The sequence below is a fragment of the Pimephales promelas genome, chromosome 22 (genome assembly GCF_988280905.1).
Source record: "Pimephales promelas chromosome 22, fPimPro1.hap1.1, whole genome shotgun sequence".
Taxonomy (NCBI): domain Eukaryota; kingdom Metazoa; phylum Chordata; class Actinopteri; order Cypriniformes; family Leuciscidae; genus Pimephales; species Pimephales promelas.
Window position 1 is genome coordinate 4916041 of NC_142790.1, and position 144179 is coordinate 5060219.

A 144179-nucleotide genomic window follows, 5' to 3' on the forward strand; every position below is an offset into this window, starting at 1 on the left:
CTAAGACATTAAGGCTTATTTAAACCATCTTTGATTGTTCAGACAATTCAAAACTTGTCTTACAACAACGTGTAAAAGTACACTCCGAAAAATATTACGCCTTTTTTTCAAGATTTTCATTTCGATTGTTATTAGTAAGATTCAATCGAATTGATTAGTCCTTACATATTATTTATTTTATTTGTGAATATCACATAAACTATAGCCTAAATGTCCCATTAAGATTATGTTTTATTAAACTCTAGTTTTTTTACAATTCTTCACGTAAGGAATATTTCAATCGGATGGATTTTTACTATTAATTGAAATGCGTAAATCTCGGAAAAAAAGAGAGTGTAAAGGAGACAAATGCTGCAAGTTGGGGACGTGTGTTACTCCACTAGGAACAATAATGCCCAAATTCTCCTTAAGAATGACTGATTGCATGTCATGTCCATATCAATAGAATGGAATTAGCGAAACGCAATTGTTTCTGCATTGTTTCAACCAGTTCTTCAGCTAATAGAAACCATCAACAAGTTCATTTGTATGCAAATGACTGAAAGGCTAAAGAGACCCCCCTCCCAAACAATTAATAGGGTTTTCTTGTTTCAGACCTGGGACAAAGGCATCTGTTTGGGGCACGACACTGAGCTGGCGGTACCGGACCTCCACGTTAATCCCGTGCTGACGTCACTGTACATGGAGCCACCGGAGCCCTTACTGCCCCAGCAGCAGCGCGTGCAGAAACTCCTCCAGGACTCCAGGGTCTTCCCGGACCAGGTCCAAACTCCAGAGGTGATGCCCACCAGAAGGCACATAAAGTATTTGAGCATGAAGACGGCGTAGTCCGGCCTCTTTATCTCCTGCTCTAATAAGCACGAGCAGTTGTGTGTGATCTCCCAACTCTGTCTGTTATGCTGCTCGTAGAAGTAACACGCCACGATGATGGTGGCGGGAACCGTGTAGAGCACCGTGAAGATCCCGATTCGGATCATCAGCTTCTCCAGTTTGTCCGTTTTAGTGCCCCCTTGCTTAATGACGCTTCTGATTCTAAAGAGCGACACAAATCCAGCCAAAAGAAACATGGTGCCGATGAACAGGTAGATCACTAGCGGCGCCAGCACGAAGCCCCGCAGGTTGTCCAAGTTCTGGTTGCCCACGTAGCAGATCCCCGCAACCGGGTCGCCGTCCACCGAGCTCAGCGCGAGCACGGCGATGGACTTCATGGACGGGATGAGCCAAGCGGCCAGGTGGAAGTACTGAGAGTACCCCGCGATGGCCTCGTTGCCCCACTTCATGCCCGCTGCGAGAAACCAGGTGAGCGAGAGGATGACCCACCATATCGAGCTGGCCATTCCGAAGAAATAAATCAGCAAAAACACAACGGTGCACAGCGCGGGGCCGGTGGTTTCGTAGTGAATGTGCTCCACGTCATACTCCCGGTTACAGGCCACTTTTTCGTGCCCTGCGATCAATCGCACAATGTACCCGATCGACACAAACATGTAACACGCCGAAAGGAAAATAATCGGGCGCTCGGGGTATTTAAACCGCTCCATGTCGATTAGAAAGGTGGCGACGGTGGCGAAGGTGGATATGAAGCACAACACCGACCAAAGTCCGATCCAGAAGGCCGTGAAAGTCCGCTCGTCCTGGGTGAAATACGGGTTGTGGCAGGGCATGGCGCAGTTGGGGATCTGACCCGTCTTCACGCGGTTGTACAGCGGGTGTCGGTCGCTGTTCACCGCCACCATCGGCGCGCGACACTGGCAGCCCGGCTCGCAGGGTTTAGTCGCTTTGGGTACGACGCCAGCGCGCCCGCTTTTCTTTTTGTGTGGGTTAAAGGCTTTGCTCGGGTAGTTCGTGGGTTTGGACAGCACCGGCGACACTGTGGTGGAGTCGTTTCGGTTGTAGTCCATGCACAGCGTGTCTGGCGCGCCCTGCACCGGCAGCGAATCGCACCTCATCCGATCCGGCCAGGGGAAGCCGTACTGCCGCATGAGCGGGGCGCAACCAGCCTTCGCTCGCTCGCACACGCTCCGGCACGGCGGCAGGGGTTTCTTATAGTCCTCCAGGCATATGGGGGTGTACATGCTGCACAGGAAAAACTTGAGATCCGGGGAGCACTGGATCTCCACCAGAGGCCAGAACTGGTGCACCTCCAAGCCGGCTTCATCCTGCGTGTCGTGGTTGAACTGGTTCGGCATGTAGGTGTAGTTGTAGCCGATGCCCTTGCACAGAGGAACGGCTATCTCCTGACAGGTGATCTCCTTGGCCGTGGTGCCGCTCGACCGGGGCAGCAGGGCAAGCGCGAGGAACAGGTAAATCCCCAACAGGTAGCACTCCATCCTTTCCACCCCCCCTGTCAACACAAGCAACGCAGCGCTGGAAATAGTTGAGTTCAGATGTTGCAGAGCAGACCCATCTCCGCTTCACTTCTTTGGCACGGAGTTGCGGTTAGGTTGCATACCGAGAATAAATAGCCACGGGCAAAATGGCTGAGGGAATTAATGCAAGCGTTTCGGATTTCCTCTCCTTATTCCTGCTCCGGCGATTTGTTAAAAAAATCAATAAAAATAAAGCCGCGTTTCGATGTTCAAAACTTCTCTGTTAACAAGAAAACTCCCGGTGTAAACGCGTTTTCTTCATTCGTGGTGTTCACGAGAGCCTTTCTCATACATATCAGTGCTGTCGAGCAGGACGCGCTGAGTATAAAAGACAGCCGGATAGACACGCCCCCCTCGCGACTATCACCAATCACAGAGCACATGGGGCGGGCTACCCAGACCTGTCAATCACGTTTGTTCAAGGTGTACAATTGCAGAACGGTGTTTTTGAAACACAAATTAGACCCGATACAAGTTTATGATTAAAGGAAGTGCAGATCACACCTAAATTAACATATGTTAATATGTTAATGTTAATAATATATGTTAATAATTAATTAACATAACATATGTAACATGTGTTGAACGTTATTGTTTTTATTGAATCTCTAATGGATGGTTTTTATGTTATATGATGTCTTTGTTTGTTTAGCCTACTATAGCCTTGTGGAGCCGATTAAAACGTGTTTTAGATTGTCTTTGTTGTGGTAAAATTGGATATTTTCCATTTTTTGTTCAATTATTATTGTTTTTTTTTTAATTGTTTTTACTCTTGATCTTTTTTTTTCTTTTCTTTTTTAATAACATATAGATGCATGGAAAATGAATGCTTTCCAAAACGACATTTAAAATAAATACATATAGGCTACTGTGTATATATAGTTCATATCATATAGCTGTTGTGTATATATATAGTTACAAGTTAATTGAAAAAAATAATAATAATAATACAATGAAAGAGATTGGTTTAATCACTGCAGAAACTCAAAATATTATATTTTCTGAACCACATCAATTATCTAAGTTGATTTGACAAAAGAAAAAAAATATTTGTGTATAAAAAACAAACAAACAAAAAAACTTGTATTTACAGTAAGAATATTCATGACTTATCAAACCATTTTTTTTCTTTTGTCAAAGCAACTGATAATCTATGGTTTTAAATTTCACTTAAAAATAACTGTGATGTGACAAATTATTTTAGGAATACAGCATAATATTGATATCTGACTTAAAGAAAAAGTATATGTTCAAAATAGTTTTAGATATTATAACTATTATAACATGCCACACTGATTAGTAACTACACATTTTCTTTATAAAATTCAACTGTTTGAATTTGTGTTTTGGGTCCAGCTGCAGGACACTTTTACTCATTATTTCAGCCTATTAATTTACGTAACACTGCATAGAACAAAAAAAATATAAAAATACAGTAACAGTCCGTCTCATTGGGCCCCCTAATGTATCAGGGTTAATTTGTGAATGATAGGGCCCGGTGGGGGGTTGTCCCGCTGGCAGAGCGGGGAGTTGATGTTTTAATGGAGGTGTGGATGCGCAGAGCTCCTGCAGAGGATGTAATTACTGCAAACTCAAGAACAAGCAAAGCAGTTTGTTAAACAGTGGCAGCGGACAAGCAACCCCTTCCCCCAACTCATTATCACGGGCCGTCTTAAAGGAAATGCAATGTCATAGTAAAATTAAAGAGCGTAAAGCAAATGATTAAAGCGCTCCCTCACAAGTGCATTCACGTTCAGTAGCTACAGAAAGAGTTTTTAGCAGATTTTTTTTGTGTGTGTGATCTCTTTGAACCATTGTCCAGTGCTTTAAAAGGCCCATACGTCCATCAGAAGTAATTACATTTACGCTACCAAGGTGTAATGTGTATAAAGCTGTTTTCCTCGACCACAACTGTTTAATGATTTCCATTACAAAGCTGCAATGACGTTATGGGACATCAGAAACCCATTGTGCCGGTTTGTTTTTCTTCGCATTGAGCTCCGATATCTTGATAATTATTTTTCTCCTTTCTTTGGGGGAAACTGGTAGGGATTTAGGAACAGGTGTGCCCTCTGAGGCTTGTGGCAAATGTGGGCAGATGAAATGTAGAATCACTTTCACTGATTATGTCCATTATTCCCCCAGCCATATTGATTAACAGGAAGATAGAGCACACTCTAGTCTCCAGCAGTTGGAGCGTAACCTTTTACCCTGGCTCTATCCCAGCTCCGGCCGGGCTTGGGTTACATAGTGCCCGGGCATTCCAGAGTACAAATGGAATTAGTGCATCTGTTCGAAAGTTAATTTTCAAATCACCATTGAATGAGTCTTTAGAAAGAGCTGAAATGGTGGCCGGTGGCTATCAGCCAGAATAACACGCCTAGCAGTAATACAGGCCTACGGATTCTTTGTGCGCTCATTATTATTATTACTAAAGCGTGGATTATGAAGCTTCAGATAGGAGTTTGTTTGTAGAAGCAGGAAACTCTTTCCCAACTAGTATTCCAATAATAATTTTATCTATATTACTATATTGAATAAATCTAAAAGTAAATGTAATTAAAGAAATCGTAATAATTAATAAGTAATTAATACGATCTACTTACAATGTTAGTGGATAAATGTTGATTACTGCAGAAAATGATTACCATAAACTTTCTCAGTATACATATATATATATATATATATATATATATATATAAAGTAAAAATGACAAATTATAATTACAGTGGACACTTACAATACGTAAACAGGGCCACGTGCTCCCCTTAAAAAGCATATACTCATTTAGTTGAACTGTTTAAATGATCATTTTCTTTAAAAAAGATGTTTTTTGAGCTATTAATGGTCTATTTGTTTACTTATCTACTACTCCTATGATCTGAGCCTAAACATACCATCCATCCATCCTCCATCCATCCATCCTCCATCCATCCACCCATCCATCCATCCACCCACCCATCCATCCATCCATCCATCCATCCATCCTCCATCCACCCACCCACCCATCCATGCATCCATCCATGCATCCATCCATCCATCCATGCATCCATCCATGCATCCATCCACCCATCCATCCATCCACCCACCCACCCACCCACCCATCCACCCACCCACCCACCCATCCATGCATCCATCCATCCATCCATCCATCCACCCATCCATGCATCCATCTATGCATCCATCCACCCATCCATCCATCCATCCATCCATCCATCCTCCATCCATCCATCCATCCATCCATCCATCCACCCACCCAAAGAACACCCACCCACCCACCCATGCATCCATCCATCCACCCACCCACCCATGCATCCATCCATCCATCCATCCATCCACACATCCACCCATCCACCCACCCATCCATCCACCCTCCATCCATCCACCCACCCATCCATCCACCCATCAACCCTCCATCCATCCATCCATCCATCCATCCACCCATCCACCCACCCATCAATCCTCCATCCATTTATCCACCCATTCATCCATGCACCCATCCACCATCCATCCATCCACCCATCCATCCTCCATCCATCCACCCACCCACCCACCCACCCATCCCCCCATCAACCCTCCATCCATCTAGCCATCTACCCATCCATCCACCCACCCATTCATCCATCCATCCACCCATCCACCATCCATCCATCCAGCTTATTATCATCTTTAACTTTATCCAAATAGTCTCAAGCTACTTTATTTCAATTTCATTGTAAGATGTATTGCCCTTGTTACTTACATTGTAAGTACCTTAATGCAAAAAGTGAAGTCCAAACTATTCTGTCATAATCATCATTATGCCACACGTTCTAGATACAGCTTAATTTCTATTGAACCGGCAACATTCCTTTAAGGTGTATTTGTTACAGTTTTGCAATTTCCACTTAACTATAACAGCTTAAGTAATCTTGTTTCCATCCATCTCTTCTCAAAATAGTAATCCTAATGACATTGAACATGTTAATGAAACACTGTCTGTGTGTGTAATCCATTAGCATAGTATGTATTGATCTGTTACACAGTGTGATTACATCTGCAGGAATCTCATCAGGGATGTTTGCGTTTCATTAAGGCTTTCAGTCAGACTAATAGAGCAGAATGTGTATTTGCCTAGAACCATGCACTTTAGTGGACAAGAGAAAACATCTATCTTGAATCTGCCTTGGTTATAAAGAGTGAGAAGGAGTAAGATATGAGAGAGAGAGTCAGCCATTAATGCGGGCCGCTCAGTGGACAGGTAATGATTCACTGTGAACTGCCTCTAAACTCAGATTTATGGCTCTGGCTGCTGTTATTGAGTGACAGAGAGCATGTGAAAATGATCCGTCAGGGCTAGTTGTCTTATACCTGATTTCCCCGAGGTCAAGAGGAGACACTTTTGAGACAATTACTCTGTCTGTTAGAGCATCAGAGAACATGTATTTTCTTCTGTACCTTATCCTGCTTCTCAACCAGAAAGTAAGTAGCTCTGATCCAAAATGCAGTGAGCTGCATGCTTAGCAACATTAGACCTACGTTTGGCCAAATTCCCCGAACACAGGAGCCATTCACACAAGAATTGTTTCTTTCTTGCATTCCAAAACAGTCAGATGCATCCCACTGCAACAAGCTCAGTGAAAAAAAAGACAAACTGATATGCAGATTAGAAATAAACTTAAATAAAAAATGTACCCATTTTGACTCAATATTTCCAGGCTATGTTTTTAGTGCTTATTAAAGTGTTACATTGGCTGAAAAATGCTGCCTCCACATGGAAGATTACAAGGCACGTCAGGATCCAGTGCTCGTGTCACATTTTGTAAAGTGAGAAACCTTCAACCGATCGATTTCTGAAGGAAACAGGCTATTCACTGCCCATAAGAAAACACACAAAATCCTGTGAGTTCGATTCTGTGACAGTTACAGATTTCTGATGTCATTACTATTGTTGTAAGCTAATTATATTTGCTTTCTCTATTTTTTTGTGGATCATTAAACCATTATGAGGCCTCAGAAACCTTTTTGTGAGGGACCTTCATGTGTAAACACTGCCAGCGAAGTCATTTCCTGATAGGGAAGTGGGGCAACGAGTCAGCAGCCTAAGCTTTTGGACACATTGTTAGCTTAGCAACATGCTAACAGCAAGCTCTGAAATCAACTCGAGTCTGTTGATGGTTATTACATTTTTTTTTTCATATTATTAGTTTTGTCTCGTGAATGACGTTGTTGTCCGCTTATACAAGTGTTATAACTTACTAAAAGCTCTGATTCATTCGTTTTCTGGTTTACCACTTGCGTGTTATTGTTGTTTCCATGTGAAGGTAAAGTGGATGTTGGTAGTTCAAGTAGATTTGTTTATGAATATTATATCAATTAATGAAATATTCAGGCATCAATATGCCCTCCTGTAATACCTGACGGTATATTTTATTCCGGTGAATTTCTGGCAACCACAGCTGACGTTCAATTTAACAGGATATTTGAAGGCAGCTCACTAGATTTTTAGACAGAGCTAGCATGTTGTTTGCCTACCGCCTTGTTTTAAGAAACGAGGCTGTGTTTAGCGATTGTTTTGCTGTGTTTGTTCTTTGACTTTGGCCAGGCCTCCACATTTCTCCATGGAGAGCTGGAGGTGGGGGAGGGGCGGCCCAGCCCCCCATCCTCATCAGCTTGTGTTTTCTTTGGGCTTGGCAGCTAATCAGATGCAGGTGGGGCTGGATCCCTTCTTGGGTCCCCTGAGGTGGTGGAGCACGCTCCCTGGGTGTCCCCTCACCTTCACCTCATTACCTTGACAAACAGGGGCCGGCCCTGCTAATCAATCCACTGCTGAGAGCACACAAGACGAGACGTCCTTCTCATAGATCCGCTCGCTGTGTCTGTGTACCTCGAATCAGCAGGTTATTACATACCGTACAGCGTGCATCAGTGAGAAACACGGCCGATTGACAGTGTTTTGACATAAAGTCAAGAATGTATGTAACCTCTTGTTGCAATTGATGGGATAATGCTAGTTTTTCATTTTTCAGGTGTTACTTACGGAAGCTTGTTTCCGCCATTGAATGAAAAAGAATTGCAACTTTTTATCTCACAAATGACTTTATAACACGCAATTGCGAGTATATATATATTTTCTCAGAATTGTGAGATGTAAACCTGCAATTGTGACAAAAAAAAGTCAGCAATGTGAGATAAAAGTTGCAATTACCTTTTTTATTTTTTATTCAGTGGCGGAAACAAGCTTCCATAGTGGGTATTAATATAATCTACTTTTTTTTTACAATTTGTGTGACAGGATTGCCATATCATGGCTGCGACTCCGAGAGTATAAAACTATACCTATAAGTATATAAATATTAAATATAAAATATCTTACATAGCCTTGATTAACCCGCAGGTAAGAGGACTTAATGAAGGATGAAGACTTTGATATTGCCTGATTGTTATACTGTACAACACATAACATAAATTGACCATGACCCAGAAATCCTTCTTTGATAGATGCAATTGTTTAAGATGTTTAAATCTATGTAAAGTATATTAATTCAACTATTAATTTACTTTTTCGCTTTACACACCCGACTCTCGGTTCACTCAGTATCTGTTTAACTGGACTATGCTGAATGAGGTAACGGCACTTTGGGTTCAATGGTCGACTCCAGTCACCAGCCATTAGAAGAAATATGTAATCAATAATGTGAAACCCAAATCATAAATATTATCTTTCCCTTTGGAATGATTTGATTATTGTTCTATTAAAGAAGGAAAAAATGCCTTTTTTAATTAAATATATTTTCTATTCACAGAACAGTTAGGTGTTCTGATGGTGGAGCACTACATTTCTTTAGTCCTTAACTTTCCAAGTGACTTTCCCTTAACCAACTTTTTTCTTTTTCTCTCTATACAAGTACTCACGTTAAAGGAGTAGTTTACTTTAAAAAAAAAAAAAAAAAAACTTTTGCTGATAATTTACTCACCCCCATGTCATCCAAGATGTCCCTGTCTTTCGTTCTTCAGTCGAAAAGAAATTAAGGTTTTTGATGAAAACATTCCAGCATTTTTTTCCATATAATGGACTTCATTGGGAACCAAACGGTTCAAGGTCCAAAAGACAGTTTCAGTGCAAGGGCTTTAAACGATTCCAGATGATCGCTCATTTAATAAATAAATAACAAAGTTTAAGTTTTATAAGCTCAAATGCTCGCCTTGCTCTGTATTGTGTGACTCTCCGGTTCGAACTCGTTCATCAAAATGAACGAATCTTTTTCCGAGTCAATTCGTTATTTTCGTTCGTTGAATGAACCAAATGACTCGGCAAAAGATTGGTTCATTTTGATAAACAAGTTCAAACAGGAGAGTCTTGAACGCGCATCACAGAACAGAGCAAGGCGACCATTTGAGCTTATAAAACTTAAACTTTATTTATTTATTAAATGAGCGATCGTTTCGCTTGATAAGACCCTTATTCATCGTCTGGAATTGTTTAAAGCCCTTTGAACAGTGGACCTTGAACCGTTTGGTTCCCACTGAAGTCCATTATATGGAGAAAAATCCTGGAATGTTTTCATCAAAAACCTTAATTTCTTTTCGACTGAAGAACGAAAGACGTGGACATCTTGGATGACATGGGGGTGAGTAAATTATCAGCAGAAGTTTTTTTTTTTTTTTTAAGTGAACTACTCCTTTAAGGACTCAATATCCACCTGGAATTACCAGAATGTAATGCATTTCTGAGTTAAACAGGATATTTAATGAGTTTGGATGGTGGGACTTGATTTTATCCATTGGGAACACTTGCAGAGTATGGCTGCATCTCAAATCACATACTGTCTGAGAATACTTCTTTTGAATAACTCATTACATTGCGCCTGCTAACAAATGTAAATTCTGAATGATATCCTGAACTACTTCCTTAATGTTGTCATTGTCCCGTACCAACATCAGTTGTGTCGATCCTCTCTCATGGCCTCATGGGACAGTAAAGTGTCCTTCAGTATCTCAAGACTCGCTTTCCCTCTACTGTTTAATGAATACCTTACTTTATAGGGAAGCATGCGATTTTAGATGCAGCCTATGTGTTTAACTGCAGAATGGAAATGGTTCTTAGTTATTATTAGTGAACATTATCTGGTAACCAATAGGCGATTGGTGGTGGTGGATGACCAATCTTACTCTTTTCATCTGTCTTCATTTCAGGACAGTTGAACGGTTGTCGAAAGGCCAGACTGATGTGTGTAAAGACACACATGGAGAGACAGAAAGGAGGAAAGGAAGGGAGAAGAGTGAGAAGGTAAGTGAAAAAAAAAACATCACTAAGTTGAGGTAGCACAAAAAACGTCCGGAAGGCTGCAAGCAAACGTATAATAAGACGACCTTGCGAGCATATTTGTTTCCTTGCTTCCTTCTGTCAAACCTTTCCTAGTCCGTGGGCAAGAACCTCCAGCAAATCCACCCCGGGCCCCTTCTAATGCTCATTAGCAAGAAGATTAAGACATGTTTATTTACACGCTAAAAGAGTGAGTGGGTAAACAGGAGGGCTTATTTATTAATTTACCCTTAACGTTGAGTGCACTTGACAGGCTGGATGAGAGGGAATTGATGCGAATATGCAGGCTGTGTTTGAAGTGTGCATGGGGATATCTGCCGAGGGTTGAGGTGCCGCGCGACTGCGGGGTGATGGAAGGAAAGTAACATTCTCGGCGACGCCGGGGCAGGGGGGTCAAGATAGGCCCATCCTTAGGAGACCCGTAATCGCCCACGATCATGCACCGTCGTTTCACTCGGGAGATGAAGCCACCTCTGGATTCCTGTTTCGTTTTCAACGCCCACATTGGAAGCTTGTTGATGTATCTGGCATCTTTTGAATAATACATGCCCTGGATAATGACTAGCACAACTATTGTTGATATGACTGTCTCGCTCTCATCTTTTTGCTAATTGCCAGTAGTTGCGTCTTACAGTACGGGTACTCGTGAGATAATAAAATAAACGTTATAGATTTACTCTACGTTATCGTCGGGTGAGCGAGGGTTAATGAGTAAAGGTGTGAAAGGAGGAAGAAATGGAGGAATAAAAGTTGCCAGAGCAGAGAAAGTTTACAACTTCAGGTGTATTTCTCGACCTTTGAACAGTAAGACCAATAAAGATTGTTGACCTTCAGGTTCAGTAAGCGTGACAGTCATGCACTGCCAAGCTTCGGATGATTGGTTCAAAACCAGTTTCAACAAAACAGATTACAAATTCATTTAGAATATTAACCAGAACAAAATGAGATACATAATGGATACATCTTTGTTTTCTGTGATCTGTTCATCAAGTAAAGGTTCTCATAGGGGATTTTCGCAGAACCACTTTGAGTTCCACAAAGAACATTTTAGATAAAAGAACCAGTCTTTTAAGAACCATTTTCCAGCAAAGAAGCTTCAGTGTAATGAAAGGTTTCCATGGATGTTAAAGGTTCTTGGTGGAACAATAGAAGCCAAGAAAGAACTAGTGTTGGCTACTTGGCTTAGATGTAATGGTAGAAGGTTCACAGCCTCTTTTGTCTTTGAACACAAAACTTTTCTCAAGAAACAGTGCACCTACAATAACTAAATTTGAACTTGTATTTAGTTCAATTAAGCAGAACATTTGCCAAGTTGGAGATTTGCTGTCTTTTAGATGCAATTTGAAAATTAAGATTGGGGACCAAAGTCAATTTTTTAAAAGAAATCGATCAGCCTTACACACTTTAAAAGTAATACATTTTCTTTAAACTACACTATAAACAATGCTGGGTTGTTTTAACCCAAGTTTGGGTCAAATATGAACAAACCCAAATGTTGGGTTAAAAATGTCATTTAAAATTTTAACCCAACTTCAACTTTCACTTTCAACTGTGATTTTTTTTAAATTACATTTTTTAACCCAACATTTGGGTTTGTCCATATTTGACCCAAATTTGGGTTGAAACAACCCAGCATTTTTTTTAGAGTGTATCATTTAAAACATTATGCATTAATAATTCATTATTATTCTATTTTGTTGACTCTTTTAAAACAGTACAGTACAAGTACTTAATTATGATTATGTATAATTAAGTACCTATTATGTAAACACCTATTATGTGTTTTTTCTTCGACATTTTTACATATTTTATATGTATTAAGTTGTAACTAATGTGTAATAATAAACACTATGCATAGTATAAACACATTACACAAGTTTCAATAGAAATTATATTAAATTATATTTTAGTTTACCATAAATGCTTGTCGTTTGGGCTACTTTTAATGGTGGAGATGTGGTCATAATAGTATAAATTTAAATATTGTAAATATAATGCACAGATTAAAGCAGTTCACTTTTAAAAATGCTTTTGCTGATAATTTACTTAGCCCCATGTCATGTCGTAGCCCCAAGATGTCCATGTCTTTCTTTCTTCAGTCGAAAAGAAATTAACGTTCCAGCATTTTTTTCCATATAATGGACTTCAATGGGAACCAAACGATTCAAGGTCCAAAAGACAGTTTCAGCGCAAACTGCAAACTGTTCAAAGGGCTTTAAATGATTCCAGACGATGAATAAGGGTCTTATCAAGCGAAACGATCACTCATTTAAAAAAAAAAAGTTTAAGTTTAAAAGCTCAAATGGTCGACTTGCTCTGTTCTGATGCGCGTTTGTGACTCTCCTGTTCGAACACGTTTATCAAAATGAACGAAAAAATTTTCGTATCATTTGGTTCATTCAACGAACGAAATGAACAAATTGATTTGGGAAAAGATTTGTTCATTTTGATGAACGAGTTCAAACAGGAGAGTCACAAACGCGCATCAGATGAGCATTTGAGCTTATACAACTTAAACTTTGTTATTTATTTATTAAATGAGCGATCGTTTTGCTTCATAAGACCCTTATTCATCGTTTGGAATCGTTTAAAGCCCTTTGAACAGTTTGTCTTTTGGACCTTGACCCATTTGGTTCCCATTGAAGTCCATTATGGAGATAAATGCTGGATAAAAGCTAAATTTCTTTTCGACTGAAGAAAGAATGACGTGGATATCTTGGATGACATGGGGGTGAGTAAATTATCAGCACATTTTTTTTTTTTTTTTTTTTAAGTGAACTACTCCTTTAAGGAGTGGCTTCCCTCCTCAATATCCATTGTAGTTATGGCCCTGAATTTGACCCGATGAACCACCACAGGGAAACTCTTGAAAAGCTCTTAAAGCTCTTTTTTTTTACTCTTTAATAAATGCTACATTTCAGTAGCGTGATCATCATGCAAGATGAAGTGCACCACAACTCTGCACTGCCTTCATGAGAAAGTACAAAACACACACACACACACAGACAAGAACATACTAGATTAAAGCAGGCTGCTTCCATTTCACCCTATTGTTATTTGGCAGATGATAATTAGGCCATTTCAATTTGCATAACGACAGGAGGTGTTTATGTTTTGTGTGGCGTTGGCTAAATTAGGTTAGCAAATGACAGTGGCTTCCTTTGAGTGTTTTAATATGGTGTGATTTCATCAAACGAGAGCAGAGAGAGTACTAAATGACTCGTTTAAGACAATAGATCTTATCTTTTAGAGATACGACGTGGCTTCAACAGTCACACGTCATATCTTTGTGTATTTATTGACTTGAACTAAGGGCAAGATTTGTTTGTTTGAAGCAACGATGTGTCCTGTTTGCATTAACGGATGTGGTTGCGGTGAGGAAAAAAAAATCAAACTGACTTCTTAGTCTCATGAAAGATACTTTATTAAGCATTCCAAGCCTATATAATATCAGAGCATTGCATATATAGAATTTTCAGCCAAGTTTCAGTGTCGTTTTTTTCTGCCCAAACCCGGTTTTAGACTTGGTATCACTAAAACAGCCATAAAAGACATGTTTGTCTTCTCAATCTGATCAGATCTCCATTTATATGTCCAGAACAAATAAAAATTACACTAGTTACACAACCCTCTCTTTTCATTTAGTTCTGCACCCATGATTAAATCATATATAGCTATATATATACATGCATTGAAGAGCATTTAGCTTTGCCATGATCAACACAGGGCCGTATATGCAGACACAAACTTCAATCCTGACCATGGAAGAGGAAAGTATTTTTACAATAAGTAATGAAAGAGAAGGGTAAAATGTCTCAACCTCAAATCAATAATGCTAATTGGAAATAATGAATTCAATTTTACAACCACTTCAGTTAACCACTGGAAAAGTGGTAGTGTGCAGTCGGTTTGGTGCTAAGCCCATACTAAATTTGAATACCACAAAAAAGTGACCAATCTGAATGGTTGAGGGTCTTTTTTTTCTTTCCAAATATGATTCTTGTCAGGTGACCGAAACAATAGCTTGATGTGGTAACATCTAAAATACACTGCAATGCTATTTCATTGTGACACGGCAGAGAATTGTGCACTTGCAATCTGAAAAAATGTGTGAGAGAAATATAAATAAACAAAAATAAACTCAAATGTAGAAATGTATATTTGTAAAACAAATGTAGAACTCGCGTGTTATCGGTTTAAAATGTCACTTCCTAATTTTGTTTATGCATCTATCATGCATCTATCATCATCATCATCATCATCAAAAAAAATAAAAAATAAAAAAATAAAAGAAATAAGTGAAATTACTGAACTTATATATATATATATATATATATATATATATATATGTATAATTTCCTAATTTCTCTAAAAGTCTGAAAACGGTTCGATTCCGTCTCTCTAAACCCCTCCTTTCTGTGAGCCTACTCTACTCTGATTGGTCAAATGGCCCAGTTTGTTGTGATTGGTCGACCACTTATAGTGCCTTTCGGTATCAAAATGACTTGATCTCTGGATTCATATTTAAAATACTTAAAAAAAAATTAAAAAAAGATTAAACGATCAAAATATGAGGAAATGTATATATATATATATATATATATATATATATATATATATATATATATATATATATATATATTCCCTCATATTTTGATCGTTTAATCAAACTTGTAGGGCTATTAAAAATAAATATCCCCTGGACATCACTTATAGCCAATACTGTAATTCTGTAAATTTAAAAATAAAATTTAATTTTATAATTTACCATCATTTATTACAGGTCAATGCATATGTTATATAATTATAAACTATTGTTAATTCAAATAATATACACTGTCATGTTTGAAAGTACTAAATTGAGTAATAAATACCTGTTGTGATGTTGAAAATAAATTTCATTATTTATTTAATAAACACAATGAGTTGCATTGGGTGTGTCTTTTACCTCATTTGGCCGTAATAATGATAAGTATATTGCAGCTGTCACGTTTTACATACTTTATATCCGCGAACAATCGTAGAAAACAAACGTTGGGTTAATTAAACTCACATTTGAATTGTATTGTCTTTTAATGTTCAAATGAAAATCATGAACTATTTTAAGGAATAGTATATCCTGCACAGCGTTCAGTGTCCATTTCAATTTGGTTTTAATGAGATTTTCTCCACGCTTCCACAAAAAGTGTGATCCCGAAATGAAAAGTGTTCCGATCACAAAGCAACGTACACTTGCTGTAAGTGAGGTTCAAAACCGCAGGCCCGCGAGCCATCAGCGTAGCAATAGAAAGTTGATTGACGTGGAACACGGCGGATCCACTCGGGGCCCCTGACCCGCTCCGTGTGTGAGAGCCTGAAACCTGATGATGGCCAAATCCAGTGTGGAATGGCTGCAGGCGGTGACCTGCACTCGAGGGGTCACGGAGAAACAAAGAGCATTCAGGTACAGAGCGAGACACTCTCCCGCTCCGATAAGAAGGGCGAAGGGGCTAATGTACAAGAGTTTGCATTGTTAGCATTGAAGACAAAGATGAATGGAGCAGAGGGTTTCTTTCTTTTTTCAGCTGTGGAAAAAGGGTGACGGAGGTGATTGACAGGTGCGTAAACACTCCAAATCCGAATAGACATTCCAGAAATTGCTAACAGTATTGAAAATATGCCGCACGCAGCAGCAATAATCCTCTTTTGTGTCTACGAAGCTAACGCTAATTCACTTCTCATTCACAACAGCAGACAATTAATTCACCCTCTCACCAAGTAGGATCGCAGAACTTTGTGAGGACTCTCCATAGACGTAAGTAATGTTTTTTATATTTTATCCCCTTACACACTGTAAAAATGTTTTCAAGATTTGTTATCACAACATATTTTCTTTTGTCAAATCAACTTTATAATAATTTATTTAGTTGAGATAACTTATTATTTTGAGTCTCTGATGGTTAAATTAATCTACTTCATTGTATTAACTCACTTTTTCCAGTTCAATCAACTTAAAATTTTAAGGCAACCCAGGTTACTTACTTTTTTTAAGTTAAACCAACAATATTTTTTACAGTGTAGTAATCACAACATTTTTTTCTTTTGTCAAATCAACTTACATAATTTATTTAGTTCAGATAACATATAATTTTGAGTTTGTGATGATTAAATCATTCTCCTTCATTGTATTAACTCACTTTTTCCAGTTCAATGAACTTAAAATTTTAAGGCATCCAGGTTACTTACTTTTTTAAGTTAAACCATCAATATTTTTTTACAGTGCACCTAGACCTCTCCATCACAGGAAACATTCTGCATTTTTACATTTAAAAAAATAATAATTCTGTATGATTTATAAGTGTGTTTACCCACAGTGACACGAGTCCCCATGAGTTAGTGTGCATTCAGGTTCATTCAAGTCCCCAACGAATATAATACATGTACACACACACACACACACACACACACACATTTTTGCTCTCTTTCTCTGTCACACACCTTTGCCTCAAAAGCATCATTGTTATTTTTACTTGCTTGTCAATGTTAACTTGATGTTTACAGAGTTAGCGACACAAACTGCGGTGAGTATTTTTCAAAAGCACAGATGATCTGGGATTTGCGTGTAGTATTTTGTTTTGTGCTCGAGTGTCGTCAAAGAAACCCCGGATTACTTTCTACATATCTAGTTACACAAAAGAAACAGATTAGCTTTTGAGTTCGTGCCTATGAGTCATATGGTTCCCGAGGAACCTTTCTCAAACTCACACTGAGGAAGGAGTTTCCGACCGCTATACAGGTGAACAGGTGGAGTACTGTGCTTCCAGTAACACCTGAAGGAAGAGATCCCTCATCAAACCTCGCTGTCGCGTGCTGTGCTAGCCACGCGTGGAGATTTTATGAGGGTCAGACTGATAACTGATTTAGAATGATAATGTTTTTTAGTTCTTATGGTGACGTTATCAAGTCGACTGTGGTAAAGGAAGGGTTTTTATATAAGGTGTTAATAATCAGTAAATGAGCTATCTCTGTGTTTACAGTTTGGTGGACACGGCAGGTAAAATACATACAATCCACAAACTATCAGTTCTAAATAGGATTCAAAATTAGGATTCCAAATCAGTATATTGAAAAGAATATTCCGAAGTTACTTGGATTGTCTACTTTTTCCGGTTAGAATCCGAAGTGCAGACCCGAGCACACACTAACAGATAATATCCGATTAGAACTACAAATAAAACTTGTTAAAAACTACAAACACGGTGGATGTTTGAGACCAATTGTTAAGTAGAGAGAGGTTTGACTTGTGATCAGTATCTAACACGAGGAAATAATATTTATTCAACATTATTCACATAATGTTTTCCCGATATGGTATAGGAAATTAAAGGAGTAGTTCACTTTAAAAAAAAAATTGCTGATAATTTACTCACCCCCATGTCATCCAAGATGTCCATGTCTTTCTTTCTTCAGTCGAAAAGAAATTAAGGTTTTTGATGAAAACATTCCAGAATATTTCTCCATATAATGGACTTCAATGGGAACCAAACGGTTCAAGGTCCAAAAGACACTTTCAGTGCAAACTGTTCAAAGGGCTTTAAACGATTCCTGATGACGAATAAGGGTCTTATCAAGCGAAACGATCGCTCATTTAAAAAAATAAAAATAACAAAGTTTAAGTTGTATAAGCTCAAATAATCGCCTTGCTCTGTTCTGTGATGCTTGTTCGTGACTCTCCTGTTCGAACTCGTTTATCAAAATGAATGAATCTTTTCTCGAGTCAACTCGTTCATTTTCGTTCGTTGTATGAACCAAATGACATGGAAAAAGATTAGATCATTTTGATGAACGAGTTCAAACAGGAGAGTCACGAACGAGCATCACAGAACAGAGCAAGGCGACCATTTGAGCTTATAAAACTTAAACCTTGTTTTTAAATGAGCGACCGTTTCGCTAGATAAGACCCTTATTCATCGTCTGGTGTCGTTTAAAACCCTTTGAAGCTGCACTGAAACTGTCTTTTGGACCTTGAACTGTTTGGTTCCCATTGAAGTCCATTATATGGAGAAAATCCTGGAATGTTTTCATCCAAAACCTTAATTTCTTTTCAACTGAAGAAATTATCAGCAAAAAGTTTTTTTTTAATTTAAAGTGAACTACTCCTTTAATTCAATTGAACGTGGATGATTTGAACAGGGTTGTTTAAATGGTGACAGAGTGGTTCGTTAAAGACACAACTATGACAAAGTATATGTCCCAAAGCTTACCTACTCTTTTGATACACACTCACAAGTATGGACTTTTAGGTCATAGAATGAATAGGCAAATTTGGATACAGCGATTGTCTTATCTTATAACTTTTGAGTGGAATGTGTGCTAATGGTCATGTAACGCTCAGTAATGATGATGAACTAGTCTTCCTTAGATTCTATGGTGATGTCATTTATACTTACAGGTATTTGTACATAAAGTGAACGCATACATTTTTCAGCATTTGTATCGCCATGTTGTCCTGGGACAACATATTTAGTTGATCCTGGAACAACATTCCTCTCCGAAAACTAAAAGGGATAATAAGTTATCCCCAAAATCAGAGGAAACAAATCTGATCCAAGATGAATTTTCAGCATCATTACTCCAGTCAATCACTCTAATGCTGATTTTATGTTGAAAACAATTCTACTGCTTAATATTTTTGGGGAAATCATCTTTAATGTGATTTTTGATCATTTTAATGTATCAACAAATGAAAGCTTTTATATTTGAGTATTAAAGGGGATCTCATTTATGCTGAGCAGTTGTTGGCTGTTTCTCCTTCACTACTTTGGCTTCAAAACTAATTTTAAACAATTAAACAGAAGCCTTTAAATAAGAGGTTCAAAACAAGTCCCAACTTTTTGACTGGTAAATGCATGGTAGGTTGTTTCCAGAAAGCCCTTTAGTGACATGGTGCTGTTTGGCCTAGTTCTCGTTTTCCTGTTTCAGTATAAATGTAATTTCTTCTTTTCTCTGTTTCCTCTACTATTCAGTCTCTTTGAGTCCATCACTCACTCTAGGGCCTAATTATGAGCTGGCTTGAAATAAATACATGTATTTTACGAAACAACCCCCATGCATCTCTACAGTCTCTACTGCACTCAGGCTGGGTTGAGGGGGGCTCTTTGGGATTGACTGGCCCGAGATTTGCTGGGTGCAGTAATTGTGTCTCATTAATTCTTACAGTAATGCAGGGGAGCTATACAGGCTATGCAATTAGTAGGCTGAGCCCTGAATAGAGCAGTTAATCAAGGGACAAAGGCAAGAGCTCAGCAGCCATTAGGCACAGAGGATGTCGGCCCATTGTCAGGGACATAAGGAATGCATGCAGACGTGCCTTCATTTAGGACAACTCAGGCAGGAGAGAACCCAAACCCTCTCCAGAGCCTTTCAGCTCCCTACTTAAGCAAACTTCCTGCTTTTTCACGCATTTCAGAAATAATGCTTTGACATAAACAATAGAAACTCTTTCCTAAACTGACATCCAACTGACATTGAATCAACTTGGAAACGACGTCTCTCATGACATTGAAACAACGTTGATTTTGCTCATCGAATTAACGTTGAACCAACGTCAGACGCGGCATTCTTCAAAGCTAAATGGAAATCGAAAATTGGTTTGCTTTCATAACGTTGAAACAACGCGTTGATGTCAAGTTGATTTTCCGTTAGTTTTGAAAGAATGACGCGTCTTACGTTGGTTCAACGTTAATTCGATGAGCAAAACAATGTCAGATCAACGTTGTTTCGATGTCAGTTTGCTATCTGGGATGTCAGGAGAGAAATCAAAAAGGAAAATGTTCTGTGTGCCTCAAATATCCACGTAACTGCAGCTATAGTAAAATGTTACAAATAAATAAAATCTCTTTATTTTTTACTTAGCTTGATGATTTGCTTATGATTTACATTCTCACCCCAAGGCGTCACCTTTTGACCATGCTTCATTTTCGCCCACAGGACTGCCGCATACTGAATGTTTTTCCCTTTTCACACCATTCCTTGTAAACCCTAGAAATGGTCGTGTGTGAAAATCCCAGTAACTGAGCAGATTGTGAAATACTCAGACACCAACAACCATGCCACGCTCAAAATTGCTTAAACCTTTCTTTCCCATTCTGACATTCAGTTTGGAGTTCAGGAGATTGTCTTGACCAGGACCACAACCCTAAATGCATTGAAGCAACTGCCATGTGATTGGTTGATTAGATAATTGCATTAATGAGAAATTGAACAGGTGTTCCTAATAATCATTTAGGTGAGTGTATATATATATATATATATATATATATAGTTTATGAGACCTTTTACCACCTCGGAAGAGGCGAGCGAGGGAGACCAGATTTACTCATCATCATACTCTACCTTATCTTTTCTTTCCTCTCTCTGCCTGTACTCTATTCCCTTTATCTCCCGCCGCAGATAATCACTCACTCAGCAGTAAACGAACCTCTCCCGGCCATTAAATTTAAGCATTGAATTATTGACATGTAATTAGCGTGTCTTTCTTTCCAACAGCCACTGTAAAGTTTCCTTCACTCATTGTTGCGCAGATATAATAAAGAAAAAGACTCGGAAAATTCTATTTATCAAATTATACAGCTGCTAAAACTTTATCAGCATTTGTTCTCACAAGTAATGCTGTCTTCCGCTTGTTATCTTTGTCGCTACGGAGGAGACGTTCGCACAGCGTTCGGATTAGCTTTTGGATTATGCAAACATGTCAAAATATATGTGCGTAATGAGCTGCAAGATTCTCTTTCAAGACAATTATGACTACACGCTCATATTTATTTATTTATTTAACGTCTCATGTTTAAATGATTTGCCCTCGTAATTTTTTAGCTGGGGGATTTTCGTTTTTTTGTTATTTTTTTTTTTTTGTTATCCACAATCAGTCAAAGCGTATAGCGCAACAATATGCACTTTATTAATAAATACGTCTCACACAACACTGAAAAAAGGTTATGCTTCCTTCGGAGGTGTCAGTTCCCCTGACAAATTCCTCTTGAAGCTGAATTCCACTGAATACTAACACACGGATTAATTCCTCTCTTACTTATGCGGTTTTCCCCTCAGTTTTACAGACCTGTGGTTTGACAACCTGTTTATATTAAGCCTAAGTAAATCAAATTCAGAAGTTGTCGGCTAATCTCATTTTGTTTACAGCAAACTTTAGGAACAGCAGCTTCCCGTCTTCCTGACTTAATTTTGTCTGTTTCCAGACACGCTTTCAATTTAATAGGGAGTAATAAGAGATCATTTTTAGTAACCTACATTCTGTGTTGCAGGCATCATCCTGTCAGAAAGTAGGTTGTAGACACTGGGAAGGTACAATAGTAGTGAAAACTTCCGTCACCCACTTGTGTGTATGAATAGGTAAGAGATGCAGACCTCTAAATTACATGTTTGCCATTATTTACTCACCGTCATGTTGTTTATAGGTTTGAAGAGACAAGTTGGTCTAAAAAAACATGTTCCTTTGAATGTGCTTGAAGGAAAGGAAAGGTGTCTGACAGATATGCTATTGAAACTAGTCATTGATTTGAGGGATTAGTTTCAGTAATCTTTAACCTCCCACCTTCAATTCAGAACAACATCTGCCACCATTTTGTTCCCAGACGAGGCAGAAAGAAACACAGGTGAGGGGAGCAGCCAGCGTCCTTTGCATTGTTGGCTGGCCTGTATCAGGATTGAAAGAAAGTAGTATCATGTCTCGTCTCTCTGAAGGATCTCCTGGTGGTCTCCGGTTTCAGAGAGTGACCATGAAGCTGTTTCCCAGCGCCTCTGCTCCATGCCTCATTGAACAGACATATCAGTGCCCTTTTGTGGAGGTCTCACGCATCCGGACGCTTTCCGCCACACCCCGGAACCGGCCATACGGTAGCCTGGTTAAAACCAGACCATTCTCAGTTGTAACTGAGTTATGGTCTGGCAAAGCTTCATAGACAAATTTTTTCCAAAGGGGCGTCACCAACGGACGTATAGCTCAAATGCCTCTGGGCGCAATTGGATAGACCTAAAACCAATGGAGTGCGTTTCCCGTACAACTATCTTGTTCGCTGCTTCACTATCGTTGGAGAATTCAACTAGCTAGTCACGACTGTTTCCCCGAAACCCATTGTCGCAAAGTATCGTTCAACCACGTTGGTTTCGCACGTGGTGGAGTAATAAGTACTTTTAATGAAACTGTTTGAGATCCAATTAATGCTAGATTTTTTATATATAAATTATAGACATGTTTTGCTTTATTACCAGACTCAATATTTGGCTCGTTCTTACATAGTAGAGCACGTTCGCACATGCGCACTCTTCAAAAACTGTGCTTTAAATCTTTTGACAAACTAAAAGATTTAAATTACATTAGTATATGTAGGCCTTATTCTAAATAAAAGTCACCGGTTGTACTAACAAAAACAAAAAAACAAAAAAACATTTTCACCTGCTATACCCAATGTTTAGATCTGTTTGGGTAATTATGCAAATTAGCTAATACGTAATTATATTATGCACCGTTTGTCTATGTTAACAATTTCAAAAAAACTTGTAATACATTTTTTGTTTGTCTTGATGTAAGTAATCAATTCAGTGATTTTCATGAAGATGCCTAAAGGTTAAAATTTTTACCCTTTTCACGTGAGAAACAGAATGAATATGCGAATGAATGGGATATATTTGAGTCGTTTTCTAAACTTTCCCCTAATGGGATTCTTCTGGCTTTTTTTTCTTACTCAGGACATATTGAGGATACAAAATCAGTTGAGTTTGCTTCTGTTGCAATTTGTTCAAGGTTGACCCTCATTTTGGCTTAAAATGACTGGACTATTATTGATTACATAAATGTTGTAAATTTAGAACAAAAACAAGTTACATAATGTACCTTTAAAGGCATGTTCATACCAACACATGCTTATTGCGCCAAATGTCTACACTTTACATATGGTCTGAACAGGCCGAAAGTATTAAAATTGGTGTAGAATTTAAATATTTGTGCTTTAGAAATTAATAATACCCCAGCTAATACAACATTGCTGAAGGAGGGATCTGAACCATATCTAGGGACCAGATTATTAGAGACTTGTGAGTGGGCTTTTTGACATGAGCAGGACAGCAACATGCTAATAACAGTCAGAACACCTTAGCAACCACAGAACAACTAGGGGTGTGCAGCGAGACCAATATCTGTATCTGTAACAATCTCAAAACTCTTTGTATATTTTTTATCTACATACGGAGGAACATTGTGTAGACAGTTATGTCTGGATGATCATCCAAAACCTCAAATAAGAGGACTCTACAGTATATATAATGGTTGAATATGGAAGTTGAAAGAAAATAGCTAAAACAACATTTACTATGCATTCAAATTCAATTTTGAACTTATTATAAAGAATACATGCTTGCCATCTCTATAACTGACGCTAAAGGGCGCCTAAAGCGTCAGCTATTGAAGCATGGTCAAAATGGGCTGAAATCTCTGATTTCTGAGAGACACAGAGACGGTAACGCGGCTATTCGATTTGTGATTGCGCTCTGATTGTTTCATTGATAAACTTTACACTTATTCACTGCACAAACTCATTATTCCATAGTGATTTTAGTGGTTTTATGTAGATAATTAGCCTGGTTTAAACCAGACCATTCTCAGTTGTCGGCAGTGTTGTGCAAGTTACTTCCAAACTGTAATACATTAGGTATTACTTGTTACTGTTATTTAAAAGTAATTCATTACCTTACAATATTACTGTCTCAGAATTGTAATGCGTTACATTACTCATGTATTACTTTTGAGTTACTTTCACCAAAATAACTAAGTAGAACTTAACTTTTGGGCTGTAACGATATTTAATATGAAACCTAAATCGCAACTCGCCACACGACTCAGATCCACGAACCTACAGAATCGCGACAAACCTCTTCCAACTCCCAGCGTTATTCTCCTTAAAATCCAGATCCAATGCTGCCTTATCTTTAAATTAGGCCATTAGTATTATTTGAAGTTAACATTATAAAATACATAGACCTACACCACAAAACTAGTTGAGGATAAATTAATTAAAATTGGGGAAGTCCAGCATTATGGACATGACATTTGCAGTCAAAACTTGAAATAAAAATTCTCAGAAAATACATAAAGGACTCCATACATTAGACAAATATCAGTCTATGTTTTATTTTTAATATTAGGGAAAAGACACACATTCATGCGTGACAAAAAAATAGGAGGCAAAATATATTTTTTGTAATTCTGTTAATTACACTGTGCAAATCGGATGAGGAAGGGTTGGCTCTCCAGTCTCCATAGAACTTAAAATATTCATTTTATTTTAGTTTTCGTGTTCGCATTTAAGAGGAAAAAACAATGTTACAGACGCGACCGCTCTGAACTGGCACTAAAAGACTGCTTTAAAGCTTTCACATATACTGTTGCCTTTAAGAAGTAAAAGCAGACAATACACTGTAATACAACTGTAATACAAGCCTCACTGAACATGTAACGAGTAAAATATTACTGAAAATTGATTAGTAATGCCTTACACTACTGCGTTACAGCAAAAAGTAATATGTTACTGTAATGTATTACTTTTGTAATGCATTACTCCCAACACTGGTTGTCGGTCAGGCAAAGAGTCATAGAAAAATCATTTCCAGAGGGGCGTCACCAACGGACGTCACGCATAGACCTAAAACCAATCAGAGCGATGGAGATGACGTATGCAGAGCGGCAGAGAAACATCTCAGAGTGTCGTTCTTTGCTCGGTTTTTAACAAAAAGGAAACTTTCAAATCGCTCAAAACAGGCGTGATAGCTGATTCGAACAAGTGATGTTCGACGGCGGCATCCATCTTTGTAATGTAGGCTACAAAATCTGCTTTAAAATCCCAGCGCTGTCGTCATCGTGTAAAGCCCGCCCCAACGTTTCTGATTGGTTCCGTGATTTCGACAGATTGGAAATGGGCTTGAATGAGCTCTTTGCCAGACTAACTTTCAGAGCAAATCCAAATTTGCCGTAAGTTGTCTGGGTTTTCCCAGGCTAGTAGATTCCCAAGCTAGTAGATAATAATACATGCTCACCTGTTATCCATCAAAAACGAGGAGTGAATGGATCTGACGAAATATTTTTTTTTCTATTATTCATTCGAATTTGTAATTCGTTTCAAAGCCATTATCCGTGACTTTCCAAATAAGTGTTCAGCTGCGGGCACATCCCTACTCACAAACATCCTCAACACCCTAGTATTATTTCAGTGTGTTTCGCATGGGCAAGAACAGCTCATGTTTTCTCCAAAAAATGTAAAAGTCTAGAATGGAAGGTGGAGCTTTCTTTGTTCGCAACAGCGCCAGACACATTGACAAAGGAAAGGTTTATGGCTGTTAGGGGTCATTTAGAACAAAACTGAGAGTATTTAGAGGTACATTTTTCCCAAATGCAACTCACAATGCAGTGTGTATTCCAGTAGCTAACAATGCACCTCAAGGATGCAGATGTGTGTTTTGTTTCTGAAAGGAGAGAATTAGGGGATACTGTTCACCCTCATTATTTTGACCCTCCCTGTAACCTCTTCTATTGTTGTCTGCAGGTGCTAATGATTATGTGGCCCTCTAAGTACACCAGCTCATTTGCTCTAGTGGAAATAAATGACTTCTTTAGAAGCCGTCCCTCTTGTGTCCCTGATATAATTTAGTTTGGGTTGAGGGTCTGACAGTCTGTTAAAGTCTTGAAGATTTTAGCCCAGTAAGAAAACAATGTTGGTTTAATTCTTGAGGCTGCCTGGCCACCTGGCTCCACAGAAGGAAAAACTCACAGAGTTCCTTTCATAAGACCAAGGGAAGTGTCTTATATTGCCTTATTGGTGTGGTTCATGTGCTTTCTGTTTGCGTTGGCTCCCTGAATTCTGTAGGGTGTTTTTTTTTCTTTATGCACTGGTATGTAGTCCTATGGCGGACTTCTCCGATCACGTGTTCTCTGGTTGGACAGCAAGATTTTTCCATTCATGTCCCAGCTTGACTGTCTTTCAGATTGTTTCAAGAATGTTCAAACACTATCTCGATGTATGATGACACATGTATGCACACTGTGATATTGGGTCTTATTGTGTGTGTCTGCCATTGCAAGGGCTGGAATATGAACTTGGGCCGTGGTGGTAGTGCCCCAGGGTTTTAGATAGCTAGGGGCCTTCCGAGAGTGCCAAAGGAAGCTGACCACAGAGAACTTTGGAGTATCCAAAGCAAGATGACCGCCCAAGGGCAACTTGGTGCATATAGTGTGTCTGAGCATTGCAGTGTAAACTAACCACTCGGGCCCATAGGCCCCTTGGCACATACATTGCAAGTCCACTGGTCTTTCAGCACATATATCACAAGCTGATTCCTGGGGTCTGTAGGCCCCTTGGCCCATGCAGCTAACAACCAGGGCCCTCAGGCCCTTCAGCGCATATGTCACAAGTGAATCACTAGGGTCCCCAGACCCCATGGCGCATACAAGTTGACTACTAGGGCCCATTTGGCACACACATCACAAGTTGACCATTAGGACCCCTGGAAATATCGGCATATATGGCCCAAGATGATAATTAGGGCCCCCAGGCACCTTGGTACAAAAAGGACAAGCTGACCGCTTGGGCACTGGGTTTCTTGTTGCACACAATGCGAGCTGCTTCTTGGGACCCCTGACAGCTCAGTGCACCTCAATTTGAATGTTAGGCCCCTCAACGCATGCACCACGATCAGAACACCTGGGACTCTAATTGCAAAATAGGGTCCTCTCAGAGAGTGCAGTTTTAACTGAACACCCAAGTCCCTAGGGTCTTCTGACAGGGTCACTGGCCCCCTCAGCACATAGGCAAGGCAAGATTATTTAAATAGCACATTTCATTCACTAAGGCAATTGATTTTCCCATTGTGATCACATTGTGTCTGTGGTGTTCTTTTGGCGTGGCTTAGAAATCTATCTATTAGACGTCTCTGATTGACTCCAGTAGGACCATGTTTCAGCCGTGGACATGGACTTCTTCCAAAACAAGTTATCTGCCGATTCCACTGAAAATGCTGAGCTTAGCACATCTCATAAATGTTTGCTTACTGTACTCTCACAACTCACAGTTCAGGCTAAAGGGGCGTTGACACATTGCCAAGTCCCTGTAATGTTGTTTGCCAGTAGGTATTCCTACTCGACTGAAATATCCAACTGTATTAGGGGGCGGATCACATGAGCTCCAGTTTTTTTTCACTTGTTTGTAGTCACCGCATCAGCTCATTTGCAAGTTGAACTCTGCTCAAGTTGGTTGCATCATCAATGTTCCTTGTCGCTCATGGCATTTGAAGATGACACTTCCAGTTGAACATTACTTAATCCTGTAATTCAGTTTCAAGAGATAGAAACATATCAATCTTGGTTGATGGGTGATCTTTGTGCCCCGTGTTGGCCCAGGAGACATGGACAACGACAAAAGACAACAAGCTAGTACACAGTGTAGTCGCAAATGTCATTGCCACCGAAAGTGGGAGATGAAGGGAGAGACAACGCCATAAATGAGCAACACGTCCATTTGGACTTTTGATACATTTTTAAAGAGTTAGTTCACCCAAAAATGAAAATTCTGTCAGTATTTACTCACCCTCATGTTGTTCCAACCCCGTAAGACCTTCGTTCATCTTCGGAACACAAATTAAGATATTTAAGATATTAAGATCACTCCTGCATACTAGTCCATAGGGAATGACTCTTGCTGGCATCGAAAAGTCATTAAAGACATCGTTAAAATAGTCCAAGTGACTACAGTGGCTCAATTTTAACTTTATCAAACGACGAGAACACTTTTTGTGCGCAAAAACGAACAAAAATAACGACTTTATTTCAACTATTCACTTCCTTCTCCATGGGCCTGTAGTCAGTTAACGTAGTGTGATAGCGTAAAGCTACGTCACACGTAGACTCACTATTGGCCGACGCTGGTCATGTGTGTGATGCATGTGACATACAATAACAGAAGCTTACGCTATTAAACTAGTAACCTGACTCGCGCAGAGGGAGAAATAAACGAATAGTTAAAAAAAAGTCGTTATTTTTGTGTTTTTTTTGCGCACAAAAGTGTTCTCGTTGTTTGATAAAGTTAAGATTGAGCCCCTGTAGTCACTTGGACTATTTTAACGATGTCTTTAATGACTTTTCGAGGACAGCAAGTCATTCCCTCAAGAAGCAAGAGTGATCTTAATATCTTAAATATCTTAATTTGTGTTCGGAAGATGAACGAAGGTCTTACGGGGTTGGAACAACATGAGGGTGAGTAAATACTGACAGAATTTTCATTTTTGGGTGAACTAACCCTTTAAATTCACAGCTTTCATGTCATGTTCTAATGTTTTATGCAAAACCAATTCCAGACAACACAGTGCAATCTCAGCACGACAGGTTAAAAATTAATGAGCCTGTCAATGCGGGAGCATTATGTTACTGTTTAACCGCACACTTTGTTAAATATTCAATCTCAGGAAAGCAAACATTGGATCCCTGAACTTTTAGCTTCACCTCCCCCTGGTGTGTTTGTGTGTTTGCTCAGATGCCTGATGTTTTTTTCTTAATTGGGATTGTTTCTACAGGACTTTCAGGCGGTGTGCTACACCGATATAGACTTGCTAATACATTATTTTCCTTATTTTTATAGTTGCCCGGAAAATTGAGTCGAGGTGTCTTATTAAGGGACCTAATTTAGAGGGTGAACACATAACCAATTATATATAATTGGATGATTATCACACAGTCTTCAAAAGACACCTTTCTGACACTGCCACCTCTGGAAACACATTTATTGGACTGTGAACGGCTGAATACTTTTGACCCCCAGTTTGCACTCAACGGATCATGATTAGCATTGTATGAACCACAAACAAGCTGTGAAATCACTGCGGTGGATTTAGGTTTGTAACAAACACTAAATGGGCATAATTTTGTGTTTTTTTGCCTGGAATGTGTATATACATATATATATATATATATATATATATATATATATCAGTCGCCTCGTCGTTGCTATCTCTCACCACAAGCCCGATTCCAGACTAATCCATGCAGTTGTACAGTCAAACCTAAATTTATTCAGACACCTTCAACATTTCTCAATTATTTCTCACAAAATGGTTATAAAATATAACAATAACTCAATATCAAATCGGTTGATATTTCACTAGTTTTAGCAGTCAAAGAAAAACACTTTAGCAAAACGTGGTCAGGTCAAAGTGTCTGAATAATTTTTGGTCCCGCATTTTTATAAATTGTACTGGTAGTCCACTGTATGAATAATATGTCACAGTTTAATAATATCTCACTGCCTTGCCTTGCCTTGTCTGAATAATTTTTGGTCTGACTGTATGTTAGCAACAAGTTTTTAGTGACTATTAAGACAATTTTATGCTGATTAATGATGGCAAGAGTGTGCAACAGTGAATGTATTCTTTTTTAGAAACAGTTAGTTACAATCTGAAACTTTTTCAGTCGTCACTCAACAAACATCCGGCCGCTTGGCTACGGAGCGCACCGCCACCCCTGTCAATCACTGGTGGTCAACAAAAGACTTTAGTAATATCTATTGTCACTTTACAACTGTGTCCCACATGCCGTATGGCCTGGCAGCAGTGACAGATGAGGTGAACATGGAGGGGCTAATTCAGCGTGTCCTCTCCCAGCAGGCCTCCTTACACAACGCTAATAGGATGGGACCTATTGTCTGTGGGCCAGGACCACCATGCTCCTCACCATCCACACAATCACAATGACCCTCACTGGGCCTTGTCTCAGCGAGTGAGTCTTTTCAACCCTGGAACAACAGAGACTGATCAGGGCGTCCGTGCAATGAGGAATAGCGTTGAGCTAGCATCATATATTCACACGCAGTGCTAGCATGTAACATTTTAAAGGCCATGAGAACATCTATACATACTGTAATATAGCCATTTTTATGAGTTTTTTTTAATCAATACTTCATGATCTGCAAAAAAATGACAGCTAATTAGACATAGCTCATTAGCATGTTAATACAGCTAATTTCTTAGCAAAGTGAGCTTGTGTAGCAAAGTTAGTCACATTCACCAATGACTAACCAACCTCGTCATCTGATAGCTCTTATAGGTCTCTTTTACGAGTCTTACTCACAGTTTTACACGTCTGTAAAGTCAAATTAACCAGTCTCTTTGTGCCACATTGGATGTAGCCGTCAGGAATGATTTAAAAATATATTAAAATGTATTTATTTATTTAAATGTGTAAAATAAAAACAACACAAACATGCTTACATGCATCTATACACACATCATACACACATACATGCATACAAACATCCATCCATACATCCATACATGCATGCACACATTGACACATACATACATACATGCATACACACATACATGCATACATGCATGCATACACACACATACATACATACATTCATACATACAAGCATAAGTACGTATATAGACCATTTCACAAGATGTAAACAACACTGGTCCAGAAGCACTTCCTGTTTCAGTTTGTATCTGTTTTCTTTATTTCACATGTAAAGAAAACATCTTAAAGATGTTTGTTTAACTTTTTGATTCAGTTTTAAATGTTCTGTTGGTTGTATTTTATCCCAGCTTTTATGTAGTGTTAAAAAACTGAAAGAGGAAGTGCTTCTGGACCAGTGTTGTTTACATCTGGTGAAATGGTCTATACATACATACGTACATGCCAGTGTTGTAGTACTCGAGACTCGGACTCGGTCTTGAGACCATATTTTAATGGTCTTGGTCTTGTCATGGACTCGGAATTGACTCGTACTCGAATTTTTTTTTTTTTAGGACTCGGACTTATTCCCGAGTCCACTCGAGTTCAATTCAAAATATTTTTCATGATTATTAATGTATGTTAATAAAGTATTTCTTTAAATTGATTGACACGCCCAGTGATTGGTGATTTTCTAGTGCGTAACTGTGCATGACAAATTGTAATAAAATTACTTTTAACACCACCTACTATCCCAGACAACAAACTGACATTGAATCAACGTGGAAACGACGTCTCTCATGACATTGAAACAACGTTGATTTTGCTCATCGAACTAACGTTGAACCAACGTCAGACGCGGCATTCTTCAAAGCTAAATGAAAATCGAAAATTGGTTTGCTTTCATAACGTTGAAACAACGCGTTGATTTCAAGTTGATTTTCCGTTAGTTTTGAAAGAATGACGCGTCTGACGTTGGTTCAACGTTAATTCGATGAGCAAAACTATGTCAGATCAACGTTGTTTCAATGTCATATTTCCACGTTGATTCAATGTCAGTTTGCTATCTGGGTATGTGGCCTTTTTACCCTTAACTGATCATATTTTTTAAACTCTAAGTAAATTCAGTAAAAAAAAAAAAAAAAAAAAAAAGGATTTCTCTAAGTAAATAAAAGTAAATTAGGTAATCAACCCTCACTGGTCTCGGACTCGACTCTCTCTGGTCTCGGTCTCGACTCGGACTCGAGTGAGGTGGTCTCGACTACAACACAGGTACATGCATACATACATACATGCATACATACATACATATACATACACATTATTGTTGTTATATGACACGAGTAAACAATTCAGTTGAATATTATGGGGATAACCAACTTTTATACCTTCAAATTTTGTTTTTGGGACTGGTGGTGGTTTTTTCAGTTTAACCACCTATCATTGTTATATTATCATTGCTAAAATAATAACGTCACACAATCTCCTGCTATTTAAACTGCAAAAGTGATTTCGTTCAGAAAGTAGCAACAGGTTCAGTTCGGTTTTTTTTGTAAGGTTATAGGTTAATGTGATAAACTGTTGGCTATCCTTTTACATGTAGATGTAGAAGCAACTATGTGTACTCACAAATGCTTGAGGTTTTAGTTTCAGAATGCGAAAGACGTCTGCGAGGTACACACAGGTGTTTGTTCTTCTGGAGAGAGACCACTGTTGACCTCTGCACTTTCAGCCAATCACAAGCCTGCAGATCACTTCAGCTCTACAGCTATAGGGAGACAGAGCGAGCGTGAGAGAGGCATCTGTAACAGAAATCTGAATCCAGGTTGAAGATTAAAGCAGCCTCCTATCTGGCGCCGGGACTCAGAGAAATCCATATCGTTCCTCAGCGCTAATGTTTCCTCCGCAGAATCAAGCAGGGCTCTGCTATCTGATTGGGCGCTCATTCTGCGATGGAACGGGATGCAAGAGAATGCAGACGAGCCTTTGAAATGGCCTGATGTTCTATTAGCAATTCTAAACAGCTCTCTCTGTCACCGTAACACTTTTCCCACATCAGCTTATATTTCACATTATGCCACGGAGTGTATGTGTGGATGCATCCGGGCGTCAGACTGATTTCGATGCGGTTCGGATGCACATGCATGGGTCTCGGAATTCTGCATAGGTTTCACCTTGTAATTTGAAACTGAGAACTTTCAAAATGAGCTAAAATAATCAAATAAATGTAATTCATTTAAATTAAAATCAAGTTACTTTAGGCAGCTTATTATCATTTTCTATTGATTTATTTATATTTAATATTTAATTATGTATTACCAAGTTATGGGACAAATTGTTTTCACAGTGCACATGCAAAAAAAAAAAAATAAAATATATATATATATATATAATAGCCTATATAATGAATTAATTAATTATATTTAATTTTGAATCAGTTGCCTCAATTAAAGTTGCATTGTGGGATGCCATTCCTTTTTTACAGATTAAACAATCACATATTAAATATAATTAATTTAATCATATTTTTAGATTTTACATTTATTTAAACTAGAATTGAGATATTTTAGGTGGATTTATCTTTATAATTGTGCCAAAATGTAAAAATAAATATTTAATATTTAGTTCATTTGAATTATATGTTAAAAACAATATATAAAATGAATTACTTTTAATAATGTATTATTTATTTTAAATAGTATTGAGTTATTTTGGGTGGATTCATCTTACTTTATATATCATGTCAAATGTAAAAAAAATAATAATAATTAATTATATTTAATATTTAATTAATTTGTATTATATTTAATCAAATATCCAATAATACACTTTTGTACATTTAAAAAAAATAATAATTTACAATAATTAAATATATTGTAAAATATAATTAAATATAAAATTATTATTATATATAATTAGATATTATTATACCTTAAATGTTATTAATATTTCAACTAATGATGATTTATTAATAGTTATTATTGTCATTATTAATCACAATTGGCAAACTTTATTATTTGTTGGCAGCTTTATCTCACTTTATATATTATGTCAAATTTAAAACGATTAACTATTAAATTAATTATATTAAATTCTAGGGTATTTAATGTTTAATTATCTATCTGATTTAGGATCAAGTTACTTTTGGAGACTTAGTATTATTTATTATATGTAAAAATATATAATTCATTGTATTTAATATCCTATTAATTGTCTCATTTAGTATAGGCCAAAAGTACATTTATGCTAATCATTCTTTTATTTTCATATTAAATATTATCTATTTATTTTACAAATTTGGTTTAAACAATCTCAGATAACCTAGCTTTTTTCACTTCAGCAGAGTGTCAGCAGATCTGTGTGTGTGTGTGAGAGAGAGAGTAGTAGTGTGAATGTGTGTATGGTTTGTATGACAGATGGACACTGGCTCTGCCCTTTTGCTCATGGAAAATTGAAGCCACATCCCCTCTGACCTGATTACCATGGTAACCTTTGACCCAGAGGTCATCCACACACAGAGCCTCATGCATTCATGCAGCCTTTCAGCAGAGAAACAAACTCCTACAAGAAGAAGCCGACAAGAAAAACACGGTCTCATTTCAAATTCATAGTCTTAGGGCCCACAAAACATACATTTAGCATGCACTATTGTTTGGCAATAACCATACGATCAACAGGCAGCGTTGCAGACGTGCCCGGAGTAAACATATTGAGAAAATGTCAGCGGAGGCGCCATCATTCTCCTCTGACAGAAGTGTGTGGAAGCGCTCAGTCCCAGGGCGGGTCTCTGACAGTCTAAGTATACACTAAAGCAGGTGTATCTGAGCCATAACAAACCCACTCATCCTCCTCGACAACACTGCCACGGGAAGGGAGGACAGTTTAGGGTAATTGCATGGTGTTTCACGGAGACATCCTTATTTTTTTACAGACCTAAAATAACCGCAATTTACATCATCCCAGGAAGAGTCAGCGCGCTTGAGGCAGTTTTCTCTTGATGATTGGTATTTAATGCTTTATATATGTTTGTGTATTAAATAAATACATCGATATTGATAAAGCACTTAAATCTTTCAAGCATTTTAATTTTATTGAATATTTATAGCTTTTCTAATAAAATATTCTAATGAAAAGTTGTATTGCTAATATTATTTCATGGACTTTGGCTAACATGAACTAGAAATGAATATTGCATTTTTTTTATTAATTAATTAAGATGAATAAATACAAAACTAATGTTAGTTAATGTATTACTAATGAGACCTTAAGGTAAAGTATTACCATAATTGATAAATATGTAAAAAAAAACTAATTTTGTTCTTAGATATCTCAGAAACTTTGAGCTTCAAATTTAATTAAATTTGGTCATACAAACATAAAAAAGAAAGAATTATTTATATTTAGCAAATTTAACATTAATTAGGTATTAAGGCAAATAATTAATAGAAAATAAAGTGAATAAATAGAGAATATATTTTAGTGATTAAATGTAGAAGTATATATTATATTATATTATATTATATTATATTATATTATATTATATTATATTATATTATATTATATTATATTATATTATATTATATTATATTATATTTTTAGGCTGTCAAATGATTAATCGTATCCAAAATAAAAGTTTGTGTTTACATAATATATGTGGGTGCACTATGTATAATTATTTTGTATATATATACAAACATGCATGTATATTTAAAAAAAAATATATTATTTATATATAAAATATTTATATATAATATAAATGATATATAAATCTATATACAGTATATACATGAAAATATTTCTTAAATCAATACAAGCATATATATATATATATATATATTAATCACGATTAATTGTTTGACAGCCCTAAATATAATATAATATAATATAATATAATATAATATAATATAATATAATATAATATAATATAATATAATATAATATAATATAATAATATAATATAATATAATATAATATAATATAATATAATATAATATAATATAAAATAATATAATATAATAATATAATATAATATAATATAATATAATATAATATAATATAATATAATATAATATAATATAATATAATATAAATTTTGACACAACCGTATGACTTTAGAAAGCTTAAAATATACTGCAATAGTTGAAAGGACCTGTTTATTTATTTAGTCATTTTTTAGAGCAGCATCCGTTCATCCGTTCTGCTAAATATCTTAATTTGTTTTCCATGAAAGGAAGACTCGAGAGAAAATGATGATGGAAGTTGGGTTAAAACAACCCAGCATTTTTCAGAGTGCAGGCTTGATAATAACTTATACTGTATCACGATAGGTTATATATATATATATATACATTGATGAAGTTGTAGCAACAGCCGTTCCTGCTCCTCATGCTTTAGCTCCATCTGTTCATCCACACACTGTCCCGGATGGGCTTGGCATACAGAGCAGCAATAGCTGTCACAGAGGAGCAGGGTTTTGTGTTAGTGAAGCTCTCGTTAATTCTGCAGATGGACAGGGGTGAGGATTTGCCCCGTGGTAAAGGTCCTGCCGTCAGTCTCAGACGGGCAGACGGCCAGACGAGATGGACAGACAGGCTAAGATATGGCCTGCAGTTATCCAGAACCCTGCAGTCTGGCTGGACTGAATATGACTGGAGGCGAGAGGCAGAGTGAGGATTCACATGTCCTAGGCTCTTCTTTCTCTAGCTCACTTTCCATTCCTCCAGTCTTCCCATCATCTTCTCTGATCAGATATGCAGAGTCGAATCCCTTTGACTGCGTAACAGTCACGGCAGGGTGGAAGCCCCGGTGATCAGACCTCCTCTGACTCGCTGTCTCACTTGGAAACGTTTGGAATTTAATGATTGCGGTTCTGAATCTTAAGTGAAAATTCTGTCATCATTAACATTCATTCCTAAACCCATTTTGGATGACTTTCTTTGGCCAAGTTTACAGCTTGTTTTGAAGGTTTAGTTCACCTGAAAATGAAAATGATGTCATTAATGACTCTCCCTCATGTCAAGCCCGTAAGACCTCCGTTCATCTTCAGGACACAGTTTAAGATATTTTAGATTTAGTCCGAGAGTTGGAAATGTATGTACGGAATACTGTCCTTGTCCAGAAAGTGGGTTAGTTACAATGTTTTGAAGCGTCGAAAATACATTTTGGTCCAAAAATAACAAATACTACGACTTTATTCAGCATTGTATTGTCTTCCGGTTGTGTTGTGTTGACGCGGCTGACGTGTGTCTGGTGCGTCCGTGTATTCGGGTTCAAATTAATATGGCTGGGCAAAAAAATGCAAGTCTTCCTCTGTGTGGAAATGCTTAGACATGTTTGTGAAGATTGTTTGGAACAGAACCGAAGCCCAGCCGCACCAGACACACTGAACGCGAAACACATTTTCGGGCAGACTCATCACAGAGACTCACTAGTAGCCTAGACTTGTTGTTTAACTACTGCGCTCTGTTACCGGTAGGCCTGGCGTCCTAGGGAAGTGAAGCAAGTGCATTCTGGGAGTTGTTGTCTTTCATCCTCATAAGCCAAAAATACATTTCCTGGCTTTTCTCAGTCTAGAAAGCTTAATTATAGAATAATTTCACATTTCTTCTACAGAAATGACCCATTTTAATTACTCATTCATCACATAATTTCCAGAGGTGAAGTATCCCTTTAAGATGCATTTTGGTTGATCAGTTCACAAGTGGACGACACTAACTGTAAAAAGGGTTGGGCTTTGACACTTTAAAACACTTCCATAGGTAGTCGAAAACGCATTTGACCGGATTGATTTCTAAGTGTAGATGCTCATGTGGTCGAACGCGTTCGGACAGTCGCAAAAGGCCGCCAACTCTCCGCCTACTGACCTAATGTGTGAACATTATGGGAAGCGCGCTAATCAGGAGTAGGAGTAGTTCACTTTTCAAAAAACATTAGCTGATAATTTACTCACCCCCATGTCATCCAAGATGTCCATGTCATTCTTTCTTCAGTCGAAAAGAAATTAAGGTTTTTGATGAAAACATTCCAGCATTTTTCTCCATATAATGGACTTCAATGGGAACCAAACGGTTCAAGGTCCAAAAGACAGTTTCAGGTCAGACTGCAAATTGTTCAAAGGGCTTTAAACGATTCCAGACGTTGGATAGGGTCTTATCAAGCGAAACGATCGCTCATTTAAACAAAAAATAACAAAGTTTAAGTTTTATAAGCACAAATGGTCGTCTTGCTCTGTTCGTGAGTCTCCTGTTCGAACTCGTTCATCAAAATGAAATTTTTTTTTTCCAATTCAATTCGTTCGTTTCGTTCGTTGAATGAACCAAATGAAAAAGATTCGTTCATTTTGATGAACGAGTTCGAAAAGGAGAGTCACAAACGCACATCACAGAACATAGCTTATAAAACTTAAACTTTGTTATTTATTTATTAAATGAGAGATCATTTTGCTTGATAAGACTCTTATTCATCGTCTGGAATCGTTTAAAGCCTTTTGAACAGTTTCCAGTTTGCACTGTAACTGTCTTTTGGACCTTGAACCGTTTGGTTCCCACTGAAGTTCATTATATGGAGATAAATGCTGGAATGTTTTCATCAAAAACCTTAATTTCTTTTCGACTGAAGAAAGAAAGACGTGGACATCTTGGATGACATGGGGGTGAGTAAATTATCAATAAAAGTTTTTTTTTTTTTTTTTTCAAAAGTGAACTACTCCTTTAAACTTTGTTGACTGGAGACCCAAGATTGGTTTGACGAAAAACATACCAAGCACAATGTTCTCTCACCATTCCTAATTTCTAACACACACTCACAGCATTGATCTTGCGGCTGACAAAACAAAACCTGAAGCTCAAAGCACCATAAATAAATAAAAAATAATATTTCAAGTCATATGATAGCTTTGTAACAGAAAAAAACTGAAATGTAAGCTGTTTTTTTTCCCACTACAAAATTTGCTCCTGATACCTATTGCTAATTATTTTGTAATGAAATGATGAACTGGTGAACAAGTGTCACCATTTTCACAAACATATTAAGTTTTCAACATGGATAAAAATGTGAAATTCCTCACTTTCCTTACAGGAAATGCAGAGATGCTGAATCACGGAAATTGAGAATTAAAGTGAGAGAGGAAATGTTCCTTCCTCCGCCCACAGACACAAGCATTCACACAACGCTGCATCTCACGTACTGTTAATCTCCGGATCTACTGCAAAACAAGATCAACTACTGTACATTAATATCACTATTATACAGGACAGTTCCTACCACTGATTAAAGGGATACTCCGTTTTTGGAAATATGCTCATTTTGCAACCGGCCACTGGTCTTGAATGTGGCTGTTCACTTCTATCCCATAATTCAAAGGTTTTCCGTTGATCGCCCATTCTACATCTCCCTGTGGCTTTAAAGGGATACTCCACTTTTTTGGGAAATAGGCTCATTTTAACCACTCCCCCAGAGTTAAACAGTTGGGTTTTAGCGTTTTTGAATCCATTCAGCCGATTTTCTGATATTTAGAAGAATATCAGTAAACAGACAGTATCTGGTCTAATTGACTTCCATTGTAGGAAAAAAATATACTATACTATACTATGGAAGTCAATGAGACCAGAAACTGTCTGGTTAGTCATATTCTTCTAAATATCAGAAAATCGGCTGAATGGATTCAAAAAGGGTAAAACCGAACTGTTTAACTCTGGGGGAGTGGTTAAAATGAGCCCATTTCCCCCAAAAAGTGGAGTATCCCTTTAAAGCCACAGGGAGATGTTGAATGGGCGATCAACGGAAAACCTATGAATTATGGGATAGAAGTGAACAGCCACATTCAAGACCAGTGGCCGGTTGCATAAACTGCTTAGACAAGTCTTAAAAGTTAGTCATTCATTTTTTTTTCTTCAAGACTGGTCCTAACTTTTTTAAGTCTGTTACATAAAAAGGTAGAGCGTTCTAATCTGAATCTGAAAAGTAATATGGATTACCTTATCTAACTGATAGTTGGCTGAACTCTCAAGACACTGTCTTAACATAGGCTATAAGCTAATGCAACTGGCCCCAACTGTTTATTTTATATGGTGTTTAAAGATGAAAATCTGAAGCACAGGTTTTTATTTTAGCTGTTCCCATGCCTTCATGAAATGAGTGGGTTGTCTGTTGCAGCTTCCATAATTATTAGAATGTAAAAGGTCTGCAAAGTTTTAAAGATCAAAATGCATGATGAATGGAAGCCATTCTGAACTTCCAATCCAGTCTCACTATGTAACAACAGATTAGCATTATGTCAGCCTATGGTCTTCAATACACTGTAAACGGCAGACCAGTCACTACAGCCTGGGCCGTCCGACCAATCAGAGCACAGTAGGGGAGGGGTTTAGAGCGATTTAATCTACAAACCGTTTTCAGACTCCTTAAGAAGTTAGGTGATGTGTATATTATATTAAAATTAAAGTGTTTTTGACCTTGGATGCATGTAAACTTTATTGTAATAACATTGTTTATGTTGTCTATCCAATATTGTATAAGTTATTGTATCCAAAACAAAATTAGAAACATGTAGCCCTCAATCGGGTCTATACGACCCCAATCGAAAAGGTTCCATACACAGAAAAGGTTCTATACACACACACACACACACACACACAAAAAAAAAAAAAAAATGAAAAATGACATGAAATGAATGGGAAATGTGGAAAAAAAAAACCAAATATATTTTCTTCTTGTTTCAAAAAAAATAATAATAAAAAAATAAAATAAAAATAAAAATCCGGCATAAATCTCAAAATTTTTACACAGAAATGAAGGCCTAGAGCATAAATGCAATGTATCCTAAAAAAATAATAATAATAAAATAAATAAATATTTCATATGCAAGCTAATGGTTTAGTTGAGGAATTATGTGGTATATGGATACAAAAGTACTTTATATCTCCAAAAACACAGCATTAATGAGATGAGAAGTAAAAAAATTTAATTAAATTAAAAATTTATATTTTTTGTACAATTACTCAATCAATTGTTGGGGTCATATAGATCCTGAAGCCCAGAGGTGTAAATAGGAAACGAAGACCATTTGAAGGTTAACTCTTTCCCAGTCAGCGTTTTTTTTGCCAGCATAAGTTCCATAAGAAATGCTTGTATCACTTGTTTCTGCTCTTTTTCACCTGTGTTTTGATCTGGAGATTTTGTGCTCTTTCGTATATCAGTGAAAACACAGAAAGCCTGAAAATGAGGCCCTGCCTCATAAATGACTTTTTGACTATTTACAGCAGACTTTAACTGCAAATCTGAGTGCAGTTCGAGAAATTGTTGGGAAATGTTGTGAAAGGAGATGCATGTGACGTTATTGGTGTATTTTTCTCAAGAGACACTCAAGAAAAAGTCTCCATTCGCTCCTCGTTGAATCACATGGCCATCTAAAAGAAACAACCAAGACTTTAAAGAGATTGTACATTTTTTCTTTCGAATGGAAGCAGACATCAACGATGAACACTCCTAAACAACAACTGTATAAAGTTAGCAATTTTCTATTGCTGCCTGGTATTTTGCGGCCCAGTGTTGACAGCAGAACACACGTCCTAATGACCATTTGTAGAAAATAACATCCTTCTCATGTTTGCTAAGAAAAACGTTCCTTTCAAATTCAGCGAGCTGAAAATAGCTCTTCTTCCTGACAGCGCTTGTTTGTTGATCGTTGAAGCCATTCTTAAAGCACATTAACACATATTGAGAAGTAGAGATGAGCGATTTCCTGGAACTCGAAAGAATGTGCTAGAAACACAATTCACAGTTCGTTAACTCTGATCCCGGGACATATAAATAACAAAGAAACACAGAAGACGGCCTAAAAACAGACAAACTTCACATTCATTATGATTAAAAAAAAAAAAAAAACATCCTCATATGACAGCAGCTTGTGACCAAACTTTGACAAAATGGAAAACTCAGTGATGCTAGACATCTGTTCTCTCGGTTTGAGACATGCAGAAAAAAAAATTTTGCTACGCTGTTTTTTCGATGGTTGCCAGGGCATTGTTATGGGGTTGCTAAGTCAATGCTTACTTGCCCAAGTCAATAAACAGACTCTTATATGTTTATTTTGGTATTCTTGTCAATGTAACTTTGCTGCCAATAGACCTACAAAGTTTAATACTGATAATCACATATCAGTTTGATTTGTCATGAATGAGATGGATAATAACAAATCTGCCAGGAGAACTAAATATATCGTCCTGTTAAGTGTGTGCGTGTGTGTGTGTGTGTGTGTGTGTGGAGACCACAAGTCTGTTTGGAGACTGAAAGCAACTGGCAAACATCCAATGCAACCATTTAAACCATAATGATCTGAGCCTCTGTTTCTCTTTGTCATTGTGCCATGTTGACTCACAGAGCAAGTAGTTTTCTGTCTAGTGGAATGCTCTTTCTGTCTGCATCAGCTGTAAAAACATTGGCATAACAATTAGTAGTTCATCATACCATACCTGTCTACATAAAATAAAAAAAAAGACAGAGAGGAAGTCTAAGAACAAGGCAGCAATAGTGATTTGGTGAAGAAAAATGTCTAAATAGGACTGTTCTGTCATCACTTCAACACATAACCACAAACTAAGGGTTAAAGTTTTCTTGTCTAATAATAATTTTTTTAATGCAATTCATATATTCAATAACAAAATTCATGAGTATGTTTTTATTTTCTGGATTTAAATTTTTGATATTCATAGTTATATATATACTGTATATATATATATATATATAATATATATTGATATATTAATATGATATTGTAAAATAATATTTATGAATGAGAAATATTTTTTTCTATAAATTAGAAATATATTTCTATATTTCTATAAAATAAAATGTTTTGAAATTTGAAAAATATACTCCCCCCCCCATTTATAATTATGATTAAGATACACTCACAGTATTCAAGGTGTGAGTATATATATTTATTTTTACTTGATGGTTACACCATGTTACACTTTGAGTCAGTAAATATGGTAACACTTTACTTGAAGGGGTGTGCATAAGACATGGCATGACACCTTCATAATCATGACATATGACTTCAATATGAAGTGGGGTCTATGCATGTTTATGACAACTATCATTAAGTATCATACACTCAACAATGACATTTTGAATGCAAATATGACATTGTTAAATATGTATTTGTTATGACATAAAAATGAAGTTAAACTGTCATGTGGTTGGCTTTGACATTGGCTGTCATGAGGCATTATAACTCTGTCATGAATATTTTTCGTGACCTCAACTACAGTGGTACTAATTGAATTTGTCATTAAAAAGTTATAATGGCTTCATGACAGCCAATGTCAAAACCAACCACCTGATAGTTTAATGTAATGTAATGTTATGTAATGTTATGTAACCAATAAAGCTAGTTTGTTTCTTAAGTTTGATAATTAATCTGCTATGTCATTACATTTGTCATAACAAATACATCTCAAACTAAGTCATATTTGCATTAAAAATGTCATAACTAAGCGATTGACACTTAATGACAGTTGTCATAAACATGCATAAAACGTCCTAACATATGTCATGATTATGAAGGTGTCACGTCAGTCTTATGCAACTAAAGTGTCACCGTAAATATGAAATGGTCTGTTTCTGACACAAGCTACTCATGAATATGGGCTACTTTTATGGTGCTTTTTTTATTCTTTTTCAGTAGTGACAGTCACTGTGGTTTGGTTGCAGCTTGGACATTCATTGAAACATCTCCTTTTGTTCCATGAAAAATAAATATGGTGCTGATTTGGAATGACAAACACTTGAAAGAAGATTATATGTATAGTGTCTCTAAAATGCTATTTCAAAGGCTCCTGATTTTGTTTTGCTGTCTCCTTTTATAGAAATGTAATGCATCCAAAGCAAAAAAAAGCACTTAATTTTCTCATAACACACGTACATTGCACATCACCTCATTTCTCAAAGAGTCTGAAAACAGATCATTTGAAGATTCAGTCTTTTGAAACCCCTCCTTTCTGAGACCCTCCTCTGCTCTGATTGGTCAGACGGCCCAGTCTGTTGTGCAAACGAAATGCCTATTACGGAGTATGATCAGATATTTCCTTTTAATTATATTATTAATTTGTGTTTACTTTGCTCAAACAGCCGAGAACGTTTTGCAATCGCGTTGTACCAGCTTCAAATGGAAACATACCTGGAACCGTTCCTTACCAAAACCGTTCAGCCCGACGGTGGAAAAGCGGCTAATATCTTTATTTGTTTACCCACCGCGTGAAAGGTAATATTTAAAAAAAGCACAATGGGACCCTTTAAAATCATATTGCACAACCCCATTGTCAGTTCAAATGAATGTACTGTGTATCCAGACAGTATTGTTCTACTGAAACCTTTCACAGTTTACTTAAAAATGATTGCGTCAATTATGTCATTTAATTACAGCGTTGAAATCATTTTCATATCCTCAGGCCATCTGAAATGTAAAACAATCACTCGTGTGGTTTATACAAAGCTATGTTAAATCAGTACGCTGTGTTTTCCATTTCAACAGCTCATTTTATTAACATTCAAAGGTTTACTTGAGCGAGAAAGCTCCCTTTGGCTCTGTTTGGATTGGGGAAAAGGTAAACCGGCCCATCTCGTCACCAAATCAAACAATCTGCCTTTTTGTTGTTGTTGTTGTTGCTTCTCCTCTAAGTAAAAACGATGTAATCTCACGGGCACCGTCTAATGCATTTGTCACTCGCTAACTCGCACCTGTTGCCTTTCTTGTTTGATTTTTTGATTCGGAGCATCCAAGAAGCGAGAGACAAACGGAACGGCGGGGGAAACAAGAGGACTGTGGAAAATCAAAGGGAAATGGGCAGAGTGTTTATCGGAGAGGGAGGGATGGGGGGCTGGTTTGGCTGGCATGAACGGAGGCTGAATATTCAAGAAAGAAGAGACCCCCGCCTCACACTCCTGCAAATATTGTCTTATCCATTAGTGGGAGCACGGGAAGAAAAGGGTAGTCTGTCATTGTGGGACTCATGAAGGAGAAGTCAGGGGAGGAATTCTTTTCAAAACCTCTCCGGCAGCGCTCAGTGGACAGGGCCATTTGTTTGGCCCTATTCAGACGCCGTAGACCGTGGCAACAAAGAGCGCTTTCAGTGCACCTCACTGTAAAAGCATGTGAAAGAGAAGGAAAGAGAAGAAAGGCAAAAGAGAAGAAAACAACTTGAGCGAGACAGGGAGGACTTGTTAAATTTAGATATGTTTATACGGACCTTTGCTTGTGTGTTTGTTTTTCCTCGCGCGGGACACGGAAAAGCGTTAGTGGCGAAACTAATAGAGTTGAACGGAATTGAGCCCTGAAGGAGAACGTTACCCAACACTAGTCTTTAAAAACCAAACCGACACCGCGCTGGCTCGCCCTGAACTCAACCGTGTCCCGGGACACCCGAGAACGCCGTCTGCATAAATCCTACCTGACGTGAGCTAGGAGAGACGCTAGCCTGTGTGTTTATGTATTTACCCAGATGATTATTGCTTTAGCAGGTCGCTTCTGCAGAGTGGATCAACTCACCTCGCCGTGGGACGTGCAATCGCTTCCAAAATGCGTCCATGGTTCGAGATGACTTAATCGTGCTGTAAACCGGACGGCTGTCTGTTTAGTGACCTTACTCCGATCTAAAATTCTCACAAACATTAATAATCTGTTAATAGTTGTTCGTGACTTCCCTTCTTCTGTGGAACGCAAAAGGAGATATTTTGAGGAATGTTCATGCTGCTCTTTTACATAAAATGATTGTATAATATCTAAAAAAAAAATAGTGAAGATCAGATAGAGTTGTGAAGTCTTCTGAAATCTTTTGACAGCTTTGTGTGTAAGTAATTATTTGCTGAAAAACTTCCCAACAGAGTTGTCAGATCTTATTTACAACCACCGTATATTGATGTCCAGCGGCATTGTTTTTGCATGCGACGAAACTTAATGCCACATGTTATATGTGCAACTGCAAATGAGATGTTCAGCAAATACTGGGATGCAAAATGTCCCCAACATTCTGATAAGGTCCGAAATTCACATCCGAAATTTGCGCACGTGAAAAAATAAATAAATAAATAAATAAAAAAATTCGACCTCACGTTATGTCAATCACGCTTGCACACCGCCTCCGAAACTTTCATCTGTCATAAAATGAATCGTAACTGGTTCAATTTTCGGCGTTTTTCGCATCCACAGCCAGCATTTTGAGAGGTTTTTTGACAATTCAGGATTGGATGGACCCAATATTTTCTCTTTCTTTTCTTTTCAATAAGAGAGAAGGCAACAAAATCATCCTCACTGCTTGACGAATCCATTTTGTGCTTCTTTTTTTTTTGTCGCGAAGGTTTAATAAATACGCATCGGACTCAGTGTGCAAGGTTCCTGTGCGTGACGAATTTTTAGACTGACGAACACGGAAAAACGCATACCAAAATTTCAGTGTGCTCAGTGTGCAATGGCAATCCGCATCCACTTTTGCTAGATTACGGACGGGATAAATGGTTGGCGCGTGCGGTTCGCTTAATGAGTAAAGGCTGTGTTTCGGGCGTAACGTGCAATAAACCAATCAGAGTCTTATCTCCCATTCCCTTTAAAAACCAGTTGCGCTCGTGCCATGGCGGAATCGCTATTTAAAAGTGGAAAAACTGAACGGTGCAAAACAATATGCTCGTGCGCAAGGTTAAAGCGTTAAAGCAGAGGTCTCAAACTCGCGGGCCGCGGGTGATATTTTATGGCCCCCACTTGACATTGAAGTTTAATGTGAGTGCGGCCCGCCGTTGCGTTTGCCGCGTCCCCCCCCCCCCTTATGGGCTACCAGATAGCCTCGTGACAGCTTACGGTGGGTTTGTTGCAAGTTGCCATAGACAACCACGAAGTACGAAGATATACTGCGCCCGGAAAAAAACGAGCGCGTCGCTTCAATTAAAAGGTTATGGTTAACACGGTTAACATGGTTTAACGTCGATGTAATACGTTGTTTTTAGCGTACCCTTTGCTTAAACGAGGAGCTGGGGGGACGCCGGAAAAATAGACATTTTACTCGTTAGGCTGCTTCATTAAAAACGTGATATTTAGACGTTTTCTTCAGCATGGATCCATGCAAATGATATCGAATCTAAAAATTTTGACCCGAAAAAAAAAAACGACAGTGGTACCCCTTTCGGGGTTTTTTTCGGGTGAAAAATGAAGTTTCTCCAATCTTCTCAAAACTCTGGATTCTGATAGAGGGCCATGAGATTTAAACCTGAGTGCAAAAATGGAGGCTCTAGACCCTTCCAGAGCTGAGATATCAAAACTCAAAAATTTGACCCAAAAAAAAAAACGACAGTGGTACCCCTTTCGTTTTTTTTTTCGGGCGAAAAATAAGTATCCCCAATCTTCTCAAAACTCTGGATTCTGATAGAGGGCCATGAGACAGACCTGAGTGCAACAATGGAGGCTCTAGACCCTTCCAGTGCTGAGATATCGAAACTCAAAATTTTGACCCGAAAAAAAACGACAGTGTTACCCCTTACGTTTTTTTTTTTTTTTTGGGCGAAAAATTAAGTATCCCCAATCTTCACAAAACTCTGGATTCTGATAGAGGGCCATGAGACTTAAACCTGAGTGCAAAAATGGAGGCTCTAGACCCTTCCAGAGCTGAGATATCGAAACTCAAAATTTCGACCCGAAAAAAACCGACAGTGGTACCCCTTTCGTTTTTTGTTTTTTTTTTGGGCGAAAAATTAAGTTTCTCCAATCTTCTCAAAACTCTGGATTCTGATAGAGGGCCATGAGACTTCAACCTGTGTGCAAAAATGGAGGCTCTAGACCCTTCCAGAGCTGAGATATCGAAACTCAAAATTTCGACCCGAAAAAAAAACCGACAGTGGTACCCCTTTCGTTTTTTTTTTTTTTTGGGCGAAAAATTAAGTTTCTCAAATCTTCTCAAAACTCTGGATTCTGATAGAGGGCCATGAGATTTAAACCTGAGTGCAAAAATGGAGGCTCTAGACCCTTCCAGAGCTGAGATATCAAAACTCAAAAATTTGACCCAAAAAAAAAACGACAGTGGTACCCCTTTCGTTTTTTTTTTTCGGGCGAAAAATAAGTATCCCCAATCTTCTCAAAACTCTGGATTCTGATAGAGGGCCATGAGACAGACCTGAGTGCAACAATGGAGGCTCTAGACCCTTCCAGTGCTGAGATATCGAAACTCAAAATTTTGACCCGAAAAAAACCGACAGTGGTACCCCTTTCGTTTTTTGTTTTTTTTTGGGCGAAAAATTAAGTTTCTCCAATCTTCTCAAAACTCTGGATTCTGATAGAGGGCCATGAGACTTCAACCTGTGTGCAAAAATGGAGGCTCTAGACCCTTCCAGAGCTGAGATATCGAAACTCAAAATTTCGACCCGAAAAAAAAACCGACAGTGGTACCCCTTTCGTTTTTTTTTTTTTTTGGGCGAAAAATTAAGTTTCTCAAATCTTCTCAAAACTCTGGATTCTGATAGAGGGCCATGAGATTTAAACCTGAGTGCAAAAATGGAGGCTCTAGACCCTTCCAGAGCTGAGATATCAAAACTCAAAAATTTGACCGAAAAAAAAAACGACAGTGGTACCCCTTTCGTTTTTTTTTTCGGGCGAAAAATTAAGTTTCTCCAATCTTCTCAAAACTCTGGATTCTGATAGAGGGCCATGAGACTTAAACCTGAGTGCAAAAATGGAGGCTCTAGACCCTTCCAGAGCTGAGATATCGAAACTCAAAATTTCGACCCGAAAAAAAACCGACAGTGGTACCCCTTTCGTTTTTTTTTTTTGGGCGAAAAATTAAGTATCCCCAATCTTCTCAAAACTCTGGATTCTGATAGAGGGCCATGAGACATAGACCTGAGTGCAACAATGGAGGCTCTAGACCCTTCCAGTGCTGAGATATCGAAACTCAAAATTTTGACCCGAAAAAAAACGACAGTGTTACCCCTTACGTTTTTTTTTTTGGGCGAAAAATTAAGTATCCCCAATCTTCACAAAACTCTGGATTCTGATAGAGGGCCATGAGACTTAGACCTGAGTGCAACAATGGAGGCTCTAGACCCTTCCAGAGCTGAGATGTCGAAACTCAAAATTTCGACCCGAAAAAAAAACGACTGTGTTACCCCTTACGTTTTTTTTTTTGGGGCGAAAAATTAAGTATCCCCAATCTTCTCAAAACTCTGGATTCTGATAGAGGGCCATGAGACTTAGACCTGAGTGCAACAATGAAGGCTCTAGACCCTTCCAGAGCTGAGATATCGAAAATCAAAATTTCGTCCCGTAAAAAAAACGACAGTGTTACCCCTTAAGTTTTTTTTTTGGTCGAAAAATTAAGTATCCCCAATCTTCTCAAAACTCTGGATTCTGATAGAGGGCCATGAGACTTAGACCTGAGTGCAACAATGAAGGCTCTAGACCCTTCCAGAGCTGAGATATCGAAAATAAAAATTTCGACCCGTAAAAAAAACGACAGTGTTACCCCTTACGTTTTTTTTTTTTGGGCGAAAAATTAAGTATCCCCAATCTTCTCAAAACTCTGGATTCTGATAGAGGGCCATGAGACATAGACCTGAGTGCAATAATGGAGGCTCTAGACCCTTCCAGTGCTGAGATATCGAAACTCAAAATTTCGACCCGAAAAAAAAAACGACAGTGTTACCCCTTACGTTTTTTTTTTGGGGCGAAAAATTAAATATCCCCAATCTTCTCAAAACTCTGGATTCTGATAGAGGGCCATGAGACATAGACCTGAGTGCAACAATTGAGGCTCTAGACCCTTCCAGTGCTGAGATATCGAAACTCAAAATTTCGACCTGAAAAAAAACGACAGTGTTACCCCTTACGTTTTTTTTTTTGGGCGAAAAATTAAGTATCCCCAATCTTCACAAAACTCTGGATTCTGATAGAGGGCCATGAGACTTAGACCTGAGTCCAACAATGGAGGCTCTAGACCTTTCCAGAGCTGAGATATCGAAACTCAAAAATTAGGCCCGAAAAAAAAAACGACAGTGGTACCCCTTACGGGTTTTTTTTTTTGGGCGAAAAATTAAGTTTCTCCAATCTTCCCAAATTCTGATAGAGGGCCATGAGACTTAGACCTGAGTGCAAAAATGGAGGCTCTAGCCCCTTCCAGAGCTGAGATATCGAAACTCAAAAATTAGGCCCGAAAAAAAAAACGACAGTGGTACGTACCCCTTACGTTTTTTTTTTTTGGGCGAAAAATTAAGTTTCTCCAATCTTCCCAAATTCTGATAGAGGGCCATGAGACTTAGACCTGAGTGCAAAAATGGAGGCTCTAGCCCCTTCCAGAGCTGAGATATCGAAACTCAAAATTTCGACCCGAAAAAAACCGACAGTGGTACCCCTTTCGTTTTTTGTTTTTTTTTGGGCGAAAAATTAAGTTTCTCCAATCTTCTCAAAACTCTGGATTCTGATAGAGGGCCATGAGACTTCAACCTGTGTGCAAAAATGGAGGCTCTAGACCCTTCCAGAGCTGAGATATCAAAACTCAAAATTTCGACCCGAAAAAAAACCGACAGTGGTACCCCTTTCGTTTTTTTTTTTTGGGCGAAAAATTAAGTTTCTCCAATCTTCTCAAAACTCTGGATTCTGATAGAGGGCCATGAGACTTAAACCTGAGTGCAAAAATGGAGGCTCTAGACCCTTCCAGAGCTGAGATATCGAAACTCAAAATTTCGACCCGAAAAAAAACCGACAGTGGTACCCCTTTCGTTTTTTTTTTTTGGGCGAAAAATTAAGTATCCCCAATCTTCTCAAAACTCTGGATTCTGATAGAGGGCCATGAGACATAGACCTGAGTGCAACAATGGAGGCTCTAGACCCTTCCAGTGCTGAGATATCGAAACTCAAAATTTTGACCCGAAAAAAAACGACAGTGTTACCCCTTACGTTTTTTTTTTTTGGGCGAAAAATTAAGTATCCCCAATCTTCACAAAACTCTGGATTCTGATAGAGGGCCATGAGACTTAGACCTGAGTGCAACAATGGAGGCTCTAGACCCTTCCAGAGCTGAGATGTCGAAACTCAAAATTTCGACCCGAAAAAAAAACGACTGTGTTACCCCTTACGTTTTTTTTTTTTGGGGCGAAAAATTAAGTATCCCCAATCTTCTCAAAACTCTGGATTCTGATAGAGGGCCATGAGACTTAGACCTGAGTGCAACAATGAAGGCTCTAGACCCTTCCAGAGCTGAGATATCGAAAATCAAAATTTCGTCCCGTAAAAAAAACGACAGTGTTACCCCTTAAGTTTTTTTTTTTGGTCGAAAAATTAAGTATCCCCAATCTTCTCAAAACTCTGGATTCTGATAGAGGGCCATGAGACTTAGACCTGAGTGCAACAATGAAGGCTCTAGACCCTTCCAGAGCTGAGATATCGAAAATCAAAATTTCGACCCGTAAAAAAAACGACAGTGTTACCCTTTACGTTTTTTTTTTTGGGGCGAAAAATTAAGTATCCCCAATCTTCTCAAAACTCTGGATTCTGATAGAGGGCCATGAGACATAGACCTGAGTGCAACAATGGAGGCTCTAGACCCTTCCAGTGCTGAGATATCGAAACTCAAAATTTCGACCCGAAAAAAAAAAAAGACAGTGTCACCCCTTACGTTTTTTTTTTTTTTTGGGTGAAAAATTAAGTATCCCCAATCTTCTCAAAACTCTGAATTCTGATAGAGGGCCATGAGACATAGAACTGAGTGCAACAATGGAGGCTCTAGACCCTTCCAGTGCTGAGATATCGAAACTCAAAAGTTCGACCCGAAAAAAAAAAACGACAGTGTTACCCCTTACGTTTTTTTTTTTGGGGCGAAAAATTAAGTATCCCCAATCTTCTCAAAACTCTGGATTCTGATAGAGGGCCATGAGACATAGACCTGAGTGCAACAATGGAGGCTCTAGACCCTTCCAGTGCTGAGATATCGAAACTCAAAATTTCGACCTGAAAAAAAACGACAGTGTTACCCCTTACGTTTTTTTTTTGGGCGAAAAATTAAGTATCCCCAATCTTCACAAAACTCTGGATTCTGATAGAGGGCCATGAGACTTAGACCTGAGTCCAACAATGGAGGCTCTAGACCTTTCCAGAGCTGAGATATCGAAACTCAAAAATTAGGCCCGAAAAAAAAAAACGACAGTGGTACCCCTTACGGGTTTTTTTTTGGGCGAAAAATTAAGTTTCTCCAATCTTCCCAAATTCTGATAGAGGGCCATGAGACTTAGACCTGAGTGCAAAAATGGAGGCTCTAGCTCCTTCCAGAGCTGAGATATCGAAACTCAAAAATTAGGCCCGAAAAAAAAACGACAGTGGTACCCCTTACGTTTTTTTTTTTTTGGGCGAAAAATTAAGTTTCTCCAATCTTCCCAAAACTCTGGATTCTGATAGAGGGCCATGAGACTTAGACCTGAGTGCAAAAATGGAGGCTCTAGCCCCTTCCAGAGCTGAGATATCGAAACTCAAAAATTAGGCCCGAAAAAAAAAACGACAGTGGTACCCCTTACGTTTTTTTTTTTGGGAGAAAAATTACGTTTCTCCAATCTTCCCAAATTCTGATAGAGGGCCATGAGACTTAGACCTGAGTGCAAAAATGGAGGCTCTAGCCCCTTCCAGAGCTGAGATATCGAAACTCAAAAATTAGGCCCGAAAAAAAAAACGACAGTGGTACCCCTTACGTTTTTTTTTTTGGGCGAAAAATTAAGTTTCTCCAATCTTCCCAAATTCTGATAGAGGGCCATGAGACTTAGACCTGAGTGCAAAAATGGAGGCTCTAGCCCCTTCCAGAGCTGAGATATCGAAACTCAAAAATTAGGCCCGAAAAAAAAACGACAGTGGTACCCCTTACGTTTTTTTTTTTTGGACGAAAAATTAAATTTTTCCAATCTTCCAAAATTCTGATAGAGGGCCATGAGACTTAGACCTGAGTGCAAAAATGGAGGCTCTAGCCCCTACCAGAGCTGAGATATCGAAACTCAAAAATTAGGCCCGAAAAAAAAAAAAACGACAGTGGTACCCCTTACGTTTTTTTTTTTTTGGGCGAAAAATTAAGTTTCTCCAATCTTCCCAAATTCTGATAGAGGGCCATGAGACTTAGACCTGAGTGCAAAAATGGAGGCTCTAGCCCCTTCCAGAGCTGAGATATCGAAACTCAAAAATTCGGCCCGAAAAAAAAAACGACAGTGGTACCCCTTACGTTTTTTTTTTTGGGCGAAAAATTAAGTTTCTCCAATCTTCCCAAAACTCTGGATTCTGATAGAGGGCCATGAGACTTAGACCTGAGTGCAAAAATGGAGGCTCTAGCCCCTTCCAGAGCTGAGATATCGAAACTCAAAAATTAGGCCCGAAAAAAAAACGACAGTGGTACCCCTTACGTTTTTTTTTTTGGGCGAAAAATTAAGTTTCTCCAATCTTCCCAAATTCTGATAGAGGGCCACGAGACTTAGACCTGAGTGCAAAAATGGAGGCTCTAGCCCCTTTCAGAGCTGAGATATCGAAACTCAAAAATTAGGCCCGAAAAAAAAAACGACAGTGGTACCCCTTACGTTTTTTTTTTGGACGAAAAATTAAGTTTCTCCAATCTTCCCAAATTCTGATAGAGGGCCATGAGACTTAGACCTGAGTGCAAAAATGGAGGCTCTAGCCCCTTCCAGAGCTGAGATATCGAAACTCAAAAATTCGGCCCGAAAAAAAAACGACAGTGGTACCCCTTACATTTTTTTTTTTGGGCGAAAAATTAAGTTTCTCCAATCTTCCCAAAACTCTGGATTCTGATAGAGGGCCATGAGACTTAGACCTGAGTGCAAAAATGGAGGCTCTAGCCCCTTCCAGAGCTGAGATATTGAAACTCAAAAATTAGGCCCGAAAAAAAAAACGACAGTGGTACCCCTTACGTTTTTTTTTTGGGCGAAAAATTAAGTTTCTCCAATCTTCCCAAATTCTGATAGAGGGCCATGAGACTTAGACCTGAGTGCAAAAATGGAGGCTCTAGCCCCTTTCAGAGCTGAGATATCGAAACTCAAAAATTAGGCCCGAAAAAAAAAACGACAGTGGTACCCCTTACGTTTTTTTTTTGGACGAAAAATTAAGTTTCTCCAATCTTCCCAAATTCTGATAGAGGGCCATGAGACTTAGACCTGAGTGCAAAAATGGAGGCTCTAGCCCCTTCCAGAGCTGAGATATCGAAACTCAAAAATTAGGCCCGAAAAAAAAACGACAGTGGTACCCCTTACATTTTTTTTTTTGGGCGAAAAATTAAGTTTCTCCAATCTTCCCAAAACTCTGGATTCTGATAGAGGGCCATGAGACTTAGACCTGAGTGCAAAAATGGAGGCTCTAGCCCCTTCCAGAGCTGAGATATCGAAACTCAAAAATTAGGCCCGAAAAAAAAAACGACAGTGGTACCCCTTACGTTTTTTTTTTTTGGGCGAAAAATTAAGTTTCTCCAATCTTCCCAAATTCTGATAGAGGGCCATGAGACTTGGACCTGAGTGCAAAAATGGAGGCTCTAGCCCCTTCCAGAGCTGAGATATCGAAACTCAAAAATTAGGCCCGAAAAAAAAACGACAGTGGTACCCCTTACGTTTTTTTTTTGGGCGAAAAATTAAGTTTCTCCAATCTTGCCAAATTCTGATAGAGGGCCATGAGACTTAGACCTGAGTGCAAAAATGGAGGCTCTAGCCCCTTCCAGAGCTGAGATATCGAAACTCAAAAATTAGGCCCGAAAAAAAAAACGACAGTGGTACCCCTTACGTTTTTTTTTTTTGGGCGAAAAATTAAGTTTCTCCAATCTTCCCAAATTCTGATAGAGGGCCATGAGACTTAGACCTGAGTGCAAAAATGGAGGCTCTAGCCCCTTCCAGAGCTGAGATATCGAAACTCAAAAATTAGGCCCGAAAAAAAAACGACAGTGGTACCCCTTACATTTTTTTTTTTGGGCGAAAAATTAAGTTTCTCCAATCTTCCCAAAACTCTGGATTCTGATAGAGGGCCATGAGACTTAGACCTGAGTGCAAAAATGGAGGCTCTAGCCCCTTCCAGAGCTGAGATATCGAAACTCAAAAATTAGGCCCGAAAAAAAAAACGACAGTGGTACCCCTTACGTTTTTTTTTTTTGGGCGAAAAATTAAGTTTCTCCAATCTTCTTAAATTCTGATAGAGGGCCATGAGACTTGGACCTGAGTGCAAAAATGGAGGCTCTAGCCCCTTCCAGAGCTGAGATATCGAAACTCAAAAATTAGGCCCGAAAAAAAACGACAGTGGTACCCCTTACGTTTTTTTTTTTTGGGCGAAAAATTAAGTTTCTCCAATCTTGCCAAATTCTGATAGAGGGCCATGAGACTTAGACCTGAGTGCAAAAATGGAGGCTCTAGCCCCTTCCAGAGCTGAGATATCGAAACTTAAAAATTAGGCCCGAAAAAAAAAACGACAGTGGTACCCCTTACGTTTTTTTTTTTTGGGCGAAAAATTAAGTTTCTCCAATCTTCCCAAATTCTGATAGAGGGCCATGAGACTTAGACCTGAGTGCAAAAATGGAGGCTCTAGCCCCTTCCAGAGCTGAGATATCGAAACTCAAAAATTCGGCCCGAAAAAAAAACGACAGTGGTACCCCTTACGTTTTTTTTTTTGGGCGAAAAATTACGTTTCTCCAATCTTCCCAAATTCTGATAGAGGGCCATGAGACTTAGACCTGAGTGCAAAAATGGAGGCTCTAGCCCCTTCCAGAGCTGAGATATCGAAACTCAAAAATTAGGCCCGAAAAAAAAAACGACAGTGGTACCCCTTACGTTTTTTTTTTTTGGGCGAAAAATTAAGTTTCTCCAATCTTCCCAAATTCTGATAGAGGGCCATGAGACTTAGACCTGAGTGCAAAAATGGAGGCTCTAGACCCTTCCAGAGCTGAGATATCGAAACTCAAAAATTCGGCCCGAAAAAAAAAACGACAGTGGTACCCCTTACGTTTTTTTTTTTTTGGCGAAAAATTAAGTTTCTCCAATCTTCCCAAAACTCTGGATTCTGATAGAGGGCCATGAGACTTAGACCTGAGTGCAAAAATGGAGGCTCTACCCCTTCCAGAGCTGAGATATCGAAACTCAAAAATTAGGCCCGAAAAAAAAAAACGACAGTGGTACCCCTTACGTTTTTTTTTTTGGGCGAAAAATTAAGTTTCTCCAATCTTCCCAAATTCTGATAGAGGGCCATGAGACTTGGACCTGAGTGCAAAAATGGAGGCTCTAGCCCCTTCCAGAGCTGAGATATCGAAACTCAAAAATTAGGCCCGAAAAAAAAACGACAGTGGTACCCCTTACGTTTTTTTTTTGGGGCGAAAAATTAAGTTTCTCCAATCTTGCCAAATTCTGATAGAGGACCATGAGACTTAGACCTGAGTGCAAAAATGGAGGCTCTAGCCCCTTCCAGAGCTGAGATTTCGAAACTCAAAAATTAGGCCCGAAAAAAAAAACGACAGTGGTACCCCTTACGTTTTTTTTTTTTTGGGCGAAAAATTAAGTTTCTCCAATCTTCCCAAATTCTGATAGAGGGCCATGAGACTTAGACCTGAGTGCAAAAATGGAGGCTCTAGCCCCTTCCAGAGCTGAGATATCGAAACTCAAAAATTAGGCCCGAAAAAAAAAACGACAGTGGTACCCCTTACGGTTTTTTTTTGGGCGAAAAATTAAGTTTCTCCAATCTTCCCAAATTCTGATAGAGGGCCATGAGACTTAGACCTGAGTGCAAAAATGGAGGCTCTAGCCCCTTCCAGAGCTGAGATATCGAAACTCAAAAATTAGGCCCGAAAAAAAAACGACAGTGGTACCCCTTACGTTTTTTTTTTTGGGCGAAAAATTAAGTTTCTCCAATCTTCCCAAATTCTGATAGAGGGCCATGAGACTTAGACCTGAGTGCAAAAATGGAGGCTCTAGCCCCTTCCAGAGCTGAGATATCGAAACTCAAAAATTCGGCCCGAAAAAAAAACCGACAGTGGTACCCCTTACGTTTTTTTTTTTTTTGGGCGAAAAATTAAGTTTCTCCAATCTTCCCAAATTCTGATAGAGGGCCATGAGACTTAGACCTGAGTGCAAAAATGGAGGCTCTAGCCCCTTCCAGAGCTGAGATATCGAAACTCAAAAATTAGGCCCGAAAAAAAAAACGACAGTGGTACCCCTTACGGTTTTTTTTTGGGCGAAAAATTAAGTTTCTCCAATCTTCCCAAATTCTGATAGAGGGCCATGAGACTTAGACCTGAGTGCAAAAATGGAGGCTCTAGCCCCTTCCAGAGCTGAGATATCGAAACTCAAAAATTAGGCCCGAAAAAAAAACGACAGTGGTACCCCTTACGTTTTTTTTTTTGGGCGAAAAATTAAGTTTCTCCAATCTTCCCAAATTCTGATAGAGGGCCATGAGACTTAGACCTGAGTGCAAAAATGGAGGCTCTAGCCCCTTCCAGAGCTGAGATATCGAAACTCAAAAATTCGGCCCGAAAAAAAAACCGACAGTGGTACCCCTTACGTTTTTTTTTTTTTTGGGCGAAAAATTAAGTTTCTCCAATCTTCCCAAATTCTGATAGAGGGCCATGAGACTTAGACCTGAGTGCAAAAATGGAGGCTCTAGCCCCTTCCAGAGCTGAGATATCGAAACTCAAAAATTAGGCCCGAAAAAAAAAACGACAGTGGTACCCCTTACGGTTTTTTTTTGGGCGAAAAATTAAGTTTCTCCAATCTTCCCAAATTCTGATAGAGGGCCATGAGACTTAGACCTGAGTGCAAAAATGGAGGCTCTAGCCCCTTCCAGAGCTGAGATATCGAAACTCAAAAATTAGGCCCGAAAAAAAAACGACAGTGGTACCCCTTACGTTTTTTTTTTGGGCGAAAAATTAAGTTTCTCCAATCTTCCCAAATTCTGATAGAGGGCCATGAGACTTAGACCTGAGTGCAAAAATGGAGGCTCTAGCCCCTTCCAGAGCTGAGATATCGAAACTCAAAAATTCGGCCCGAAAAAAAAACCGACAGTGGTACCCCTTACGTTTTTTTTTTTTTTTTGGGCGAAAAATTAAGTTTCTCCAATCTTCCCAAAACTCTGGATTCTGATAGAGGGCCATGAGACTTACACCTGAGTGCAAAAATGGAGGCTCTAGCCCCTTCCAGAGCTGAGATATTGAAACTCAAAAAATAGGCCCGAAAAAAAAAACGACAGTGGTACCCCTTACGTTTTTTTTTTTGGGCGAAAAATTAAGTTTCTCCAATCTTCCCAAATTCTGATAGAGGGCCATGAGACTTAGACCTGAGTGCAAAAATGGAGGCTCTAGCCCCTTCCAGAGCTGAGATATCGAAACTCAAAAATTAGGCCCGAAAAAAAAAAACGACAGTGGTACCCCTTAAGGTTTTTTTTTGGGCGAAAAATTAAGTTTCTCCAATCTTCCCAAATTCTGATAGAGGGCCATGAGACTTAGACCTGAGTGCAAAAATGGAGGCTCTAGCCCCTTCCAGAGCTGAGATATCGAAACTCAAAAATTAGGCCCGAAAAAAAAAACGACAGTGGTACCCCTTACGTTTTTTTTTTTTGGGCGAAAAATTAAGTTTCTCCAATCTTCCCAAATTCTGATAGAGGGCCATGAGACTTAGACCTGAGTGCAAAAATGGAGGCTCTAGCCCCTTCCAGAGCTGAGATATCGAAACTCAAAAATTAGGCCCGAAAAAAAAAACGACAGTGGTACCCCTTACGTTTTTTTTTTTGGGCGAAAAATTAACTTTCTCCAATCTTCCCAAATTCTGATAGAGGGCCATGAGACTTAGACCTGAGTGCAAAAATGGAGGCTCTAGCCCCTTCCAGAGCTGAGATATCGAAACTCAAAAATTCGACCCGAAAAAAAAACGACAGTGGTACCCCTTACATTTTTTTTTTTTGGGCGAAAAATTAAGTTTCTCCAATGTTCCCAAAACTCTGGATTCTGATAGAGGGCCATGAGACTTAGACCTGAGTGCAAAAATGGAGGCTCTAGCCCCTTCCAGAGCTGAGATATCGAAACTCAAAAATTAGGCCCGAAAAAAAAACGACAGTGGTACCCCTTACGTTTTTTTTTTGGGCGAAAATTTAAGTTTCTCCAATCTTCCCAAATTCTGATAGAGGGCCATGAGACTTAGACCTGAGTGCAAAAATGGAGGCTCTAGCCCCTTTCAGAGCTGAGATATCGAAACTCAAAAATTAGGCCAGAAAAAAAAACGACAGTGGTACCCCTTACGTTTTTTTTTTGGACGAAAAATTAAGTTTCTCCAATCTTCCCAAATTCTGATAGAGGGCCATGAGACTTAGACCTGAGTGCAAAAATGGAGGCTCTAGCCCCTTCCAGAGCTGAGATATCGAAACTCAAAAATTAGGCCCGAAAAAAAAACGACAGTGGTACCCCTTACATTTTTTTTTTGGGGCGAAAAATTAAGTTTCTCCAATCTTCCCAAAACTCTGGATTCTGATAGAGGGCCATGAGACTTAGACCTGAGTGCAAAAATGGAGGCTCTAGCCCCTTCCAGAGCTGAGATATCGAAACTCAAAAATTAGGCCCGAAAAAAAAAACGACAGTGGTACCCCTTACGTTTTTTTTTTTTGGGCGAAAAATTAAGTTTCTCCAATCTTCCCAAATTCTGATAGAGGGCCATGAGACTTAGACCTGAGTGCAAAAATGGAGGCTCTAGCCCCTTCCAGAGCTGAGATATCGAAACTCAAAAATTAGGCCCGAAAAAAAAAACGACAGTGGTACGTACCCCTTACGTTTTTTTTTTTTGGGCGAAAAATTAAGTTTCTCCAATCTTCCCAAATTCTGATAGAGGGCCATGAGACTTAGACCTGAGTGCAAAAATGGAGGCTCTAGCCCCTTCCAGAGCTGAGATATCGAAACTCAAAATTTCGACCCGAAAAAAACCGACAGTGGTACCCCTTTCGTTTTTTGTTTTTTTTTGGGCGAAAAATTAAGTTTCTCCAATCTTCTCAAAACTCTGGATTCTGATAGAGGGCCATGAGACTTCAACCTGTGTGCAAAAATGGAGGCTCTAGACCCTTCCAGAGCTGAGATATCAAAACTCAAAATTTCGACCCGAAAAAAAACCGACAGTGGTACCCCTTTCGTTTTTTTTTTTTGGGCGAAAAATTAAGTTTCTCCAATCTTCTCAAAACTCTGGATTCTGATAGAGGGCCATGAGACTTAAACCTGAGTGCAAAAATGGAGGCTCTAGACCCTTCCAGAGCTGAGATATCGAAACTCAAAATTTCGACCCGAAAAAAAACCGACAGTGGTACCCCTTTCGTTTTTTTTTTTTGGGCGAAAAATTAAGTATCCCCAATCTTCTCAAAACTCTGGATTCTGATAGAGGGCCATGAGACATAGACCTGAGTGCAACAATGGAGGCTCTAGACCCTTCCAGTGCTGAGATATCGAAACTCAAAATTTTGACCCGAAAAAAAACGACAGTGTTACCCCTTACGTTTTTTTTTTTTGGGCGAAAAATTAAGTATCCCCAATCTTCACAAAACTCTGGATTCTGATAGAGGGCCATGAGACTTAGACCTGAGTGCAACAATGGAGGCTCTAGACCCTTCCAGAGCTGAGATGTCGAAACTCAAAATTTCGACCCGAAAAAAAAACGACTGTGTTACCCCTTACGTTTTTTTTTTTTTGGGGCGAAAAATTAAGTATCCCCAATCTTCTCAAAACTCTGGATTCTGATAGAGGGCCATGAGACTTAGACCTGAGTGCAACAATGAAGGCTCTAGACCCTTCCAGAGCTGAGATATCGAAAATCAAAATTTCGTCCCGTAAAAAAAACGACAGTGTTACCCCTTAAGTTTTTTTTTTTGGTCGAAAAATTAAGTATCCCCAATCTTCTCAAAACTCTGGATTCTGATAGAGGGCCATGAGACTTAGACCTGAGTGCAACAATGAAGGCTCTAGACCCTTCCAGAGCTGAGATATCGAAAATCAAAATTTCGACCCGTAAAAAAAACGACAGTGTTACCCTTTACGTTTTTTTTTTTGGGGCGAAAAATTAAGTATCCCCAATCTTCTCAAAACTCTGGATTCTGATAGAGGGCCATGAGACATAGACCTGAGTGCAACAATGGAGGCTCTAGACCCTTCCAGTGCTGAGATATCGAAACTCAAAATTTCGACCCGAAAAAAAAAAAAGACAGTGTCACCCCTTACGTTTTTTTTTTTTTTTGGGTGAAAAATTAAGTATCCCCAATCTTCTCAAAACTCTGAATTCTGATAGAGGGCCATGAGACATAGAACTGAGTGCAACAATGGAGGCTCTAGACCCTTCCAGTGCTGAGATATCGAAACTCAAAAGTTCGACCCGAAAAAAAAAAACGACAGTGTTACCCCTTACGTTTTTTTTTTTGGGGCGAAAAATTAAGTATCCCCAATCTTCTCAAAACTCTGGATTCTGATAGAGGGCCATGAGACATAGACCTGAGTGCAACAATGGAGGCTCTAGACCCTTCCAGTGCTGAGATATCGAAACTCAAAATTTCGACCTGAAAAAAAACGACAGTGTTACCCCTTACGTTTTTTTTTTGGGCGAAAAATTAAGTATCCCCAATCTTCACAAAACTCTGGATTCTGATAGAGGGCCATGAGACTTAGACCTGAGTCCAACAATGGAGGCTCTAGACCTTTCCAGAGCTGAGATATCGAAACTCAAAAATTAGGCCCGAAAAAAAAAAACGACAGTGGTACCCCTTACGGGTTTTTTTTTGGGCGAAAAATTAAGTTTCTCCAATCTTCCCAAATTCTGATAGAGGGCCATGAGACTTAGACCTGAGTGCAAAAATGGAGGCTCTAGCTCCTTCCAGAGCTGAGATATCGAAACTCAAAAATTAGGCCCGAAAAAAAAACGACAGTGGTACCCCTTACGTTTTTTTTTTTTGGGCGAAAAATTAAGTTTCTCCAATCTTCCCAAAACTCTGGATTCTGATAGAGGGCCATGAGACTTAGACCTGAGTGCAAAAATGGAGGCTCTAGCCCCTTCCAGAGCTGAGATATCGAAACTCAAAAATTAGGCCCGAAAAAAAAAACGACAGTGGTACCCCTTACGTTTTTTTTTTTGGGAGAAAAATTACGTTTCTCCAATCTTCCCAAATTCTGATAGAGGGCCATGAGACTTAGACCTGAGTGCAAAAATGGAGGCTCTAGCCCCTTCCAGAGCTGAGATATCGAAACTCAAAAATTAGGCCCGAAAAAAAAAACGACAGTGGTACCCCTTACGTTTTTTTTTTTGGGCGAAAAATTAAGTTTCTCCAATCTTCCCAAATTCTGATAGAGGGCCATGAGACTTAGACCTGAGTGCAAAAATGGAGGCTCTAGCCCCTTCCAGAGCTGAGATATCGAAACTCAAAAATTAGGCCCGAAAAAAAAACGACAGTGGTACCCCTTACGTTTTTTTTTTTTGGACGAAAAATTAAATTTTTCCAATCTTCCAAAATTCTGATAGAGGGCCATGAGACTTAGACCTGAGTGCAAAAATGGAGGCTCTAGCCCCTACCAGAGCTGAGATATCGAAACTCAAAAATTAGGCCCGAAAAAAAAAAAAAACGACAGTGGTACCCCTTACGTTTTTTTTTTTTTGGGCGAAAAATTAAGTTTCTCCAATCTTCCCAAATTCTGATAGAGGGCCATGAGACTTAGACCTGAGTGCAAAAATGGAGGCTCTAGCCCCTTCCAGAGCTGAGATATCGAAACTCAAAAATTCGGCCCGAAAAAAAAAACGACAGTGGTACCCCTTACGTTTTTTTTTTTGGGCGAAAAATTAAGTTTCTCCAATCTTCCCAAAACTCTGGATTCTGATAGAGGGCCATGAGACTTAGACCTGAGTGCAAAAATGGAGGCTCTAGCCCCTTCCAGAGCTGAGATATCGAAACTCAAAAATTAGGCCCGAAAAAAAAACGACAGTGGTACCCCTTACGTTTTTTTTTTTGGGCGAAAAATTAAGTTTCTCCAATCTTCCCAAATTCTGATAGAGGGCCACGAGACTTAGACCTGAGTGCAAAAATGGAGGCTCTAGCCCCTTTCAGAGCTGAGATATCGAAACTCAAAAATTAGGCCCGAAAAAAAAAACGACAGTGGTACCCCTTACGTTTTTTTTTTGGACGAAAAATTAAGTTTCTCCAATCTTCCCAAATTCTGATAGAGGGCCATGAGACTTAGACCTGAGTGCAAAAATGGAGGCTCTAGCCCCTTCCAGAGCTGAGATATCGAAACTCAAAAATTCGGCCCGAAAAAAAAACGACAGTGGTACCCCTTACATTTTTTTTTTTGGGCGAAAAATTAAGTTTCTCCAATCTTCCCAAAACTCTGGATTCTGATAGAGGGCCATGAGACTTAGACCTGAGTGCAAAAATGGAGGCTCTAGCCCCTTCCAGAGCTGAGATATTGAAACTCAAAAATTAGGCCCGAAAAAAAAAACGACAGTGGTACCCCTTACGTTTTTTTTTTGGGCGAAAAATTAAGTTTCTCCAATCTTCCCAAATTCTGATAGAGGGCCATGAGACTTAGACCTGAGTGCAAAAATGGAGGCTCTAGCCCCTTTCAGAGCTGAGATATCGAAACTCAAAAATTAGGCCCGAAAAAAAAAACGACAGTGGTACCCCTTACGTTTTTTTTTTGGACGAAAAATTAAGTTTCTCCAATCTTCCCAAATTCTGATAGAGGGCCATGAGACTTAGACCTGAGTGCAAAAATGGAGGCTCTAGCCCCTTCCAGAGCTGAGATATCGAAACTCAAAAATTAGGCCCGAAAAAAAAACGACAGTGGTACCCCTTACATTTTTTTTTTTGGGCGAAAAATTAAGTTTCTCCAATCTTCCCAAAACTCTGGATTCTGATAGAGGGCCATGAGACTTAGACCTGAGTGCAAAAATGGAGGCTCTAGCCCCTTCCAGAGCTGAGATATCGAAACTCAAAAATTAGGCCCGAAAAAAAAAACGACAGTGGTACCCCTTACGTTTTTTTTTTTTGGGCGAAAAATTAAGTTTCTCCAATCTTCCCAAATTCTGATAGAGGGCCATGAGACTTGGACCTGAGTGCAAAAATGGAGGCTCTAGCCCCTTCCAGAGCTGAGATATCGAAACTCAAAAATTAGGCCCGAAAAAAAAACGACAGTGGTACCCCTTACGTTTTTTTTTTGGGCGAAAAATTAAGTTTCTCCAATCTTGCCAAATTCTGATAGAGGGCCATGAGACTTAGACCTGAGTGCAAAAATGGAGGCTCTAGCCCCTTCCAGAGCTGAGATATCGAAACTCAAAAATTAGGCCCGAAAAAAAAAACGACAGTGGTACCCCTTACGTTTTTTTTTTTTGGGCGAAAAATTAAGTTTCTCCAATCTTCCCAAATTCTGATAGAGGGCCATGAGACTTAGACCTGAGTGCAAAAATGGAGGCTCTAGCCCCTTCCAGAGCTGAGATATCGAAACTCAAAAATTAGGCCCGAAAAAAAAACGACAGTGGTACCCCTTACATTTTTTTTTTTGGGCGAAAAATTAAGTTTCTCCAATCTTCCCAAAACTCTGGATTCTGATAGAGGGCCATGAGACTTAGACCTGAGTGCAAAAATGGAGGCTCTAGCCCCTTCCAGAGCTGAGATATCGAAACTCAAAAATTAGGCCCGAAAAAAAAAACGACAGTGGTACCCCTTACGTTTTTTTTTTTTGGGCGAAAAATTAAGTTTCTCCAATCTTCTTAAATTCTGATAGAGGGCCATGAGACTTGGACCTGAGTGCAAAAATGGAGGCTCTAGCCCCTTCCAGAGCTGAGATATCGAAACTCAAAAATTAGGCCCGAAAAAAAACGACAGTGGTACCCCTTACGTTTTTTTTTTTTGGGCGAAAAATTAAGTTTCTCCAATCTTGCCAAATTCTGATAGAGGGCCATGAGACTTAGACCTGAGTGCAAAAATGGAGGCTCTAGCCCCTTCCAGAGCTGAGATATCGAAACTTAAAAATTAGGCCCGAAAAAAAAAACGACAGTGGTACCCCTTACGTTTTTTTTTTTTGGGCGAAAAATTAAGTTTCTCCAATCTTCCCAAATTCTGATAGAGGGCCATGAGACTTAGACCTGAGTGCAAAAATGGAGGCTCTAGCCCCTTCCAGAGCTGAGATATCGAAACTCAAAAATTCGGCCCGAAAAAAAAACGACAGTGGTACCCCTTACGTTTTTTTTTTTGGGCGAAAAATTACGTTTCTCCAATCTTCCCAAATTCTGATAGAGGGCCATGAGACTTAGACCTGAGTGCAAAAATGGAGGCTCTAGCCCCTTCCAGAGCTGAGATATCGAAACTCAAAAATTAGGCCCGAAAAAAAAAACGACAGTGGTACCCCTTACGTTTTTTTTTTTTGGGCGAAAAATTAAGTTTCTCCAATCTTCCCAAATTCTGATAGAGGGCCATGAGACTTAGACCTGAGTGCAAAAATGGAGGCTCTAGACCCTTCCAGAGCTGAGATATCGAAACTCAAAAATTCGGCCCGAAAAAAAAAACGACAGTGGTACCCCTTACGTTTTTTTTTTTTTGGCGAAAAATTAAGTTTCTCCAATCTTCCCAAAACTCTGGATTCTGATAGAGGGCCATGAGACTTAGACCTGAGTGCAAAAATGGAGGCTCTACCCCTTCCAGAGCTGAGATATCGAAACTCAAAAATTAGGCCCGAAAAAAAAAAACGACAGTGGTACCCCTTACGTTTTTTTTTTTGGGCGAAAAATTAAGTTTCTCCAATCTTCCCAAATTCTGATAGAGGGCCATGAGACTTGGACCTGAGTGCAAAAATGGAGGCTCTAGCCCCTTCCAGAGCTGAGATATCGAAACTCAAAAATTAGGCCCGAAAAAAAAACGACAGTGGTACCCCTTACGTTTTTTTTTTGGGGCGAAAAATTAAGTTTCTCCAATCTTGCCAAATTCTGATAGAGGACCATGAGACTTAGACCTGAGTGCAAAAATGGAGGCTCTAGCCCCTTCCAGAGCTGAGATTTCGAAACTCAAAAATTAGGCCCGAAAAAAAAAACGACAGTGGTACCCCTTACGTTTTTTTTTTTTGGGCGAAAAATTAAGTTTCTCCAATCTTCCCAAATTCTGATAGAGGGCCATGAGACTTAGACCTGAGTGCAAAAATGGAGGCTCTAGCCCCTTCCAGAGCTGAGATATCGAAACTCAAAAATTAGGCCCGAAAAAAAAAACGACAGTGGTACCCCTTACGGTTTTTTTTTGGGCGAAAAATTAAGTTTCTCCAATCTTCCCAAATTCTGATAGAGGGCCATGAGACTTAGACCTGAGTGCAAAAATGGAGGCTCTAGCCCCTTCCAGAGCTGAGATATCGAAACTCAAAAATTAGGCCCGAAAAAAAAACGACAGTGGTACCCCTTACGTTTTTTTTTTTGGGCGAAAAATTAAGTTTCTCCAATCTTCCCAAATTCTGATAGAGGGCCATGAGACTTAGACCTGAGTGCAAAAATGGAGGCTCTAGCCCCTTCCAGAGCTGAGATATCGAAACTCAAAAATTCGGCCCGAAAAAAAAACCGACAGTGGTACCCCTTACGTTTTTTTTTTTTTTGGGCGAAAAATTAAGTTTCTCCAATCTTCCCAAATTCTGATAGAGGGCCATGAGACTTAGACCTGAGTGCAAAAATGGAGGCTCTAGCCCCTTCCAGAGCTGAGATATCGAAACTCAAAAATTAGGCCCGAAAAAAAAAACGACAGTGGTACCCCTTACGGTTTTTTTTTGGGCGAAAAATTAAGTTTCTCCAATCTTCCCAAATTCTGATAGAGGGCCATGAGACTTAGACCTGAGTGCAAAAATGGAGGCTCTAGCCCCTTCCAGAGCTGAGATATCGAAACTCAAAAATTAGGCCCGAAAAAAAAACGACAGTGGTACCCCTTACGTTTTTTTTTTTGGGCGAAAAATTAAGTTTCTCCAATCTTCCCAAATTCTGATAGAGGGCCATGAGACTTAGACCTGAGTGCAAAAATGGAGGCTCTAGCCCCTTCCAGAGCTGAGATATCGAAACTCAAAAATTCGGCCCGAAAAAAAAACCGACAGTGGTACCCCTTACGTTTTTTTTTTTTTTTGGGCGAAAAATTAAGTTTCTCCAATCTTCCCAAATTCTGATAGAGGGCCATGAGACTTAGACCTGAGTGCAAAAATGGAGGCTCTAGCCCCTTCCAGAGCTGAGATATCGAAACTCAAAAATTAGGCCCGAAAAAAAAAACGACAGTGGTACCCCTTACGGTTTTTTTTTGGGCGAAAAATTAAGTTTCTCCAATCTTCCCAAATTCTGATAGAGGGCCATGAGACTTAGACCTGAGTGCAAAAATGGAGGCTCTAGCCCCTTCCAGAGCTGAGATATCGAAACTCAAAAATTAGGCCCGAAAAAAAAACGACAGTGGTACCCCTTACGTTTTTTTTTTTTTTTTGGGCGAAAAATTAAGTTTCTCCAATCTTCCCAAAACTCTGGATTCTGATAGAGGGCCATGAGACTTACACCTGAGTGCAAAAATGGAGGCTCTAGCCCCTTCCAGAGCTGAGATATTGAAACTCAAAAAATAGGCCCGAAAAAAAAAACGACAGTGGTACCCCTTACGTTTTTTTTTTGGGCGAAAAATTAAGTTTCTCCAATCTTCCCAAATTCTGATAGAGGGCCATGAGACTTAGACCTGAGTGCAAAAATGGAGGCTCTAGCCCCTTCCAGAGCTGAGATATCGAAACTCAAAAATTAGGCCCGAAAAAAAAAACGACAGTGGTACCCCTTAAGGTTTTTTTTTGGGCGAAAAATTAAGTTTCTCCAATCTTCCCAAATTCTGATAGAGGGCCATGAGACTTAGACCTGAGTGCAAAAATGGAGGCTCTAGCCCCTTCCAGAGCTGAGATATCGAAACTCAAAAATTAGGCCCGAAAAAAAAAACGACAGTGGTACCCCTTACGTTTTTTTTTTTTGGGCGAAAAATTAAGTTTCTCCAATCTTCCCAAATTCTGATAGAGGGCCATGAGACTTAGACCTGAGTGCAAAAATGGAGGCTCTAGCCCCTTCCAGAGCTGAGATATCGAAACTCAAAAATTAGGCCCGAAAAAAAAAACGACAGTGGTACCCCTTACGTTTTTTTTTTTGGGCGAAAAATTAACTTTCTCCAATCTTCCCAAATTCTGATAGAGGGCCATGAGACTTAGACCTGAGTGCAAAAATGGAGGCTCTAGCCCCTTCCAGAGCTGAGATATCGAAACTCAAAAATTCGACCCGAAAAAAAAACGACAGTGGTACCCCTTACATTTTTTTTTTTTGGGCGAAAAATTAAGTTTCTCCAATGTTCCCAAAACTCTGGATTCTGATAGAGGGCCATGAGACTTAGACCTGAGTGCAAAAATGGAGGCTCTAGCCCCTTCCAGAGCTGAGATATCGAAACTCAAAAATTAGGCCCGAAAAAAAAACGACAGTGGTACCCCTTACGTTTTTTTTTTGGGCGAAAATTTAAGTTTCTCCAATCTTCCCAAATTCTGATAGAGGGCCATGAGACTTAGACCTGAGTGCAAAAATGGAGGCTCTAGCCCCTTTCAGAGCTGAGATATCGAAACTCAAAAATTAGGCCAGAAAAAAAAACGACAGTGGTACCCCTTACGTTTTTTTTTTGGACGAAAAATTAAGTTTCTCCAATCTTCCCAAATTCTGATAGAGGGCCATGAGACTTAGACCTGAGTGCAAAAATGGAGGCTCTAGCCCCTTCCAGAGCTGAGATATCGAAACTCAAAAATTAGGCCCGAAAAAAAAACGACAGTGGTACCCCTTACATTTTTTTTTTGGGGCGAAAAATTAAGTTTCTCCAATCTTCCCAAAACTCTGGATTCTGATAGAGGGCCATGAGACTTAGACCTGAGTGCAAAAATGGAGGCTCTAGCCCCTTCCAGAGCTGAGATATCGAAACTCAAAAATTAGGCCCGAAAAAAAAAACGACAGTGGTACCCCTTACGTTTTTTTTTTTTGGGCGAAAAATTAAGTTTCTCCAATCTTCCCAAATTCTGATAGAGGGCCATGAGACTTAGACCTGAGTGCAAAAATGGAGGCTCTAGCCCCTTCCAGAGCTGAGATATCGAAACTCAAAAATTAGGCCCGAAAAAAAAACGACAGTGGTACCCCTTACGTTTTTTTTTTTGGGCGAAAAATTAAGTTTCTCCAATTTTCCCAAATTCTGATAGAGGGCCATGAGACTTAGACCTGAGTGCAAAAATGGAGGCTCTAGCCCCTTTCAGAGCTGAGATATCGAAACTCAAAAATTAGGCCCGAAATAAAAAACGACAGTGGTACCCCTTACGTTTTTTTTTTGGACGAAAAATTAAGTTTCTCCAATCTTCCCAAATTCTGATAGAGGGCCATGAGACTTAGACCTGAGTGCAAAAATGGAGGCTCTAGCCCCTTCCAGAGCTGAGATATCGAAACTCAAAAATTAGGCCCGAAAAAAAAAACGACAGTGGTACCCCTTACGTTTTTTTTTTTGGGAGAAAAATTACGTTTCTCCAATCTTCCCAAATTCTGATAGAGGGCCATGAGACTTAGACCTGAGTGCAAAAATGGAGGCTCTAGCCCCTTCCAGAGCTGAGATATCGAAACTCAAAAATTAGGCCCGAAAAAAAAACGACAGTGGTACCCCTTACGTTTTTTTTTTTGGGCGAAAAATTAAGTTTCTCCAATCTTCCCAAATTCTGATAGAGGGCCATGAGACTTAGACCTGAGTGCAAAAATGGAGGCTCTAGCCCCTTCCAGAGCTGAGATATCGAAACTCAAAAATTAGGCCCGAAAAAAAAAACGACAGTGGTACCCCTTACGTTTTTTTTTTGGACGAAAAATTAAATTTTTCCAATCTTCCAAAATTCTGATAGAGGGCCATGAGACTTAGACCTGAGTGCAAAAATGGAGGCTCTAGCCCCTACCAGAGCTGAGATATCGAAACTCAAAAATTAGGCCCGAAAAAAAAAAAAACGACAGTGGTACCCCTTACGTTTTTTTTTTTTTTGGGCGAAAAATTAAGTTTCTCCAATCTTCCCAAATTCTGATAGAGGGCCATGAGACTTAGACCTGAGTGCAAAAATGGAGGCTCTAGCCCCTTCCAGAGCTGAGATATCGAAACTCAAAAATTTGGCCCGAAAAAAAAAAACGACAGTGGTACCCCTTACGGTTTTTTTTTTGGGCGAAAAATTAAGTTTCTCCAATCTTCTCAAATTCTGATAGAGGGCCATGAGACTTAGACCTGAGTGCAAAAATGGAGGCTCTAGCCCCTTCCAGAGCTGAGATATCGAAACTCAAAAATTAGGCCCGAAAAAAAAACGACAGTGGTACCCCTTCCGTTTTTTTTTTTTTTTGGGTGAAAAATTAAGTTTCTCCAATCTTCACAAATTCTGATAGAGGGCCATGAGACTTGGACCTGAGTGCAAAAATGGAGGCTCTAGCCCCTTTCAGAGCTGAGATATCGAAACTCAAAAATTCGGCCCGAAAAAAAAAACGACAGTGGTACCCCTTACGTTTTTTTTTTTTTGGGCGAAAAATTAAGTTTCTCCAATCTTCCCAAAACTCTGGATTCTGATAGAGGGCCATGAGACTTAGACCTGAGTGCAAAAATGGAGGCTCTAGCCCCTTCCAGAGCTGAGATATCGAAACTCAAAAATTAGGCCCGAAAAAAAAACGACAGTGATACCCCTTACGTGTTTTTTTTTGGGCGAAAAATTAAGTTTCTCCAATCTTCCCAAATTCTGATAGAGGGCCATGAGACTTAGACCTGAGTGCAAAAATGGAGGCTCTAGCCCCTTTCAGAGCTGAGATATCGAAACTCAAAAATTAGGCCTGAAAAAAAAAACGACAGTGGTACCCCTTACGTTTTTTTTTTTTTGGACGAAAAATTAAGTTTCTCCAATCTTCCCAAATTCTGATAGAGGGCCATGAGACTTAGACCTGAGTGCAAAAATGGAGGCTCTAGACCCTTCCAGAGCTGAGATATCGAAACTCAAAAATTCGGCCCGAAAAAAAAACGACAGTGGTACCCCTTACATTTTTTTTTTGGGCGAAAAATTAAGTTTCTCCAATCTTCCCAAAACTCTGGATTCTGATAGAGGGCCATGAGACTTAGACCTGAGTGCAAAAATGGAGGCTCTGGCCCCTTCCAGAGCTGAGATTTCGAAACTCAAAAATTAGGCCCGGAAAAAAAAACGACAGTGGTACCCCTTACGTTTTTTTTTTTTGGGCGAAAAATTAAGTTTCTCCAATCTTCCCAAATTTTGATAGAGGGCCATGAGACTTAGACCTGAGTGCAAAAATGGAGGCTCTAGGCCCTTCCAGAGCGGAGATATCGAAACTCAAAAATTAGGCCCGAAAAAAAAACGACAGTGGTACCCCTTACGTTTTTTTTTTGGGCGAAAAATTAAGTTTCTCCAATCTTCCCAAATTCTGATAGAGGGCCATGAGAATTAGACCTGAGTGCAAAAATGGAGGCTCTAGACCCTTCCAGAGCTGAGATATCGAAACTCAAGAATTCGGCCCGAAAAAAAAAACGACAGTGGTACCCCTTACGTCTTTTTTTTTGGGCGAAAAATTAAGTTTCTCCAATCTTCACAAATTCTGATAGAGGGCCATGAGACTTGGACCTGAGTGCAAAAATGGAGGCTCTAGCCCCTTCCAGAGCTGAGATATCGATACTCAAAAATTAGGCCCGAAAAAAAAACGACAGTGGTACCCCTTACGTTTTTTTTTTTGGGCGAAAACTTAAGTTTCTCCAATCTTCCCAAATTCTGATAGAGGGCCATGAGACTTAGACCTGAGTGCAAAAATGGAGGCTATAGCCCCTTCCAGAGCTGAGATATCGAAACTCAAAAATTAGGCCCGAAAAAAAAAACGACAGTGGTACCCCTTACGGTTTTTTTTTTGGGCGAAAAATTAAGTTTCTCCAATCTTCCCAAATTCTGTTAGAGGGCCATGAGACTTAGACCTGAGTGCAAAAATGGAGGCTCTAGCCCCTTCCAGAGCTGAGATATCGAAACTCAAAAATTAGGCCCGAAAAAAAAAAACGACAGTGGTACCCCTTACGTTTTTTTTTTGGGCGAAAAATTAAGTTTCTCCAATCTTCCCAAATTCTGATAGAGGGCCATGAGACTTAGACCTGAGTGCAAAAATGGAGGCTCTAGGCCCTTCCAGAGCTGAGATATCGAAACTCAAAAATTAGGCCCGAAAAAAAAACGACAGTGGTACCCCTTACGTTTTTTTTTTGGCGAAAAATTAAGTTTCTCCAATCTTCACAAATTCTGATAGAGGGCCATGAGACTTGGACCTGAGTGCAAAAATGGAGGCTCTAGCCCCTTCCAGAGCTGAGATATCGAAACTCAAAAATTCGGCCCGAAAAAAAAACGACAGTGGTACCCCTTACGTTTTTTTTTTTTTGGGCGAAAAATTAAGTTTCTCCAATCTTCCCAAAACTCTGGATTCTGATAGAGGGCCATGAGACTTAGACCTGAGTGCAAAAATGGAGGCTCTAGCCCCTTCCAGAGCTGAGATTTCGAAACTCAAAAATTAGGCCCGAAAAAAAAAACGACAGTGGTACCCCTTACGGTTTTTTTTTTGGGCGAAAAATTAAGTTTCTCCAATCTTCCCAAATTCTGATAGAGGGCCATGAGACTTAGACCTGAGTGCAAAAATGGAGGCTCTAGGCCCTTCCAGAGCGGAGATATCGAAACTCAAAAATTAGGCCCGAAAAAAAAACGACAGTGGTACCCCTTACGTTTTTTTTTTGGGCGAAAAATTAAGTTTCTCCAATCTTCCCAAATTCTGATAGAGGGCCATGAGACTTAGACCTGAGTGCAAAAATGGAGGCTCTAGCCCCTACCAGAGCTGAGATATCGAAACTCAAAAATTAGGCCCGAAAAAAAAACGACAGTGGTACCCCTTACGTTTTTTTTTTTGGGCGAAAAATTAAGTTTCTCCAATCTTCCCAAATTCTGATAGAGGGCCATGAGACTTGGACCTGAGTGCAAAAATGGAGGCTCTAGCCCCTTCCAGAGCTGAGATATCGAAACTCAAAAATTAGGCCCGAAAAAAAAACGACAGTGGTACCCCTTACGTTTTTTTTTTTGGGCGAAAAATTAAGTTTCTCCAATCTTGCCAAATTCTGATAGAGGGCCATGAGACTTAGACCTGAGTGCAAAAATGGAGGCTCTAGCCCCTTCCAGAGCTGAGATATCGAAACTCAAAAATTAGGCCCGAAAAAAAAAACGACAGTGGTACCCCTTACGTTTTTTTTTTTTTTTGGGCGAAAAATTAAGTTTCTCCAATCTTCCCAAATTCTGATAGAGGGCCATGAGACTTAGACCTGAGTGCAAAAATGGAGGCTCTAGCCCCTTCTAGAGCTGAGATATCGAAACTCAAAAATTTGGCCCGAAAAAAAAACGACAGTGGTACCCCTTACGGTTTTTTTTTGGGCGAAAAATTAAGTTTCTCCAATCTTCTCAAATTCTGATAGAGGGCCATGAGACTTAGACCTGAGTGCAAAAATGGAGGCTCTAGCCCCTTCCAGAGCTGAGATATCGAAACTCAAAAATTAGGCCCGAAAAAAAAAACGACAGTGGTACCCCTTACGTTTTTTTTTTTTTTGGGTGAAAAATTAAGTTTCTCCAATCTTCCCAAATTCTGATAGAGGGCCATGAGACTTAGACCTGAGTGCAAAAATGGAGGCTCTAGCCCCTTCCAGAGCTGAGATATCGAAACTCAAAAATTAGGCCCGAAAAAAAAAACGACAGTGGTACCCCTTACGTTTTTTTTTGGGCGAAAAATTAAGTTTCTCCAATCTTCCCAAATTCTGATAGAGGGCCATGAGACTTAGACCTGAGTGCAAAAATGGAGGCTCTAGCCCCTTCCAGAGCTGAGATATCGAAACTCAAAAATTAGGCCCGAAAAAAAAACGACAGTGGTACCCCTTACGTTTTTTTTTTGGGCGAAAAATTAAGTTTCTCCAATCTTCCCAAATTCTGATAGAGGGCCATGAGACTTAGACCTGAGTGCAAAAATGGAGGCTCTAGCCCCTTTCAGAGCTGAGATATCGAAACTCAAAAATTAGGCCTGAAAAAAAAAAACGACAGTGGTACCCCTTCCGTTTTTTTTTTTTGGACGAAAAATTAAGTTTCTCCAATCTTCCCAAATTCTGATAGAGGGCCATGAGACTTAGACCTGAGTGCAAAAATGGAGGCTCTAGACCCTTCCAGAGCTGAGATATCGAAACTCAAAAATTAGGCCCGAAAAAAAAAACGACAGTGGTACCCCTTACGGTTTTTTTTTGGGCGAAAAATTAAGTTTCTCCAATCTTCCCAAATTCTGATAAAGGGCCATGAGACTTAGACCTGAGTGCAAAAATGGAGGCTCTAGCCCCTTCCAGAGCTGAGATATCGAAACTCAAAAATTAGGCCCGAAAAAAAAACGACAGTGGTACCCCTTACGTTTTTTTTTTTGGGCGAAAAATTAAGTTTCTCCAATCTTCCCAAATTCTGATAGAGGGCCATGAGACTTAGACCTGAGTGCAAAAATGGAGGCTCTAGCCCCTTCCAGAGCTGAGATATCGAAACTCAAAAATTCGGCCCGAAAAAAAAACGACAGTGGTACCCCTTACGTTTTTTTTTTTGGGCGAAAAATTACGTTTCTCCAATCTTCCCAAATTCTGATAGAGGGCCATGAGACTTAGACCTGAGTGCAAAAATGGAGGCTCTAGCCCCTTCCAGAGCTGAGATATCGAAACTCAAAAATTAGGCCCGAAAAAAAAAACGACAGTGGTACCCCTTACGTTTTTTTTTTTTGGGCGAAAAATTAAGTTTCTCCAATCTTCCCAAATTCTGATAGAGGGCCATGAGACTTAGACCTGAGTGCAAAAATGGAGGCTCTAGACCCTTCCAGAGCTGAGATATCGAAACTCAAAAATTCGGCCCGAAAAAAAAAACGACAGTGGTACCCCTTACGTTTTTTTTTTTTTGGCGAAAAATTAAGTTTCTCCAATCTTCCCAAAACTCTGGATTCTGATAGAGGGCCATGAGACTTAGACCTGAGTGCAAAAATGGAGGCTCTACCCCTTCCAGAGCTGAGATATCGAAACTCAAAAATTAGGCCCGAAAAAAAAAACGACAGTGGTACCCCTTACGTTTTTTTTTTTGGGCGAAAAATTAAGTTTCTCCAATCTTCCCAAATTCTGATAGAGGGCCATGAGACTTGGACCTGAGTGCAAAAATGGAGGCTCTAGCCCCTTCCAGAGCTGAGATATCGAAACTCAAAAATTAGGCCCGAAAAAAAAACGACAGTGGTACCCCTTACGTTTTTTTTTTGGGGCGAAAAATTAAGTTTCTCCAATCTTGCCAAATTCTGATAGAGGACCATGAGACTTAGACCTGAGTGCAAAAATGGAGGCTCTAGCCCCTTCCAGAGCTGAGATTTCGAAACTCAAAAATTAGGCCCGAAAAAAAAAACGACAGTGGTACCCCTTACGTTTTTTTTTTTTTGGGCGAAAAATTAAGTTTCTCCAATCTTCCCAAATTCTGATAGAGGGCCATGAGACTTAGACCTGAGTGCAAAAATGGAGGCTCTAGCCCCTTCCAGAGCTGAGATATCGAAACTCAAAAATTAGGCCCGAAAAAAAAAACGACAGTGGTACCCCTTACGGTTTTTTTTTGGGCGAAAAATTAAGTTTCTCCAATCTTCCCAAATTCTGATAGAGGGCCATGAGACTTAGACCTGAGTGCAAAAATGGAGGCTCTAGCCCCTTCCAGAGCTGAGATATCGAAACTCAAAAATTAGGCCCGAAAAAAAAACGACAGTGGTACCCCTTACGTTTTTTTTTTTGGGCGAAAAATTAAGTTTCTCCAATCTTCCCAAATTCTGATAGAGGGCCATGAGACTTAGACCTGAGTGCAAAAATGGAGGCTCTAGCCCCTTCCAGAGCTGAGATATCGAAACTCAAAAATTCGGCCCGAAAAAAAACCGACAGTGGTACCCCTTACGTTTTTTTTTTTTTGGGCGAAAAATTAAGTTTCTCCAATCTTCCCAAATTCTGATAGAGGGCCATGAGACTTAGACCTGAGTGCAAAAATGGAGGCTCTAGCCCCTTCCAGAGCTGAGATATCGAAACTCAAAAATTAGGCCCGAAAAAAAAAACGACAGTGGTACCCCTTACGGTTTTTTTTTGGGCGAAAAATTAAGTTTCTCCAATCTTCCCAAATTCTGATAGAGGGCCATGAGACTTAGACCTGAGTGCAAAAATGGAGGCTCTAGCCCCTTCCAGAGCTGAGATATCGAAACTCAAAAATTAGGCCCGAAAAAAAAACGACAGTGGTACCCCTTACGTTTTTTTTTTTGGGCGAAAAATTAAGTTTCTCCAATCTTCCCAAATTCTGATAGAGGGCCATGAGACTTAGACCTGAGTGCAAAAATGGAGGCTCTAGCCCCTTCCAGAGCTGAGATATCGAAACTCAAAAATTCGGCCCGAAAAAAAAACCGACAGTGGTACCCCTTACGTTTTTTTTTTTTTTTGGGCGAAAAATTAAGTTTCTCCAATCTTCCCAAATTCTGATAGAGGGCCATGAGACTTAGACCTGAGTGCAAAAATGGAGGCTCTAGCCCCTTCCAGAGCTGAGATATCGAAACTCAAAAATTAGGCCCGAAAAAAAAAACGACAGTGGTACCCCTTACGGTTTTTTTTTGGGCGAAAAATTAAGTTTCTCCAATCTTCCCAAATTCTGATAGAGGGCCATGAGACTTAGACCTGAGTGCAAAAATGGAGGCTCTAGCCCCTTCCAGAGCTGAGATATCGAAACTCAAAAATTAGGCCCGAAAAAAAAACGACAGTGGTACCCCTTACGTTTTTTTTTTGGGCGAAAAATTAAGTTTCTCCAATCTTCCCAAATTCTGATAGAGGGCCATGAGACTTAGACCTGAGTGCAAAAATGGAGGCTCTAGCCCCTTCCAGAGCTGAGATATCGAAACTCAAAAATTCGGCCCGAAAAAAAAACCGACAGTGGTACCCCTTACGTTTTTTTTTTTTTTTTGGGCGAAAAATTAAGTTTCTCCAATCTTCCCAAAACTCTGGATTCTGATAGAGGGCCATGAGACTTACACCTGAGTGCAAAAATGGAGGCTCTAGCCCCTTCCAGAGCTGAGATATTGAAACTCAAAAAATAGGCCCGAAAAAAAAAACGACAGTGGTACCCCTTACGTTTTTTTTTTTGGGCGAAAAATTAAGTTTCTCCAATCTTCCCAAATTCTGATAGAGGGCCATGAGACTTAGACCTGAGTGCAAAAATGGAGGCTCTAGCCCCTTCCAGAGCTGAGATATCGAAACTCAAAAATTAGGCCCGAAAAAAAAAAACGACAGTGGTACCCCTTAAGGTTTTTTTTTGGGCGAAAAATTAAGTTTCTCCAATCTTCCCAAATTCTGATAGAGGGCCATGAGACTTAGACCTCAGTGCAAAAATGGAGGCTCTAGCCCCTTCCAGAGCTGAGATATCGAAACTCAAAAATTAGGCCCGAAAAAAAAAACGACAGTGGTACCCCTTACGTTTTTTTTTTTTGGGCGAAAAATTAAGTTTCTCCAATCTTCCCAAATTCTGATAGAGGGCCATGAGACTTAGACCTGAGTGCAAAAATGGAGGCTCTAGCCCCTTCCAGAGCTGAGATATCGAAACTCAAAAATTAGGCCCGAAAAAAAAAACGACAGTGGTACCCCTTACGTTTTTTTTTTTGGGCGAAAAATTAACTTTCTCCAATCTTCCCAAATTCTGATAGAGGGCCATGAGACTTAGACCTGAGTGCAAAAATGGAGGCTCTAGCCCCTTCCAGAGCTGAGATATCGAAACTCAAAAATTCGACCCGAAAAAAAAACGACAGTGGTACCCCTTACATTTTTTTTTTTTGGGCGAAAAATTAAGTTTCTCCAATGTTCCCAAAACTCTGGATTCTGATAGAGGGCCATGAGACTTAGACCTGAGTGCAAAAATGGAGGCTCTAGCCCCTTCCAGAGCTGAGATATCGAAACTCAAAAATTAGGCCCGAAAAAAAAACGACAGTGGTACCCCTTACGTTTTTTTTTTGGGCGAAAATTTAAGTTTCTCCAATCTTCCCAAATTCTGATAGAGGGCCATGAGACTTAGACCTGAGTGCAAAAATGGAGGCTCTAGCCCCTTTCAGAGCTGAGATATCGAAACTCAAAAATTAGGCCAGAAAAAAAAACGACAGTGGTACCCCTTACGTTTTTTTTTTGGACGAAAAATTAAGTTTCTCCAATCTTCCCAAATTCTGATAGAGGGCCATGAGACTTAGACCTGAGTGCAAAAATGGAGGCTCTAGCCCCTTCCAGAGCTGAGATATCGAAACTCAAAAATTAGGCCCGAAAAAAAAACGACAGTGGTACCCCTTACATTTTTTTTTTGGGGCGAAAAATTAAGTTTCTCCAATCTTCCCAAAACTCTGGATTCTGATAGAGGGCCATGAGACTTAGACCTGAGTGCAAAAATGGAGGCTCTAGCCCCTTCCAGAGCTGAGATATCGAAACTCAAAAATTAGGCCCGAAAAAAAAAACGACAGTGGTACCCCTTACGTTTTTTTTTTTGGGGCGAAAAATTAAGTTTCTCCAATCTTCCCAAATTCTGATAGAGGGCCATGAGACTTAGACCTGAGTGCAAAAATGGAGGCTCTAGCCCCTTCCAGAGCTGAGATATCGAAACTCAAAAATTAGGCCCGAAAAAAAAACGACAGTGGTACCCCTTACGTTTTTTTTTTTGGGCGAAAAATTAAGTTTCTCCAATTTTCCCAAATTCTGATAGAGGGCCATGAGACTTAGACCTGAGTGCAAAAATGGAGGCTCTAGCCCCTTTCAGAGCTGAGATATCGAAACTCAAAAATTAGGCCCGAAATAAAAAACGACAGTGGTACCCCTTACGTTTTTTTTTTGGACGAAAAATTAAGTTTCTCCAATCTTCCCAAATTCTGATAGAGGGCCATGAGACTTAGACCTGAGTGCAAAAATGGAGGCTCTAGCCCCTTCCAGAGCTGAGATATCGAAACTCAAAAATTAGGCCCGAAAAAAAAAACGACAGTGGTACCCCTTACGTTTTTTTTTTTGGGAGAAAAATTACGTTTCTCCAATCTTCCCAAATTCTGATAGAGGGCCATGAGACTTAGACCTGAGTGCAAAAATGGAGGCTCTAGCCCCTTCCAGAGCTGAGATATCGAAACTCAAAAATTAGGCCCGAAAAAAAAACGACAGTGGTACCCCTTACGTTTTTTTTTTTGGGCGAAAAATTAAGTTTCTCCAATCTTCCCAAATTCTGATAGAGGGCCATGAGACTTAGACCTGAGTGCAAAAATGGAGGCTCTAGCCCCTTCCAGAGCTGAGATATCGAAACTCAAAAATTAGGCCCGAAAAAAAAAACGACAGTGGTACCCCTTACGTTTTTTTTTTGGACGAAAAATTAAATTTTTCCAATCTTCCAAAATTCTGATAGAGGGCCATGAGACTTAGACCTGAGTGCAAAAATGGAGGCTCTAGCCCCTACCAGAGCTGAGATATCGAAACTCAAAAATTAGGCCCGAAAAAAAAAAAAACGACAGTGGTACCCCTTACGTTTTTTTTTTTTTGGGCGAAAAATTAAGTTTCTCCAATCTTCCCAAATTCTGATAGAGGGCCATGAGACTTAGACCTGAGTGCAAAAATGGAGGCTCTAGCCCCTTCCAGAGCTGAGATATCGAAACTCAAAAATTTGGCCCGAAAAAAAAAAACGACAGTGGTACCCCTTACGGTTTTTTTTTTGGGCGAAAAATTAAGTTTCTCCAATCTTCTCAAATTCTGATAGAGGGCCATGAGACTTAGACCTGAGTGCAAAAATGGAGGCTCTAGCCCCTTCCAGAGCTGAGATATCGAAACTCAAAAATTAGGCCCGAAAAAAAAACGACAGTGGTACCCCTTCCGTTTTTTTTTTTTTTTGGGTGAAAAATTAAGTTTCTCCAATCTTCACAAATTCTGATAGAGGGCCATGAGACTTGGACCTGAGTGCAAAAATGGAGGCTCTAGCCCCTTTCAGAGCTGAGATATCGAAACTCAAAAATTCGGCCCGAAAAAAAAAACGACAGTGGTACCCCTTACGTTTTTTTTTTTTGGGCGAAAAATTAAGTTTCTCCAATCTTCCCAAAACTCTGGATTCTGATAGAGGGCCATGAGACTTAGACCTGAGTGCAAAAATGGAGGCTCTAGCCCCTTCCAGAGCTGAGATATCGAAACTCAAAAATTAGGCCCGAAAAAAAAACGACAGTGATACCCCTTACGTGTTTTTTTTTGGGCGAAAAATTAAGTTTCTCCAATCTTCCCAAATTCTGATAGAGGGCCATGAGACTTAGACCTGAGTGCAAAAATGGAGGCTCTAGCCCCTTTCAGAGCTGAGATATCGAAACTCAAAAATTAGGCCTGAAAAAAAAAACGACAGTGGTACCCCTTACGTTTTTTTTTTTTTGGACGAAAAATTAAGTTTCTCCAATCTTCCCAAATTCTGATAGAGGGCCATGAGACTTAGACCTGAGTGCAAAAATGGAGGCTCTAGACCCTTCCAGAGCTGAGATATCGAAACTCAAAAATTCGGCCCGAAAAAAAAACGACAGTGGTACCCCTTACATTTTTTTTTTGGGCGAAAAATTAAGTTTCTCCAATCTTCCCAAAACTCTGGATTCTGATAGAGGGCCATGAGACTTAGACCTGAGTGCAAAAATGGAGGCTCTGGCCCCTTCCAGAGCTGAGATTTCGAAACTCAAAAATTAGGCCCGGAAAAAAAAACGACAGTGGTACCCCTTACGTTTTTTTTTTTTGGGCGAAAAATTAAGTTTCTCCAATCTTCCCAAATTTTGATAGAGGGCCATGAGACTTAGACCTGAGTGCAAAAATGGAGGCTCTAGGCCCTTCCAGAGCGGAGATATCGAAACTCAAAAATTAGGCCCGAAAAAAAAACGACAGTGGTACCCCTTACGTTTTTTTTTTGGGCGAAAAATTAAGTTTCTCCAATCTTCCCAAATTCTGATAGAGGGCCATGAGAATTAGACCTGAGTGCAAAAATGGAGGCTCTAGACCCTTCCAGAGCTGAGATATCGAAACTCAAGAATTCGGCCCGAAAAAAAAAACGACAGTGGTACCCCTTACGTCTTTTTTTTTGGGCGAAAAATTAAGTTTCTCCAATCTTCACAAATTCTGATAGAGGGCCATGAGACTTGGACCTGAGTGCAAAAATGGAGGCTCTAGCCCCTTCCAGAGCTGAGATATCGATACTCAAAAATTAGGCCCGAAAAAAAAACGACAGTGGTACCCCTTACGTTTTTTTTTTTGGGCGAAAACTTAAGTTTCTCCAATCTTCCCAAATTCTGATAGAGGGCCATGAGACTTAGACCTGAGTGCAAAAATGGAGGCTATAGCCCCTTCCAGAGCTGAGATATCGAAACTCAAAAATTAGGCCCGAAAAAAAAAACGACAGTGGTACCCCTTACGGTTTTTTTTTTGGGCGAAAAATTAAGTTTCTCCAATCTTCCCAAATTCTGTTAGAGGGCCATGAGACTTAGACCTGAGTGCAAAAATGGAGGCTCTAGCCCCTTCCAGAGCTGAGATATCGAAACTCAAAAATTAGGCCCGAAAAAAAAAAACGACAGTGGTACCCCTTACGTTTTTTTTTTGGGCGAAAAATTAAGTTTCTCCAATCTTCCCAAATTCTGATAGAGGGCCATGAGACTTAGACCTGAGTGCAAAAATGGAGGCTCTAGGCCCTTCCAGAGCTGAGATATCGAAACTCAAAAATTAGGCCCGAAAAAAAAACGACAGTGGTACCCCTTACGTTTTTTTTTTGGCGAAAAATTAAGTTTCTCCAATCTTCACAAATTCTGATAGAGGGCCATGAGACTTGGACCTGAGTGCAAAAATGGAGGCTCTAGCCCCTTCCAGAGCTGAGATATCGAAACTCAAAAATTCGGCCCGAAAAAAAAACGACAGTGGTACCCCTTACGTTTTTTTTTTTTTGGGCGAAAAATTAAGTTTCTCCAATCTTCCCAAAACTCTGGATTCTGATAGAGGGCCATGAGACTTAGACCTGAGTGCAAAAATGGAGGCTCTAGCCCCTTCCAGAGCTGAGATTTCGAAACTCAAAAATTAGGCCCGAAAAAAAAAACGACAGTGGTACCCCTTACGGTTTTTTTTTTGGGCGAAAAATTAAGTTTCTCCAATCTTCCCAAATTCTGATAGAGGGCCATGAGACTTAGACCTGAGTGCAAAAATGGAGGCTCTAGGCCCTTCCAGAGCGGAGATATCGAAACTCAAAAATTAGGCCCGAAAAAAAAACGACAGTGGTACCCCTTACGTTTTTTTTTTGGGCGAAAAATTAAGTTTCTCCAATCTTCCCAAATTCTGATAGAGGGCCATGAGACTTAGACCTGAGTGCAAAAATGGAGGCTCTAGCCCCTACCAGAGCTGAGATATCGAAACTCAAAAATTAGGCCCGAAAAAAAAACGACAGTGGTACCCCTTACGTTTTTTTTTTTGGGCGAAAAATTAAGTTTCTCCAATCTTCCCAAATTCTGATAGAGGGCCATGAGACTTGGACCTGAGTGCAAAAATGGAGGCTCTAGCCCCTTCCAGAGCTGAGATATCGAAACTCAAAAATTAGGCCCGAAAAAAAAACGACAGTGGTACCCCTTACGTTTTTTTTTTTGGGCGAAAAATTAAGTTTCTCCAATCTTGCCAAATTCTGATAGAGGGCCATGAGACTTAGACCTGAGTGCAAAAATGGAGGCTCTAGCCCCTTCCAGAGCTGAGATATCGAAACTCAAAAATTAGGCCCGAAAAAAAAAACGACAGTGGTACCCCTTACGTTTTTTTTTTTTTTTGGGCGAAAAATTAAGTTTCTCCAATCTTCCCAAATTCTGATAGAGGGCCATGAGACTTAGACCTGAGTGCAAAAATGGAGGCTCTAGCCCCTTCTAGAGCTGAGATATCGAAACTCAAAAATTTGGCCCGAAAAAAAAACGACAGTGGTACCCCTTACGGTTTTTTTTTGGGCGAAAAATTAAGTTTCTCCAATCTTCTCAAATTCTGATAGAGGGCCATGAGACTTAGACCTGAGTGCAAAAATGGAGGCTCTAGCCCCTTCCAGAGCTGAGATATCGAAACTCAAAAATTAGGCCCGAAAAAAAAAACGACAGTGGTACCCCTTACGTTTTTTTTTTTTTGGGTGAAAAATTAAGTTTCTCCAATCTTCCCAAATTCTGATAGAGGGCCATGAGACTTAGACCTGAGTGCAAAAATGGAGGCTCTAGCCCCTTCCAGAGCTGAGATATCGAAACTCAAAAATTAGGCCCGAAAAAAAAAACGACAGTGGTACCCCTTACGTTTTTTTTTGGGCGAAAAATTAAGTTTCTCCAATCTTCCCAAATTCTGATAGAGGGCCATGAGACTTAGACCTGAGTGCAAAAATGGAGGCTCTAGCCCCTTCCAGAGCTGAGATATCGAAACTCAAAAATTAGGCCCGAAAAAAAAACGACAGTGGTACCCCTTACGTTTTTTTTTTGGGCGAAAAATTAAGTTTCTCCAATCTTCCCAAATTCTGATAGAGGGCCATGAGACTTAGACCTGAGTGCAAAAATGGAGGCTCTAGCCCCTTTCAGAGCTGAGATATCGAAACTCAAAAATTAGGCCTGAAAAAAAAAAACGACAGTGGTACCCCTTCCGTTTTTTTTTTTTGGACGAAAAATTAAGTTTCTCCAATCTTCCCAAATTCTGATAGAGGGCCATGAGACTTAGACCTGAGTGCAAAAATGGAGGCTCTAGACCCTTCCAGAGCTGAGATATCGAAACTCAAAAATTAGGCCCGAAAAAAAAAACGACAGTGGTACCCCTTACGGTTTTTTTTTGGGCGAAAAATTAAGTTTCTCCAATCTTCCCAAATTCTGATAAAGGGCCATGAGACTTAGACCTGAGTGCAAAAATGGAGGCTCTAGCCCCTTCCAGAGCTGAGATATCGAAACTCAAAAATTAGGCCCGAAAAAAAAACGACAGTGGTACCCCTTACGTTTTTTTTTTTGGGCGAAAAATTAAGTTTCTCCAATCTTCCCAAATTCTGATAGAGGGCCATGAGACTTAGACCTGAGTGCAAAAATGGAGGCTCTAGCCCCTTTCAGAGCTGAGATATCGAAACTCAAAAATTAGGCCTGAAAAAAAAAAACGACAGTGGTACCCCTTACGTTTTTTTTTTTTGGACGAAAAATTAAGTTTCTCCAATCTTCCCAAATTCTGATAGAGGGCCATGAGACTTAGACCTGAGTGCAAAAATGGAGGCTCTAGACCCTTCCAGAGCTGAGATATCGAAACTCAAAAATTCGGCCCGAAAAAAAAACGACAGTGGTACCCCTTACATTTTTTTTTTTTGGGCGAAAAATTAAGTTTCTCCAATCTTCCCCAAACTCTGGATTCTGATAGAGGGCCATGAGACTTAGACCTGAGTGCAAAAATGGAGGCTCTAGCCCCTTCCAGAGCTGAGATTTCGAAACTCAAAAATTAGGCCCGAAAAAAAAAACGACAGTGGTACCCCTTACGTTTTTTTTTTTGGGCGAAAAATTAAGTTTCTCCAATCTTCCCAAATTCTGATAGAGGGCCATGAGACTTAGACCTGAGTGCAAAAATGGAGGCTCTAGGCCCTTCCAGAGCTGAGATATCGAAACTCAAAAATTAGGCCCGAAAAAAAAACGACAGTGGTACCCCTTACGTTTTTTTTTTGGGCGAAAAATTAAGTTTCTCCAATCTTCCCAAATTCTGATAGAGGGCCATGAGACTTAGACCTGAGTGCAAAAATGGAGGCTCTAGACCCTTCCAGAGCTGAGATATCGAAACTCAAAAATTCGGCCCGAAAAAAAAAACGACAGTGGTACCCCTTACGTTTTTTTTTTTTTGGCGAAAAATTAAGTTTCTCCAATCTTCCCAAAACTCTGGATTCTGATAGAGGGCCATGAGACTTAGACCTGAGTGCAAAAATGGAGGCTCTAGCCCCTTCCAGAGCTGAGATATCGAAACTCAAAAATTAGGCCCGAAAAAAAAACGACAGTGGTACCCCTTACGTTTTTTTTTTTTGGGCGAAAAATTAAGTTTCTCCAATCTTCCCAAATTCTGATAGAGGGCCATGAGACTTGGACCTGAGTGCAAAAATGGAGGCTCTAGCCCCTTCCAGAGCTGAGATATCGAAACTCAAAAATTAGGCCCGTAAAAAAAACGACAGTGGTACCCCTTACGTTTTTTTTTTTGGGCGAAAAATTAAGTTTCTCCAATCTTGCCAAATTCTGATAGAGGGCCATGAGACTTAGACCTGAGTGCAAAAATGGAGGCTCTAGCCCCTTCCAGAGCTGAGATATCGAAACTCAAAAATTAGGCCCGAAAAAAAAAACGACAGTGGTACCCCTTACGTTTTTTTTTTTTTGGCGAAAAATTAAGTTTCTCCAATCTTCCCAAATTCTGATAGAGGGCCATGAGACTTAGACCTGAGTGCAAAAATGGAGGCTCTAGCCCCTTCCAGAGCTGAGATATCGAAACTCAAAAATTTGGCCCGAAAAAAAAAACGACAGTGGTACCCCTTACGGTTTTTTTTTTGGGCGAAAAATTAAGTTTCTCCAATCTTCTCAAATTCTGATAGAGGGCCATGAGACTTAGACCTGAGTGCAAAAATGGAGGCTCTAGCCCCTTCCAGAGCTGAGATATCGAAACTCAAAAATTAGGCCCGAAAAAAAAACGACAGTGGTACCCCTTCCGTTTTTTTTTTTTTTTTGGGTGAAAAATTAAGTTTCTCCAATCTTCACAAATTCTGATAGAGGGCCATGAGACTTGGACCTGAGTGCAAAAATGGAGGCTCTAGCCCCTTCCAGAGCTGAGATATCGAAACTCAAAAATTCGGCCCGAAAAAAAAACGACAGTGGTACCCCTTACGTTTTTTTTTTTTTGGGCGAAAAATTAAGTTTCTCCAATCTTCCCAAAACTCTGGATTCTGATAGAGGGCCATGAGACTTAGACCTGAGTGCAAAAATGGAGGCTCTAGCCCCTTCCAGAGCTGAGATATCGAAACTCAAAAACTAGGCCCGAAAAAAAAACGACAGTTGTACCCCTTACGTTTTTTTTTTTGGGCGAAAAATTAAGTTTCTCCAATCTTCCCAAATTCTGATAGAGGGCCATGAGACTTAGACCTGAGTGCAAAAATGGAGGCTCTAGCCCCTTTCAGAGCTGAGATATCGAAACTCAAAAATTAGGCCTGAAAAAAAAAAACGACAGTGGTACCCCTTACGGTTTTTTTTTTGGACGAAAAATTAAGTTTCTCCAATCTTCCCAAATTCTGATAGAGGGCCATGAGACTTAGACCTGAGTGCAAAAATGGAGGCTCTAGACCCTTCCAGAGCTGAGATATCGAAACTCAAAAATTCGGCCCGAAAAAAAAACGACAGTGGTACCCCTTACATTTTTTTTTTTGGGCGAAAAATTAAGTTTCTCCAATCTTCCCAAAACTCTGGATTCTGATAGAGGGCCATGAGACTTAGACCTGAGTGCAAAAATGGAGGCTCTAGCCCCTTCCAGAGCTGAGATTTCGAAACTCAAAAATTAGGCCCGGAAAAAAAAACGACAGTGGTACCCCTTACGTTTTTTTTTTTGGGCGAAAAATTAAGTTTCTCCAATCTTCCCAAATTTTGATAGAGGGCCATGAGACTTAGACCTGAGTGCAAAAATGGAGGCTCTAGGCCCTTCCAGAGCGGAGATATCGAAACTCAAAAATTAGGCCCGAAAAAAAAACGACAGTGGTACCCCTTACGTTTTTTTTTGGGCGAAAAATTAAGTTTCTCCAATCTTCCCAAATTCTGATAGAGGGCCATGAGAATTAGACCTGAGTGCAAAAATGGAGGCTCTAGACCCTTCCAGAGCTGAGATATCGAAACTCAAGAATTCGGCCCGAAAAAAAAAACGACAGTGGTACCCCTTACGTCTTTTTTTTTGGGCGAAAAATTAAGTTTCTCCAATCTTCCCAAATTCTGATAGAGGGCCATGAGACTTGGACCTGAGTGCAAAAATGGAGGCTCTAGCCCCTTCCAGAGCTGAGATATCGAAACTCAAAAATTTGGCCCGAAAAAAAAACGACAGTGGTACCCCTTACGGTTTTTTTTTGGGCGAAAAATTAAGTTTCTCCAATCTTCTCAAATTCTGATAGAGGGCCATGAGACTTAGACCTGAGTGCAAAAATGGAGGCTCTAGCCCCTTCCAGAGCTGAGATATCGAAACTCAAAAATTCGGCCCGAAAAAAAAACGACAGTGGTACCCCTTACGTTTTTTTTTTTTTTTGGGTGAAAAATTACGTTTCTCCAATCTTCACAAATTCTGATAGAGGGCCATGAGACTTGGACCTGAGTGCAAAAATGGAGGCTCTAGGCCCTTCCAGAGCGGAGATATCGAAACTCAAAAATTAGGCCTGAAAAAAAAACGACAGTGGTACCCCTTACGTTTTTTTTTTGGGCGAAAAATTAATTTTCTCCAATCTTCCCAAATTCTGATAGAGGGCCATGAGAATTAGACCTGAGTGCAAAAATGGAGGCTCTAGACCCTTCCAGAGCTGAGATATCGAAACTCAAAAATTCGGCCCGAAAAAAAAAACGACAGTGGTACCCCTTACGTTTTTTTTTTGGGCGAAAAATTAAGTTTCTCCAATCTTCCCAAATTCTGATAGAGGGCCATGAGACTTGGACCTGAGTGCAAAAATGGAGGCTCTAGCCCCTTCCAGAGCTGAGATATCGAAACTCAAAAATTTGGCCCGAAAAAAAAACGACAGTGGTACCCCTTACGGTTTTTTTTTGGGCGAAAAATTAAGTTTCTCCAATCTTCTCAAATTCGGATAGAGGGCCATGAGACTTAGACCTGAGTGCAAAAATGGAGGCTCTAGCCCCTTCCAGAGCTGAGATATCGAAACTCAAAAATTCGGCCCGAAAAAAAACGACAGTGGTACCCCTTACGTTTTTTTTTTTTTTTTGGGTGAAAAATTAAGTTTCTCCAATCTTCCCAAATTCTGATAGAGGGCCATGAGACTTAGACCTGAGTGCAAAAATGGAGGCTCTAGCCCCTTCCAGAGCTGAGATATCAAAACTCAAACATTTGGCCCGAAAAAAAAAACGACAGTGGTACCCCTTACGTTTTTTTTTTGGGCGAAAAATTAAGTTTCTCCAATCTTCCCAATTTCTGATAGAGGGCCATGAGACTTAGACCTGAGTGCAAAAATGGAGGCTCTAGACCCTTCCAGAGCTGAGATATCGAAACTCAAAAATTCGGCAAGAAAAAAAAACGACAGTGGTACCCCTTACATTTTTTTTTTTGGGCGAAAAATTAAGTTTCTCCAATCTTCCCAAAACTCTGGATTCTGATAGAGGGCCATGAGACTTAGACCTGAGTGCAAAAATGGAGGCTCTAGCCCCTTCCAGAGCTGAGATTTCGAAACTCAAAAATTAGGCCCGAAAAAAAAAACGACAGTGGTACCCCTTACGTTTTTTTTTTTGGGCGAAAAATTAAGTTTCTCCAATCTTCCCAAATTCTGATAGAGGGCCATGAGACTTAGACCTGAGTGCAAAAATGGAGGCTCTAGGCCCTTCCAGAGCTGAGATATCGAAACTCAAAAATTAGGCCCGAAAAAAAAACGACAGTGGTACCCCTTACGTTTTTTTTTTGGGCGAAAAATTAAGTTTCTCCAATCTTCCCAAATTCTGATAGAGGGCCATGAGACTTAGACCTGAGTGCAAAAATGGAGGCTCTAGACCCTTCCAGAGCTGAGATATCGAAACTCAAAAATTCAGCCTGAAAAAAAAAACGACAGTGGTACCCCTTACGTTTTTTTTTTTTTTGGCGAAAAATTAAGTTTCTCCAATCTTCCCAAAACTCTGGATTCTGATAGAGGGCCATGAGACTTAGACCTGAGTGCAAAAATGGAGGCTCTAGCCCCTTCCAGAGCTGAGATATCGAAACTCAAAAATTAGGCCCGTAAAAAAAACGACAGTGGTACCCCTTACGTTTTTTTTTTTGGGCGAAAAATTAAGTTTCTCCAATATTGCCAAATTCTGATAGAGGGCCATGAGACTTAGACCTGAGTGCAAAAATGGAGGCTCTAGCCCCTTCCAGAGCTGAGATATCGAAACTCAAAAATTAGGCCCGAAAAAAAAAACGACAGTGGTACCCCTTACGTTTTTTTTTTTTTTTGGGCGAAAAATTAAGTTTCTCCAATCTTGCCAAATTCTGATAGAGGGCCATGAGACTTAGACCTGAGTGCAAAAATGGAGGCTCTAGCCCCTTCCAGAGCTGAGATATCGAAACTCAAAAATTAGGCCCGAAAAAAAAAACGACAGTGGTACCCCTTACGTTTTTTTTTTTTTGGGCGAAAAATTAAGTTTCTCCAATCTTCCCAAATTCTGATAGAGGGCCATGAGACTTAGACCTGAGTGCAAAAATGGAGGCTCTAGCCCCTTCCAGAGCTGAGATATCGAAACTCAAAAATTTGGCCCGAAAAAAAAAACGACAGTGGTACCCCTTACGGTTTTTTTTTTGGGCGAAAAATTAAGTTTCTCCAATCTTCTCAAATTCTGATAGAGGGCCATGAGACTTAGACCTGAGTGCAAAAATGGAGGCTCTAGCCCCTTCCAGAGCTGAGATTTCGAAACTCAAAAATTAGGCCCGAAAAAAAAAACGACAGTGGTACCCCTTACGTTTTTTTTTTTGGGCGAAAAATTAAGTTTCTCCAATCTTCCCAAATTCTGATAGAGGGCCATGAGACTTAGACCTGAGTGCAAAAATGGAGGCTCTAGGCCCTTCCAGAGCTGAGATATCGAAACTCAAAAATTAGGCCCGAAAAAAAAACGACAGTGGTACCCCTTACGTTTTTTTTTTTGGCGAAAAATTAAGTTTCTCCAATCTTCACAAATTCTGATAGAGGGCCATGAGACTTGGAACTGAGTGCAAAAATGGAGGCTCTAGCCCCTTCCAGAGCTGAGATATCGAAACTCAAAAATTCGGCCCGAAAAAAAAACGACAGTGGTACCCCTTACGTTTTTTTTTTTTGGGCGAAAAATTAAGTTTCTCCAATCTTCCCAAAACTCTGGATTCTGATAGAGGGCCATGAGACTTAGACCTGAGTGCAAAAATGGAGGCTCTAGCCCCTTCCAGAGCTGAGATATCGAAACTCAAAAATTAGGCCTGAAAAAAAAAACGACAGTGGTACCCCTTACGTTTTTTTTTTTGGACGAAAAATTAAGTTTCTCCAATCTTCCCAAATTCTGATAGAGGGCCATGAGACTTAGACCTGAGTGCAAAAATGGAGGCTCTAGCCCCTTTCAGAGCTGAGATATCGAAACTCAAAAATTAGGCCTGAAAAAAAAAACGACAGTGGTACCCCTTACGTTTTTTTTTTTGGACGAAAAATTACGTTTCTCCAATCTTCCCAAATTCTGATAGAGGGCCATGAGACTTAGACCTGAGTGCAAAAATGGAGGCTCTAGACCCTTCCAGAGCTGAGATATCGAAACTCAAAAATTCGGCCCGAAAAAAAAACGACAGTGGTACCCCTTACATTTTTTTTTTTGGGCGAAAAATTAAGTTTCTCCAATCTTCCCAAAACTCTGGATTCTGATAGAGGGCCATGAGACTTAGACCTGAGTGCAAAAATGGAGGCTCTAGCCCCTTCCAGAGCTGAGATTTCGAAACTCAAAAATTAGGCCTGAAAAAAAAAACGACAGTGGTACCCCTTACGTTTTTTTTTTTGGACGAAAAATTAAGTTTCTCCAATCTTCCCAAATTCTGATAGAGGGCCATGAGACTTAGACCTGAGTGCAAAAATGGAGGCTCTAGGCCCTTCCAGAGCGGAGATATCGAAACTCAAAAATTAGGCCCGAAAAAAAAACGACAGTGGTACCCCTTACGTTTTTTTTTTTGGGCGAAAAATTAAGTTTCTCCAATCTTCCCAAATTCTGATAGAGGGCCATGAGAATTAGACCTGAGTGCAAAAATGGAGGCTCTAGACCCTTCCAGAGCTGAGATATCGAAACTCAAAAATTCGGCCCGAAAAAAAAAACGACAGTGGTACCCCTTACGTTTTTTTTTTTGGGAGAAAAATTAAGTTTCTCCAATCTTCCCAAATTCTGATAGAGGGCCATGAGACTTGGACCTGAGTGCAAAAATGGAGGCTCTAGCCCCTTCCAGAGCTGAGATATCGAAACTCAAAAATTTGGCCCAAAAAAAAAAACGACAGTGGTACCCCTTACGGTTTTTTTTTGGGCGAAAAATTAAGTTTCTCCAATCTTCTCAAATTCGGATAGAGGGCCATGAGACTTAGACCTGAGTGCAAAAATGGAGGCTCTAGCCCCTTCCAGAGCTGAGATATCGAAACTCAAAAATTCGGCCCGAAAAAAAAACGACAGTGGTACCCCTTACGTTTTTTTTTTTTTTTGGGTGAAAAATTAAGTTTCTCCAATCTTCACAAATTCTGATAGAGGGCCATGAGACTTGGACCTGAGTGCAAAAATGGAGGCTCTAGCCCCTTCCAGAGCTGAGATATCGAAACTCAAAAATTAGGCCCGAAAAAAAAAACGACAGTGGTACCCCTTACGTTTTTTTTTTTGGGCGAAAAATTAAGTTTCTCCAATCTTCCCAAATTCTGATAGAGGGCCATGAGACTTAGACCTGAGTGCAAAAATGGAGGCTCTAGCCCCTTCCAGAGCTGAGATATCGAAACTCAAAAATTAGGCCCGAAAAAAAAAACGACAGTGGTACCCCTTACGGTTTTTTTTTTGGGCGAAAAATTAAGTTTCTCCAATCTTCCCAAATTCTGATAGAGGGCCATGAGACTTAGACCTGAGTGCAAAAATGGAGGCTCTAGCCCCTACCAGAGCTGAGATATCGAAACTCAAAAATTAGGCCCAAAAAAAAAAAACGACAGTGGTACCCCTTACGTTTTTTTTTTTGGGCGAAAAATTAAGTTTCTCCAATCTTCCCAAATTCTGATAGAGGGCCATGAGACTTAGACCTGAGTGCAAAAATGGAGGCTCTAGCCCCTTCCAGAGCTGAGATATCAAAACTCAAACATTTGGCCCGAAAAAAAAACGACAGTGGTACCCCTTACGTTTTTTTTTTGGGCGAAAAATTAAGTTTCTCCAATCTTCCCAAATTCTGATAGAGGGCCATGAGACTTAGACCTGAGTGCAAAAATGGAGGCTCTAGACCCTTCCAGAGCTGAGATATCGAAACTCAAAAATTCGGCCCGAAAAAAAACCGACAGTGGTACCCCTTACGGTTTTTTTTTTGGGCGAAAAATTAAGTTTCTCCAATCTTCCCAAAACTCTGGATTCTGATAGAGGGCCATGAGACTTGGACCTAAATGCAAAAATGGAGGCTCTAGCCCCTTCCAGAGCTGAGATATCGAAACTCAAAAATTAGGCCCGAAAAAAAAAACGACAGTGGTACCCCTTACGTTTTTTTTTTTGGGCGAAAAATTAAGTTTCTCCAATCTTCCCAAAATCTGATAGAGGGCCATGAGACTCAAAAATTCGGCCCGAAAAAAAAACGACAGTGGTACCCCTTACGTTTTTTTTTTTGGGCGAAAAATTAAGTTTCTCCCAAAACTCTGGATTCTGATAGAGGGCCATGAGACTTACACCTGAGTGCAAAAATGGAGGCTCTAGCCCCTTCCAGAGCTGAGATATCGAAACTCAAAAATTAGGCCCGAAAAAAAAACCGACAGTGGTACCCCTTACGGGTTTTTTTTGGGCGAAAAATTAAGTTTCTGCAATCTTCCCAAATTCTGATAGAGGGCCATGAGACTTAGACCTGAGTGCAAAAATGGAGGCTCTTGCCCCTTCCAGAGCTGAGATATCGAAACTCAAAAATTAGGCCCGAAAAAAAAAACGACAGTGGTACCCCTTACGTTTTTTTTTTTTTGGGCGAAAAATTAAGTCTCTCCAATCTTCCCAAATTCTGATAGAGGGCCATGAGACTTAGACCTGAGTGCAAAAATGGAGGCTCTAGCCCCTTCCAGAGCTGAGATATCGAAACTCAAAAATTCGGCCCGAAAAAAAAACGACAGTGGTACCCCTTATGTTTTTTTTTTTGGGCGAAAAATTAAGTTTCTCCCAAAACTCTGGATTCTGATAGAGGGCCATGAGACTTAGACCTGAGTGCAAAAATTGAGGCTCTAGCCCCTTCCAGAGCTGAGATATCGAAACTCAAAAATTAGGCCCGAAAAAAAAAACGACAGTGGTACCCCTTACGTTTTTTTTTTTTTGGGCGAAAAATTAAGTTTCTCCAATCTTCCCAAAACTCTGGATTCTGATAGAGGGCCATGAGACTTAGACCTGAGTGCAAAAAATGGAGGCTCTAGCCCCTTCCAGAGCTGAGATATCGAAACTCAAAAATTAGGCCCGAAAAAAAAACGACAGTGGTACCCCTTACGTTTTTTTTTTTTGGGCGAAAAATTAAGTTTCTCCAATCTTCCCAAATTCTGATAGAGGGCCATGAGACTTAGACCTGAGTGCAAAAATGGAGGCTCTAGACCCTTCCAGAGCTGAGATATCGAAACTCAAAAATTCGGCCCGAAAAAAAAAACGACAGTGGTACCCCTTACGTTTTTTTTTTTTTGGCGAAAAATTAAGTTTCTCCAATCTTCCCAAAACTCTGGATTCTGATAGAGGGCCATGAGACTTAGACCTGAGTGCAAAAATGGAGGCTCTAGCCCCTTCCAGAGCTGAGATATCGAAACTCAAAAATTAGGCCCGAAAAAAAAACGACAGTGGTACCCCTTACGTTTTTTTTTTTGGGCGAAAAATTAAGTTTCTCCAATCTTCCCAAATTCTGATAGAGGGCCATGAGACTTAGACCTGAGTGCAAAAATGGAGGCTCTAGACCCTTCCAGAGCTGAGATATCGAAACTCAAAAATTCGGCCCGAAAAAAAAAAACGACAGTGGTACCCCTTACGTTTTTTTTTTTTGGCGAAAAATTAAGTTTCTCCAATCTTCCCAAAACTCTGGATTCTGATAGAGGGCCATGAGACTTAGACCTGAGTGCAAAAATGGAGGCTCTAGCCCCTTCCAGAGCTGAGATATCGAAACTCAAAAATTAGGCCCGAAAAAAAACGACAGTGGTACCCCTTACGTTTTTTTTTTTTTGGGCGAAAAATTAAGTTTCTCCAATCTTCCCAAATTCTGATAGAGGGCCATGAGACTTGGACCTGAGTGCAAAAATGGAGGCTCTAGCCCCTTCCAGAGCTGAGATATCGAAACTCAAAAATTAGGCCCGAAAAAAAAACGACAGTGGTACCCCTTACGTTTTTTTTTTTGGGCGAAAAATTAAGTTTCTCCAATCTTGCCAAATTCTGATAGAGGGCCATGAGACTTAGACCTGAGTGCAAAAATGGAGGCTCTAGCCCCTTCCAGAGCTGAGATATCGAAACTCAAAAATTAGGCCCGAAAAAAAAAACGACAGTGGTACCCCTTACGTTTTTTTTTTTTTTTGGGCGAAAAATTAAGTTTCTCCAATCTTCCCAAATTCTGATAGAGGGCCATGAGACTTAGACCTGAGTGCAAAAATGGAGGCTCTAGCCCCTTCCAGAGCTGAGATATCGAAACTCAAAAATTTGGCCCGAAAAAAAAACGACAGTGGTACCCCTTACGGTTTTTTTTGGGGCGAAAAATTAAGTTTCTCCAATCTTCTCAAATTCTGATAGAGGGCCATGAGACTTAGACCTGAGTGCAAAAATGGAGGCTCTAGCCCCTTCCAGAGCTGAGATATCGAAACTCAAAAATTAGGCCCGAAAAAAAAACGACAGTGGTACCCCTTACAGTTTTTTTTTGGGCGAAAAATTAAGTTTCTCCAATCTTCCCAAATTCTGATAGAGGGCCATGAGACTTAGACCTGAGTGCAAAAATGGAGGCTCTAGCCCCTTCCAGAGCTGAGATATCGAAACTCAAAAATTAGGCCCGAAAAAAAAACGACAGTGGTACCCCTTACGTTTTTTTTTTTGGGCGAAAAATTAAGTTTCTCCAATCTTCCCAAATTCTGATAGAGGGCCATGAGACTTAGACCTGAGTGCAAAAATGGAGGCTCTAGCCCCTTTCAGAGCTGAGATATCGAAACTCAAAAATTAGGCCTGAAAAAAAAAACGACAGTGGTACCCCTTACGTTTTTTTTTTTTGGACGAAAAATTAAGTTTCTCCAATCTTCCCAAATTCTGATAGAGGGCCATTAGACTTAGACCTGAGTGCAAAAATGGAGGCTCTAGACCCTTCCAGAGCTGAGATATCGAAACTCAAAAATTCGGCCCGAAAAAAAAACGACAGTGGTACCCCTTACATTTTTTTTTTGGGGCGAAAAATTAAGTTTCTCCAATCTTCCCAAAACTCTGGATTCTGATAGAGGGCCATGAGACTTAGACCTGAGTGCAAAAATGGAGGCTCTAGCCCCTTCCAGAGCTGAGATATCGAAACTCAAAAATTAGGCCCGAAAAAAAACGACAGTGGTACCCCTTACGTTTTTTTTTTTTGGGCGAAAAATTAAGTTTCTCCAATCTTCCCAAATTCTGATAGAGGGCCATGAGACTTGGACCTGAGTGCAAAAATGGAGGCTCTAGCCCCTTCCAGAGCTGAGATATCGAAACTCAAAAATTAGGCCCGAAAAAAAAACGACAGTGGTACCCCTTACGTTTTTTTTTTTGGGCGAAAAATTAAGTTTCTCCAATCTTGCCAAATTCTGATAGAGGGCCATGAGACTTAGACCTGAGTGCAAAAATGGAGGCTCTAGCCCCTTCCAGAGCTGAGATATCGAAACTCAAAAATTAGGCCCGAAAAAAAAAACGACAGTGGTACCCCTTACGTTTTTTTTTTTTTTTGGGCGAAAAATTAAGTTTCTCCAATCTTCCCAAATTCTGATAGAGGGCCATGAGACTTAGACCTGAGTGCAAAAATGGAGGCTCTAGCCCCTTCCAGAGCTGAGATATCGAAACTCAAAAATTTGGCCCGAAAAAAAAACGACAGTGGTACCCCTTACGGTTTTTTTTTGGGCGAAAAATTAAGTTTCTCCAATCTTCTCAAATTCTGATAGAGGGCCATGAGACTTAGACCTGAGTGCAAAAATGGAGGCTCTAGCCCCTTCCAGAGCTGAGATATCGAAACTCAAAAATTAGGCCCGAAAAAAAAACGACAGTGGTACCCCTTACAGTTTTTTTTTGGGCGAAAAATTAAGTTTCTCCAATCTTCCCAAATTCTGATAGAGGGCCATGAGACTTAGACCTGAGTGCAAAAATGGAGGCTCTAGCCCCTTCCAGAGCTGAGATATCGAAACTCAAAAATTAGGCCCGAAAAAAAAACGACAGTGGTACCCCTTACGTTTTTTTTTTTGGGCGAAAAATTAAGTTTCTCCAATCTTCCCAAATTCTGATAGAGGGCCATGAGACTTAGACCTGAGTGCAAAAATGGAGGCTCTAGCCCCTTTCAGAGCTGAGATATCGAAACTCAAAAATTAGGCCTGAAAAAAAAAACGACAGTGGTACCCCTTACGTTTTTTTTTTTTGGACGAAAAATTAAGTTTCTCCAATCTTCCCAAATTCTGATAGAGGGCCATGAGACTTAGACCTGAGTGCAAAAATGGAGGCTCTAGACCCTTCCAGAGCTGAGATATCGAAACTCAAAAATTCGGCCCGAAAAAAAAACGACAGTGGTACCCCTTACATTTTTTTTTTGGGGCGAAAAATTAAGTTTCTCCAATCTTCCCAAAACTCTGGATTCTGATAGAGGGCCATGAGACTTAGACCTGAGTGCAAAAATGGAGGCTCTAGCCCCTTCCAGAGCTGAGATTTCGAAACTCAAAAATTAGGCCCGAAAAAAAAACGACAGTGGTACCCCTTACGGTTTTTTTTTGGGCGAAAAATTAAGTTTCTCCAATCTTCTCAAATTCTGATAGAGGGCCATGAGACTTAGACCTGAGTGCAAAAATGGAGGCTCTAGCCCCTTCCAGAGCTGAGATATCGAAACTCAAAAATTAGGCCCGAAAAAAAAACGACAGTGGTACCCCTTCCATTTTTTTTTTTTGGGTGAAAAATTAAGTTTCTCCAATCTTCACAAATTCTGATAGAGGGCCATGAGACTTGGACCTGAGTGCAAAAATGGAGGCTCTAGCCCCTTCCAGAGCTGAGATATCGAAACTCAAAAATTAGGCCCGAAAAAAAAACGACAGTGGTACCCCTTACGTTTTTTTTTTTGGGCGAAAAATTAAGTTTCTCCAATCTTGCCAAATTCTGATAGAGGGCCATGAGACTTAGACCTGAGTGCAAAAATGGAGGCTCTAGCCCCTTCCAGAGCTGAGATATCGAAACTCAAAAATTAGGCCCGAAAAAAAAACGACAGTGGTACCCCTTCCATTTTTTTTTTTGGGTGAAAAATTAAGTTTCTCCAATCTTCACAAATTCTGATAGAGGGCCATGAGACTTGGACCTGAGTGCAAAAATGGAGGCTCTAGCCCCTTCCAGAGCTGAGATATCGAAACTCAAAAATTAGGCCCGAAAAAAAAACGACAGTGGTACCCCTTACGTTTTTTTTTTTGGGCGAAAAATTAAGTTTCTCCAATCTTCCCAAATTCTGATAGAGGGCCATGAGACTTAGACCTGAGTGCAAAAATGGAGGCTCTAGCCCCTTCCAGAGCTGAGATATCGAAACTCAAAAATTAGGCCCGAAAAAAAAAACGACAGTGGTACCCCTTACGGTTTTTTTTTGGGCGAAAAATTAAGTTTCTCCAATCTTCCCAAATTCTGATAGAGGGCCATGAGACTTAGACCTGAGTGCAAAAATGGAGGCTCTAGCCCCTTCCAGAGCTGAGATATCGAAACTCAAAAATTAGGCCCGAAAAAAAAACGACAGTGGTACCCCTTACGTTTTTTTTTTTTTGGGCGAAAAATTAAGTTTCTCCAATCTTCCCAAAACTCTGGATTCTGATAGAGGGCCATGAGACTTAGACCTGAGTGCAAAAATGGAGGCTCTAGCCCCTTCCAGAGCTGAGATATCGAAACTCAAAAATTAGGCCTGAAAAAAAAAACGACAGTGGTACCCCTTACGTTTTTTTTTTTGGACGAAAAATTAAGTTTCTCCAATCTTCCCAAATTCTGATAGAGGGCCATGAGACTTAGACCTGAGTGCAAAAATGGAGGCTCTAGCCCCTTTCAGAGCTGAGATATCGAAACTCAAAAATTAGGCCTGAAAAAAAAACCGACAGTGGTACCCCTTACGTTTTTTTTTTTGGACGAAAAATTAAGTTTCTCCAATCTTCCCAAATTCTGATAGAGGGCCATGAGACTTAGACCTGAGTGCAAAAATGGAGGCTCTAGACCCTTCCAGAGCTGAGATATCGAAACTCAAAAATTCGGCCCGAAAAAAAAACGACAGTGGTACCCCTTACATTTTTTTTTTGGGCGAAAAATTAAGTTTCTCCAATCTTCCCAAAACTCTGGATTCTGATAGAGGGCCATGAGACTTAGACCTGAGTGCAAAAATGGAGGCTCTAGCCCCTTCCAGAGCTGAGATTTCGAAACTCAAAAATTAGGCCCGAAAAAAAAAACGACAGTGGTACCCCTTACGTTTTTTTTTTTTGGGCGAAAAATTAAGTTTCTCCAATCTTCCCAAATTCTGATAGAGGGCCATGAGACTTAGACCTGAGTGCAAAAATGGAGGCTCTAGGCCCTTCCAGAGCGGAGATATCGAAACTCAAAAATTAGGCCCGAAAAAAAAACGACAGTGGTACCCCTTACGTTTTTTTTTTGGGCGAAAAATTAAGTTTCTCCAATCTTCCCAAATTCTGATAGAGGGCCATGAGAATTAGACCTGAGTGCAAAAATGGAGGCTCTAGACCCTTCCAGAGCTGAGATATCGAAACTCAAAAATTCGGCCCGAAAAAAAAAACGACAGTGGTACCCCTTACGTTTTTTTTTTTTGGGCGAAAAATTAAGTTTCTCCAATCTTCCCAAATTCTGATAGAGGGCCATGAGACTTGGACCTGAGTGCAAAAATGGAGGCTCTAGCCCCTTCCAGAGCTGAGATATCGAAACTCAAAAATTTGGCCCGAAAAAAAAACGACAGTGGTACCCCTTACGGTTTTTTTTTTGGGCGAAAAATTAAGTTTCTCCAATCTTCTCAAATTCGGATAGAGGGCCATGAGACTTAGACCTGAGTGCAAAAATGGAGGCTCTAGCCCCTTCCAGAGCTGAGATATCGAAACTCAAAAATTCGGCCCGAAAAAAAAACGACAGTGGTACCCCTTACGTTTTTTTTTTTTTTTGGGTGAAAAATTAAGTTTCTCCAATCTTCACAAATTCTGATAGAGGGCCATGAGACTTGGACCTGAGTGCAAAAATGGAGGCTCTAGCCCCTTCCAGAGCTGAGATATCGAAACTCAAAAATTAGGCCCGAAAAAAAAAACGACAGTGGTACCCCTTACGTTTTTTTTTTTGGGCGAAAAATTAAGTTTCTCCAATCTTCCCAAATTCTGATAGAGGGCCATGAGACTTAGACCTGAGTGCAAAAATGGAGGCTCTAGCCCCTTCCAGAGCTGAGATATCGAAACTCAAAAATTAGGCCCGAAAAAAAAAACGACAGTGGTACCCCTTACGGTTTTTTTTTTGGGCGAAAAATTAAGTTTCTCCAATCTTCCCAAATTCTGATAGAGGGCCATGAGACTTAGACCTGAGTGCAAAAATGGAGGCTCTAGCCCCTACCAGAGCTGAGATATCGAAACTCAAAAATTAGGCCCGAAAAAAAAAACGACAGTGGTACCCCTTACGTTTTTTTTTTTTGGGCGAAAAATTAAGTTTCTCCAATCTTCCCAAATTCTGATAGAGGGCCATGAGACTTAGACCTGAGTGCAAAAATGGAGGCTCTAGCCCCTTCCAGAGCTGAGATATCAAAACTCAAACATTTGGCCCGAAAAAAAAACGACAGTGGTACCCCTTACGTTTTTTTTTTGGGCGAAAAATTAAGTTTCTCCAATCTTCCCAAATTCTGATAGAGGGCCATGAGACTTAGACCTGAGTGCAAAAATGGAGGCTCTAGACCCTTCCAGAGCTGAGATATCGAAACTCAAAAATTCGGCCCGAAAAAAAACCGACAGTGGTACCCCTTACGGTTTTTTTTTTGGGCGAAAAATTAAGTTTCTCCAATCTTCCCAAAACTCTGGATTCTGATAGAGGGCCATGAGACTTGGACCTAAATGCAAAAATGGAGGCTCTAGCCCCTTCCAGAGCTGAGATATCGAAACTCAAAAATTAGGCCCGAAAAAAAAAACGACAGTGGTACCCCTTACGTTTTTTTTTTTGGGCGAAAAATTAAGTTTCTCCAATCTTCCCAAATTCTGATAGAGGGCCATGAGACTTAGACCTGAGTGCAAAAATGGAGGCTCTAGCCCCTTTCGGAGCTGAGATATCGAAACTCAAAAATTCGGCCCGAAAAAAAAACGACAGTGGTACCCCTTACGTTTTTTTTTTTTGGGCGAAAAATTAAGTTTCTCCCAAAACTCTGGATTCTGATAGAGGGCCATGAGACTTACACCTGAGTGCAAAAATGGAGGCTCTAGCCCCTTCCAGAGCTGAGATATCGAAACTCAAAAATTAGGCCCGAAAAAAAAACCGACAGTGGTACCCCTTACGGGTTTTTTTTGGGCGAAAAATTAAGTTTCTGCAATCTTCCCAAATTCTGATAGAGGGCCATGAGACTTAGACCTGAGTGCAAAAATGGAGGCTCTAGCCCCTTCCAGAGCTGAGATATCGAAACTCAAAAATTAGGCCCGAAAAAAAAAACGACAGTGGTACCCCTTACGTTTTTTTTTTTGGGCGAAAAATTAAGTCTCTCCAATCTTCCCAAATTCTGATAGAGGGCCATGAGACTTAGACCTGAGTGCAAAAATGGAGGCTCTAGCCCCTTCCAGAGCTGAGATATCGAAACTCAAAAATTCGGCCCGAAAAAAAAACGACAGTGGTACCCCTTATGTTTTTTTTTTTTGGGCGAAAAATTAAGTTTCTCCCAAAACTCTGGATTCTGATAGAGGGCCATGAGACTTAGACCTGAGTGCAAAAATTGAGGCTCTAGCCCCTTCCAGAGCTGAGATATCGAAACTCAAAAATTAGGCCCGAAAAAAAAACGACAGTGGTACCCCTTACGTTTTTTTTTTTGGGCGAAAAATTAAGTTTCTCCAATCTTCCCAAATTCTGATAGAGGGCCATGAGACTTAGACCTAAATGTGCAAAAATGGAGGCTCTAGCCCCTTTCAGAGCTGAGATATCGAAACTCAAAAATTAGGCCTGAAAAAAAAAACGACAGTGGTACCCCTTACGTTTTTTTTTTTTGGACGAAAAATTAAGTTTCTCCAATCTTCCCAAATTCTGATAGAGGGCCATGAGACTTAGACCTGAGTGCAAAAATGGAGGCTCTAGACCCTTCCAGAGCTGAAATATCGAAACTCAAAAATTCGGCCCGAAAAAAAAACGACAGTGGTACCCCTTACATTTTTTTTTATGGGCGAAAAATTAAGTTTCTCCAATCTTCCCAAAACTCTGGATTCTGATAGAGGGCCATGAGACTTAGACCTGAGTGCAAAAATGGAGGCTCTAGCCCCTTCCAGAGCTGAGATTTCGAAACTCAAAAATTAGGCCCGAAAAAAAAACGACAGTGGTACCCCTTACGGTTTTTTTTTGGGCGAAAAATTAAGTTTCTCCAATCTTCTCAAATTCTGATAGAGGGCCATGAGACTTAGACCTGAGTGCAAAAATGGAGGCTCTAGCCCCTTCCAGAGCTGAGATATCGAAACTCAAAAATTAGGCCCGAAAAAAAAAACGACAGTGGTACCCCTTCCATTTTTTTTTTTTGGGTGAAAAATTAAGTTTCTCCAATCTTCACAAATTCTGATAGAGGGCCATGAGACTTGGACCTGAGTGCAAAAATGGAGGCTCTAGCCCCTTCCAGAGCTGAGATATCGAAACTCAAAAATTAGGCCCGAAAAAAAAACGACAGTGGTACCCCTTACGTTTTTTTTTTGGGCGAAAAATTAAGTTTCTCCAATCTTCCCAAATTCTGATAGAGGGCCATGAGACTTGGACCTGAGTGCAAAAATGGAGGCTCTAGCCCCTTCCAGAGCTGAGATATCGAAGCTCAAAAATTCGGCCCGAAAAAAAAACGACAGTGGTACCCCTTACGTTTTTTTTTTTTGGGCGAAAAATTAAGTTTCTCCAATCTTCCCAAAACTCTGGATTCTGATAGAGGGCCATGAGACTTAGACCTGAGTGCAAAAATGGAGGCTCTAGCCCCTTCCAGAGCTGAGATATCGAAACTCAAAAATTAGGCCCGAAAAAAAACGACAGTGGTACCCCTTACGTTTTTTTTTTTTTGGGCGAAAAATTAAGTTTCTCCAATCTTCCCAAATTCTGATAGAGGGCCATGAGACTTGGACCTGAGTGCAAAAATGGAGGCTCTAGCCCCTTCCAGAGCTGAGATATCGAAACTCAAAAATTAGGCCCGAAAAAAAAACGACAGTGGTACCCCTTACGTTTTTTTTTTTGGGCGAAAAATTAAGTTTCTCCAATCTTGCCAAATTCTGATAGAGGGCCATGAGACTTAGACCTGAGTGCAAAAATGGAGGCTCTAGCCCCTTCCAGAGCTGAGATATCGAAACTCAAAAATTAGGCCCGAAAAAAAAAACGACAGTGGTACCCCTTCCATTTTTTTTTTTTGGGTGAAAAATTAAGTTTCTCCAATCTTCACAAATTCTGATAGAGGGCCATGAGACTTGGACCTGAGTGCAAAAATGGAGGCTCTAGCCCCTTCCAGAGCTGAGATATCGAAACTCAAAAATTAGGCCCGAAAAAAAAACGACAGTGGTACCCTTTACGTTTTTTTTTTTGGGCGAAAAATTAAGTTTCTCCAATCTTCCCAAATTCTGATAGAGGGCCATGAGACTTAGACCTGAGTGCAAAAATGGAGGCTCTAGCCCCTTCCAGAGCTGAGATATCGAAACTCAAAAATTAGGCCCGAAAAAAAAAACGACAGTGGTACCCCTTACGGTTTTTTTTTGGGCGAAAAATTAAGTTTCTCCAATCTTCCCAAATTCTGATAGAGGGCCATGAGACTTAGACCTGAGTGCAAAAATGGAGGCTCTAGCCCCTTCCAGAGCTGAGATATCGAAACTCAAAAATTAGGCCCGAAAAAAAAACGACAGTGGTACCCCTTACGTTTTTTTTTTTTTGGGCGAAAAATTAAGTTTCTCCAATCTTCCCAAAACTCTGGATTCTGATAGAGGGCCATGAGACTTAGACCTGAGTGCAAAAATGGAGGCTCTAGCCCCTTTCAGAGCTGAGATATCGAAACTCAAAAATTAGGCCTGAAAAAAAAAACGACAGTGGTACCCCTTACGTTTTTTTTTTTGGACGAAAAATTAAGTTTCTCCAATCTTCCCAAATTCTGATAGAGGGCCATGAGACTTAGACCTGAGTGCAAAAATGGAGGCTCTAGACCCTTCCAGAGCTGAGATATCGAAACTCAAAAATTCGGCCCGAAAAAAAAACGACAGTGGTACCCCTTACATTTTTTTTTTGGGCGAAAAATTAAGTTTCTCCAATCTTCCCAAAACTCTGGATTCTGATAGAGGGCCATGAGACTTAGACCTGAGTGCAAAAATGGAGGCTCTAGCCCCTTCCAGAGCTGAGATTTCGAAACTCAAAAATTAGGCCCGAAAAAAAAAAACGACAGTGGTACCCCTTACGTTTTTTTTTTTGGGCGAAAAATTAAGTTTCTCCAATCTTCCCAAATTCTGATAGAGGGCCATGAGACTTAGACCTGAGTGCAAAAATGGAGGCTCTAGGCCCTTCCAGAGCGGAGATATCGAAACTCAAAAATTAGGCCCGAAAAAAAAACGACAGTGGTACCCCTTACGTTTTTTTTTTGGGCGAAAAATTAAGTTTCTCCAATCTTCCCAAATTCTGATAGAGGGCCATGAGACTTAGACCTGAGTGCAAAAATGGAGGCTCTAGCCCCTTCCAGAGCTGAGATATCGAAACTCAAAAATTAGGCCCGAAAAAAAAAACGACAGTGGTACCCCTTACGGTTTTTTTTTTGGGCGAAAAATTAAGTTTCTCCAATCTTCCCAAATTCTGATAGAGGGCCATGAGACTTAGACCTGAGTGCAAAAATGGAGGCTCTAGCCCCTACCAGAGCTGAGATATCGAAACTCAAAAATTAGGCCCGAAAAAAAAAAACGACAGTGGTACCCCTTACGTTTTTTTTTTTGGGCGAAAAATTAAGTTTCTCCAATCTTCCCAAATTCTGATAGAGGGCCATGAGACTTAGACCTGAGTGCAAAAATGGAGGCTCTAGACCCTTCCAGAGCTGAGATATCAAAACTCAAACATTTGGCCCGAAAAAAAAACGACAGTGGTACCCCTTACGTTTTTTTTTTGGGCGAAAAATTAAGTTTCTCCAATCTTCCCAAATTCTGATAGAGGGCCATGAGACTTAGACCTGAGTGCAAAAATGGAGGCTCTAGACCCTTCCAGAGCTGAGATATCGAAACTCAAAAATTCGGCCCGAAAAAAAACCGACAGTGGTACCCCTTACGGTTTTTTTTTTGGGCGAAAAATTAAGTTTCTCCAATCTTCCCAAAACTCTGGATTCTGATAGAGGGCCATGAGACTTGGACCTAAATGCAAAAATGGAGGCTCTAGCCCCTTCCAGAGCTGAGATATCGAAACTCAAAAATTAGGCCCGAAAAAAAAACCGACAGTGGTACCCCTTACGGGTTTTTTTTTGGGCGAAAAATTAAGTTTCTGCAATCTTCCCAAATTCTGATAGAGGGCCATGAGACTTAGACCTGAGTGCAAAAATGGAGGCTCTAGCCCCTTTCGGAGCTGAGATATCGAAACTCAAAAATTCGGCCCGAAAAAAAAACGACAGTGGTACCCCTTACGTTTTTTTTTTTTGGGCGAAAAATTAAGTTTCTCCCAAAACTCTGGATTCTGATAGAGGGCCATGAGACTTACACCTGAGTGCAAAAATGGAGGCTCTAGCCCCTTCCAGAGCTGAGATATCGAAACTCAAAAATTAGGCCCGAAAAAAAAACCGACAGTGGTACCCCTTACGGGTTTTTTTTTGGGCGAAAAATTAAGTTTCTGCAATCTTCCCAAATTCTGATAGAGGGCCATGAGACTTAGACCTGAGTGCAAAAATGGAGGCTCTAGCCCCTTCCAGAGCTGAGATATCGAAACTCAAAAATTAGGCCCGAAAAAAAAAACGACAGTGGTACCCCTTACGTTTTTTTTTTTTTGGGCGAAAAATTAAGTCTCTCCAATCTTCCCAAATTCTGATAGAGGGCCATGAGACTTAGACCTGAGTGCAAAAATGGAGGCTCTAGCCCCTTCCAGAGCTGAGATATCGAAACTCAAAAATTCGGCCCGAAAAAAAAACGACAGTGGTACCCCTTATGTTTTTTTTTTTTGGGCGAAAAATTAAGTTTCTCCCAAAACTCTGGATTCTGATAGAGGGCCATGAGACTTAGACCTGAGTGCAAAAATTGAGGCTCTAGCCCCTTCCAGAGCTGAGATATCGAAACTCAAAAATTAGGCCCGAAAAAAAAAACGACAGTGGTACCCCTTACGTTTTTTTTTTTTTGGGCGAAAAATTAAGTTTCTCCAATCTTCCCAAATTCTGATAGAGGGCCATGAGACTTAGACCTGAGTGCAAAAATGGAGGCTCTAGCCCCTTCCAGAGCTGAGATATCGAAACTCAAAAATTCGGCCCGAAAAAAAAAACCACAGTGGTACCCCTTACGTTTTTTTTTTTTGGGCGAAAAATTAAGTTTCTCCAATCTTCCCAAAACTCTGGATTCTGATAGAGGGCCATGAGACTTAGACCTGAGTGCAAAAAATGGAGGCTCTAGCCCCTTCCAGAGCTGAGATATCGAAACTCAAAAATTAGGCCCGAAAAAAAAACGACAGTGGTACCCCTTACGTTTTTTTTTTGGGCGAAAAATTAAGTTTCTCCAATCTTCCCAAATTCTGATAGAGGGCCATGAGACTTAGACCTGAGTGCAAAAATGGAGGCTCTAGACCCTTCCAGAGCTGAGATATCGAAACTCAAAAATTCGGCCCGAAAAAAAAAACGACAGTGGTACCCCTTACGTTTTTTTTTTTTGGCGAAAAATTAAGTTTCTCCAATCTTCCCAAAACTCTGGATTCTGATAGAGGGCCATGAGACTTAGACCTGAGTGCAAAAATGGAGGCTCTAGCCCCTTCCAGAGCTGAGATATCGAAACTCAAAAATTAGGCCCGAAAAAAAAACGACAGTGGTACCCCTTACGTTTTTTTTTTTGGGCGAAAAATTAAGTTTCTCCAATCTTCCCAAATTCTGATAGAGGGCCATGAGACTTAGACCTGAGTGCAAAAATGGAGGCTCTAGACCCTTCCAGAGCTGAGATATCGAAACTCAAAAATTCGGCCCGAAAAAAAAAACGACAGTGGTACCCCTTACGTTTTTTTTTTTTGGCGAAAAATTAAGTTTCTCCAATCTTCCCAAAACTCTAGATTCTGATAGAGGGCCATGAGACTTAGACCTGAGTGCAAAAATGGAGGCTCTAGCCCCTTCCAGAGCTAAGATATCGAAACTCAAAAATTAGGCCCGAAAAAAAAACGACAGTGGTACCCCTTACGTTTTTTTTTTTTTTTGGGCGAAAAATTAAGTTTCTCCAATCTTCCCAAATTCTGATAGAGGGCCATGAGACTTAGACCTGAGTGCAAAAATGGAGGCTCTAGCCCCTTCCAGAGCTGAGATATCGAAACTCAAAAATTAGGCCCGAAAAAAAAAACGACAGTGGTACCCCTTACGTTTTTTTTTTTTTTTGGGCGAAAAATTAAGTTTCTCCAATCTTCCCAAATTCTGATAGAGGGCCATGAGACTTAGACCTGAGTGCAAAAATGGAGGCTCTAGACCCTTCCAGAGCTGAGATATCGAAACTCAAAAATTCGGCCCGAAAAAAAAAACGACAGTGGTACCCCTTACGTTTTTTTTTTTTTTGGCGAAAAATTAAGTTTCTCCAATCTTCCCAAAACTCTGGATTCTGATAGAGGGCCATGAGACTTAGACCTGAGTGCAAAAATGGAGGCTCTAGCCCCTTCCAGAGCTGAGATATCGAAACTCAAAAATTAGGCCCGAAAAAAAAACGACAGTGGTACCCCTTACGTTTTTTTTTTTTTGGGCGAAAAATTAAGTTTCTCCAATCTTCCCAAATTCTGATAGAGGGCCATGAGACTTGGACCTGAGTGCAAAAATGGAGGCTCTAGCCCCTTCCAGAGCTGAGATATCGAAACTCAAAAATTAGGCCCGAAAAAAAAACGACAGTGGTACCCCTTACGTTTTTTTTTTTTTGGGCGAAAAATTAAGTTTCTCCAATCTTCCCAAATTCTGATAGAGGGCCATGAGACTTAGACCTGAGTGCAAAAATGGAGGCTCTAGCCCCTTCCAGAGCTGAGATATCGAAACTCAAAAATTTGGCCCGAAAAAAAAACGACAGTGGTACCCCTTACGGTTTTTTTTTGGGTGAAAAATTAAGTTTCTCCAATCTTCTCAAATTCTGATAGAGGGCCATGATACTTAGACCTGAGTGCAAAAATGGAGGCTCTAGCCCCTTCCAGAGCTGAGATATCGAAACTCAAAAATTAGGCCCGAAAAAAAAACGACAGTGGTACCCCTTACAGTTTTTTTTTGGGCGAAAAATTAAGTTTCTCCAATCTTCCCAAATTCTGATAGAGGGCCATGAGACTTAGACCTGAGTGCAAAAATGGAGGCTCTAGCCCCTTCCAGAGCTGAGATATCGAAACTCAAAAATTAGGCCCGAAAAAAAAACGACAGTGGTACCCCTTACGTTTTTTTTTTTGGGCGAAAAATTAAGTTTCTCCAATCTTCCCAAATTCTGATAGAGGGCCATGAGACTTAGACCTGAGTGCAAAAATGGAGGCTCTAGCCCCTTTCAGAGCTGAGATATCGAAACTCAAAAATTAGGCCTGAAAAAAAAAACGACAGTGGTACCCCTTACGTTTTTTTTTTTGGACGAAAAATTAAGTTTCTCCAATCTTCCCAAATTCTGATAGAGGGCCATGAGACTTAGACCTGAGTGCAAAAATGGAGGCTCTAGACCCTTCCAGAGCTGAGATATCGAAACTCAAAAATTCGGCCCGAAAAAAAAACGACAGTGGTACCCCTTACATTTTTTTTTTTGGGCGAAAAATTAAGTTTCTCCAATCTTCCCAAAACTCTGGATTCTGATAGAGGGCCATGAGACTTAGACCTGAGTGCAAAAATGGAGGCTCTAGCCCCTTCCAGAGCTGAGATTTCGAAACTCAAAAATTAGGCCTGAAAAAAAAACGACAGTGGTACCCCTTACGGTTTTTTTTTGGGCGAAAAATTAAGTTTCTCCAATCTTCTCAAATTCTGATAGAGGGCCATGAGACTTAGACCTGAGTGCAAAAATGGAGGCTCTAGCCCCTTCCAGAGCTGAGATATCGAAACTCAAAAATTAGGCCCGAAAAAAAAACGACAGTGGTACCCCTTCCATTTTTTTTTTTGGGTGAAAAATTAAGTTTCTCCAATCTTCACAAATTCTGATAGAGGGCCATGAGACTTGGACCTGAGTGCAAAAATGGAGGCTCTAGCCCCTTCCAGAGCTGAGATATCGAAACTCAAAAATTAGGCCCGAAAAAAAAACGACAGTGGTACCCCTTACGTTTTTTTTTTTGGCCGAAAAATTAAGTTTCTCCAATCTTCCCAAATTCTGATAGAGGGCCATGAGACTTGGACCTGAGTGCAAAAATGGAGGCTCTAGCCCCTTCCAGAGCTGAGATATCGAAGCTCAAAAATTCGGCCCGAAAAAAAAACGACAGTGGTACCCCTTACGTTTTTTTTTTTTTTGGGCGAAAAATTAAGTTTCTCCAATCTTCCCAAAACTCTGGATTCTGATAGAGGGCCATGAGACTTAGACCTGAGTGCAAAAATGGAGGCTCTAGCCCCTTCCAGAGCTGAGATATCGAAACTCAAAAATTAGGCCCGAAAAAAAACGACAGTGGTACCCCTTACGTTTTTTTTTTTTTGGGCGAAAAATTAAGTTTCTCCAATCTTCCCAAATTCTGATAGAGGGCCATGAGACTTGGACCTGAGTGCAAAAATGGAGGCTCTAGCCCCTTCCAGAGCTGAGATATCGAAACTCAAAAATTAGGCCCGAAAAAAAAACGACAGTGGTACCCCTTACGTTTTTTTTTTTTGGGCGAAAAATTAAGTTTCTCCAATCTTGCCAAATTCTGATAGAGGGCCATGAGACTTAGACCTGAGTGCAAAAATGGAGGCTCTAGCCCCTTCCAGAGCTGAGATATCGAAACTCAAAAATTAGGCCCGAAAAAAAAACGACAGTGGTACCCCTTCCATTTTTTTTTTTGGGTGAAAAATTAAGTTTCTCCAATCTTCACAAATTCTGATAGAGGGCCATGAGACTTGGACCTGAGTGCAAAAATGGAGGCTCTAGCCCCTTCCAGAGCTGAGATATCGAAACTCAAAAATTAGGCCCGAAAAAAAAACGACAGTGGTACCCCTTACGTTTTTTTTTTTGGGCGAAAAATTAAGTTTCTCCAATCTTCCCAAATTCTGATAGAGGGCCATGAGACTTAGACCTGAGTGCAAAAATGGAGGCTCTAGCCCCTTCCAGAGCTGAGATATCGAAACTCAAAAATTAGGCCCGAAAAAAAAAACGACAGTGGTACCCCTTACGGGTTTTTTTTGGGCGAAAAATTAAGTTTCTCCAATCTTCCCAAATTCTGATAGAGGGCCATGAGACTTAGACCTGAGTGCAAAAATGGAGGCTCTAGCCCCTTCCAGAGCTGAGATATCGAAACTCAAAAATTAGGCCCGAAAAAAAAACGACAGTGGTACCCCTTACGTTTTTTTTTTTGGGCGAAAAATTAAGTTTCTCCAATCTTCCCAAATTCTGATAGAGGGCCATGAGACTTAGACCTGAGTGCAAAAATGGAGGCTCTAGCCCCTTTCAGAGCTGAGATATCGAAACTCAAAAATTAGGCCTGAAAAAAAAAACGACAGTGGTACCCCTTACGTTTTTTTTTTTGGACGAAAAATTAAGTTTCTCCAATCTTCCCAAATTCTGATAGAGGGCCATGAGACTTAGACCTGAGTGCAAAAATGGAGGCTCTAGACCCTTCCAGAGCTGAGATATCGAAACTCAAAAATTCGGCCCGAAAAAAAAACGACAGTGGTACCCCTTACATTTTTTTTTTTTTGGGCGAAAAATTAAGTTTCTCCAATCTTCCCAAAACTCTGGATTCTGATAGAGGGCCATGAGACTTAGACCTGAGTGCAAAAATGGAGGCTCTAGCCCCTTCCAGAGCTGAGATTTCGAAACTCAAAAATTAGGCCCGAAAAAAAAAACGACAGTGGTACCCCTTACGTTTTTTTTTTTGGGCGAAAAATTAAGTTTCTCCAATCTTCCCAAATTCTGATAGAGGGCCATGAGACTTAGACCTGAGTGCAAAAATGGAGGCTCTAGGCCCTTCCAGAGCTGAGATATCGAAACTCAAAAATTAGGCCCGAAAAAAAACCGACAGTGGTACCCCTTACGTTTTTTTTTTGGGCGAAAAATTAAGTTTCTCCAATCTTCCAGAATTCTGATAGAGGGCCATGAGACTTAGACCTGAGTGCAAAAATGGAGGCTCTAGACCCTTCCAGAGCTGAGATATCGAAACTCAAAAATTCGGCCCGAAAAAAAAAACGACAGTGGTACCCCTTACGTTTTTTTTTTTTTTGGCGAAAAATTAAGTTTCTCCAATCTTCCCAAATTCTGATAGAGGGCCATGAGACTTAGACCTGAGTGCAAAAATGGAGGCTCTAGCCCCTACCAGAGCTGAGATATCGAAACTCAAAAATTAGGCCCGAAAAAAAAAAACGACAGTGGTACCCCTTACGTTTTTTTTTTTGGGCGAAAAATTAAGTTTCTCCAATCTTCCCAAATTCTGATAGAGGGCCATGAGACTTAGACCTGAGTGCAAAAATGGAGGCTCTAGCCCCTTCCAGAGCTGAGATATCAAAACTCAAACATTTGGCCCGAAAAAAAAACGACAGTGGTACCCCTTACGTTTTTTTTTTGGGCGAAAAATTAAGTTTCTCCAATCTTCCCAAATTCTGATAGAGGGCCATGAGACTTAGACCTGAGTGCAAAAATGGAGGCTCTAGACCCTTCCAGAGCTGAGATATCGAAACTCAAAAATTCGGCCCGAAAAAAAACCGACAGTGGTACCCCTTACGGTTTTTTTTTTGGGCGAAAAATTAAGTTTCTCCAATCTTCCCAAAACTCTGGATTCTGATAGAGGGCCATGAGACTTGGACCTAAATGCAAAAATGGAGGCTCTAGCCCCTTCCAGAGCTGAGATATCGAAACTCAAAAATTAGGCCCGAAAAAAAAAACGACAGTGGTACCCCTTACGTTTTTTTTTTTGGGCGAAAAATTAAGTTTCTCCAATCTTCCCAAATTCTGATAGAGGGCCATGAGACTTAGACCTGAGTGCAAAAATGGAGGCTCTAGCCCCTTTCGGAGCTGAGATATCGAAACTCAAAAATTCGGCCCGAAAAAAAAACGACAGTGGTACCCCTTACGTTTTTTTTTTTTGGGCGAAAAATTACGTTTCTCCCAAAACTCTGGATTCTGATAGAGGGCCATGAGACTTACACCTGAGTGCAAAAATGGAGGCTCTAGCCCCTTCCAGAGCTGAGATATCGAAACTCAAAAATTAGGCCCGAAAAAAAAAACGACAGTGGTACCCCTTACGGGTTTTTTTTTGGGCGAAAAATTAAGTTTCTGCAATCTTCCCAAATTCTGATAGAGGGCCATGAGACTTAGACCTGAGTGCAAAAATGGAGGCTCTAGCCCCTTCCAGAGCTGAGATATCGAAACTCAAAAATTAGGCCCGAAAAAAAAACGACAGTGGTACCCCTTACGTTTTTTTTTTTTGGGCGAAAAATTAAGTCTCTCCAATCTTCCCAAATTCTGATAGAGGGCCATGAGACTTAGACCTGAGTGCAAAAATGGAGGCTCTAGACCCTTCCAGAGCTGAGATATCGAAACTCAAAAATTCGGCCCGAAAAAAAAAAACGACAGTGGTACCCCTTACGTTTTTTTTTTTTTGGCGAAAAATTAAGTTTCTCCAATCTTCCCAAAACTCTGGATTCTGATAGAGGGCCATGAGACTTAGACCTGAGTGCAAAAATGGAGGCTCTAGCCCCTTCCAGAGCTAAGATATCGAAACTCAAAAATTAGGCCCGAAAAAAAAACGACAGTGGTACCCCTTACGTTTTTTTTTTTTGGGCGAAAAATTAAGTTTCTCCAATCTTCCCAAATTCTGATAGAGGGCCATGAGACTTGGACCTGAGTGCAAAAATGGAGGCTCTAGCCCCTTCCAGAGCTGAGATATCGAAACTAAAAAATTAGGCCCGAAAAAAAAACGACAGTGGTACCCCTTACGTTTTTTTTTTTTTTTGGGCGAAAAATTAAGTTTCTCCAATCTTCCCAAATTCTGATAGAGGGCCATGAGACTTAGACCTGAGTGCAAAAATGGAGGCTCTAGCCCCTTCCAGAGCTGAGATATCGAAACTCAAAAATTAGGCCCGAAAAAAAAACGACAGTGGTACCCCTTACGTTTTTTTTTTTTTTGGGCGAAAAATTAAGTTTCTCCAATCTTCCCAAATTCTGATAGAGGGCCATGAGACTTAGACCTGAGTGCAAAAATGGAGGCTCTAGCCCCTTCCAGAGCTGAGATATCGAAACTCAAAAATTAGGCCCGAAAAAAAAACGACAGTGGTACCCCTTACGTTTTTTTTTTTGGGCGAAAAATTAAGTTTCTCCAATCTTCCCAAATTCTGATAGAGGGCCATGAGACTTAGACCTGAGTGCAAAAATGGAGGCTCTAGACCCTTCCAGAGCTGAGATATCGAAACTCAAAAATTCGGCCCGAAAAAAAAAAACGACAGTGGTACCCCTTACGTTTTTTTTTTTTGGCGAAAAATTAAGTTTCTCCAATCTTCCCAAAACTCTGGATTCTGATAGAGGGCCATGAGACTTAGACCTGAGTGCAAAAATGGAGGCTCTAGCCCCTTCCAGAGCTGAGATATCGAAACTCAAAAATTAGGCCCGAAAAAAAAACGACAGTGGTACCCCTTACGTTTTTTTTTTTTTGGGCGAAAAATTAAGTTTCTCCAATCTTCCCAAATTCTGATAGAGGGCCATGAGACTTGGACCTGAGTGCAAAAATGGAGGCTCTAGCCCCTTCCAGAGCTGAGATATCGAAACTCAAAAATTAGGCCCGAAAAAAAAACGACAGTGGTACCCCTTACGTTTTTTTTTTTGGGCGAAAAATTAAGTTTCTCCAATCTTCCCAAATTCTGATAGAGGGCCATGAGACTTAGACCTGAGTGCAAAAATGGAGGCTCTAGCCCCTTCCAGAGCTGAGATATCGAAACTCAAAAATTAGGCCCGAAAAAAAAAACGACAGTGGTACCCCTTACGTTTTTTTTTTTTTTTGGGCGAAAAATTAAGTTTCTCCAATCTTCCCAAATTCTGATAGAGGGCCATGAGACTTAGACCTGAGTGCAAAAATGGAGGCTCTAGCCCCTTCCAGAGCTGAGATATCGAAACTCAAAAATTTGGCCCGAAAAAAAAACGACAGTGGTACCCCTTACGGTTTTTTTTTGGGCGAAAAATTAAGTTTCTCCAATCTTCTCAAATTCTGATAGAGGGCCATGAGACTTAGACCTGAGTGCAAAAATGGAGGCTCTAGCCCCTTCCAGAGCTGAGATATCGAAACTCAAAAATTAGGCCCGAAAAAAAAACGACAGTGGTACCCCTTACAGTTTTTTTTTGGGCGAAAAATTAAGTTTCTCCAATCTTCCCAAATTCTGATAGAGGGCCATGAGACTTAGACCTGAGTGCAAAAATGGAGGCTCTAGCCCCTTCCAGAGCTGAGATATCGAAACTCAAAAATTAGGCCCGAAAAAAAAACGACAGTGGTACCCCTTACGTTTTTTTTTTTGGGCGAAAAATTAAGTTTCTCCAATCTTCCCAAATTCTGATAGAGGGCCATGAGACTTAGACCTGAGTGCAAAAATGGAGGCTCTAGCCCCTTTCAGAGCTGAGATATCGAAACTCAAAAATTAGGCCTGAAATAAAAAAACGACAGTGGTACCCCTTACGTTTTTTTTTTTGGACGAAAAATTAAGTTTCTCCAATCTTCCCAAATTCTGATAGAGGGCCATGAGACTTAGACCTGAGTGCAAAAATGGAGGCTCTAGACCCTTCCAGAGCTGAGATATCGAAACTCAAAAATTCGGCCCGAAAAAAAAACGACAGTGGTACCCCTTACATTTTTTTTTTTGGGCGAAAAATTAAGTTTCTCCAATCTTCCCAAAACTCTGGATTCTGATAGAGGGCCATGAGACTTAGACCTGAGTGCAAAAATGGAGGCTCTAGCCCCTTCCAGAGCTGAGATTTCGAAACTCAAAAATTAGGCCCGAAAAAAAAACGACAGTGGTACCCCTTACGGTTTTTTTTTGGGCGAAAAATTAAGTTTCTCCAATCTTCTCAAATTCTGATAGAGGGCCATGAGACTTAGACCTGAGTGCAAAAATGGAGGCTCTAGCCCCTTCCAGAGCTGAGATATCGAAACTCAAAAATTAGGCCCGAAAAAAAAACGACAGTGGTACCCCTTCCATTTTTTTTTTTTGGGTGAAAAATTAAGTTTCTCCAATCTTCACAAATTCTGATAGAGGGCCATGAGACTTGGACCTGAGTGCAAAAATGGAGGCTCTAGCCCCTTCCAGAGCTGAGATATCGAAACTCAAAAATTAGGCCCGAAAAAAAAACGACAGTGGTACCCCTTACGTTTTTTTTTTTGGCCGAAAAATTAAGTTTCTCCAATCTTCCCAAATTCTGATAGAGGGCCATGAGACTTAGACCTGAGTGCAAAAATGGAGGCTCTAGCCCCTTCCAGAGCTGAGATATCGAAACTCAAAAATTAGGCCCGAAAAAAAAACGACAGTGGTACCCCTTACGTTTTTTTTTTTGGGCGAAAAATTAAGTTTCTCCAATCTTCCCAAATTCTGATAGAGGGCCATGAGACTTAGACCTGAGTGCAAAAATGGAGGCTCTAGCCCCTTTCAGAGCTGAGATATCGAAACTCAAAAATTAGGCCTGAAAAAAAAACGACAGTGGTACCCCTTACGTTTTTTTTTTTGGACGAAAAATTAAGTTTCTCCAATCTTCCCAAATTCTGATAGAGGGCCATGAGACTTAGACCTGAGTGCAAAAATGGAGGCTCTAGACCCTTCCAGAGCTGAGATATCGAAACTCAAAAATTCGGCCCGAAAAAAAAACGACAGTGGTACCCCTTACATTTTTTTTTTTTTGGGCGAAAAATTAAGTTTCTCCAATCTTCCCAAAACTCTGGATTCTGATAGAGGGCCATGAGACTTAGACCTGAGTGCAAAAATGGAGGCTCTAGCCCCTTCCAGAGCTGAGATTTCGAAACTCAAAAATTAGGCCCGAAAAAAAAAACGACAGTGGTACCCCTTACGTTTTTTTTTTTGGGCGAAAAATTAAGTTTCTCCAATCTTCCCAAATTCTGATAGAGGGCCATGAGACTTAGACCTGAGTGCAAAAATGGAGGCTCTAGGCCCTTCCAGAGCTGAGATATCGAAACTCAAAAATTAGGCCCGAAAAAAAAAACGACAGTGGTACCCCTTACGTTTTTTTTTTGGGCGAAAAATTAAGTTTCTCCAATCTTCCAGAATTCTGATAGAGGGCCATGAGACTTAGACCTGAGTGCAAAAATGGAGGCTCTAGACCCTTCCAGAGCTGAGATATCGAAACTCAAAAATTCGGCCCGAAAAAAAAAACGACAGTGGTACCCCTTACGTTTTTTTTTTTTTGGCGAAAAATTAAGTTTCTCCAATCTTCCCAAAACTCTGGATTCTGATAGAGGGCCATGAGACTTAGACCTGAGTGCAAAAATGGAGGCTCTAGCCCCTTCCAGAGCTGAGATATCGAAACTCAAAAATTAGGCCCGAAAAAAAAACGACAGTGGTACCCCTTACGTTTTTTTTTTTTGGGCGAAAAATTAAGTTTCTCCAATCTTCCCAAATTCTGATAGAGGGCCATGAGACTTGGACCTGAGTGCAAAAATGGAGGCTCTAGCCCCTTCCAGAGCTGAGATATCGAAACTCAAAAATTAGGCCCGTAAAAAAAACGACAGTGGTACCCCTTACGTTTTTTTTTTGGGCGAAAAATTAAGTTTCTCCAATCTTCCAGAATTCTGATAGAGGGCCATGAGACTTAGACCTGAGTGCAAAAATGGAGGCTCTAGACCCTTCCAGAGCTGAGATATCGAAACTCAAAAATTCGGCCCGAAAAAAAAAACGACAGTGGTACCCCTTACGTTTTTTTTTTTTTTGGCGAAAAATTAAGTTTCTCCAATCTTCCCAAAACTCTGGATTCTGATAGAGGGCCATGAGACTTAGACCTGAGTGCAAAAATGGAGGCTCTAGCCCCTTCCAGAGCTGAGATATCGAAACTCAAAAATTAGGCCCGAAAAAAAAAACGACAGTGGTACCCCTTACGTTTTTTTTTTTTGGGCGAAAAATTAAGTTTCTCCAATCTTCCCAAATTCTGATAGAGGGCCATGAGACTTGGACCTGAGTGCAAAAATGGAGGCTCTAGCCCCTTCCAGAGCTGAGATATCGAAACTCAAAAATTAGGCCCGTAAAAAAAACGACAGTGGTACCCCTTACGTTTTTTTTTTTGGGCGAAAAATTAAGTTTCTCCAATCTTGCCAAATTCTGATAGAGGGCCATGAGACTTAGACCTGAGTGCAAAAATGGAGGCTCTAGCCCCTTCCAGAGCTGAGATATCGAAACTCAAAAATTAGGCCCGAAAAAAAAAACGACAGTGGTACCCCTTACGTTTTTTTTTTTTTGGGCGAAAAATTAAGTTTCTCCAATCTTCCCAAATTCTGATAGAGGGCCATGAGACTTAGACCTGAGTGCAAAAATGGAGGCTCTAGCCCCTTCCAGAGCTGAGATATCGAAACTCAAAAATTCGGCCCGAAAAAAACGACAGTGGTACCCCTTACGTTTTTTTTTTTTTTGGGCAAAAAATTAAGTTTCTCCAATCTTCCCAAAACTCTGGATTCTGATAGAGGGCCATGAGACTTAGACCTGAGTGCAAAAATGGAGGCTCTAGCCCCTTCCAGAGCTGAGATATCGAAACTCAAAAATTAGGCCCGAAAAAAAAAACGACAGTGGTACCCCTTACGTTTTTTTTTTTGGGCGAAAAATTAAGTTTCTCCAATCTTCCCAAATTCTGATAGAGGGCCATGAGACTTAGACCTGAGTGCAAAAATGGAGGCTCTAGCCCCTTTCAGAGCTGAGATATCGAAACTCAAAAATTAGGCCTGAAAAAAAAAACGACAGTGGTACCCCTTACGTTTTTTTTTTTTGGACGAAAAATTAAGTTTCTCCAATCTTCCCAAATTCTGATAGAGGGCCATGAGACTTAGACCTGAGTGCAAAAATGGAGGCTCTAGACCCTTCCAGAGCTGAGATATCGAAACTCAAAAATTCGGCCCGAAAAAAAAACGACAGTGGTACCCCTTACATTTTTTTTTTGGGCGAAAAATTAAGTTTCTCCAATTTTCCCAAAACTCTGGATTCTGATAGAGGGCCATGAGACTTAGACCTGAGTGCAAAAATGGAGGCTCTTGCCCCTTCCAGAGCTGAGATTTCGAAACTCAAAAATTAGGCCCGGAAAAAAAAACGACAGTGGTACCCCTTACGTTTTTTTTTTTGGGCGAAAAATTAAGTTTCTCCAATCTTCCCAAATTTTGATAGAGGGCCATGAGACTTAGACCTGAGTGCAAAAATGGAGGCTCTAGGCCCTTCCAGAGCGGAGATATCGAAACTCAAAAATTAGGCCCGAAAAAAAAAACGACAGTGGTACCCCTTACGTCTTTTTTTTTGGGCGAAAAATTAAGTTTCTCCAATCTTCCCAAATTCTGATAGAGGGCCATGAGAATTAGACCTGAGTGCAAAAATGGAGGCTCTAGACCCTTCCAGAGCTGAGATATCGAAACTCAAAAATTTGGCCCGAAAAAAAAACGACAGTGGTACCCCTTACGGTTTTTTTTTGGGCGAAAAATTAAGTTTCTCCAATCTTCTCAAATTCTGATAGAGGGCCATGAGACTTGGACCTGAGTGCAAAAATGGAGGCTCTAGCCCCTTCCAGAGCTGAGATATCGAAACTCAAAAATTAGGCCCGAAAAAAAAACGACAGTGGTACCCCTTACGGTTTTTTTTTGGGCGAAAAATTAAGTTTCTCCAATCTTCTCAAATTCGGATAGAGGGCCATGAGACTTAGACCTGAGTGCAAAAATGGAGGCTCTAGCCCCTTCCAGAGCTGAGATATCGAAACTCAAAAATTCGGCCCGAAAAAAAAAACGACAGTGGTACCCCTTACGTTTTTTTTTTTTTTTGGGTGAAAAATTAAGTTTCTCCAATCTTCACAAATTCTGATAGAGGGCCATGAGACTTGGACCTGAGTGCAAAAATGGAGGCTCTAGCCCCTTCCAGAGCTGAGATATCGAAACTCAAAAATTAGGCCCGAAAAAAAAAACGACAGTGGTACCCCTTACGTTTTTTTTTTTGGGCGAAAAATTAAGTTTCTCCAATCTTCCCAAATTCTGATAGAGGGCCATGAGACTTAGACCTGAGTGCAAAAATGGAGGCTCTAGCCCCTTCCAGAGCTGAGATATCGAAACTCAAAAATTAGGCCCGAAAAAAAAAACGACAGTGGTACCCCTTACGGTTTTTTTTTTGGGCGAAAAATTAAGTTTCTCCAATCTTCCCAAATTCTGATAGAGGGCCATGAGACTTAGACCTGAGTGCAAAAATGGAGGCTCTAGCCCCTACCAGAGCTGAGATATCGAAACTCAAAAATTAGGCCCGAAAAAAAAAAACGACAGTGGTACCCCTTACGTTTTTTTTTTTGGGCGAAAAATTAAGTTTCTCCAATCTTCCCAAATTCTGATAGAGGGCCATGAGACTTAGACCTGAGTGCAAAAATGGAGGCTCTAGCCCCTTCCAGAGCTGAGATATCAAAACTCAAACATTTGGCCCGAAAAAAAAACGACAGTGGTACCCCTTACGTTTTTTTTTTGGGCGAAAAATTAAGTTTCTCCAATCTTCCCAAATTCTGATAGAGGGCCATGAGACTTAGACCTGAGTGCAAAAATGGAGGCTCTAGACCCTTCCAGAGCTGAGATATCGAAACTCAAAAATTCGGCCCGAAAAAAAACCGACAGTGGTACCCCTTACGGTTTTTTTTTTGGGCGAAAAATTAAGTTTCTCCAATCTTCCCAAAACTCTGGATTCTGATAGAGGGCCATGAGACTTGGACCTAAATGCAAAAATGGAGGCTCTAGCCCCTTCCAGAGCTGAGATATCGAAACTCAAAAATTAGGCCCGAAAAAAAAAACGACAGTGGTACCCCTTACGTTTTTTTTTTTGGGCGAAAAATTAAGTTTCTCCAATCTTCCCAAATTCTGATAGAGGGCCATGAGACTTAGACCTGAGTGCAAAAATGGAGGCTCTAGCCCCTTTCGGAGCTGAGATATCGAAACTCAAAAATTCGGCCCGAAAAAAAAACGACAGTGGTACCCTTTACGTTTTTTTTTTTTGGGCGAAAAATTAAGTTTCTCCCAAAACTCTGGATTCTGATAGAGGGCCATGAGACTTACACCTGAGTGCAAAAATGGAGGCTCTAGCCCCTTCCAGAGCTGAGATATCGAAACTCAAAAATTAGGCCCGAAAAAAAAACCGACAGTGGTACCCCTTACGGGTTTTTTTTGGGCGAAAAATTAAGTTTCTGCAATCTTCCCAAATTCTGATAGAGGGCCATGAGACTTAGACCTGAGTGCAAAAATGGAGGCTCTAGCCCCTTCCAGAGCTGAGATATCGAAACTCAAAAATTAGGCCCGAAAAAAAAAAACGACAGTGGTACCCCTTACGTTTTTTTTTTTGGGCGAAAAATTAAGTCTCTCCAATCTTCCCAAATTCTGATAGAGGGCCATGAGACTTAGACCTGAGTGCAAAAATGGAGGCTCTAGCCCCTTCCAGAGCTGAGATATCGAAACTCAAAAATTCGGCCCGAAAAAAAAACGACAGTGGTACCCCTTATGTTTTTTTTTTTGGGCGAAAAATTAAGTTTCTCCCAAAACTCTGGATTCTGATAGAGGGCCATGAGACTTAGACCTGAGTGCAAAAATTGAGGCTCTAGCCCCTTCCAGAGCTGAGATATCGAAACTCAAAAATTAGGCCCGAAAAAAAAACGACAGTGGTACCCCTTACGTTTTTTTTTTTGGGCGAAAAATTAAGTTTCTCCAATCTTCCCAAATTCTGATAGAGGGCCATGAGACTTAGACCTGAGTGCAAAAATGGAGGCTCTAGCCCCTTTCAGAGCTGAGATATCGAAACTCAAAAATTAGGCCTGAAAAAAAAAAACGACAGTGGTACCCCTTACGTTTTTTTTTTTTGGACGAAAAATTAAGTTTCTCCAATCTTCCCAAATTCTGATAGAGGGCCATGAGACTTAGACCTGAGTGCAAAAATGGAGGCTCTAGACCCTTCCAGAGCTGAAATATCGAAACTCAAAAATTCGGCCCGAAAAAAAAACGACAGTGGTACCCCTTACATTTTTTTTTTTGGGCGAAAAATTAAGTTTCTCCAATCTTCCCAAAACTCTGGATTCTGATAGAGGGCCATGAGACTTAGACCTGAGTGCAAAAATGGAGGCTCTAGCCCCTTCCAGAGCTGAGATTTAGAAACTCAAAAATTAGGCCCGAAAAAAAAACCGACAGTGGTACCCCTTACGGGTTTTTTTTGGGCGAAAAATTAAGTTTCTGCAATCTTCCCAAATTCTGATAGAGGGCCATGAGACTTAGACCTGAGTGCAAAAATGGAGGCTCTAGCCCCTTCCAGAGCTGAGATATCGAAACTCAAAAATTAGGCCCGAAAAAAAAAAACGACAGTGGTACCCCTTACGTTTTTTTTTTTGGGCGAAAAATTAAGTCTCTCCAATCTTCCCAAATTCTGATAGAGGGCCATGAGACTTAGACCTGAGTGCAAAAATGGAGGCTCTAGCCCCTTCCAGAGCTGAGATATCGAAACTCAAAAATTCGGCCCGAAAAAAAAACGACAGTGGTACCCCTTATGTTTTTTTTTTTTGGGCGAAAAATTAAGTTTCTCCCAAAACTCTGGATTCTGATAGAGGGCCATGAGACTTAGACCTGAGTGCAAAAATTGAGGCTCTAGCCCCTTCCAGAGCTGAGATATCGAAACTCAAAAATTAGGCCCGAAAAAAAAACGACAGTGGTACCCCTTACGTTTTTTTTTTTGGGCGAAAAATTAAGTTTCTCCAATCTTCCCAAATTCTGATAGAGGGCCATGAGACTTAGACCTGAGTGCAAAAATGGAGGCTCTAGCCCCTTTCAGAGCTGAGATATCGAAACTCAAAAATTAGGCCTGAAAAAAAAAACGACAGTGGTACCCCTTACGTTTTTTTTTTTTGGACGAAAAATTAAGTTTCTCCAATCTTCCCAAATTCTGATAGAGGGCCATGAGACTTAGACCTGAGTGCAAAAATGGAGGCTCTAGACCCTTCCAGAGCTGAAATATCGAAACTCAAAAATTCGGCCCGAAAAAAAAACGACAGTGGTACCCCTTACATTTTTTTTTTTGGGCGAAAAATTAAGTTTCTCCAATCTTCCCAAAACTCTGGATTCTGATAGAGGGCCATGAGACTTAGACCTGAGTGCAAAAATGGAGGCTCTAGCCCCTTCCAGAGCTGAGATTTAGAAACTCAAAAATTAGGCCCGAAAAAAAAACGACAGTGGTACCCCTTACGGTTTTTTTTTTGGGCGAAAAATTAAGTTTCTCCAATCTTCTCAAATTCTGATAGAGGGCCATGAGACTTAGACCTGAGTGCAAAAATGGAGGCTCTAGCCCCTTCCAGAGCTGAGATATCGAAACTCAAAAATTAGGCCCGAAAAAAAAACGACAGTGGTACCCCTTCCATTTTTTTTTTTTGGGTGAAAAATTAAGTTTCTCCAATCTTCACAAATTCTGATAGAGGGCCATGAGACTTGGACCTGAGTGCAAAAATGGAGGCTCTAGCCCCTTCCAGAGCTGAGATATCGAAACTCAAAAATTAGGCCCGAAAAAAAAACGACAGTGGTACCCCTTACGTTTTTTTTTTTGGGCGAAAAATTAAGTTTCTCCAATCTTCCCAAATTCTGATAGAGGGCCATGAGACTTGGACCTGAGTGCAAAAATGGAGGCTCTAGCCCCTTCCAGAGCTGAGATATCGAAGCTCAAAAATTCGGCCCGAAAAAAAAACGACAGTGGTACCCCTTACGTTTTTTTTTTTTTTGGGCGAAAAATTAAGTTTCTCCAATCTTCCCAAAACTCTGGATTCTGATAGAGGGCCATGAGACTTAGACCTGAGTGCAAAAATGGAGGCTCTAGCCCCTTCCAGAGCTGAGATATCGAAACTCAAAAATTAGGCCCGAAAAAAAACGACAGTGGTACCCCTTACGTTTTTTTTTTTTTGGGCGAAAAATTAAGTTTCTCCAATCTTCCCAAATTCTGATAGAGGGCCATGAGACTTGGACCTGAGTGCAAAAATGGAGGCTCTAGCCCCTTCCAGAGCTGAGATATCGAAACTCAAAAATTAGGCCCGAAAAAAAAACGACAGTGGTACCCCTTACGTTTTTTTTTTTGGGCGAAAAATTAAGTTTCTCCAATCTTGCCAAATTCTGATAGAGGGCCATGAGACTTAGACCTGAGTGCAAAAATGGAGGCTCTAGCCCCTTCCAGAGCTGAGATATCGAAACTCAAAAATTAGGCCCGAAAAAAAAACGACAGTGGTACCCCTTCCATTTTTTTTTTTTGGGTGAAAAATTAAGTTTCTCCAATCTTCACAAATTCTGATAGAGGGCCATGAGACTTGGACCTGAGTGCAAAAATGGAGGCTCTAGCCCCTTCCAGAGCTGAGATATCGAAACTCAAAAATTAGGCCCGAAAAAAAAACGACAGTGGTACCCTTTACGTTTTTTTTTTGGGCGAAAAATTAAGTTTCTCCAATCTTCCCAAATTCTGATAGAGGGCCATGAGACTTAGACCTGAGTGCAAAAATGGAGGCTCTAGCCCCTTCCAGAGCTGAGATATCGAAACTCAAAAATTAGGCCCGAAAAAAAAAACGACAGTGGTACCCCTTACGGTTTTTTTTTGGGCGAAAAATTAAGTTTCTCCAATCTTCCCAAATTCTGATAGAGGGCCATGAGACTTAGACCTGAGTGCAAAAATGGAGGCTCTAGCCCCTTCCAGAGCTGAGATATCGAAACTCAAAAATTAGGCCCGAAAAAAAAACGACAGTGGTACCCCTTACGTTTTTTTTTTTTTGGGCGAAAAATTAAGTTTCTCCAATCTTCCCAAAACTCTGGATTCTGATAGAGGGCCATGAGACTTAGACCTGAGTGCAAAAATGGAGGCTCTAGCCCCTTCCAGAGCTGAGATATCGAAACTCAAAAATTAGGCCTGAAAAAAAAAACGACAGTGGTACCCCTTACGTTTTTTTTTTTGGACGAAAAATTAAGTTTCTCCAATCTTCCCAAATTCTGATAGAGGGCCATGAGACTTAGACCTGAGTGCAAAAATGGAGGCTCTAGCCCCTTTCAGAGCTGAGATATCGAAACTCAAAAATTAGGCCTGAAAAAAAAAACGACAGTGGTACCCCTTACGTTTTTTTTTTTGGACGAAAAATTAAGTTTCTCCAATCTTCCCAAATTCTGATAGAGGGCCATGAGACTTAGACCTGAGTGCAAAAATGGAGGCTCTAGACCCTTCCAGAGCTGAGATATCGAAACTCAAAAATTCGGCCCGAAAAAAAAACGACAGTGGTACCCCTTACATTTTTTTTTTGGGCGAAAAATTAAGTTTCTCCAATCTTCCCAAAACTCTGGATTCTGATAGAGGGCCATGAGACTTAGACCTGAGTGCAAAAATGGAGGCTCTAGCCCCTTCCAGAGCTGAGATTTCGAAACTCAAAAATTAGGCCCGAAAAAAAAAACGACAGTGGTACCCCTTACGTTTTTTTTTTTGGGCGAAAAATTAAGTTTCTCCAATCTTCCCAAATTCTGATAGAGGGCCATGAGACTTAGACCTGAGTGCAAAAATGGAGGCTCTAGGCCCTTCCAGAGCGGAGATATCGAAACTCAAAAATTAGGCCCGAAAAAAAAACGACAGTGGTACCCCTTACGTTTTTTTTTTGGGCGAAAAATTAAGTTTCTCCAATCTTCCCAAATTCTGATAGAGGGCCATGAGAATTAGACCTGAGTGCAAAAATGGAGGCTCTAGACCCTTCCAGAGCTGAGATATCGAAACTCAAAAATTCGGCCCGAAAAAAAAAACGACAGTGGTACCCCTTACGTTTTTTTTTTTGGGCGAAAAATTAAGTTTCTCCAATCTTCCCAAATTCTGATAGAGGGCCATGAGACTTGGACCTGAGTGCAAAAATGGAGGCTCTAGCCCCTTCCAGAGCTCAGATATCGAAACTCAAAAATTTGGCCCAAAAAAAAAACGACAGTGGTACCCCTTACGGTTTTTTTTTGGGCGAAAAATTAAGTTTCTCCAATCTTCTCAAATTCGGATAGAGGGCCATGAGACTTAGACCTGAGTGCAAAAATGGAGGCTCTAGCCCCTTCCAGAGCTGAGATATCGAAACTCAAAAATTCGGCCCGAAAAAAAAACGACAGTGGTACCCCTTACGTTTTTTTTTTTTTTTTTGGGTGAAAAATTAAGTTTCTCCAATCTTCACAAATTCTGATAGAGGGCCATGAGACTTGGACCTGAGTGCAAAAATGGAGGCTCTAGCCCCTTCCAGAGCTGAGATATCGAAACTCAAAAATTAGGCCCGAAAAAAAAAAACGACAGTGGTACCCCTTACGTTTTTTTTTTTGGGCGAAAAATTAAGTTTCTCCAATCTTCCCAAATTCTGATAGAGGGCCATGAGACTTAGACCTGAGTGCAAAAATGGAGGCTCTAGCCCCTTCCAGAGCTGAGATATCGAAACTCAAAAATTAGGCCCGAAAAAAAAAACGACAGTGGTACCCCTTACGTTTTTTTTTTGGGCGAAAAATTAAGTTTCTCCAATCTTCCCAAATTCTGATAGAGGGCCATGAGACTTAGACCTGAGTGCAAAAATGGAGGCTCTAGACCCTTCCAGAGCTGAGATATCGAAACTCAAAAATTCGGCCCGAAAAAAAACCGACAGTGGTACCCCTTACGGTTTTTTTTTTGGGCGAAAAATTAAGTTTCTCCAATCTTCCCAAAACTCGGGATTCTGATAGAGGGCCATGAGACTTGGACCTAAATGCAAAAATGGAGGCTCTAGCCCCTTCCAGAGCTGAGATATCGAAACTCAAAAATTAGGCCCGAAAAAAAAAACGACAGTGGTACCCCTTACGTTTTTTTTTTTTGGGCGAAAAATTAAGTTTCTCCAATCTTCCCAAATTCTGATAGAGGGCCATGAGACTTAGACCTGAGTGCAAAAATGGAGGCTCTAGCCCCTTTCGGAGCTGAGATATCGAAACTCAAAAATTCGGCCCGAAAAAAAAACGACAGTGGTACCCCTTACGTTTTTTTTTTTGGGCGAAAAATTAAGTTTCTCCCAAAACTCTGGATTCTGATAGAGGGCCATGAGACTTACACCTGAGTGCAAAAATGGAGGCTCTAGCCCCTTCCAGAGCTGAGATATCGAAACTCAAAAATTAGGCCCGAAAAAAAAACCGACAGTGGTACCCCTTACGGGGTTTTTTTGGGCGAAAAATTAAGTTTCTGCAATCTTCCCAAATTCTGATAGAGGGCCATGAGACTTAGACCTGAGTGCAAAAATGGAGGCTCTAGCCCCTTCCAGAGCTGAGATATCGAAACTCAAAAATTAGGCCCGAAAAAAAAAACGACAGTGGTACCCCTTACGTTTTTTTTTTTTTGGGCGAAAAATTAAGTCTCTCCAATCTTCCCAAATTCTGATAGAGGGCCATGAGACTTAGACCTGAGTGCAAAAATGGAGGCTCTAGCCCCTTCCAGAGCTGAGATATCGAAACTCAAAAATTCGGCCCGAAAAAAAAACGACAGTGGTACCCCTTATGTTTTTTTTTTTTGGGCGAAAAATTAAGTTTCTCCCAAAACTCTGGATTCTGATAGAGGGCCATGAGACTTAGACCTGAGTGCAAAAATTGAGGCTCTAGCCCCTTCCAGAGCTGAGATATCGAAACTCAAAAATTAGGCCCGAAAAAAAAAACGACAGTGGTACCCCTTACGTTTTTTTTTTTTTGGGCGAAAAATTAAGTTTCTCCAATCTTCCCAAATTCTGATAGAGGGCCATGAGACTTAGACCTGAGTGCAAAAATGGAGGCTCTAGCCCCTTCCAGAGCTGAGATATCGAAACTCAAAAATTCGGCCCGAAAAAAAAAACCACAGTGGTACCCCTTACGTTTTTTTTTTTTGGGCGAAAAATTAAGTTTCTCCAATCTTCCCAAAACTCTGGATTCTGATAGAGGGCCATGAGACTTAGACCTGAGTGCAAAAAATGGAGGCTCTAGCCCCTTCCAGAGCTGAGATATCGAAACTCAAAAATTAGGCCCGAAAAAAAAACGACAGTGGTACCCCTTACGTTTTTTTTTTTGGGCGAAAAATTAAGTTTCTCCAATCTTCCCAAATTCTGATAGAGGGCCATGAGACTTAGACCTGAGTGCAAAAATGGAGGCTCTAGACCCTTCCAGAGCTGAGATATCGAAACTCAAAAATTCGGCCCGAAAAAAAAAACGACAGTGGTACCCCTTACGTTTTTTTTTTTTGGCGAAAAATTAAGTTTCTCCAATCTTCCCAAAACTCTGGATTCTGATAGAGGGCCATGAGACTTAGACCTGAGTGCAAAAATGGAGGCTCTAGCCCCTTCCAGAGCTGAGATATCGAAACTCAAAAATTAGGCCCGAAAAAAAAACGACAGTGGTACCCCTTACGTTTTTTTTTTTGGGCGAAAAATTAAGTTTCTCCAATCTTCCCAAATTCTGATAGAGGGCCATGAGACTTAGACCTGAGTGCAAAAATGGAGGCTCTAGACCCTTCCAGAGCTGAGATATCGAAACTCAAAAATTCGGCCCGAAAAAAAAAAACGACAGTGGTACCCCTTACGTTTTTTTTTTTTTGGCGAAAAATTAAGTTTCTCCAATCTTCCCAAAACTCTGGATTCTGATAGAGGGCCATGAGACTTAGACCTGAGTGCAAAAATGGAGGCTCTAGCCCCTTCCAGAGCTGAGATATCGAAACTCAAAAATTAGGCCCGAAAAAAAAACGACAGTGGTACCCCTTACGTTTTTTTTTTTTTGGGCGAAAAATTAAGTTTCTCCAATCTTCCCAAATTCTGATAGAGGGCCATGAGACTTGGACCTGAGTGCAAAAATGGAGGCTCTAGCCCCTTCCAGAGCTGAGATATCGAAACTCAAAAATTAGGCCCGAAAAAAAAACGACAGTGGTACCCCTTACGTTTTTTTTTTTGGGCGAAAAATTAAGTTTCTCCAATCTTGCCAAATTCTGATAGAGGGCCATGAGACTTAGACCTGAGTGCAAAAATGGAGGCTCTAGCCCCTTCCAGAGCTGAGATATCGAAACTCAAAAATTAGGCCCGAAAAAAAAAACGACAGTGGTACCCCTTACGTTTTTTTTTTTTTTTTGGGCGAAAAATTAAGTTTCTCCAATCTTCCCAAATTCTGATAGAGGGCCATGAGACTTAGACCTGAGTGCAAAAATGGAGGCTCTAGCCCCTTCCAGAGCTGAGATATCGAAACTCAAAAATTTGGCCCGAAAAAAAAACGACAGTGGTACCCCTTACGGTTTTTTTTTGGGCGAAAAATTAAGTTTCTCCAATCTTCTCAAATTCTGATAGAGGGCCATGAGACTTAGACCTGAGTGCAAAAATGGAGGCTCTAGCCCCTTCCAGAGCTGAGATATCGAAACTCAAAAATTAGGCCCGAAAAAAAAACGACAGTGGTACCCCTTACAGTTTTTTTTTGGGCGAAAAATTAAGTTTCTCCAATCTTCCCAAATTCTGATAGAGGGCCATGAGACTTAGACCTGAGTGCAAAAATGGAGGCTCTAGCCCCTTCCAGAGCTGAGATATCGAAACTCAAAAATTAGGCCCGAAAAAAAAACGACAGTGGTACCCCTTACGTTTTTTTTTTTGGGCGAAAAATTAAGTTTCTCCAATCTTCCCAAATTCTGATAGAGGGCCATGAGACTTAGACCTGAGTGCAAAAATGGAGGCTCTAGCCCCTTTCAGAGCTGAGATATCGAAACTCAAAAATTAGGCCTGAAAAAAAAAACGACAGTGGTACCCCTTACGTTTTTTTTTTTGGACGAAAAATTAAGTTTCTCCAATCTTCCCAAATTCTGATAGAGGGCCATGAGACTTAGACCTGAGTGCAAAAATGGAGGCTCTAGACCCTTCCAGAGCTGAGATATCGAAACTCAAAAATTCGGCCCGAAAAAAAAACGACAGTGGTACCCCTTACATTTTTTTTTTTGGGCGAAAAATTAAGTTTCTCCAATCTTCCCAAAACTCTGGATTCTGATAGAGGGCCATGAGACTTAGACCTGAGTGCAAAAATGGAGGCTCTAGCCCCTTCCAGAGCTGAGATTTCGAAACTCAAAAATTAGGCCCGAAAAAAAAACGACAGTGGAACCCCTTACGGTTTTTTTTTGGGCGAAAAATTAAGTTTCTCCAATCTTCTCAAATTCTGATAGAGGGCCATGAGACTTAGACCTGAGTGCAAAAATGGAGGCTCTAGCCCCTTCCAGAGCTGAGATATCGAAACTCAAAAATTAGGCCCGAAAAAAAAACGACAGTGGTACCCCTTCCATTTTTTTTTTTTGGGTGAAAAATTAAGTTTCTCCAATCTTCACAAATTCTGATAGAGGGCCATGAGACTTGGACCTGAGTGCAAAAATGGAGGCTCTAGCCCCTTCCAGAGCTGAGATATCGAAACTCAAAAATTAGGCCCGAAAAAAAAACGACAGTGGTACCCCTTACGTTTTTTTTTTTGGCCGAAAAATTAAGTTTCTCCAATCTTCCCAAATTCTGATAGAGGGCCATGAGACTTGGACCTGAGTGCAAAAATGGAGGCTCTAGCCCCTTCCAGAGCTGAGATATCGAAGCTCAAAAATTCGGCCCGAAAAAAAAACGACAGTGGTACCCCTTACGTTTTTTTTTTTTTGGGCGAAAAATTAAGTTTCTCCAATCTTCCCAAAACTCTGGATTCTGATAGAGGGCCATGAGACTTAGACCTGAGTGCAAAAATGGAGGCTCTAGCCCCTTCCAGAGCTGAGATATCGAAACTCAAAAATTAGGCCCGAAAAAAAACGACAGTGGTACCCCTTACGTTTTTTTTTTTTTTGGGCGAAAAATTAAGTTTCTCCAATCTTCCCAAATTCTGATAGAGGGCCATGAGACTTGGACCTGAGTGCAAAAATGGAGGCTCTAGCCCCTTCCAGAGCTGAGATATCGAAACTCAAAAATTAGGCCCGAAAAAAAAACGACAGTGGTACCCCTTACGTTTTTTTTTTGGGCGAAAAATTAAGTTTCTCCAATCTTGCCAAATTCTGATAGAGGGCCATGAGACTTAGACCTGAGTGCAAAAATGGAGGCTCTAGCCCCTTCCAGAGCTGAGATATCGAAACTCAAAAATTAGGCCCGAAAAAAAAACGACAGTGGTACCCCTTCCATTTTTTTTTTGGGTGAAAAATTAAGTTTCTCCAATCTTCACAAATTCTGATAGAGGGCCATGAGACTTGGACCTGAGTGCAAAAATGGAGGCTCTAGCCCCTTCCAGAGCTGAGATATCGAAACTCAAAAATTAGGCCCGAAAAAAAAACGACAGTGGTACCCCTTACGTTTTTTTTTTTTGGGCGAAAAATTAAGTTTCTCCAATCTTCCCAAATTCTGATAGAGGGCCATGAGACTTAGACCTGAGTGCAAAAATGGAGGCTCTAGCCCCTTCCAGAGCTGAGATATCGAAACTCAAAAATTAGGCCCGAAAAAAAAACGACAGTGGTACCCCTTACGTTTTTTTTTTTGGGCGAAAAATTAAGTTTCTCCAATCTTCCCAAATTCTGATAGAGGGCCATGAGACTTAGACCTGAGTGCAAAAATGGAGGCTCTAGCCCCTTTCAGAGCTGAGATATCGAAACTCAAAAATTAGGCCTGAAAAAAAAAACGACAGTGGTACCCCTTACGTTTTTTTTTTTGGACGAAAAATTAAGTTTCTCCAATCTTCCAGAATTCTGATAGAGGGCCATGAGACTTAGACCTGAGTGCAAAAATGGAGGCTCTAGACCCTTCCAGAGCTGAGATATCGAAACTCAAAAATTCGGCCCGAAAAAAAAAACGACAGTGGTACCCCTTACGTTTTTTTTTTTTTTGGCGAAAAATTAAGTTTCTCCAATCTTCCCAAAACTCTGGATTCTGATAGAGGGCCATGAGACTTAGACCTGAGTGCAAAAATGGAGGCTCTAGCCCCTTCCAGAGCTGAGATATCGAAACTCAAAAATTAGGCCCGAAAAAAAAACGACAGTGGTACCCCTTACGTTTTTTTTTTTTTTTGGGCGAAAAATTAAGTTTCTCCAATCTTCCCAAATTCTGATAGAGGGCCATGAGACTTGGACCTGAGTGCAAAAATGGAGGCTCTAGCCCCTTCCAGAGCTGAGATATCGAAACTCAAAAATTAGGCCCGTAAAAAAAACGACAGTGGTACCCCTTACGTTTTTTTTTTTGGGCGAAAAATTAAGTTTCTCCAATCTTGCCAAATTATGATAGAGGGCCATGAGACTTAGACCTGAGTGCAAAAATGGAGGCTCTAGCCCCTTCCAGAGCTGAGATATCGAAACTCAAAAATTAGGCCCGAAAAAAAAAACGACAGTGGTACCCCTTACGTTTTTTTTTTTTTGGGCGAAAAATTAAGTTTCTCCAATCTTCCCAAATTCTGATAGAGGGCCATGAGACTTAGACCTGAGTGCAAAAATGGAGGCTCTAGCCCCTTCCAGAGCTGAGATATCGAAACTCAAAAATTTGGCCCGAAAAAAAAAACGACAGTGGTACCCCTTACGGTTTTTTTTTTGGGCGAAAAATTAAGTTTCTCCAATCTTCTCAAATTCTGATAGAGGGCCATGAGACTTAGACCTGAGTGCAAAAATGGAGGCTCTAGCCCCTTCCAGAGCTGAGATATCGAAACTCAAAAATTAGGCCCGAAAAAAAAACGACAGTGGTACCCCTTCCGTTTTTTTTTTTTTTGGGTGAAAAATTAAGTTTCTCCAATCTTCACAAATTCTGATAGAGGGCCATGAGACTTGGACCTGAGTGCAAAAATGGAGGCTCTAGCCCCTTCCAGAGCTGAGATATCGAAACTCAAAAATTAGGCCCGAAAAAAAAAAACGACAGTGGTACCCCTTACGTTTTTTTTTTTTTGGGCGAAAAATTAAGTTTCTCCAATCTTCCCAAATTCTGATAGAGGGCCATGAGACTTAGACCTGAGTGCAAAAATGGAGGCTCTAGCCCCTTCCAGAGCTGAGATATCGAAACTCAAAAATTTGGCCCGAAAAAAAAAACGACAGTGGTACCCCTTACGGTTTTTTTTTTGGGCGAAAAATTAAGTTTCTCCAATCTTCCAGAATTCTGATAGAGGGCCATGAGACTTAGACCTGAGTGCAAAAATGGAGGCTCTAGACCCTTTCAGAGCTGAGATATCGAAACTCAAAAATTCGGCCCGAAAAAAAAAACGACAGTGGTACCCCTTACGTTTTTTTTTTTTTTGGCGAAAAATTAAGTTTCTCCAATCTTCCCAAAACTCTGGATTCTGATAGAGGGCCATGAGACTTAGACCTGAGTGCAAAAATGGAGGCTCTAGCCCCTTCCAGAGCTGAGATATCGAAACTCAAAAATTAGGCCCGAAAAAAAAACGACAGTGGTACCCCTTACGTTTTTTTTTTTTGGGCGAAAAATTAAGTTTCTCCAATCTTCCCAAATTCTGATAGAGGGCCATGAGACTTGGACCTGAGTGCAAAAATGGAGGCTCTAGCCCCTTCCAGAGCTGAGATATCGAAACTCAAAAATTAGGCCCGAAAAAAAAACGACAGTGGTACCCCTTACGTTTTTTTTTTTTGGGCGAAAAATTAAGTTTCTCCAATCTTCCCAAATTCTGATAGAGGGCCATGAGCATGAGACTTGGACCTGAGTGCAAAAATGGAGGCTCTAGCCCCTTCCAGAGCTGAGATATCGAAACTCAAAAATTAGGCCCGTAAAAAAAACGACAGTGGTACCCCTTACGTTTTTTTTTTTGGGCGAAAAATTAAGTTTCTCCAATCTTGCCAAATTCTGATAGAGGGCCATGAGACTTGGACCTGAGTGCAAAAATGGAGGCTCTAGCCCCTTCCAGAGCTGAGATATCGAAACTCAAAAATTCGGCCCGAAAAAAAAACGACAGTGGTACCCCTTACGTTTTTTTTTTTTTTGGGCGAAAAATTAAGTTTCTCCAATCTTCCCAAAACTCTGGATTCTGATAGAGGGCCATGAGACTTAGACCTGAGTGCAAAAATGGAGGCTCTAGCCCCTTCCAGAGCTGAGATATCGAAACTCAAAAATTAGGCCCGAAAAAAAAACGACAGTGGTACCCCTTACGTTTTTTTTTTTGGGCGAAAAATTAAGTTTCTCCAATCTTCCCAAATTCTGATAGAGGGCCATGAGACTTAGACCTGAGTGCAAAAATGGAGGCTCTAGCCCCTTTCAGAGCTGAGATATCGAAACTCAAAAATTAGGCCTGAAAAAAAAAACGACAGTGGTACCCCTTACGTTTTTTTTTTTTGGACGAAAAATTAAGTTTCTCCAATCTTCCCAAATTCTGATAGAGGGCCATGAGACTTAGACCTGAGTGCAAAAATGGAGGCTCTAGACCCTTCCAGAGCTGAGATATCGAAACTCAAAAATTCGGCCCGAAAAAAAAACGACAGTGGTACCCCTTACATTTTTTTTTTTGGGCGAAAAATTAAGTTTCTCCAATCTTCCCAAAACTCTGGATTCTGATAGAGGGCCATGAGACTTAGACCTGAGTGCAAAAATGGAGGCTCTAGCCCCTTCCAGAGCTGAGATTTCGAAACTCAAAAATTAGGCCCGGAAAAAAAAACGACAGTGGTACCCCTTACGTTTTTTTTTTTGGGCGAAAAATTAAGTTTCTCCAATCTTCCCAAATTTTGATAGAGGGCCATGAGACTTAGACCTGAGTGCAAAAATGGAGGCTCTAGGCCCTTCCAGAGCGGAGATATCGAAACTCAAAAATTAGGCCCGAAAAAAAAAACGACAGTGGTACCCCTTACGTCTTTTTTTTTGGGCGAAAAATTAAGTTTCTCCAATCTTCCCAAATTCTGATAGAGGGCCATGAGAATTAGACCTGAGTGCAAAAATGGAGGCTCTAGACCCTTCCAGAGCTGAGATATCGAAACTCAAAAATTTGGCCCGAAAAAAAAACGACAGTGGTACCCCTTACGGTTTTTTTTTGGGCGAAAAATTAAGTTTCTCCAATCTTCTCAAATTCTGATAGAGGGCCATGAGACTTAGACCTGAGTGCAAAAATGGAGGCTCTAGCCCCTTCCAGAGCTGAGATATCGAAACTCAAAAATTAGGCCCGAAAAAAAAACGACAGTGGTACCCCTTACGTTTTTTTTTTTGGGCGAAATATTAAGTTTCTCCAATCTTCCCAAATTCTGATAGAGGGCCATGAGACTTAGACCTGAGTGCAAAAATGGAGGCTCTAGCCCCTTCCAGAGCTGAGATATCGACACTCAAAAATTAGGCCCGAAAAAAAAAACGACAGTGGTACCCCTTACGGTTTTTTTTTTGGGCGAAAAATTAAGTTTCTCCAATCTTCCCAAATTCTGATAGAGGGCCATGAGACTTAGACCTGAGTGCAAAAATGGAGGCTCTAGCCCCTTCCAGAGCTGAGATATCGAAACTCAAAAATTAGGCCCGAAAAAAAAAACGACAGTGGTACCCCTTACGTTTTTTTTTTGGGCGAAAAATTAAGTTTCTCCAATCTTCCCAAATTCTGATAGAGGGCCATGAGACTTAGACCTGAGTGCAAAAATGGAGGCTCTAGCCCCTTTCAGAGCTGAGATATCGAATCTCAAAAATTAGGCCTGAAAAAAAAAACGACAGTGGTACCCCTTACGTTTTTTTTTTTTGGACGAAAAATTAAGTTTCTCCAATCTTCCCAAATTCTGATAGAGGGCCATGAGACTTAGACCTGAGTGCAAAAATGGAGGCTCTAGACCCTTCCAGAGCTGAGATATCGAAACTCAAAAATTCGGCCCGAAAAAAAAACGACAGTGGTACCCCTTACATTTTTTTTTTTTGGGGCGAAAAATTAAGTTTCTTCAATCTTCCCAAAACTCTGGATTCTGATAGAGGGCCATGAGACTTAGACCTGAGTGCAAAAATGGAGGCTCTAGCCCCTTCCAGAGCTGAGATTTCGAAACTCGAAAATTAGGCCCGAAAAAAAAAACGACAGTGGTACCCCTTACGTTTTTTTTTTTGGGCGAAAAATTAAGTTTCTCCAATCTTCCCAAATTCTGATAGAGGGCCATGAGACTTAGACCTGAGTGCAAAAATGGAGGCTCTAGCCCCTTCCAGAGCTGAGATATCGAAACTCAAAAATTAGGCCCGAAAAAAAAACGACAGTGGTACCCCTTACGTTTTTTTTTTTTGGGCGAAAAATTAAGTTTCTCCAATCTTCCCAAATTCTGATAGAGGGCCATGAGACTTGGACCTGAGTGCAAAAATGGAGGCTCTAGCCCCTTCCAGAGCTGAGATATCGAAACTCAAAAATTAGGCCCGTAAAAAAAACGACAGTGGTACCCCTTACGTTTTTTTTTTTGGGCGAAAAATTAAGTTTCTCCAATCTTGCCAAATTCTGATAGAGGGCCATGAGACTTAGACCTGAGTGCATAAATGGAGGCTCTAGCCCCTTCCAGAGCTGAGATATCGAAACTGAAAAAAAAAGGCCCGAAAAAAAAAACGACAGTGGTACCCCTTACGTTTTTTTTTTTTTTGGGCGAAAAATTAAGTTTCTCCAATCTTCCCAAATTCTGATAGAGGGCCATGAGACTTAGACCTGAGTGCAAAAATGGAGGCTCTAGCCCCTTCCAGAGCTGAGATATCGAAACTCAAAAATTTGGCCCGAAAAAAAAAACGACAGTGGTACCCCTTACGGTTTTTTTTTTGGGCGAAAAATTAAGTTTCTCCAATCTTCTCAAATTCTGATAGAGGGCCATGAGACTTAGACCTGAGTGCAAAAATGGAGGCTCTAGCCCCTTCCAGAGCTGAGATATCGAAACTCAAAAATTAGGCCCGAAAAAAAAACGACAGTGGTACCCCTTCCGTTTTTTTTTTTTTTTGGGTGAAAAATTAAGTTTCTCCAATCTTCACAAATTCTGATAGAGGGCCATGAGACTTGGACCTGAGTGCAAAAATGGAGGCTCTAGCCCCTTCCAGAGCTGAGATATCGAAACTCAAAAATTAGGCCTGAAAAAAAACGACAGTGGTACCCCTTACGTTTTTTTTTTTGGGCGAAAAATTAAGTTTCTCCAATCTTCCCAAATTCTGATAGAGGGCCATGAGACTTAGACCTGAGTGCAAAAATGGAGGCTCTAGCCCCTTCCAGAGCTGAGATATCGAAACTCAAAAATTAGGCCCGAAAAAAAAAAACGACAGTGGTACCCCTTACGTTTTTTTTTTTTTGGGCGAAAAATTAAGTTTCTCCAATCTTCCCAAATTCTGATAGAGGGCCATGAGACTTAGACCTGAGTGCAAAAATGGAGGCTCTAGCCCCTTCCAGAGCTGAGATATCAAAACTCAAACATTTGGCCCGAAAAAAAAACGACAGTGGTACCCCTTACGTTTTTTTTTTGGGCGAAAAATTAAGTTTCTCCAATCTTCCCAAATTCTGATAGAGGGCCATGAGACTTAGACCTGAGTGCAAAAATGGAGGCTCTAGCCCCTTCCAGAGCTGAGATATCGAAACTCAAAAATTAGGCCCGAAAAAAAAAACGACAGTGGTACCCCTTACGTTTTTTTTTTTGGACGAAAATTTAAGTTTCTCCAATCTTCCCAAATTCTGATAGAGGGCCATGAGACTTAGACCTGAGTGCAAAAATGGAGGCTCTAGCCCCTACCAGAGCTGAGATATCGAAACTCAAAAATTAGGCCCGAAAAAAAAAACGACAGTGGTACCCCTTACGTTTTTTTTTTTGGGCGAAAAATTAAGTTTCTCCAATCTTCCCAAATTCTGATAGAGGGCCATGAGACTTAGACCTGAGTGCAAAAATGGAGGCTCTAGCCCCTTCCAGAGCTGAGATATCAAAACTCAAACGTTTGGCCCGAAAAAAAAACGACAGTGGTACCCCTTACGTTTTTTTTTTGGGCGAAAAATTAAGTTTCTCCAATCTTCCCAAATTCTGATAGAGGGCCATGAGACTTAGACCTGAGTGCAAAAATGGAGGCTCTAGACCCTTCCAGAGCTGAGATATCGAAACTCAAAAATTCGGCCCGAAAAAAAACCGACAGTGGTACCCCTTACGTTTTTTTTTTTGGGCGAAAAATTAAGTTTCTCCAATCTTCCCAAAACTCTGGATTCTGATAGAGGGCCATGAGACTTACACCTGAGTGCAAAAATGGAGGCTCTAGCCCCTTCCAGAGCTGAGATGTCGAAACTCAAAAATTAGGCCCGAAAAAAAAAAACGACAGTGGTACCCCTTACGGTTTTTTTTGGGCGAAAAATTAAGTTTCTCTAATCTTCCCAAATTCTGATAGAGGGCCATGAGACTTAGACCTGAGTGCAAAAATGGAGGCTCTAGCCCCTTCCAGAGCTGAGATATCGAAACTCAAAAATTAGGCCCGAAAAAAAAAACGACAGTGGTACCCCTTACGTTTTTTTTTTTGGGCGAAAAATTAAGTTTCTCAAATCTTCCCAAATTCTGATAGAGGGCCATGAGACTTAGACCTGAGTGCAAAAATGGAGGCTCTAGCCCCTTCCAGAGCTGAGATATCGAAACTCAAAAATTCGGCCCGAAAAAAAAACGACAGTGGTACCCCTTACTTTTTTTTTTTTTGGGCGAAAAATTAAGTTTCTCCCAAAACTCTGGATTCTGATAGAGGGCCATGAGACTTACACCTGAGTGCAAAAATGGAGGCTCTAGCCCCTTCCAGAGCTGAGATATCGAAACTCAAAAATTAGGCCCGAAAAAAAAAACGACAGTGGTACCCCTTACGGTTTTTTTTTGGGCGAAAAATTAAGTTTCTCCAATCTTCCCAAATTCTGATAGAGGGCCATGAGACTTAGACCTGAGTGCAAAAATGGAGGCTCTAGCCTCTTCCAGAGCTGAGATATCAAAACTCAAACATTTGGCCCGAAAAAAAAACGACAGTGGTACCCCTTACGTTTTTTTTTTGGGCGAAAAATTAAGTTTCTCCAATCTTCCCAAATTCTGATAGAGGGCCATGAGACTTAGACCTGAGTGCAAAAATGGAGGCTCTAGCCCCTTCCAGAGCTGAGATATCGAAACTCAAAAATTAGGCCCGAAAAAAAAACGACAGTGGTACCCCTTACGTTTTTTTTTTTTGGACGAAAAATTAAGTTTCTCAATTTCTTCCCAAATTCTGATAGAGGGCCATGAGACTTAGACCTGAGTGCAAAAATGGAGGCTCTAGCCCCTACCAGAGCTGAGATATGGAAACTCAAAAATTAGGCCCGAAAAAAAAAAAACGACAGTGGTACCCCTTACGGTTTTTTTTTTGGGCGAAAAATTAAGTTTCTCCAATCTTCCCAAATTCTGATAGAGGGCCATGAGACTTAGACCTGAGTGCAAAAATGGAGGCTCTAGCCCCTTCCAGAGCTGAGATATCAAAACTCAAACATTTGGCCCGAAAAAAAAAAACGACAGTGGTAACCCTTACGTTTTTTTTTTTGGGCGAAAAATTAAGTTTCTCCAATCTTCCCAAATTCTGATAGAGGGCCATGAGACTTAGACCTGAGTGCAAAAATGGAGGCTCTAGCCCCTTCCAGAGCTGAGATATCGAAACTCAAAAATTAGGCCTGAAAAAAAAACGACAGTGGTACCCCTTAGGTTTTTTTTATTTTGGACGAAAAATTAAGTTTCTCCAATCTTCCCAAATTCTGATAGAGGGCCATGAGACTTAGACCTGAGTGCAAAAATGGAGGCTCTAGCCCCTACCAGAGCTGAGATATCGAAACTCAAAAATTAGGCCCGAAAAAAAAACGACAGTGGTACCCCTTACGTTTTTTTTTTTGGGGCGAAAAATTAAGTTTCTCCAATCTTCCCAAATTCTGATAGAGGGCCATGAGACTTAGACCTGAGTGCAAAAATGGAGGCTCTAGCCCCTTCCAGAGCTAAGATATCAAAACTCAAACATTTGGCCCGAAAAAAAAACGACAGTGGTACCCCTTACGTTTTTTTTTTGGGCGAAAAATTAAGTTTCTTCAATCTTCCCAAATTCTGATAGAGGGCCATGAGACTTAGACCTGAGTGCAAAAATGGAGGCTCTAGACCCTTCCAGAGCTGAGATATCGAAACTCAAAAATTCGGCCCGAAAAAAAACCGACAGTGGTACCCCTTACGTTTTTTTTTTTGGGCGAAAAATTAAGTTTCTCCAATCTTCCCAAATTCTGATAGAGGGCCATGAGACTTAGACCTGAGTGCAAAAATGGAGGCTCTAGCCCCTTCCAGAGCTGAGATATCGAAACTCAAAAATTCGGCCCGAAAAAAAAAAAACGACAGTGGTACCCCTTACGTTTTTTTTTTTGGGCGAAAAATTAAGTTTCTCCCAAAACTCTGGATTCTGATAGAGGGCCATGAGACTTACACCTGAGTGCAAAAATGGAGGCTCTAGCCCCTTCCAGAGCTGAGATATCGAAACTCAAAAATTAGGCCCGAAAAAAAAAAACGACAGTGGTACCCCTTACGGGTTTTTTTTTGGGCGAAAAATTAAGTCTCTCCAATCTTCCCAAATTCTGATAGAGGGCCATGAGACTTAGACCTGAGTGCAAAAATGGAGGCTCTAGCCCCTTCCAGAGCTGAGATATCGAAACTCAAAAATTCGGCCCGAAAAAAAAACGACAGTGGTACCCCTTATGTTTTTTTTTTTGGGCGAAAAATTAAGTTTCTCCCAAAAGTCTGGATTCTGATAGAGGGCCATGAGACTTAGACCTGAGTGCAAAAATGGAGGCTCTAGCCTCTTCCAGAGCTGAGATATCGAAACTCAAAAATTAGGCCCGAAAAAAAACCGACAGTGGTACCCCTTACGTTTTTTTTTTTGGGCGAAAAATTAAGTTTCTCCAATCTTCCCAAATTCTGATAGAGGGCCATGAGACTTAGACCTGAGTGCAAAAATGGAGGCTCTAGCCCCTTCCAGAGCTGAGATATCGAAACTCAAAAATTAGGCCCGAAAAAAAAAAACGACAGTGGTACCCCTTACGGTTTTTTTTTTGGGCGAAAAATTAAGTTTCTCTAATCTTCCCAAATTCTGATAGAGGGCCATGAGACTTAGACCTGAGTGCAAAAATGGAGGCTCTAGCCCCTTCCAGAGCTGAGATATCGAAACTGAAAAATTAGGCCCGAAAAAAAAAACGACAGTGGTACCCCTTACGGTTTTTTTTTGGGCGAAAAATTAAGTTTCTCCAATCTTCCCAAATTCTGATAGAGGGCCATGAGACTTAGACCTGAGTGCAAAAATGGAGGCTCTAGCCCCTTCCAGAGCTGAGATATCGAAACTCAAAAATTAGGCCCGAAAAAAAAACGACAGTGGTACCCCTTACGTTTTTTTTTTTTGGGCGAAAAATTAAGTTTCTCCAATCTTCCCAAATTCTGATAGAGGGCCATGAGACTTAGACCTGAGTGCAAAAATGGAGGCTCTAGCCCCTTCCAGAGCTGAGATATCGAAACTCAAAAATTCGGCCCGAAAAAAAAACGACAGTGGTACCCCTTATGTTTTTTTTTTTGGGCGAAAAATTAAGTTTCTCCCAAAACTCTGGATTCTGATAGAGGGCCATGAGACTTAGACCTGAGTGCAAAAATGGAGGCTCTAGCCCCTTCCAGAGCTGAGATATCGAAACTGAAAAATTAGGCCCGAAAAAAAAACGACAGTGGTACCCCTTACGTTTTTTTTTGGGCGAAAAATTAAGTTTCTCCAATCTTCCCAAAACTCTGGATTCTGATAGAGGGCCATGAGACTTACACCTGAGTGCAAAAATGGAGGCTCTAGCCCCTTCCAGAGCTGAGATATCGAAACTCAAAAATTAGGCCCGAAAAAAAAAAACGACAGTGGTACCCCTTACGGTTTTTTTTTGGGCGAAAAATTAAGTTTCTCCAATCTTCCCAAATTCTGATAGAGGGCCATGAGACTTAGACCTGAGTGCAAAAATGGAGGCTCTAGCCTCTTCCAGAGCTGAGATATCAAAACTCAAACATTTGGCCCGAAAAAAAAACGACAGTGGTACCCCTTACGTTTTTTTTTTGGGCGAAAAATTAAGTTTCTCCAATCTTCCCAAATTCTGATAGAGGGCCATGAGACTTAGACCTGAGTGCAAAAATGGAGGCTCTAGCCCCTTCCAGAGCTGAGATATCGAAACTCAAAAATTAGGCCCGAAAAAAAAACGACAGTGGTACCCCTTACGTTTTTTTTTTTTGGACGAAAAATTAAGTTTCTCAATTTCTTCCCAAATTCTGATAGAGGGCCATGAGACTTAGACCTGAGTGCAAAAATGGAGGCTCTAGCCCCTACCAGAGCTGAGATATGGAAACTCAAAAATTAGGCCCGAAAAAAAAAAACGACAGTGGTACCCCTTACGGTTTTTTTTTTGGGCGAAAAATTAAGTTTCTCCAATCTTCCCAAATTCTGATAGAGGGCCATGAGACTTAGACCTGAGTGCAAAAATGGAGGCTCTAGCCCCTTCCAGAGCTGAGATATCAAAACTCAAACATTTGGCCCGAAAAAAAAAAAACGACAGTGGTAACCCTTACGTTTTTTTTTTGGGCGAAAAATTAAGTTTCTCCAATCTTCCCAAATTCTGATAGAGGGCCATGAGACTTAGACCTGAGTGCAAAAATGGAGGCTCTAGCCCCTTCCAGAGCTGAGATATCGAAACTCAAAAATTAGGCCTGAAAAAAAAACGACAGTGGTACCCCTTACGTTTTTTTTTTTTTGGACGAAAAATTAAGTTTCTCCAATCTTCCCAAATTCTGATAGAGGGCCATGAGACTTAGACCTGAGTGCAAAAATGGAGGCTCTAGCCCCTACCAGAGCTGAGATATCGAAACTCAAAAATTAGGCCCGAAAAAAAAACGACAGTGGTACCCCTTACGTTTTTTTTTTGGGGCGAAAAATTAAGTTTCTCCAATCTTCCCAAATTCTGATAGAGGGCCATGAGACTTAGACCTGAGTGCAAAAATGGAGGCTCTAGCCCCTTCCAGAGCTAAGATATCAAAACTCAAACATTTGGCCCGAAAAAAAAACGACAGTGGTACCCCTTACGTTTTTTTTTTGGGCGAAAAATTAAGTTTCTCCAATCTTCCCAAATTCTGATAGAGGGCCATGAGACTTAGACCTGAGTGCAAAAATGGAGGCTCTAGACCCTTCCAGAGCTGAGATATCGAAACTCAAAAATTCGGCCCGAAAAAAAACCGACAGTGGAACCCCTTACGTTTTTTTTTTTGGGCGAAAAATTAAGTTTCTCCAATCTTCCCAAATTCTGATAGAGGGCCATGAGACTTAGACCTGAGTGCAAAAATGGAGGCTCTAGCCCCTTCCAGAGCTGATATATCGAAACTCAAAAATTCGTCCCGAAAAAAAAAAAACGACAGTGGTACCCCTTACGTTTTTTTTTTTTGGGCGAAAAATTAAGTTTCTCCCAAAACTCTGGATTCTGATAGAGGGCCATGAGACTTACACCTGAGTGCAAAAATGGAGGCTCTAGCCCCTTCCAGAGCTGAGATATCGAAACTCAAAAATTAGGCCCGAAAAAAAAAAAACGACAGTGGTACCCCTTACGGGTTTTTTTTTGGGCGAAAAATTAAGTCTCTCCAATCTTCCCAAATTCTGATAGAGGGCCATGAGACTTAGACCTGAGTGCAAAAATGGAGGCTCTAGCCCCTTCCAGAGCTGAGATATCGAAACTCAAAAATTCGGCCCGAAAAAAAAACGACAGTGGTACCCCTTATGTTTTTTTTTTTTGGGCGAAAAATTAAGTTTCTCCCAAAAGTCTGGATTCTGATAGAGGGCCATGAGACTTAGACCTGAGTGCAAAAATGGAGGCTCTAGCCCCTTCCAGAGCTGAGATATCGAAACTCAAAAATTAGGCCCGAAAAAAAACCGACAGTGGTACCCCTTACGTTTTTTTTTTTGGGCGAAAAATTAAGTTTCTCCAATCTTCCCAAATTCTGATAGAGGGCCATGAGACTTAGACCTGAGTGCAAAAATGGAGGCTCTAGCCCCTTCCAGAGCTGAGATATCGAAACTCAAAAATTAGGCCCGAAAAAAAAAAACCACAGTGGTACCCCTTACGGTTTTTTTTTTTGGGCGAAAAATTAAGTTTCTCTAATCTTCCCAAATTCTGATAGAGGGCCATGAGACTTAGACCTGAGTGCAAAAATGGAGGCTCTAGCCCCTTCCAGAGCTGAGATATCGAAACTGAAAAATTAGGCCCGAAAAAAAAAACGACAGTGGTACCCCTTACGGTTTTTTTTTGGGCGAAAAATTAAGTTTCTCCAATCTTCCCAAATTCTGATAGAGGGCCATGAGACTTAGACCTGAGTGCAAAAATGGAGGCTCTAGCCCCTTCCAGAGCTGAGATATCGAAACTCAAAAATTAGGCCCGAAAAAAAAACGACAGTGGTACCCCTTACGTTTTTTTTTTTTTGGGCGGAAAATTAAGTTTCTCCAATCTTCCCAAATTCTGATAGAGGGCCATGAGACTTAGACCTGAGTGCAAAAATGGAGGCTCTAGCCCCTTCCAGAGCTGAGATATCGAAACTCAAAAATTCGGCCCGAAAAAAAAACGACAGTGGTACCCCTTATGTTTTTTTTTTTGGGCGAAAAATTAAGTTTCTCCCAAAACTCTGGATTCTGATAGAGGGCCATGAGACTTAGACCTGAGTGCAAAAATGGAGGCTCTAGCCCCTTCCAGAGCTGAGATATCGAAACTCAAAAATTAGGCCCGAAAAAAAAAACGACAGTGGTACCCCTTACGTTTTTTTTTGGGCGAAAAATTAAGTTTCTCCAATCTTCCCAAAACTCTGGATTCTGATAGAGGGCCATGAGACTTACACCTGAGTGCAAAAATGGAGGCTCTAGCCCCTTCCAGAGCTGAGATATCGAAACTCAAAAATTCGGCCCGAAAAAAAAAAACGACAGTGGTACCCCTTACGGTTTTTTTTGGGCGAAAAATTAAGTTTCTCCAATCTTCCCAAATTCTGATAGAGGGCCATGAGACTTAGACCTGAGTGCAAAAATGGAGGCTCTAGCCCCTTCCAGAGCTGAGATATCGAAACTCAAAAATTAGGCCCGAAAAAAAAAACGACAGTGGTACCCCTTACGTTTTTTTTTTTGGGCGAAAAATTAAGTTTCTCCAATCTTCCCAAATTCTGATAGAGGGCCATGAGACTTAGACCTTAGTGCAAAAATGGAGGCTCTAGCCCCTTCCAGAGCTGAGATATCGAAACTCAAAAATTCGGCCCGAAAAAAAAACGACAGTGGTACCCCTTATGTTTTTTTTTTTGGGCGAAAAA

General features: G+C 40.3%; 1 protein-coding gene across 1 annotated transcript in view; it reads right to left on the minus strand.

Moving 5' to 3' along the window:
- Positions 1 to 2681, minus strand: part of fzd8a (frizzled class receptor 8a) — a 2873-nt gene extending 192 nt beyond the window's left edge. Inside the window, exon 1 of the mRNA XM_039666537.2 lies at positions 1 to 2681. This exon is cut by the window's left edge and continues 192 nt beyond it. Coding sequence (XP_039522471.2) covers positions 591 to 2330 — 1740 coding nt within the window. The 5' untranslated portion in view covers positions 2331 to 2681 and the 3' untranslated portion in view covers positions 1 to 590.
- Positions 2682 to 144179: the final 141498 nt, after the last annotated feature.